This window comes from Callithrix jacchus, chromosome 12, assembly GCF_049354715.1.
Source record: "Callithrix jacchus isolate 240 chromosome 12, calJac240_pri, whole genome shotgun sequence".
In the NCBI taxonomy this organism is placed as follows: Eukaryota; Metazoa; Chordata; class Mammalia; order Primates; family Cebidae; genus Callithrix; species Callithrix jacchus.
In genome coordinates, this window is record NC_133513.1 from 51,209,956 (window position 1) to 51,353,625 (window position 143,670).

A 143,670-nucleotide genomic window follows, 5' to 3' on the forward strand; every position below is an offset into this window, starting at 1 on the left:
GGACCCTCTGCAGCTCCATGGAGAGGGGCCCTGTCTTTTCTGCCCTGGGCACAATGATCTTGAAACTCAACAGTCCCCTGGTGGAGGCAAATAATTAGTTTCTAGATGGGATTCCCCTCCCCGCCAGGCAGTGTTCCTGGGCTGCCCTGGTGCGGCGCTCCTTCTCTTCCTTGTGCCTTGCTCCCTCCACTATCTCTCCACCTCGCTCCCTCTCTGAGTGTCTCTGGCTCTGAAGGGAGACCCGGAGTTTGCATCACCCAGTGGTTCAGAGCACAGTCTTCAAAGCCATGAAGGTCTGGGAGGTCTGAGCTCAAGTCCTGCTTCACCAACCCTGTGACCTTGGGCACCTTACTTGGTTTTTTTGGATGTAAGTATCCTTGTCTGTAAAATGGTTAACTGGTATCAACCCCACAGGTTTGTTCCGGGGACTGAATGAGTTAGTCTGTGTAAAGTTCCTATACCAGTGCCTGGCATACAGGAAGTGCCCAAGTCATATCCTTTCCACTCTGTCTTGGTTCCTGTCCCCGCCTGTCCCTCCTCCCTTTCACCACCCACTATATGCCCATCTCCCAGGAAGGATGATGGGTTGCTGGAAGGCAAACTTCTCCAGCCCATGGTGGGAGAAAAGCATTTCATGGAGCTTTATTCCATGCAGATTATAGATCTGGGAGCTCCCAGAAGTCACCCAGTATAGCTCCTCTTATAGATGGGGAAACTGAGGCTCCAGATAGGGGCTGGGATGTGTCTGTGCAGATTTCCTCCAGATTGGTAGATCTGTTCAATCTCTGCCTCTCCTTTTTCTCTCAACTATAGGATAAATTATAGAGTGCTGGTAAGAGCAATAGTTCTCATTCAGCAAAAACTTAAGTGTGCTGGGCCCTGCACTAAGTTTGATAGAATGATACTGCCATATAACCATTGAGATGATGGTCCCAGTTGTAGAGGAGAAAAGTGAGACTCAGAGTGGTTACTCAGCTGGTCCAGATTGTACACTTAATAGGTAGAGCCAGTCCTGGAAGCCCTGTGTGTCTCACGCGGGGGCTGCTCAGACACAAATGGCAGTTCCTGAGGCCACAAAGCAGAGGATGACCAGTCTCAAGGCAAGGACAGCCTGGGTCTCAGACTCCATTTTTATTCTCTGTTGACCTTGAAGAAGTCAATTAACCTGTCTGTGTCTCGGATACATGGCTTGTAAGGTGGAGGTGATAATTTGCAAGATAGTGCCTATGCTGATTATTGTGAAGCCACTGCTCCCGGAATCTTGGGCTGAAGGGACTCTAGGGATCATTCCATCCAGCCCCTATTCTACTCCATGCCCAGAGGGATTAGGCAACTTGCTGGGTAGGAGGCAGAAGGGTTGGAGCAGGGATTTGGTTTGTGGCTGTGGGATGTCAGGGGTATACTGTGTGATCATATGATTTTCGGTTCTTCTCTTAGAGCAGCTTGTATCTTTCCAATACCAGCTCCACTGACTCCTCTGTGGCCCTGTCACCCTCTCTGCCAGGTGCTTCTGTGTCACTGCCACACCCCCTCCACCACCCCTGGAGTACTCTTCCTCCTACTTAAAAAGGGAACTGGTAGAGCAGCAGGTCAGGACTAGGCTGTAGGGAGCTCTGGGCTCCAGTCTGATATTGATGGAGTGTCTGCATTCTGTAAGCCTCTTCCTCTTTCTGCCTCTCGGCATCAGAAGGGACCGTGGTCTTTTCTGTTAAAAGCTGGGCAAGTTTATCTTTCTCCAAACTGTAGTCTATGCGTATCTTCAACACTTCTAGGCGTTGCACAGAACAGCAACTCATCATCAGATGAGTTTGGGGAAGGCTGGGTTAAATGAAGTTCAGCAGCTTTTTTCCCTCTCTTCTTTATTAAAATAATTGATTTAATTTCAAAGAAAATGCATACTCACTGAGACACACAGGAAGTGCAGAGTCATATAAAGCAAACACAGATCATCACCACTCTTCATCATTCTCACTTTGCAGGGCAAGCAGTGTTTCCTTGCATGTCTCTCTCTGTGCTTATAAAATACATGTGCAAACACTCTCACACACATATATAGGATGCTTAAGCAAGTTGGTTTTGTTTTCTCCTGAAAGCCTTGTCTGGGCCTGGAATGTGCAATAGCCCTCAATCTTCAGAACCAGCCTTGCTGCACAGCTTTCCCAAGTCCTGGGCCCTTTGCATCCACAGAGCGTCTTGGGGAAACCTTTGGGCAAGGCTGGACTAGACGTCCTAACACATGGGCTTTGCTGACCCCAGCTCAGCAGGGGAGGCTCTAACGGCAGGTGGTGGGTACCGGGCTGCTAAGGATAAACAACCATCTGTGAATAAGGACACTGTGGGGCCAACTGGCCAATGCCCTGGGAGTTGGCTCAGTTGTGGAAGCTCTGGGTCTGTGGGAGTGAATGTCGTTGTCAGGGGCCAGGGGCTAGGGGCTTGGGAGCTGACCTGGCTCTTGCCTTGTCCTGGAGCATGCTGTGAACAGCCACCGCCTGCAGGGAGCCAGGCAGACCCACTGAAAAGTGCAGTGCACGTGTTGGTACCTGTGTCCAAGGAGGCACAACAGGCCCACTTGGCCCCCAGAGGCCTCTCCCACCCTCCATGTCCCTTCTGATTTTAGGTTGGATAAATGATCTGTCATGGTGATTCCAGCAGAGCTTGCCTGTGCTGAGTAGATCTATGCTCTGCGCATCACTTTCACCCTGAGGCTCTGGGGACAGGGACAAGCCTGGGGTCACACAGGGAGTTTTTGGTAGGGCCAGTCCACACTCTAGGGCTCAGGTGAATTCAGGTGAGCTACCATACTTTCTGGGGAGTCAGACTTAGGTGCCAGAAGACTTTGGGTTGAGTCCTGGTTCTTCTACCCAAATGCAGATTCTAAGGAAGCTCCTAACTTCCTGTCTGAGTCTCAATTTCCCAAGCTGGCTGGCACTGGTTCTTAGTCTAGCCCCTTTGAAGAGTATGGAATGGGTCCTCACGGTCGTGTGGAAGTGCCCGTGTGGCAGTGTTGTGTAGAGATTGGGGTGGGACTTGAGAATCGTGGTTCATTTGTGAGGTCTATTGGGCTCATACACTGTGCTGGGTTTGGGAGGATGGAGGTGATGGAGATGGGAGAAGAGCAGGCAGGCATTCTCTGGAAGCATCCAGCCTGCCTGAGGGGTCAAGATGCAGTCCTGGGAGGCACATGGAGACTGACCGCATCCAGGCAAACATCGGAGGAGGTGGGTCCCGGGCAGTTGTTAGGAACCAGCCTAGATGGTTTTGCTGGGAAGTATCTTGGGAGCTGCCAAGAATGAGGGGCTGCAGACATTCACCTCTGCTGTGGGTGCAGTTCTCATTCAAGAACTAGGTGGTGGCAGCCACCTACCTCCACCACGGGGAGAGAACAACACACCGGCCTCTGTCCTTATGATAGGCTCCCACAGGCCAGAGCCTATGGAGGGATAAACTTCGCTAATCGTTAATTACCATCCGTGGTGCGATTTTATGAGTTTCCAGATAAATGCTCTCTGAGGGAGTGTCAGCATTACGGACTCCCAGTTTAATGATCTGGGGTAGTGATTTAAGGGGTGGGGTCCCAGGTGGCTGGAAGATGGGAGCAAAAGCTGTTGGAGCCCTTCAGGATCGAGGCCAGGGCTCCTGCCTGGCATGGGGCAGGAATGGCCTAAAAATCCAAGCATTGGCTGGATTGCAGCTGGCTGCTCCTTCCTGTTCTCCTGAGCTTATGCATCCAGAGAACACACTCCCTGCCTGCTGGCTGCACCCATTGACCCCAGGCTCCAGCCAGGCATCATGGGACTTTTGGGAGTGGGAGATTTGAGAGTCGTTCTGTCTGCCAGCTGCCAGCTGCTATGGCCCACCTGTCTGGCAGCCGTGCACCTGTTAGCTCTTCTTCAAGGCAGGGTGCTCGTCAGGACTGCCCTCTCCCTTTCTCAGTACACATCTCCACCTGCCACGTCCTACCTGCCCTTTTGCCCTCCCAGAAGCCCCTGCACGCTGCACAACCCCTCTCCTAGCTCTCCACTGGTCTTTCTTGATCCAGGGACGTTTTCAAGTCTTCCTGATTCCCTGCCCAGGCTGGAAGCCCAGGCTGGGGCAGTGGGGGATGTCCCTAAACCTCCCAGAGCCAGACGTGTAGTGGGCACATGGGATTCCTCCACTTAGCTTTCACTGTATTTAGCTTTCTTTTAGGGAGAAGGGCTGCCCCAGGTGGAAAAGAGCTGAGGTTGCCCCTCCCTGAGCCCTACTCTGTGCTGCATGCTGGGCCCCGGGCCAGGCTCTTGCTGTGCCTTTGCACAGGGTTAAGCGCAGGATTCTGGAGCAGGACTCCTGGGCTCAGCTCCCATCTCTGCCGAACATAAACTTGGTGACCTAGGCAAGAGACTCAGTCTTTTTGTGCCTGAATTCCCTCATCTGTAAATGTAGACTGCAGTCGCATCTACTGCATGGGGTTATTGTGGGGGTCAAATGAGTCAACGCGTAGAAAGTTCTTCTTCTGGTTTCAGCATGTAGACTGGGCTCTAGTTTGCTGTCATTAGCACATCTACATGAATCCTTACAAACTCTGAGTGGATGCACCTGGTTTGATGACAGGCAGCACGGCCGCCAAAGGTTTGCATACCGGCGGGTCAGCCATGCTCGGATCTGGTGCTCGACTTGCAATAGGACCTGGGAACTTTGAATTTCCTGAGTCTGAATTTCCTCGTCTGTGAGATGCCAATCATAATAATCGCAGCTACCTCTTAGGATTACTGTTCTGATGAACTAAGTTCACACCCATAAGGTAGGATCACAAAGTGCCTGGCACGAAGCAAGCTCTCAGTAAACACTGACACTCCCATTACACAGATGGGGAAACAAAGTCTCGGTGGAAAAGGGACTTATCTGCCCGAGGTAGTCACTAAACTCAGTTCCATCTGAGTGCAAAGGCCAGGCATGTTCCTTCCCACCCCCCTCCACCCACCACGGACAGGGGTCACGTTCAGACCTTCTCAGACCCTGAAGCCCTCTCTTCAAGAACTCATAATTGGAAAACCTTGACCACCCTCCTCCTGACCCAGCATGCTTATTAGCTGGTTGAACCTGGGTGAATTAAAGTTGCTGCGGGCACTCTATCTTCCAGGAAACAGGGCCAGCCAAGACCACTCTGCCAACCTTGGTGGGTGTGACAGGTCCCTGGGTAATCAGTTCCCTTTATGACCAAGGCCACCAATTTTCTCCCTCTTAGATTCCCTCATCTGAAGCCTGGTGCATCCACTCAGCACCTGGTCAGGAAGCCGGGCCAATTTTCCTCCCTTTTGATTTCATTCTGCTCCTGTCTGGCTGCCCAGCCACATGGAGAGTTTGTCAAGTGCCATTTCTGTCTCTTGCAGCCGCCTTGCCCTCTGCAGAGTGCCGAACGGGCAAGCAGGATCACCCGGCTCAGTGCCGCAGACATCACTCTCCTGTGATAAGGGCCAGCACGCACCCTTGAATGAGGAGCCTGTCATTCTTCATAGTCACCAGGCAGCTGGCAGGCAAGGCCGCCTCACAGACTCAGAGTGGGAGCACGGGATGGCATCAGACAGCGGGGGTGGCTGGCAGTGGGCCCTTGAACTCACAGGCTTGGGAGGACGCAGATTTGGGTCCCGCAAAGGGCTGGGTGTAGGGTTGCTGGAATAACAGAGGTCCCTGCTGCTGCTCACCCGTGTGACCCAGCATCACCAGGAGATACTGCTAGGATGAGGCAGCTCAAACTCAAGTCTCAGCTGCCACCATTGCTTTTTTTTTTTGAGATGGAGTCTTACTCTGTTGCCTAGGCTAGAGTGCAGTGGACCGATCTCAGCTCACTGCAACCTCTGCCTCCTGGGTTCAAGCCATTCTCCTGCTTCAGTTTCCTGCGTAACTGGGATTACAGGCACCCACCACCATGTCCGGCTAATTTTTGTATTTTTAGTAGAGACAGGGTTTCACGATGTTGGCCAGGCTGATCTCAAACTCCTGACCTCAGGTGATCCACCCACTTTGGCCTCCCAAAGTGCCAGGATTACAGGCGTAAGCCACTGCACCTGGCCAGCTGGCACCATTGTTAATAACCATTAAGTCACATTTCATCACACGTAGGTGCCAAACTTGACGCTTTTGAAATATGCCTGAGTATTCTTTGACATGCCTCCCCTTGAATGTGGGCTGGATTTCGTGACTTGACTTGCTGTTTCCCCTCCTCCAAGCTGGCAGGGAACCCTGGGCATCATAGAAATAACAGCAATCTTTGCTGCTATTCACCAAATACCTGCTGTAGGCCAGGGACTGGGCTAGGCGGCTACCTTTTGCCCCTTAGTGACTCATTTGATCCTCAACCCTGTCAGTGGGGTAGCCGATATTATTAACATTCCCATCTCAAAGATGAGGAAACTGAGGTGCAGAGAGGTTAGCAAATCACTTGTGGCATCAGCCTATAAGTCACAAAGCCAGGGTTGAGCCTCCATGGCTCAGCCCCAGGGCCTCTTTCTTAGCCATGGTACTACCCAGCCACAAAGACACTCTGCTGGGCGACTGACTGTGCATCTGAGAGGGGCCAGTGGAAGAGAAAGAGCTAACAGGTTCCTGAAGGATGGAGGGTCAGCCTCTTCCCTGGAGGAGAATGATGAAGCCTTGATGGAGAGGTAGGCCAGACTGGGGAGATCACAGAGGGCCTGTGGGCCTAGGGTCTCTGGAAGCTGACCTGGGAATTCTTTCTCTCCCTCTCTCTCTTTCTCTTTCTTTCCCTTCCTTCCTTCCTTCCTTCCTTCCTTCCTTCCTTCCTTCCTTCCTTCCTTCCTTCCTTCCTTCCTTCCTTTCTCTCTCTCTCTCTCTCTCTCTCTCTCTCTCTCTCTCTCTCTCTCTCTCTCTCTCTTGCTCTCTCCCTTTCTCTGTTTCTTCCTTTCTTTTTGAGACAGGGTCTCCCTTTGTCACCCAGGTTGAGTGCAGTGGTATGATCAAACTCACTGCAGCCTCACTCTCCCAGGCTCCAGCAATCCTCCCACCTCAGCCTCCTAAGTAGGTGGGACCAAAGGCATGCATCACCACACCCAGCTGTCTTTTTATTTTTATTTTTAGTAGAGATGAGGTCTTGCTATGTTGCTCAGGCTGGTCTTGAATTCCGGGACTGAACTGACCCTCCCGCCTCAGCCACCCAAAGTGCTGAATTACAGGTGCAATGGGGATCTTCAAAGCAAAATGCCAAGGAAATGCTGTGTGAGAAGAACTGTAGCATTTATACCTGTCGTGTCCATGGCCGCCTTCGGGGACTCTCACTCCTCCCTGGGCACACCCCCACCCAGGCCCCCAGACAAGATTCTGGGGATACTTCTTTTCTCTCAGGCACTCTAGCATTACCAGCCACCGTGCAGTCCTGCCTCCTACCCACCTCTTGGTTCTGCCTGCTTCCTTCTCACTCCACTGCTCCCACCCCACCGCCAGCCACTGCTACCTCTCACCTGCTGGGGACATTGACATCACAGGAAGGGGCATGCAGGGCTGGATTTACTGAGGCAAGATAAGCAGCCCCAGGAGTGCTCCAGAGAGGAAGCCCCTGAGCTTGGGAGCCTCATGCATGCAGGTGATAGCACGGGTTTGGAATGCACAGGTATTGACTGAAGCCACCATGCACAGACTGCACAGAAAATGGTTGGAGGGGCTGACTCTTGGGGAATGAGTTCAGTAGGCTCATGGCTGAGAAGAAGGGGTCCGCACTCTGTTTTAAACACCATCTGTTTGTACTTTGGAGATTCACCCTGCAACCTCAAGGCAGGGCTGGGCGGGGTCATGCTGTGCCCCTGGAGCTGGGCACTTAAGCTCAGCATTTATGTAGAAAACAAGACTGGTCCCATGTAATGGCGTGAGATGAACCAATTCCTCTACGTGGCAATTTGACACAAACACAGCCCTCAGCTCAATGGGGTGCCAGGGACCCCAGGAAAGAAGTGGACTTGGCACCGATGAGGATGCTTCTGCTGCAGCTCTCTGGGTGCCAGTTGCCACCCATATGTGATGCTGGGCAGCTGCTTTTGGGGACTTCAGTCTCCTCATTTGCCAATTTTGAATCCTAATAATAACCCTTCTGCCTCCTAAGACAGTTAGAGGATTAAATAGGTTAAGGAGGTAAAGTCACATGGGCATTTATCTGCTGAGCCACGTGCCAGCCATCATTGTGGGGGCTGGAGATGGGTCTGGTGGCTGCTACAGTGGGTGCTGGCCTCAGCCCTCACACACTTTGTGGTCTGTTAGGAAGGCAGACAAGTCATCTGAACGGCTGTTGCTCATCCAGTGTCCTTCAGGCATTGCTGGTTGAAATCCTGGTGTGTGTTTGTGAGGGTCAGAACTTTAGAACTTCGTGTTTGTGCACAGTGAAGAAGAACGAGCTCTCACCTGAAGGGCTTGGCTGTGCCCCCAAAATAGTGAACCACATGCCATTGTGGGTCTTAGGAAGAGTCCAAGAAGTGAGTAGTCCCATCAAAGAATGTCAAAGAAAGTGGAGGTCCATATCATGTTATACCCTCCTTTCACTTACCTCTCGTTTGTGCAATGCCAAGTGGGACAAGAATGATGGTGAACTGCCACCTCCTCTAAGAAGCATTTTTGGATTTCCCCTGTGGTGAACAGATTGTGACCCCGTGGAAGCACCGTGACTACCAACAAGGGCCCTGCCCAGATTACATGTGGGCGTCCTCGTCTTGTTTAACTCAGGGATACCTTGAGATCCTTACCTGTCCTGCCAAACATGGGGCCTGGTCCAGCCCAGCTCTTGTCTCGGCCTGGCCCAAAAGCAAGGACTGGGCTGGAGTACTATTCTTTGTTTCTGCCCCAATGCCCAGCACAATGCCTGGCACAGTTGTTAAATGATTGACTTAAAAGTTCTAGGCCAAGTGCAGGTAGTAGCCCGTTCTGGGCCCATGCATGGAAAAGTGACCAGTTCCAAGTGCCAAGCAAGGAGAGGACAGAGTCGCTGGTGGCCCTGGTTGGAACTGAGCCTGAGTGACTGGGAAGTCAGGCTCCCCAAACGGGGCCTTTCAGAGACATTAGCCCACTCTGGGAAAATGAGAATTTCCACATGCAGATAGCAGCTAATCGAGACCCTCGTTACTTGTCGTAGCATTAATTTTAGGAGATGCCCTCGTGCACATTAGGAGGCTATTTTAGTACCACACGAGTTAGATATCTTTATTAGCCATCAGAGGTCAGGGAGGTGATGAAGTACTCCAGGTGGAAGGGAAAATCACACTTCACCTTGGATCTAGTCATTTCCTCCATGTTTCAGCGGTGTCAGCTCATCTGTCAGGCACTGCCCACAGCCTGGTGGCATCTCAGGCAGTCTAGAGCCCAGGTGGGCAGGCAGAGGAGAGTCTGCATAGGTGACCTGATTTGAGCGCATGCTGGCCCTGACATGGAGTGCGTGGGTGTGTAGGAACACACATGAGTGCGTGGCATTCATGTGTGTGCACACCTGTGTGTGCATGTGTGTGTGTGTGGGGGGGAGTAAGTGGGCTTCTGTGCATAGGTAGGCACATAAAGAACCTTCTAATTAGGTGGAGAAAAACAGAATGGGCTGTCTGTGGAGTAGATACCCCCTGCCCTCTGGGACCTTGTCACTGGCCTCTTTAGACTCTTGTAAGGGAAGAGGGGCACTGTAGAGGTGGTGGAGAACCCTCAGCCTTTGTGCGGGGATCCAGGACACCCAGCTCCTACTCACAGCCTGAGCATCACCTAGTGCCTGAGTAACCCCATTGCCCCCTTGGAGCCTCTGCTTCTCTTGCTCAGGGGGTTTTAGACTGATGCCCTCCAGCTGCTTCCCAGGAAACCAGGGTGGCCTAGTTCAAGTCCTCTCTGTAGGGCTTGTGGATGGCTAGCACACCCTTGGCCAGCTCTTGGGACCCCCAGGGCAGCTTTCAGGTCCCTTGTTCCCACAGGCTGGAACAATCAGACCTGCTCTGAGGTCTCTGCTCCTCTATCGGGAGCTGCTGGATTAGGTGGTGATGCTTCAGGAATGCCCATGCTGTGCCCTTTTAGCATCCCTGCCCCTGACTGTGCCTACCACTGTCTGATTTCCTCTTGACTCTTGGGAGAGATGCCGAAACTGTGAGGACAGTAGCTTCCCCGATAAACAAACAGATGTGGGAATTCCCCTCCCCCCTCACAAAGGTGAAGTGATGTGGAGAGGCCTGGTTGTCAGGACCCTCTGAATTTTGGGAAGGGAGGTGAGTGCACTCACGAGGTGTACTGTGGTGGCCCCCAGAGCTCCTTCTGGCCACCAGGGCCTGTGAGCCCCCATAATCATCCTGGCTGTTATGGACACAGACTTTACGGTTTACCAGGGACCTTCTCTGTCTCTTGTGCATGAACCCTCAGTGGCCTGGCAGCAGCCTGAGCTCACTGAAAAGAGGAAGACGCGGTGGGTGAGGGACTGAGCTGGGCTAGTCTACAGCTCCCTCGTGCACTCTCGGGGGCTGCACTCCACTGTGGCTGCCCTGTCTGCTTCTCCTGCAGCCTCTGGATTTTACCTAGCAGATGGTAAGGGTCGCTAAAGGGGTGTGAGCTGGGTGGTGGCATGGAGGGGCAGGGAGACGGCCTTATTGGAGGCTTTGGAGGCAGCAGACCTGGGCTCACTTGGCTGTGTGACCTTGTATGTGGGGTGGTCAGTTCATCTTCTTGGGCCTTTCTTTCTTCACCTGTGAAATCTTGTCAGGAGGAAGGAGAAGGGCCCTGGGCACATTCCTGGCACTTTGGAGGTGTATCACACACAGCGATTCTTGCTCCATTCTCTTCCTCTTAAAACAGTGGATTCGAATAGGCCTTGGGTGTTATTTGCCAAGAAAGTCAGGGGAGCTCATTCACCTGTGGGAACACTGGCTTGGCTACCCACTGTCCCTTGTGACTTTGAACCCCATTGTTGAGGCCCCATGGCAAGCCCTGGTGGTCCCAAATTGATTAGAGGCTGAGGCACAGACCTAGGGCAGGCAGACGGTAGAGGAAGAAGTACAGCCCCCAGCCCCTGTATGAGTTCTTACAGGGCGCAAGTTGTTCAGTGAGGTCGCTAGTCACTTTTGGCTTTGAGTTCCATGTCATATTCTGCTGTTAGATGGGGAGGGGCTCCCTGGAGGCAGGCAGGGCGGCAGCTACTGCATTGCTTGCTCTCTGTGGCCCGGATGGGTGCCTGCCATTTGGTGGTGGTTTGCTGAATGCATAGACAAATCAGTTCAGCAGCCGGTGAGGGTCTCAGGGACCTTGTAGATTCTAAGAGTTAGTCCTGGCCAGGGACTTAGGGTTCATTCACACTCTCATCTTACTGAGGAGAAAACTGAGGTCCAGGGGAAGTTTCTGGGGCAGGCAGAAGAATCAGTGGGCCAGAGCATTGCAGGCTGGAGAAGGGCTCAGAGCTAGAGTTCAGGAGCCTGTGGGAGCCTGGCCTGCACTCAAGGGTGGAGGAGGGAATGGAGGGTTGGAGGGAGCTGGGCTGAGTGGTGAAGGGCAAAGGAGAGGACTTGGAGTGGGACAGGTGTCTTCTAAGCACACTGCAGCCCAGCAGTGAGAGCGCAAACGCAATTGGGACACTGTGCAAAGTTTATCAGGCTCTGGAACTGCCTGGACCACAGAGTGAGGTATGGATGGAGCTGGTACTGGAACACCCTCCGGTCAGGCTCCTTAAACCTATTTCACCACCCATCCTACCCACGTCCAAAGCCCGTGTGGCCACGAGGGGATGTGGCCAAACACCTTTCTCATGGTCATCCGTGGGTTGACCGAGAGAATGGGATGCTAGGCTCCTCCAGGCCCTGGGACCCCCTCCGAGAATGAGATCCAGTCCCTTGGACACAGCATGCAGGGTTGCAGATGGCCTCTGCCTGCAGGCCTCACATGCAGACACCCCCCGACCTACGGCTTTGTTTCCTCTGAGTGGTGATGCGGAGGGGAGGAGGGAGGCGTGGGCAGCCTCCACACATGGCGGCAAATTCGGGCCATTGATTTGCATTTATTTCCTGCTCAAATGATCCAGGCCGGCTGCTGCTGGGGGTGGGGGTGGAGGGGGGTGCTCTTTAGCATTTTAAGTTTGCAGATAATTGGAGGAAAATAACTCCAATAATGAAATCACTGCTGGATCGCATTCTGATACGTGACAAATCAATTCATTTATGATACCTTCTTTGTCACACTGAGCCATTCTGGTGCTCAGTGGAAACCTCTTAAATTAATAAAACTGTTAAATCCATAAAATCCTCCGTTCCGAGTAGCACATCACAGCACAAGTTTGAATCATTAAAGGAATAAAACTGATAAATGTGAGCTGGGGAGTGTCTGTGTCTGCAAAGAGGGGCTGGCTTTTAAGACAGATACAATATAATAGTCATAAGCTCCAATATATCCTCACTGTGTGTAGCAGGAGGAGGGGAGGGGGCGGAGCCATGTGCATCTTCCATGGGGAAGGCTGGTGGGTACGGGCCTAGCCAGCATGGGGCAGGCTGCTTTAGTGGTTATTTGTGGGACTTTATGCTTTTAAATAAAATATGATTTAATAGGAAAGAGAAAAATATAAAGCCTTTATTGGACCCTGCTGAACCTGACTTAGCTCTGCAGGGATTCTCCAAAATAGCCATACTTGTCTGAAAGGGGAAGGGGCAGCATAGTCTGTAAGATCACACAGTGGCCAGGGAGGGGAGGCCTGGCAGGTAGGACGAGGGGAAGAGGGCAGGGAAGCAGGCTCAGGCAGGCTGAGTGGCCTCCAGCTGGACTGCTTGCTGGCTGAGTGACCTTGGGCAGGCTGCTGTGCTTCTCTGAGCTTCTGTTTCCTCAGTCGTAACTCGGGATGGGAGCGCTGATTTCATAGAGTGGAGCACATCAGATAATGCATGAGAAAGAGCTGTGTAAAGTGTGTAAACTGTGAGGTGGCCAGTCCACGCTCGTTCCTGAACATGGTTCCAGTGGGTCAGAGTTCTTGCAATTCTCACCACACGGGCTGGACTTCTTTTGGTGTGTTTCGTGTGGGTCAGGCAGGATGATTCTGATGGAGTGAACTGTAGAGTTCTGTGCACAGAAAGAACATCACATAGCCCCTGCAGTGCACTCCAGGGGTGCACATTCCTCTTCAGATGCTCAGAACCAAGAATGAGCCCCAACATCACCTTTTCAGTCCAGATGGGCTCAGGGCAACCAGCTGAGAGGCCACCACAGAGAAAACCACTAATGAAGGCTTGTGTTCCACCCTCCATGGGAATCCAGTTTGGAAAACTCTTAGAGGAGTGTTTATGGGGCTCCCTCTGTGCCAGGCACTGGGTGAGGGTGGGTAGGTGGTGGGAGGCACACAGAGGTGAGTAAGACCCCACCTGCCCTTTGAGCCTCATGTGGCCTCCTCCTTGTCTGTTTGCCTTTCTTTTTCCTTTTCTTTTTTTTTTTTTGTTTTTTGTTTTTGAGACAGGGTCTCATTCTGTTGCCGAGGCTGGAGTACATCAGTGTGACCTTAGCTCACTGCAACCTCTGCCTCCCAGGATCAAGCAATTCTTTGCCTCAGCCTCCCAAGTAGCTGGGATTACAGGTGCCCACTAGTAGAGACAGGGTTTCACCATCTTGGCCAGGCTGGTCTTGAACTCCAACCTCGTGATCCACCCACCTCAGCCTCCCAAAGTGCTGGGATTACAGGCGTGAGCCACCGTGCCTGGCTCTTTTTTCTTTTTTTTCGAGACAACGTCTCACTCTGTCACCCAGGCTGAGCTCAAGCTATCCTCCCACCTCAGCCTCGTGAATACCTGGGACTACAGGTGTATACCACCGCGCCTGGCAAATGCTTTTTGTTCGTTTGTTTTGTAGAGGCTAGGTCCCACTATGTTGCCAGGTTGGTCTCAAACGCCTGGACTTAAGCATTCTTCCAGCCTTGACCTCCCAATGCTGTGATTACAGGCGTGAGCCACCGTGCCCTGTCTTTCATTTGCCTTTCATGCCAGTGAGACTAGAAGCTCCCTGAATTCATCTGGGCTTTCTCCTTTCCTCACCTCCTCATGGTCTTCTTCCACAAACTTAGGGTCCATGCAACCTAGAACAGATGGAGTGTTCAGCCCCCATTCTAGAAATGGCTCACCCAGTGGGGCAGCTTTGAAACTTTACTCACAATAAGAAAAACTTTGCCTTGTTCTCTGGTACACGTGTGCATGCTATAAATATATCACTGGGACAAAACTTTAGGAAACAGTATTTACCTAAATGTGATTCGATTCTGTTCTGTTCTGTTTTGCTGTATTCTGTCCTATCCTGTACTCAGTTTTTAGAATGCCGTCTTGATCGCTGTATTGGTTTTATGCTCCACTAATGGGATGTGACCCATTGTCTGGAAAATTCAGATCTGGTCTACCCGCTCAGTTTTCTGAGAAGGGACTTACAAAGGCTGTGCAGGTATGACTACCCTGACTCCCCAGACTGGCTGGGGCCTAAGCCTGAGTCCCCCAGGCCATCTGCCCTTCAGTGCCACTCCTGTCTCTGGCTCCACATGAGCCCCTCCAGAACCCTTTCCATTGGTCACTCCGTGCATGACTCAGAGACTCTAGAGGGGAAAGGGACGGGAAGCTGTCAACAGCAGCCTCTGTCCACCTTCTTAAAAAGGGAATGGAAGTGACAAGGCAGCTCACCTGCCCTCTCCACCCCACAGAGATCAAAGGGGGCTGGGGGTGGGGAGCCTGTGCCCCTGGCATAATGAGCCACGTGGGCCAGCAACCTGACAAGCCTTTGCTCCCCCCAAGTGTCAGGAGTTCTTGACAGCCGGCAACGGGAGCGCTAATTGCCAGCCAGGGCGAGGGTGGCAGCTCCGCAATCCATATCAATTATGGGCATTGGCCATGGCTGCGAGACAAAAAGCTTCCTCGGAGCCTGTCAGGCCCCGGTGTCATTACTCGGGGCTGCTGTGCCTGCTGGAGGCAGGACAGAAACAATGGACACCCGCTACCCCCCACCGCCTCAGTGGGCTGGCCCTGGGCTTGCAGTGCAGGGCCTGACAGTTGTAGGGGCAAATGTGAGGCCAGCCTGGCCTGCCTTGATGTTTCGGCACCAGGCTTGTCACCCTGGGCACTGATGGGCCACTGTCACTTCTCTTAGGAAGGGAAAGGTTCAGGTCGGGTTTTTTGTTTAATCAATTCTTTTTTCTTTGTGGGGAAACGGAAAAGACTCATCACAACTGGTGGCTTTCAAACTGAGAGCCTCTTTGGGAAACAGAGAGGCTATGTGGGTGACATTCAGGATCCTCCATCCCATAGTCAGGTTAAATCTGTTTCTCAAATTTGGCTGAAGTCTCAGCATTGACTCTTAAACTCTGATTGGCGTCAGAAGCACCAGCAGGACTGGTTGGAAGAGATGGTGGGTCTGGGGTGGGGCCATGATCTGTGTCTGTAACCAGTTCCTAGGTGCTGCTGCTGGTCCAGAGACCACACTAGGAGACCAAGTGCTTCTCAGTTTCCATGTCACGCTCTGTGTGTATCTGGGGGAGCTTTTTCAAAGTACACATGCTGGGGCATCAGCCCAAATCTAGAATGAAAATGTTCAGACCATCGCTGGTGGCCAGGGAGTCAGATGCCCCTCAGCGCTGCTTACGCCAGTTGCTGGAGGAGGTTATGAGGGATAGCTTGTCCCACTGAAGGGCAGGAAATGCTTTTTTAAGATTTAGAGTTGTTTGGATAGGCAATGGCTGCCTAGAAAGAGTGAGGCCCCTGGTGCTGGAGGAGGCCAAGCTTAATTTGGGCCACTAACTCTTGTAAGCTGTGCTAGAAGAGCCCCTGAGTATGATTGAGGTTGGATTGGGAACTCTGAGTTTCTCCTCCCTGAAGTCTGAGCAGAGGAGATTTGGGATGTAGAGTTTGAGCTGCAGCTGGGTTTGGAAGTTGTCTCTTCCATGTCCCAAGATGCCCCGCGGCATCGCTGTGGAGTTTTCCACCACAGTTGCTTCATGCCCTCCGGCTCTTTGAACACCATCTCACCCAGCCCCACAGATCCTACCTCTCCCTCCCCTGTGAGAGAGGAAGGGCAGCCAGCGCCACCTTGTTAGCAGATGAGGAAACTTTGACCCAGGGAGGTTAAATGTCTCGTCTAGGGGTCTGCCACACTTCCTGGGGTTCCCCTGAGAAGCAGGAGCCTGGACCGCATAGTGCTGGTGCTGATGGGATGCAGGCTGAGCCTAGCACGGCTGAGTGAATGATGGCTGGTGCATGAGGTGAATGACGGACTCCCCAGGGCCTGGTAAAGTGGTTGCTGAGTTGTCCTCAGCCCTGGGTTCCGGGGGATTGAGGGTTCAGGGCCTGATTAAGGCATCCTCTGGGGCTAAAATTTGTCTGTGTCCTGGGGGTCTCAGTGCCCCTGGAGGTCGGATCTAGCCCTCTACCTGTCAGGGTCTCCCGCTGCCCCTTCTACATGCTTGCACCTTGCTGTAGCATTTTTAGGAAAACAGTTTTATCGAGGTATAATTTACGTACCGTGAAAGTCATCCACTGTAAGTGTTCCGTTTGATGAGTTTTAGTAAATGTTTACAGTGTGCGGTGTCACCACAATTCAGATTTAGAACATTTCCATCATTCCAAACCTTCCCTAAGGCCTGCTTGCAGCCAGTCCCCACTCCCTCCATCTCAGGAAAACTAAGTATCTACTTTCTCTCTATATAGTTTTGCCTTTTCTGGAAAATTTTGTATAAATGGGACGATGCAATAAATCTTTTGTGCCTGGGTTCGTTAATTTAGCATAATGTTTCTTAAGTGCATCCGTGGTGTTTCATATATTAGTACTTTATTTCTTTTAATTGCAAAGTAGTATATGAATGTACGACTACATCACATTTGATTTATCTACTTCGTGGACATTTGGATTGTTTCCAAGTTTTGATGACTTTAAATAATGCTACCATGGGCTGGGCATAGTGGCTCGTGCCTGTAATCCCAGCACTTTGGGAGGCTGAGGGAGGAGGATCGCTTTAGTCCAAGAGGTGGAGACCAGCCTGGGCAACATAATGAGACTGTGTCTCTAAAGCAATAATAATAATAATAATAATAAAGTGCTACTATGAACTCTGCATATAAGTCTTTATGTGGATGTGTGTTTTCCTTTTTCTTGGGGAGACAGCCAGGAGTTATGGGAAAGTATATGCTTAACTTTTTAAGAAATTGCCTAACTGTTTTCCAAGGTGGCTGTACCGTTTTGCATTCTCGCCAGCAACATATAAAGACTTCAGTTTCTCTGCCTCCTCTCCAATACTTGCTGTTGTCTCTTTTTCCATTGGAGCCATTTTACTAGGTATGGATGGGTTCCTCATTGTGGTTTTAATTTGCATTTCCCTAATGACTAAAGATGCTAGCTTCTTTTCTTGTACCCCGTAGGTTAGTCATGGTGTATCTCTGGTGAAGTGCTTATTCAAATCTTTTTGTTTTAATTGAATTGTTTGTTTATCACTGAGTTGTAAATGTTCTTCATATATGCTCAATAGAAGTCCTTTATCAGATACATAATTTGTAAGCCTTTTTTCCCATTCTGTGGTTCATCTTTTCATTTTCTTAGTAGTCTTTTGAAGTGTAAATGTTTAAATTTTGATGAAGTTTATTTTATTAACTTTTTCTATTCTGGGTCTTATTTTGGTGTCATATCTGATACATCTTTGCTTTAAAAAAAAAAAGATTTTCTTTTGTGTTCTTTCTGGGCATTGTATAGTTTTCGCTCTTTTATTTAGATCTACAATCCTTTTTTTTTTTTTTTTTTTTTTTTCCCAAACAGAGTCTAGCTCTGTTGCCCAGGCTAGAGTGCAGTGGTGTGATCTTCACTCACTGTAACCTCCGCCTGCTGAGTTCAAGCAATTCCCCTGCTTCAAGCCACCAGGCCTGGCTAATTTTTGTATTTTCTTTTTAGTAGAGGCAGGATTTCACACGTTGGCTCCGCTGGTCCCAAAATCCTGACTTCAAGGTGGCTTGGCTTTCTGAACAAAGTGCTGGGATTACAGGTGTGATCCACCACGCCTGGCTAAGGTCTACAACCCACTTTGAATTAATTTTGTGTATGCTGTGAAGTAAGAACCTAAGTTCTTAAAAAAAATTTTTTTTTGCATAATGATATCCAATTGTCCCTGCATCATTTGTTGAAAAGACTATCTTTTCCTCATCGAATTGTGTCGGCACTTTGTTGAAACTCAGTTGACTGTATATGTGCACATTTATTTCTGGATTTTGTATTGGGTTGCACTGATCTATGTCTATCTTTATACTATACAACACTGTCTTGATTACTGTAGTTTTATAGTAAAATCTGAGATCTGGTACTGTAGGTCCTTCAGCTTGTTCTTGCTTTTCCAAATTGTTTTGGCTATGCTGGGTTGCTTTCATTATCACATCAATTTTAGGATGAGCTTGTCAATTTCTGCCAAAAAAGCCTGCTGAGATTTTGATACAGATTTGATAGGGATTTTGATGGCAATATGGGAACAATTGCCATCTTAATAGTATTGAATCTTCCAATTCATGAATATTTGCTTATATCTTTATGCAGATCTTCTTTAATTTTTATCAATGTTTTATAGTTTTCTGTGTAGAATTTTTTTATTTCTTTTATTAAATTTATTTCTAAATGCTTTATTCTTTCTGATGGTTTTGTAAATGAATTCTTTTCTTAATTTTATTTTCAGATTGTTTATTGCACAAAAATACTATTGGTCAGCCAGGTGTGATGGCTCCTGCCTGTAATCCCAGCAGTTTGGGAGGCTGAGGTGGGTGGATCACTTGAGCTCAGGGGTTCGAGACCAGCCTGGGGAACATGGTGAAACTCCATATCTACAAAAAGTACAAAAATTAGCCAAGCATGTGGTGTGCACCTGTGGTCCTAGTTACTCTGTATGCTGAGGTGGGAGGAGTGCTTGAGCCTGGGAGGCAAAGGTTGCAGTGAGCCAAGATCGTGCCTCTGCACTCCAGCCTGTCTCAAAAAAAAAAAAAAGAAGAAAAAGAAAAAGAAAAAAAAGAAGTACAATTGGTTTTTATATCTTGATCTTATATGCTGCAGTGCTTTCAAAAGCAAAATGTCTTGATACTCCTTCTATTGAGAGATGGGATCCACTCTTGAATCTGGCTTTGAAAGTTCTTGGACCATAAAATATGACAGAACAAATACTACGGCCTTTAGAAACTAGCAGCTTCCTTCCTGTCTATTGGGATACTTGCTCTTGGACCTCAGCCACCATGCTGTGAGGAAGTTCAAGTAGCCCATGTGGAGGTCTGATTGGAGAGGAATTGACGCTACACCCTTCAGCAGCACCAGCTTGCCAGCCATCTGAATGAGCTGTCTTGGAAGTGGATACTCCAGTCTCCAATTAAACTTCTTTGGCTGGTGCTTCTTGGAACAGAAGTGAGCTTCCCTGCAAGGCCTTGCCTTCAATGCAGATTCGTAAGCAAAGGAAGTGACCACTGTTGATAGGAGCCTCTAAGCGTTTGGAGTGGTTCATTTCACAGAACTAAATAACTGAAACATTTGCCCTCTGAGTCTGATTAAGTACTTAAGTGGGAAAGAAAGAGTAATGGAGAGAGGAGGGGAGGAAGGGCTGAAAGCTGGCAGTGGGAAGGAAGAAGTGATGATTTGAGTGAGTGGATGTGTTTTGGTCAGCAGGGTTAGACCAGCTCACAAACACAGTGGCTCCACTGTAAACACACTGTGTGTGTGTGTGTGTGTGTGTGTGTGTGTGTGTGCGCACGCGCGTGCGTGTGCGTGCGCGACCTCAGGAAGATCATTCCTCCTTTTATGGCCTCTGTCTCCCCATGTTTACAATGGGGTCACTTGATTCTCTCTGCCATGATCTGGAAGAAAGGCTGAGCCAGGTGAGGTCCCCTGGGCTGAAGATGAAAGGGATGGCGGGTCTGGAACTGCCAGGTCCTTGGGCTGTTCTGAGGGCCGTCTGAGGACCCTTAGTCACTTCAGGTGTCTGATTGCGTTTTCGAAAACTGTGTGTCTGAGAAAGGAGGAGGAGGAAGGAAGACAGGATGAAGACCAGGAAGAGCCATAATAATGACAATAATACTTTGTATGGTGTATGAACCACTCCAACATTTACATGCAATTTAAAGACAGAATACAGAAATCTGTGTATCCAACTTGTATACAGTGAAGATGTAAATACTTCCATCACGCCAACATTTGTTCTTTTTTATTCTCTTCTCTTCTCTCTTTCTTTTTCTTTTTCTCTCTCTTTCTCTTTGTCTTTCTTTCTCCCTTTCTCTCTCTCTCTCTCTCTCTCACTTTCTTTCTTTTCTTCTTTCCTTCTTTCATTGTTTTTTTGAAATGGAGCCTCATTCATCCAGGCTGGAGTGCAGTGGCTCCATCTCAGTTCACTGAAACCTCCACTTCCCAGGTTCAAGCAATTCTCCTGCTTTAGCCTCCTGAGTAGCTGGGACTACAGGCTTGCACCACCATGCCCAGTTAAGTTTTGTATTTTTAGTAGAGATGGGGTTTCACCATGTTGGCCAGGCTGGTCTCAAACTCCTGATCTCAGGTGATCCTCCCACCTCAGCCTCCCAAAGTGCTGGGATTACAGGTGTGAGACACCACATCTGGCCGTATTACTTTCTTGAGAGTAGGTCTTTATAATATCTGTGTGAGGGAGAAAAAGAAGCTTGGCTGAGGCAGGGCTCTGGGAAGGACAGAGAACAGCAGAGGAAAGATGGGCCCTGCCGAGGATTGGCCCGAGAGGGAGGGCAGAGGCAGAGGCAGAGGTGGAGCCCAGTGAGAGCCAGGGCTGAGTGTGGCTGCTTTTGTCTCAAGAAGAGAGGTTGTGGGCAGTGAGAGGGCAGTGTTCATCTCTGTGGGGCTTTCTGGGGTCACAGGGAGAGATGGGCCTTTTTGGCTTGGAGGGCAGAACTGGAGGAAGCTCATTGCAGGCTTAGGATAGGGCCACAGGACGCTAGTCACTGGAGGTATTGGGGGTGGGTGGTTGGTGGGTGGAACAGAGCATGGGCGTCGAGGAAGATGCACTAGATGATTCTTTGATGTGGGGATGGTGAGGCCAGATGAGAAGCCCCCAGGCTCTGCCCTGAGGAGTGCTGCTGACCCAGCTGGCCACTCTGTGTGCGCTGCCCCTTCCAGCAACCTCCCCTCTTGGCACAGCCCTCTTCTGTCTGACCTGTCCCACATTGCCCAGGGCTCCTGTGCGGCCCCATCTTCCCAGGGCCAATCAGTGGTCACAAGCCCAAGGTCAGACCTGTTTGTTTGGAGCTGTCTGGAGAGCAAAGCCCTGAGTGAGCAAGGGTGAGGTGGGAAAGGCATGCCAGCCCAGCACACATGAGCTCCAGGGCAGCCCGGCCCCTCCGCCTCTGCCGTGGCGCCCTTCTCATGTCCTAGACACTCCCCTCCCCCTTTGCTCTTTTTACGACTGACTTTTTTACGTACTTCAGTGCTTAGCCAAAAATACACCTCCTTAGAGAGGCCCTCCCTGACTGCCACAAAATACGTCCCCCCTCCCCCTTAATAGCTCACTCTACCTCCTATTTGCTTAATCCCTGGCTCTATCACAATGCGCCATTGTCCATGAGTGTGCGAGCTCTGTCTGGCGTGTCTGTCCTGCTGGATGGTCTGCTCTCTGAGGGTAGGGCCACTGGGCCTTTTTCTCGGTTGCGTTCCCAGTACCCTGCCCAGCAGATGCCTGAGGAATGAGTGAACGATAAAAGCTAACACTGGTATAGCTTCTGTAAGAGCTGGCCCTATTCTAAACACTTCACCTAGATGAACTGAATAAATCCTCTGGACAACCCATAAGCTAGCTCTTATTATTATCCTAATTTTATAGATGAGGAGCCAAGAACAAGAAGGCTATGTGTCCCACAGCCAGTAAGTGGTGAGGCTTGGATTTGGAACCAAGGCAGTCTGGTGCCAGAGTTGATGCTCTCAGCCCCTGAATGAGTGGTGCCCACCTGCTTCTGGCTGTGACACTGCTTCAGGGGACCGTGGACCCTAGGCTCCATTGCTGTTCCCAAGCACCATATGCAAGATATCCCATGATGTCGCCAACCCCCCACCCCCTTTAACCCCTGCATACCTGTTATCTCCTGGATGACAGCTCTGACTTCACTGATCTTGGCAGTTCCCAGCAGACCATTCTCCTCCAGCAGTCCTGGGAGGGAGGACCTGTCATCCTCTTATGGGAAAAGGGGAAACTGAGGTTCTCTGGGGGAAGGAAATGGGACTGCCTTGTTCCCCAGCCCAGGACCCTTTCTCTGCCTTTCAGCTGCTCTATCTCATAGGCATCAGAACATTCAAAACACTGGGTGGGCTTCCCAGATGAGGCTCCTCTTATTTCCCAATAGCTCTGGGAGGAAGGTGGCAGGTATGACCTGTTCTCCCCATTCTGTTGATGAAAAAACAGGCCCAGAGAGGTGAAGCCCATTTCCTGTGGTCACACAGCTAATGAACACCCAGGCTTTCCAGCTTCCAGCCCTGGGTTCATCCTGGGCACCCTTGACACCAGGTGGCAGGCACTTCAGCCTCACCTATCTCTGGGTCAGTGTGAAATGCCAAGGTGGCTGGCACATACTAGATGAGCAATAGCCCATCAAACAGCTTGGAAGGTAATTTCTGAATGAATACATGAGTGAATGAATGATTCTCTGATGTATGTCCCATAGTGGAGGCTTGGCAGGGTACCTGTCAGGGCTCTGTAAGTGCTGGCTGTCCATTGAGCCCTTCAGAACTAGCTAGTGTGACCTAATAATTTGGGCTGAAGAAAATGATCCTTTTTCTAAGGGAGAGGCAAATCTAGGGATGTGGAAGCTCAGGGAAGGCTTCTTGAAGGAGGTGACATTAGTTCTGGGCTTGAAAAGTTGAGGAGAGAACTGCTTGGGACAGGAGGCCTGACAGATCCCTGGGTCCAGCTTCCATCACTAGGATGAGAGTGAGGGTAGGAAGGCAGAAGGACTCATGCCCTGCGGAGTGGGGGCCTACGCATGCGTTGCACAAGACCCAGAATAGCCAGGCAGGTTGGGGGCCATTCCTCTTGCTCCTTCATGCCTTAGTTCAGGCCTCTAGGATTTCCCAGCACCTCCCTCTGAAACCCGTCTTTCCCTTGTCAGTGAACTGCAAGGACTGGCTGGTTTTTGGCTTTGGACATATGTGGGTTTTGTTTCAAAGAATTTCAGTCCATGAAAATCCAAACTTCTAAGGGAAGGGAATTTCATTTATTAAACCTCCCAGGGCACTAGGCGTTTTATATATGCTAATTTCTTTCTCATAAGAACCCATGAAAAAGTTACGATTTCCTTTTTTTTAAGCAGCTTGACTGTTTAAAGTTCATCCATTTAAAGTGTACAATTCCATGGTTTTTAGTATATTTACAGATTGTGCAACCATCACCATAATCTAATTTTAGAACATTTTCATCATCTCCCAAAGAAATCTTGTACCCATTAGCAGTCACTCCCCATTCCTTCCTCCAGCTCCCACGTACCAAAAAAGCCTTGAGACCAGCATAATGAATTCCTCTTACCCTACCACCCAGCTTCCATCATAATCCAGTTCCGTCCTGGCTGCCTCATCTTTCTTTGCTGATGCTATTGCTGAAAAACCCTAAATCCTCTCTATTCCGAGAGTGATCTGTGGACCAGCAGCATGGGCCTACCCAGGAATTTGTTAGAAATGCAGAATCTCAGGTCCCACCCCAGTCCCGTTGACTCAGAATCTGCCTTTTAATAGAATCCCCGGGAGATCCATGTGCAATGGCTTTCAGGCAGCTCTGGGATAAGAGGAAGCTTGAGTCTTCATGACATGTCACCTTCATACACTTCAGTGTGTGTCTCTGACATGGGAACATTGTCTTCCATAAGCACCAGGCCACTATCACAATGACTGAGATAAGAATTCAGAAGCTCCTCTCTTAATCCCTATTCTGAAATTCCAGGACCCAGCTAGGAGTGCAGCGTAGGAATTGAATCCAGACCTGTCTGGCTGTATGCCTTTCTTCACTCCACCTTCACCATTCTGAGCCTGTCCCAGACAGATGACAGGCTTTGGGCCATGACCTAAGTTTCCCCCTTTCATCAAGGGCAGCTTGGAGCCTTCGGCAGAGGCCCTTGCAGACACTGAGACACCGGGCTGCTCACTCTTTCTCTCTGAATGGCTGGGGTAGCAATGGTAGTACCTCGGACAATGACCAGATGACCATAGCCAGCTTCTCGGTCAGACTAGTGATTGACAACAAAGGGGACTGCTGGCTGGATCAGGGGCCAACCCACCACTGACCTGCTGCTGTGTGATCTGGGCCAGCCCCTCTCCGCTTCGGAATTCTTTCTTGGAGTGGCCAGACTAGGGAACCTGGGCCTGGTCCCAGTACAGCAAGGTGTGCTATGTGCCACCATCACCATGCTCAGCTGGTGGCCATTCTGGTGCCAGCACAGTGGTGTCTCTGAATAGGCTTGTCTCTCCTCCCCTACCTGAACTCCAGGGGCTAGCTATTGGGGAGAGGGGCACCTGCTTGCTAAGAGGTACCCTATGAGCAGTAGAGGCTGGGTTCTTAGAATTTGCTGTCATGAAGCAGAATCAGGCTTAATGTCCTTGAGGCCATGCAGGGGTCCTGGCCCCATCCTGGGTGCTCTGGGGGGAGCCCAGGGGAAGAGCAGACCTGGGCATGGCCCTCTAGGGGCTGCAGGCTGAAGTGGAGGGAAGGCTTGGAGCACTCCCCACCCTGGCATCAACTCAAGTCCTCCAGCCTCCTGATTTTAGGGATGGGTAACCAAACGTGGCACGGCAAGAACTGAGGGCTTCTCAGAGCCTCTCTGGCTCCCGTGATAAGGGCACCATGTCCTGCGCAGATGAAAGGCCATGAATGTGCTAACGGGACTGTGTCCCCATCCATTGAGCTCCCTTGTCAGTAAATGGGCAGTTGTGGGTACAGAGTCTGGGGTCAGGTGGCCTGGGCTTAAACTCAGCTCTTTCTTACCAGGTGTGCCACCTGAGGTGAAGTGTAGGGTAGCTTTGAGTCAGTGCTGCTTCTTATGAAAACAGGGTGGAATCATCACCATATCCATCTCAAAGTGTACCCAGGAAGACTGAATGGAGGAAGCGACCTGGCATGCAGCACCCGGGCAATAGAGGTCAGCTGCTACTCTTATTTATTTATTTATTTTTATTCAAAGCAGTCTTGCTCTGTCGCCCAGGCTGGCGAGCAATGGCATCACCTTGGCTCACTGTAACCTCCGCCTCCTGAGTTCAAGCGATTCTCCTGCCTCAGTCTCCTGAGTAGCTGGGATTACAGGCGTGCACCACCACGCCTGGCTACTTTTTGTATTTTTAGTAGAGATGGGGTTTCACCATATTGGCCAGGCTGGTCTCGAACTCCTGACTTCAATTGATCTGCCTGCCTTGGCTTCCCAAAGTGCTGGAATTGCAGGTGTGAGCCACCGTTCCTGGCCCCCCTGCTACTCTTATTAATTAGCATTACGGGTCTCTGCCTGGAAGCCTCAATGTCTTACTGAATGTGCAAGGCCTTTAACAACCTGGCCTTTGATTTCCTCTCTTGCCTTAACTCCCCTTCCCCATCTCTGCTTTCTGTGTTCCAGCCCAACCCACGTTTAACTGTTTCCTGAACTGGGTTCTTCCCTCCAGACCTTTGCCCATGCTGTTCCCTCTATCTGAAGCACTTTCCTTCGTCTAAATTTAGACCTCATTTCCCTGGCAACCTCCTCAACCCATGATGGCATGGAGGGTCCCTCCCGAGAGCCATTTCTCATTTGTACCACCAGGGTCTGTATTGCTATTGCTTGTTTACTTGTCTCTCCACCCAGCAGACTGTGAACTCCCGGCAGCAGGGCAAGAGTCCCCAAGTCTCTTTTGGTGCAGGTCCTACTTACTGGAGATTCCCAGGGAATCTTAGCCAATAATCAAAGGGATGAGTGGTGCTTGTTAGTATACAGTAAGTGTCAAATGAGTGTGGGCAGTGGGAAATTAGGGCCCCATAAAGCATGGTGCACACGGAAGGGAAGTGGTGGTCAGGAAAGGTTTGCTGTAAAAAATGAGGCCATAACATGGCCTTGGGAGGATGCTGCTCAGGCTGAGAGAAGGGAGAGGCATTTAGTTGTCTTCTGTAAATGTTTATTAAAGTGCCTGACTTACTGGCAGGCTGCCCCTGATCTCAGGAAGCCTTTCACTCATACTGTGTATTTGGGGAGCTAGATCTCAGGTGGAATTTATATTAGAGACAAATGTATTATTGATTGTCATGGAAAAAGCTGTGGGAACTGGTGCTTTGGAGAGAGCGTGATACTTGAACAGGGCAATGAAGAATGCATAGGAGTTCATAAGCCAGGTAAGAGGGGAAGAGCAGCTTGTGCTGAGAGAACAGATAATGAAAAGTCATTGAGGGAAGAAACATGTTTGAGGAATGTTGAAAAGTATGACAGGGCTGGGCGGGGCGTGGTGGCTCACACCTGTAATCCCAGCACTTTGGGAGGCCGAGGCGGGCGGATCAATTGAAGTCAGGAGTTCGAGACCAGCCTGACAAACATGGGGAAACCCCGTCTTTCTTTACTAAAAAATGCAAACGTTAGCTGGGCATGGTGGCAGGTGCCTGTAATCCTAGCTACTCAGTAGGCCGAGGCAGGAGAATTGCTTGAAACTGGGAGGCAGATGTTGCAGTGAGCTGAGATCATGCCATTACACTCTAGCCTGGGTGACAGAGCAAGACTCCATCTCAAAAAGAAAAATAAAAAAGAAAAAAAGAAAAAAAAGTATGATAGGGCTACATGCAAGGTGACAAGATGAGGAGGCATATTACCAAAATGTGTGAGTATCAGGCTATGGAATTTGGATGTTAGCCCACAGCTCATTCATTCGAGCATTTATTCCACTAGTATTTACTCAGCACTTACTATGTATTGAACTCTGCGCTAGGTGTAATATCTGACCGCGCCATGAACAGCATGGTACTCTCTGTGATCTGCACGTACACCACACATGAGCTCCTGGAAGAAACAATCAACCCCTGCGGTGCCTAACTAACCTAAGCCATTCTTCTATTGTTTCTTATTCTGGACTCGATTGACAAGGCCATGGACTTTGTAACTGAGCTTGGCCAACCTCATGACTCCACACCCTACAACCCCCTCCCACCTTGCAAAAAAACACCCTAAACTGTAACTTCTGTAACTTTTCACTGCCCACCCCAAACCTATAAAACCAACTCCTATCCCACTGCCCTCTGCTGACGCCCTTTTTGGCCTCAGCCCACCTGCACCTGGCTGAATAAACAGCCATGTTGCTCACCCATAAGCCTGTTTGGGGCTCTCTTCCTTGAGAGCACATGTTTTAACACTAGGCACTGGACCCACCTCAGTGAAAAAATAAAGGTCTTGTTTCCTGTCCCTATGGAACTTAGAGTCTAGGAAGGATCCACTGAAAAGGCTCAAACAGTAAGCGACATGGTTAAACCAGGATCTTAGGAAAAATGAGTATTACAGCAGCTGAAGTGAAGGATGGATCAGAAGGTGGTGGTGAGGGAACTGGTCAGAAGGAGGCTGGAAATCACACAGGCCAGAAGTGAGTGTCTGAGCGTGGGCTTTGTGGAAGGGATGGAGAGGAGGTGATGTGTGATAAATCAGAGATGGCTGCCTGTCGTTGCTGTGCCTCCCATTAAGAAATGCAGTCTAAGTTTTGGCCCTGGCATTGAACTGCTTGATCAGTAAACAGAATGTGGCAGAAGTGACGTTTGGGACTTCCGAGACTGAGTCATAAGAAGGCACACAGCTTGCTTGAGGTCCCTGGAAGCTTGGATCCTTAGAGGCCTTGAGCCCCCATGGAAGAAGTCCAGTTACCCCAAGGCTGCCACGGGGAAGGTGCTCTGGAGGACGGTTTCGGTGGAGCTCTGCCTTCCAGGCATCCCCACCACGATGCCAGACATGTGAGGGAAGCCAACACAAGGCCTGCAGAAGGGCCCATCCACCAGCTGAACAGCACTTGACTGGCCGCCATGTACTCCATAGGGACTGCAAGGTTTGCCCGGCTGAACCCTATCTGATTCCTGATCAACAGGAATCTCAAGATATAATAAAATCATTTTCATTATAAGTCACGAAATTGTCAAGTAGTTTATTATACAGCAACAGAGAAACTGGAACAGAGTGGAAGACAGAGGCCTTCAGATGGCAGAGCCAACAGGGTTTACCCACTAGATGAGAGGAAGAACGCCTGTCACTAGAGGCGGCGCTGAGGGATTGAAGCATTGACATTAGGGTTGCCAGATTTAGGAAAAGAAAACTACAGGATGCCCTGGTGAATTACAGATGAAGAATGAATAACTTTGTAGTATAATATCTCTCGTGCTGTGTGGGACATATTTACACTAAACTCTCATTATTTACCTAAAATCCAAGGCTAACTGAGCACCCAGAATTTACCTGGCCACCTGGTCCAAGTTGGGGAAATGACCTGTGTCAAGGCTAGAGGTGGCCATCTAGGCAGACATGTAGGAAGCCTGAGAGATGATGGGGTGAGGGGTCATATGTGTAGGGTCTGGGAAGCCCGGGCAGGAGGCAGCTGAACTACCGGCCGTGGAGAGCCCATGTGGGTCCACGTGGGAACTGGCACATGTTCCCTTGGCAAGTGTCTTGGCTGTATCTGGGCCTGGGCCCCCTCTGGGAGGCACACTCTATGTGATTCTACTGACGGGGACAGGCAAGGGCAGCCCTCTCTTTCCTGATGTGCTGCCTCCCTGCAGCATGTAAGGAAGGTGGCCTGCCAAGAACTCCCTGCATGGCTGTGGCCAGGTGCCCAGGCTGCTGCCCCCTCAGCCCCTCAGAGGCATCTCCTTCTGCATCCCAACCTGTTGGCTCTCCTTGCAGACTACTATTTCATTAAATCCACAGACATCTCCTCTACGTCTTCAGAAGTGTCGACATGCCAGCACTGTCTGGAGAGCTGGCTGCTGGTGGTGTGTGGAGGGCCTCCCACAGCAGGGCTGGGTTGAGGCGGCAAAAAGATCTCCCTCCTGTGGGGCCTGGGGCTGGGGTACTCCCAGAATTCTCCATTCTGTCTTCCTCTGTTCCCAGCCTCCTGGAGAGCCGAGCCTTTTCTAGCCCCGGGAAGCCCCTGATAGAGGTGCATTCAGGCTGCCACTCTGGGGTCTGTTGCTTCTGTCCTGTCTCTCCCCAGACTCTCACAATAGCTGTGTCTAAGGTCCCTCACCTCGGGAGGAAGCTGTCCTCCCAAGTCTGCACGTAGAGCCGCTGCAGCTGAACTAGAAGAAGTGTGGGGCTCTGGCCTGGGTTGGGAAGTCCCTCTTATAGTGACAGCTCTTCCTTTGGGGCTCTGGCTTGGAGTCCCTTTGAAGCAGGCCTCGCTCTGCAACATCCTGTGGCTCCCCATTGCCCATGCATTAGCATGAATGGCCTGACTGGCCTCACTTTGACTACCACAATCTGTCCACCGCCTTTTCCTCCTCGTGACCCAGGCATACCACCCTGGTTGGCGGGGACCTTCCCTCTGCACATCCCTTTCCCCTCGCACTGCTCAGACTCCACCTTATTGGGAAACCATCAGACCTGCTGTGTACTGAGCACTGAGCTAGGTGCTCTAGAGGACACCGTGTGACCTGGATGAGGTTCTCTCTTCAAGGAGTGAGGGTTTCCCTTGAGAAGACAGGGAGGGATGGTAGACAGATGGGCAAACCAAGTCAGAACTGGGCATCTCCCTCTAGAGTCGAGAATCCGGAGCTGATCTCTTCATGGCTAGCAAGTGACTAAGTGGCCATGGTTGCTGAGCTTCAGGTGCCTCATGATGAACTATAGCCAATGCCACTCTCTTCCTTCCTACCCAGCAGAGTATGAGAATCAAGTGAGACAGCAAATGACAGACCTGGGTGCAACATGCTTCTTAGTGGACAGGGATTATTTTTGTCAGGTGGAGCGTAGCCTTGTCTGACTGTTGTTTGGACATAGAGGGCTGCTCTGCAGAAGTGGAGGACAAACGGTTCCACTCCACCAGGGTGGGTTGAGGCAGGTTCTGTGGAGAAGGGACACCAGAGGTGGGCCTGGAAGAGCAAGAAGGGATTTTCCATGAAGACGAAGTCAACGTGGGGCTGCGAGGGGTGGGAAGGGTGCTTCAGGCACTGGTGATGGCACATGCAAAACCACTGGAGAGCAAGAGAGCCTGGCATGTGCGGCCACCCAGGCTGATGCCCAGGGTGTACGAGGAGCCCGGGGATGCTAAGGGAAGGGGTCACCCTGAGGTCAGCATGGGAAGGCCTTTGCATGCTAGCCAAGGAGTCTGGACTTCATCCACTTGACAGTGGGGAGCCAAGGAAGGCTTTTCGCAGGAGTGACATGATCATGCCCCTTCTCTATGCCATCTTTGCTCCTCTCTCTTTCTTCAAATTTTGCCTCCTCTGTGGAGTTTTCTCCAAACATTCTGAGTCCTCCCACTCAGGGCACAGCTGATGCTCTTGGGGTTGACAAGGCAGGGGGCTGCCTCCCACCTGTCCTTCCCCAGTGCCAGCCTGAAGCCCAGCGCCACCTGGGAACCTCATGTTCTTCGCCGGATCTCACTGACTGTCCCAGTGTGCATAAACCGTGCTTCTGTCTCTTGCTCTGTGATGTTGGGATGAAATATTCAGTTGCCACCACAGCAAGGATTGACCTACATCTCTGGGGTCAAACCAGCCTGGAGGGGCCAAGTCATGTCTCCATTTGATTTTCCTGGATTAGAGTCAAGCTCAGTGACTGTAACAAAAACAGCACCCCCTTCCGTGGTTTAGAAGAGTTGTTGTCGCTAGATCTGGTGACTCTGGCCCGTTTTTACTTTGAACAACCAGAGTTGCCTTGTGGCTGGAGTACAAAACGCATGGAGAGCAGAGAGGAGGCTGTGTCTATTCGGTCCCTGTGGATGGGGACACAATCATCTCACGTCCTCCTTGGTGACCTCGAGGCCGCACCCTCATTCAGAGCCTCCAGGAATTCTCTGTGAGATCTTAAAGTCCCAAAGGTTCCTCTGGTTCTGTTCTTCACTTTACATGGGGGAAACTGAGGCCCCAAGTGGGAAGCACCAGCTCAGACCATGCTGGGGGCAGTGGCGGAACTGGGAGTAGAACCCTGCCTCTTGCTTCCTGGTGGGTGCATTTTTTCCTGGACCCAGCATGGTTCTACATATGGGGACTAAACCAAGCCAGGGAGAGCTTGGAGGGGAGGTGCTAGAGTTGAGAGAGAGCTGGAAGAAGGGACTGTCAGTGACAGACACAGGTGCAAAGCTGTGACAGAGAGGCTCGGGAAGATCTGGCTTAGATTTGGCCAAAAATTGTACACTGCTCATTTTAAATGCTTACGGTGTGCCAGGTTCAGCCACTCCTTCACTGGAAACGGTGGGTGGTCACTCTGGGAAAGGCAACACAATAGTTTTTTTTTTCCCTGAGACAGTCTTGCTCTGTCACCAGGCTGGTGTGCAATCTAGGCTCACTGCAACGTCTACCTCCTGGGTTCAAGGAAGTCTCCTGCTTTACCCTCCCAACTAGCTGAGATTACAGGCATGCGCTACCATGCCTGGCTAACTTTTGTATATTTAATAGAGACGGAGTTTCACCATGTTGGCCAGGCTGGTCTTGATCTCCTGACCTCAGGTGATCCACCCACCTCAGCCTCCCAAAGTGCTGGGATTACAGGTGTGAGCCACCACACCTGGCCAATACTTTCAATATTTCCAAAGTATGGAAGGAGGAGCCACCCTTAGGCTCTGCTTGGAACAGAGCTAGAGAGGACAGCTGGGCATGAGCTGGGTGTCTACTGCCTGCCAGGCATCCTTCTTACCTCCACCTGTTTCTCCTGAGCACCTAGTCAGTTCTGGGTGCTGAGGACATGGATATCAAAACCGAATCCTACAATTTATGGAGAAGACACCCATCTAAACAAATCCTTTTTTTTTTTTTAGATGGAGTTTCACTCTTGTTGCCCAGGCTGGAGTGCAATGGCACAATCTCAGCTCACTGGGCAACCTCTGCCTCCTGGGTTCAAGTGAATCTCCTGCTTCAGCCTCCTGAGTAGCTGGGATTACAGGTATGTGCCACTATGCCCAGCTAATTTTTTGTATATATATTTTTTTGAGACAGTGTCTCGCTGCGTCGTCAGGTACCAGGATGGAGTACAGTGACACGATCTCGGCTCACTGCAACCTCTGCCTCCCAGGTTCAAGTAATTCACCTGCCTCAGCCTCCCAAGTAGCTGGGACTACAGGTGCGCACCATCAGGCCCAGCTAATTTTTTGTATTTTTTAGTAGAGACGGGGTTTCACCATGTTGGCCAGGCTGGTCTCAAATTCCTGACCTCAGGTGATCCACCCGCCTCGGCCTCCCAGAGTGCTGGAATTACAGGCGCCAGCCACCACACCCGGCCTAAGCAAGTACTTTCCACAGAATGATCTCATCCCCTAGCACAACATCAACCTCAGGTGGGAGGAGGGGTAGTCAGTGGAGGCTTTCTGGAAGAGGAGTCACCTGAGATCAGTCTTGAAAGACAAGAGAGAATTAAGCAGACTGCAAATAGGACAGAGTGCTCTCGGCAGATGAAACAGCGTGAACAAAATCAGGGAGGCAGGAATCTGTGTGAAGTGATTATTGCCTTGTGCTGAGATAACACACACCCAGCCCAGGGTAGAGGGAGGGGATGCTGGAGGGCTCAGGCGGGCACTGGGTCTACTGGTAGGCCACCCTTAGCAGTTCGATTTCATCTTACAGGTTCTAAAGCTGGAGAGCAGCTGGTTTGGATTTGCATTTTAAGTGGTGACCCTGGCAGCCCTGTGGCAGCTGACTCAGTGAGCACAGGCATGAGGCAGGGGAGGCTGTTGCAATAACCCAGACAGGAGATGATGAGGGCTTGACCTTGGGCTGTGGTAGCGGGACACGGAGAGGGATGGGTTGAGAAACATTTAGGAGGTCAAGTTGTCGGGACCCAGTGACTGATTGGATGTGTGGGAAGAGAGAGAGGGAGGAGTCAAGGTGGCCTTGTCCTGGGGCTGAGCATGGGGCAACCCAGCCCTGAGGAATTCTGGGGGTGGAGCAGACTTGAAAACTCAAGGCTGATCTCAGGTTGAGACATGGTGAGTCTGAGGTGCCTGTGAGGTGTTAAGGTGGCCACAGAACCCAGGAGGCAGCTGGAAACCCAGGGTCTGGAGGGCAGGAGAGGCTGAGGCAGATGCCTAGGCCTGGAAAGGATAAGTCCATAGCAGTGGTGGGGCCACAGGAGCGGTGACACCACCCAGGAAGACGCACAGAGGGGAGAGGGGATCTCTCCCTGCCATCCCTGGCCTTCAGGGAGTGGGTGGAGGAAGTGGGCACCCGCAGGAGACGGGGGATGGTCAGACAGGTAGGAGGCTAGCAGAAATGGTGACGTTGCATGGGCCCAGGGCAGGACGTGCTGTAAGTGTGAGGGTGTGGGGGACTGCACTGAACGCAGTAGAGTATCCCACAAGAAGAGGCCAGCAAGTGGCCCGCCAGGCAGAGGTGGAGGTTAGGGAAGATGTCCTTGGGATGGGAGAAACACGAGCATGTGTGGAGCCTGGTGGAAACGGGAAGTCTTGGTAGGACATGTAGAGACGGGTGAGGCTCCAGAGCGGGCCTGCCCAGCACCTCACTGCAAGGGTGGGCTGACAGGTCGAAGAGGGACCTTCCTCACCCTCTGCTTCTGGACAAAGGATACTCAGGATGGGTGTGGGGCTGTGTCTGGAGGCAAGGCAGGGGCAGCAGGTTGCACCAAAAAGCCTTCATATCTTGATGAAGCCAGGTATCTCTGGGAACCGAGGTAGGCAGAGGGAGAAGGGTGAAGGTCAGCGAGGCAAAGAGCCCTTGAGGGAAATGGAGGCCCAGCAATCAGGTAGAGGACTTGGAGTTCATGTCCGGGGTGTAGTTGAGACTGGAGATCCCACGTGGACATTGGCCCCAAATCTTCATGCTGTGGGGCCTTTGCCAGCCCAAGCTTGCTGTGTAAAGCCTGTGGCTGGGTTGGCCCCATGTGAAGTCCGACTGGGAGGAGGAAGGGAAGGATGGGGTACTAAGAACTCAGGGGCAAAACGTGCTGGCTGGGAAGGTGGAATTCGAGAGGCTGGGAGAAGGGGAAAGTAGTAGAATCAGGTGGCATGAACCCTAAATGAGAAAAAAACCCATTCTAGGGCAGGGCGCAGTGGCTCATGTCTGTAAACCCAGAACTTTGGGAGGCTGAGGTGGGCAGATCACTTGAGCCCAGGAGTTCCAGACCAGCCTTGGCAACACGGCAAGACCCTGTCTCAAAAAAAACAAAAAAACAAAAAACAAAAAAACTAAAACTAAAAAACAAAAAAGAAAAATCCTCATCCTGTGTGACTGATGGCATCACAGTCTGGAAACACCCCTAGGGATGTAAAAGGGATGTGGGGATCTTGGGAACCACATAAGGGAGTGAGATGTAGGAACAGAAAGAGCTGCCCCAGAAAGGACAGAGGAGATGGATCACCAGAGGCAAGGCCTGCATCATGAAGCTGATGACAGAGGGGCTGTTCTCAAAGAAAGTGGGGTCCCAAAAGGGCCAGCGGAGATGTCCAGGAAGGAAAGTAGGCGAGGCTTGGTGAGGCAAAGCACAGACGGGGAAGATGACCGAAGGAGGATGCACCCTGAGCTGTCAGCAACGAGGCAATGGTGGGCAGCAAGGGGCAGGGTTTCCAAGAGGCAGGGATCTGTAGGATGAGTAGGATGAGTAGGAGTTTCTCTGGGGAATACAGGAGACGACAGGCAGGGCAGGGCAGAGCGGTCAGCAAGTGAGAACTCATTCATTCCACAAACACTCTCAGGGGCTTTCTGTGCTTGGGATGCATCAGTGAACCAAGTGACGATCCTCACTCTTCTGGATCTTACACTCTTGCTGGTAGGGGTGGGGGACAGAAAACATCACAAACATGGTCACAGGTGAATTGTAGAGTATGTTAGAGGGCCACGAGGCTGGCCAAAAGAACAAGCTGAACGGAGCCAAATGGAGCTGTGCAGGTGGAGGGGACACGGGCTGGGGTAGCCACTTTGAAGTCACCAGGTGGTGGTTAGGGCGCCCTCAGTGAGGCTGGCGCTCTGGGCCCGTGCAGAGTTCCACCCAGTTTGACAGGCAGTGGGGTTGGGGATCTCGGGAGAGGGGCCTGTACAATTACTTTGCTGTGTGGTACATGGGAAAATCTCAAGACAAGAATCTTCAGGTTGGGTGAGAAGGGATGAGAAAAGGAAACAGAGAAAGCAGAAGGAAACCAATATTCACAGGCACCTGCCGAGGGCCAGGCACAACTCTGGGGTGGCCTCTTGAATAGGTCTCTCCTGACCCTCAAGACAAACCTATGAGTTAGGAAGGCACTGTCCTTATGGGTCCAGTTTATTTGAAAATGATGGTACCCTCAACGTGAGCTAATGCTCAGCGCTGTCCTGAACATTTTGCCTGGATTTTCCCAATGCACCCTCCTGAGCTCCCAATAAGGCTGGTGCCACTGTCTCCATTTCCTAAAAACAAGCCCGAGGAAGCTTGGAAGTGTTATGGCAGTGGCCAAGCTGGTGGACCCCACAGCCAACCTGCTGGGCTGACTTCTCTACTCACCAGCTGCGTGGCTTTAGGCAGTTCCTTAACCTTTCTGGGCTCAGCTTCCAGACCTGGAAATGAGGAGAGTAAAAGCACCTGCGTTGCAGGGTGGTGGTGAGGATGAAATGAGGACATATATGGAAAGCACGCAGAACAGGCCCCTGCGCTAGTGGGCGCTGTGCAAGGGTGCACTGCTACTCTAGTACCATTCTTGCCCAAGCTCACTCAGGTAGGAGGGGGAGACGAGGGCTTTCACTGGGAGCCTGGTGGGACCGGCTTTTGCCTCTTCTGGCTGACACTTTGCTCTATATGGTTCTGGACACTTGCAGGGCTAGGCTGGGGAGGAAGGAGCTGCGTGGCTCCCACCAGGCCTGCTCCTTTGCGGCAGGCATGTGACATATTGTGGCGTGATGTGTTTTCCCCTCATGGTGCAAGACGTGACTCAGAGGGGCATGCTGGGGAAATGAGTTTCTTGGATTTGCCCACCTCATCGCCCCTGCATTCTTTTGAATTTCTCTGAATCAGACTTTATATCTGGCTTTGCCATTCACCAGCCTTATTTATGCAGAAAACAGCCCCACATTTCCAACTTGCTCCACAGCAGTAAAGATTCATCTTTGGCCCGGGGAGGGTAGGAAAAGGGGAGGGGAGGAAAGGAAAACGAAAAAGGAAGGAAGAAAGAAAGAGCCAGCAACAATCAAAACAACCTTTTTCTCCCTGTGTAATCTGGGCGGCTTCCAGGAGGATAATGTCTTTCCACCGTGGATCGCCCCCTCCCTCCCAGGCTGTTTTCGCAGGAAGTAAATCCTGGAGCATTTTCAATGTGCCCCTCGAGGCAGAACAATGAGGCCCTTGAAGCCTCGGAACCCGCGCTTCCTCCAGTTATCCGGAGCCGCGCCGCGGAGGGGAGCCATCTCTGGGGAGGGGGCAAGGGGGAGGGGGCGAGTCTGCAGGGCGTTTCGGAGCCGCACGAGGGAAGCCCATTAGTCAAATAATAGGTTTGGATCCGACTGTTTTGCCAAGGTACCCGGCATTTATCCGGCTCCCCGATTGGGGGCGGGGAGCTGGGAGGAGGCGGCGAGGATCCAATTACGGCTGCTCCTGCCCGGTCGCCGGGAGGTGGCGGCGGGCCGGGCCGGGCCGGGCGGGGCCGGGAGGCGCGGGGATCGGGGATCGGGGATCTGGAGCAGGAGCATCGGCCGGCGGGCCTGCAAGCACCGCGCCCCAGCCCCGGCCCTGCGCCCCGCGCAGGCTCCTCCCGCCCCGCGGGCTCAGCTGCCTCATTGTTTATTGTGGAGCCTGCCTCTCCCCTGCCCGCCCGCCCTCCGGCTCCTTTCTCCCCTCCTCCCGAAAGAAAGAAGAGCCAGTCTGTGGAGACGAATGAGTCATGAATAAACAAACAGCGTGGGGGGAGCTGTCACTCCGAGCTGACTTCCTGGCCGCGCTCCGCTCTGCGACCTCCTGGCGGGGCGCAGAAGCCAGGCTGGCTGCGGTGGGCGGTGGCTGCTTGGGTACGAGGCCCGGCTCAGTCGGGCCCCCCGCGGTTCTGGGCTGGGCTAGGGTGTGCAGGACCCCAGTCCCCAGGTCTGTCCTGACCACAGCCCTCACTTACTCCTCGTGGCCCATGGAGTAAGCGAGCGTGACTTGATGTCCCCAGACCTGTATGGCTGTGTGAGCCCACGGCCGTGGGTCGGAACCTTGGGTTGGACAGAGGCCATCTGTCACAGACAGGCAGTGCATGCGGGCCCTGCGGCGGGCTTGCCGCGCCTGTGTGGGCTCATCCTCTGGGAATGCCAGTGTGTGTCTGCTGAGTTGTGTAGGCGTGGCTTCTCCTGCGTGACACAGGGCCACTGCTAGGTTGTGTATATATGGCATGTGTGTCTTCTGCATGTGGTGTTTGTCTGGCGTGGGGGTTATACATGTGTGCTAGTGGCCCGTGTGTGTGTGTGTGTGTGTGTGTGTGTGTTGTGTGACCATTTTCCTGGTGCTGAATTTGCGTCTGCCACTTTAAGTTTTGAGATTCTTGCTTTGTACTTGGCTTTTCTCTACTTAGCCCTTTTTCTTCCCTCTTGTGTGATCTAGTGGGTCATTTGGGGCCACCTCTCACCATTAGTGAGGCCCCAGGGCCCGGCCTGGCTGGCCTCAGCGTCCAGCCAGCTGTGGCCACACGCAGGCTGACAGTGCTGACTCATGCCTGGTGAGAGCTGAGTGTGACCAGCATGCCCAGGCTGGGTGAGCCTCCACTGTGGGGAGGGTAAGGGCCTGGGCCTGCCCAGACCTTCTGGGGACTTGTGACCACATGGGGTTTGAGGCAGGGGCAGGAGTAAGTCATTTCTTCTGGCTTTCCTGGCAATCACACAGCCTCACAGGGGTCCACCCCAGGGCTGATGCTGGGGTGGGCCTTCAGAAAGGTTGGTGTGACCGAGGCAAGGCTGTGACTCAAGCTACAGCTCAGGCCCCTGCTGCTTGGCTGGGTCTATAACCCTCCCAGCTCTGGCCCTGCTCCCTCTCCATGGACTGGCCCCAGCTCCAGAAGCTTCCCAGTTCAGGTTGGGACAGACCCCGCCTGAGGCTAAACTGGGCACGGGTTTGCTCCTTCCCCGGGATTGCCTGCTCCTGCAGCCCCCTAGCCAGCGCCTGCTTGCTGGACTGCACCTCCTGGCACTGGAATCACTGGAATTTGCCTTGGTTATAACCCTGATCAGGGAGGCAGGCTCTAGGGCCACAGCAGGCCAACCCCGGCCACTTTCCAGTCTTTCCCACCCTTCAGGGGGCAGGTATTTGGAAAGATTAGGATCCACATAGGTAGGGAGGCAGGGGCATGTGGGGTCACAGCCTGGCTCCTTCATCTGTTAGCTCTGTGACCTGGGGAAAGTCACTTAACCTCTCTGAACCCCTTTTTCCTCTACTTTAAAATGTGCATAGCCTGGGGAGAAATGCCAAATGTGGGTGAAGAGGAGAAGGAAAGCAAAGCACACTGTCATGTGTGTACCTACGCAACTGTCTTGCATGCTCTGCTCATGTACCCCAAAACCTAAAATCCAATAAAAAATTAAAAAAAAAATGTGCATAGTGACCCTTACCCCATGGTGGGGTTGCCAAAGTTAAAGTGAGATTGCCTGTGAGCCCAGAGCTTGGCATGGAATAGGTGATCAGGAAAGGACTCTACTCTCTGTCTGCCTTGAGTCCTGCCCTGTACCCGATCTCAAGGCCCAGAATTTAGCCTGTCCAAGCCTGTTGGTCCTTGACCCAGGGAGGTGCTGGGTACTGTGGACCTTGGCTGGAATTTGAGAACTCAGAAGCAGTCCTACACGGTACTTTGGAGTCTCTGAGTCCCAGGGAAGCCTGGAGTCTGGGCTGGCCGTTACAGGCAAGCTGGTTTAGGAAGGACGGCTGTGACCCATAGCATCTTTCTGGATCTTTCCTTGTGGGAAGAAATCTCTACCCCTCAGGTCATACTCTGGCTGTATCTGGGCTGGTCTCCACTTGAGAACAATTTTCTTTTTGCGACAGAGTCTTGATGGGGTGCAGTGTTGCAATCTCAGTTCACTGCAACCTTGACTTCCTGGGCTCAAGCGAACCTCCCACCTCAGCCTCCCAAGTCGCTAGGACTATAGGCATATGCCATGATGCTCAGCTAATTTTTCTTCATTTTTTTTTTTTTTGGTGGAGATGGAGTGTCACTATATTGCTCAGGCTTGTAGACAAATTTTGTTTTGCTTACATGAGATTAAAAAAAAAAACAAAACCCAGCCAATATTTAGGAATAAAAGCATTTCACAAGAAGGTGTGAATTTTTAATTTCCCTCAAATAACTGGGGAGTTTGGCCACACTGGGCTCATGTTTTCATGTGTCAACTCTGGGCTGGAGCTGAGCAGCAGGGGCTTCTTCAGGCAGGGTGTGTGTTCTCCAGTTTACCACACTCTCCACTGCTCCCTATTGCACTGGTTCTCAAACTTGAGCATGTGGGAGAATCCCTTGGAGGGCTTGTTAAAATACAGATTACTGGACCCCACCCCAGAGTTCCTGTTTCAGTGGGTCTGGGGTAGGCCTGAGAATTTCGGACAAGTTCCCACATGATGGATGCTGCTGCTACTGGTTTAGGGTGCCATTTTGAGAACTACTTGGCCACCTGATGCTGAGGCTGACTCTCACTTGGCCTGTTACTTTTCTGTGTAGTAGGGAGATATTTCTCTGTACACCCAACTCTAGCAAAAGTAGGAAAATTTAAAAGGACTGAGAGTATCATTGGTTCTAGCAAAATGAGAAGTATATATTTCTTTCTTTCTTTTTTTGAGACAGGAGTCTTGCTTTGTTCCCCAGGCTGGAGTGCAGTGGTGCAATCTTGGCTCACTGCAACCTCTGCCTCTCAGGTTCAAGCAATTCTCCTGCCTCAGCCTCCCAGGTAGCTAGGATAACAGATGTGCACCACCACGCCTAATTTTTGTATTTTTAGTAGAGACAGGGTTTCAGCATGTTGGCCAGGCTGGCCTTGAACTCCTGACCTCAGATGATCCGTCTACTTCGTCCTCCAAAGTGCTGGGATTATAGGTTTGAGTCACTGCGCCGGGCCAGAAGTATATATTTCTTTGGAGACAGAAAAGATATTCCCTTGTGATTTTATGCAGTTTGGATACATGTCAAATAAACACAACTTCAGGAGCGCAGTGAGGCCTGCCCTGAGTGTGGCCTGAGGATGTGTGGCGCGGCCGTTCTGCGCACTGGTTCCTTCACCTGTCCACCTCCCTCGATGACTTTGTCTGCTTGACCCTGCAGGTGTATGAGTGTGTGACCCTGACCCACTACAGTTTATTTATTAATTGAATAATCATGATTTGAATCAGCGTACTGTGTTAGGAAACGAAGATAGTGAATAAGACAGACCTAATTCCTACCCCCCTGGGGCTCACAGACTTTTGGGACAGACAGACAAAACAAACTGAACTAGTAGATAAAAGAAGGAATTGTGCGTTGTGATAACAGATCAAGACGCTGCGATGGAGAATAATGGGCTGTATGGGGACCTCTTTTAGTCTGGGTGGTCAAAGAAGCCTCTCTAAGGTCCCCATCCTATGGGGGGGGGCGGTGGGATTGGGAAGCAGATGAGATCCTGGAGCTCTAGAGATCTCACCCCGCTTCAAAGCCCAGTGTGCGTTCACCAAGCCCAGGGAGCATCTTGACCATCTGACCGTGTGTGTCCGCTCTGACCTCAGTGCTGCCTGCTGCCCTGCACCTCAGGGCCAGCCACACAGAGCCTCAGTTGTTACTCAGTGGCTTCTCGAAGCTCCACGGGTGTGTTTGAGAGGCCACACCACACCCTGGCAGTTTACTTCGTCTCCCAGACCTCAGAACCTCTAGGGCCATTTTGCCCTATGCTCACGTACAGATGAGGAGACTCAATCCGGCACTTCCCGTATTCCCCACTTCCCAGTCAAAGAGCAGGACTTTTCCTCTCCCTTAACTTTCCTCCGAGCCCAGCCCAAGGCCCATGTGGGATGGCCATTTCCCACATTCTCATCTCCTAAAGTGGCTGAAGAATCTTGCCTGGTTACAGCAAATACCAGTGGCACATCCTTCCCGTCCTGTGCTCAGCATCATTCATCAATTGTGACCCTTTCCGGTTGAGCCCCATAGGGCATCAGAATCCTTCTCAACACAGGAAACCGATGCCAACGAATTGGAGTTGACTTCAGGATGAAATTTATTAGCCATCTGTTTGAGGAAGAGGTCCAATATCATGCGGGCCTCATCTGGCCTATCGACTAAGTAGAGGCCTAGGGCATGGACCCAGTGTGGGATTTCAGGCACCTGAGCTAGGCGTGGAGGTAGGAGCTGGACTGGCCTGTCAGCTAGAGAGAAGAGACTTATGGGAGGTTGACAGGCAGTGGGCCAGTGTGAATTCTGACCAGAGTGTCCCTCTGAAAGAGGAAGCATGGGGCATAAGGCAGTGATGTAGAAGTGAGGACCCAAGACAGGACTAGGCTCAGGGTGGAAGACTGGGTGTGGCCAGGGGTGCCTGGGGGCTGGCAAAGGGCTTCTTCCACTCTGCTAAGAGTGAGGACAAGAGGGAGCAGAGCCCTCTGAGACTTGCCCTCCTGCCCACCCAGGCTGTGGTGCTATCCCCACGAAAGGCCATAACAGCCTCCACCCTACATTGCACATGAGACTAGCTCAGCAAATGCTGGAAGGCCCCTTTTCTAAGCAAAAGAAGCTTTTATGGAAATTAAATGTGGATATTTATATTCCAGGAATGTCAATATATTTAACAGAGCTGAGGCCATTAGGAGAATGCATAGGGATACTGATGGGCCAGGGTTCCCAGAGAACTGTCTGAATGTCTTGTAGCTCTGCTCTGCACAGAGGTCTGGCCAAGGGGTGGGCTTGGCTCCCAGGGCTCTGCACCCCAGGACTGGAAGTTAGCAAAGCGAAATAAACAGTAGGGCCTCCCTGCCTCCCCTGGTCAGCTCCGGGGCCCTGGTGTGCCTTCCCTTCGATCCTGGCCCCATTACCCTGCTCCTGGGATAGGGCAGGGCGTGGCTGCGGCTCTGCAGACTGGGCCTCCATGAGGGTGGCAGGCACACGTTGTCAGCTTGCTCACCTTCCCATCGCTGGTGTCTGGCCCTTGAGCGAAGGCATGATTGACTGAATGAATGAATAGAGTTTCTCTTTCTGAGAGCTCATTGTGCCTTCATGCTTGCGGAATGCCTGTTGTCTCTGCTACACCTTAAGCTTCGAAAAGGCAGGGCTAAGGCTGGGAGCTCTGCAGCTGCGTCCCAGAGCTGAGTGAGCATGTTGCGGAGTCACACTGAGCCAAAGGGAAGGCCATGTATAAGTACTATGCCCTTTTGGCTCTTTGGAGTCCTGGGTCTGGTCCGTCCTGGGTCTGGTCCATGATGGGCCTCAGGCAGTTCTGGAGCTAAGAATGTGCCCTTAAGAATTAGGGCACTCCAGCTACTGGGCAGGGCTCCCTCTTCCCCCGGTGCCCCTCGTGCGCCCCCCTGCCATGCCGTTGCTTTTCTGGGCTCCATACATGGAGCTCCCTTCCCTGCTCCATTTCAGTTCATTCAAAGTCCTCTTGGTTCGGCTCCAGGGCCACCTCCTCTGGGAGGCATTGCCTGGGAAGGCCCTCCTTGCTCTCCTCAGGCCCTCACTCCCCAGGGATCCTGCAATCCTTGCAGGATCCACAGTTCACATACTCGTGACCGGGAAGGCTGAGGCCACCATGCTTTCTACAGGCTGTAGGGGCAGGTGAAGGGCTGCGGCTGGGGCGAGTCCTTGCTGGACAGGTGAGCAGCTCCAAAGCTATTTGGAAAGATGCCTGTCCCTCACTATCTCTGGGAGGGGTGTGGGATGCTCGCCACTGGGCAAGGGAACATAGGTGGGAGCCTTCGCTCACTTTCTTGCATGTGGGCTGTGGGCATGGACAGACCTGGCTTCCTCACTCTGTGACTCCATGACCTTTCCTCTTTAGTGTCAGTATCATGTGCCAGGTTTTGAAGGCTGGAAATGCATGGTGCATGGTGTAGGGTCTGGATCTGCACCCCAGCTGGATGCGTAGGGTCTGGGGTGATTGGCCTCTTGGAGTTTCAGTTTCCTTAGTTGTAAAATGGGATGTCTTATTCTATCTCCTAAGATTATTATGCAAATTACAGATGTCAACTGGATTGCTCCCTCCTGCCTCAGCTTTTCTCTGCCTAGAATGTTTTTCCCTTCCTGGTTGCCTAGGTAGCTCTCATTCATGCTTCAGAAGATCTGGGCTCAGTGTCACTTCCTCCAGAAAGCCCTCCTTGTTCCTGAGTTCCAGACAGATTCCCACACTGTGGAATCCTGGTCTCTTCTTCTGTGTTACTTAGCGGTATGCGAGTCTCTATTTAGAGACGGCACCTCCAGTAGACTGTGAACTCCATGAGGGCAGGGGTTGTGTCTGCTTCATTCCCCATCATATCCTTGTACCCAGCCTAGGACCCAGAACCTCAAAGGCAATGGGGGAGTATTGGCTAAGTAAAAAACAAATTTGAAGAGCCTCATGCCAAGTTAGGATCCCCAAAATACCAGATCTTATTAAATGTGGCCCCCAGAGGCCATGTAACCACTCCTCACTTCAGGCCATCATTGGGACGTTATATTGCCAGGAAGCTCGGCATCAGTCCATGCCAGTCCGCCTGCCCTGAGGAAGTGCCCGCCCATGCTGCACTTTGCTGTCCTCTCAGCCCCTGCTGCAGAGAGGGCAGAAGAAGAGCCAGGTGAGGTGTGCCTGAGGCCTGAGCCACCTGTCCTGGTCCCTGTCTGCAGGTCAGCCCTGTGTGCCAGGCCTCCTGGGATCCCTTGCTGGCAGGAGGGCAGATGGGAAGTCCAGCTCTACACATGGCTGGCTGGCTTGCTCGCTGGATGCCAGGCCTTGGCTGTCCCTAAGCCCACAGCTAACAGGGTGGGTCTGTGCTCACCAAGGTCACTGTGCTCAGCCTCTGAGCACACCGAGATCATCATCTGTACTCCCCACACTGTGTCGGACTCTGAATCTACTTCTAATCACAAATGCGATGCTCAAGTCCCATTATCAGGTCATCCAGTTCCTGTGTCTTCTATCTCACTCCTCTGGGCCTCAGTTTCTTCATCTGTTAAATGGGAATGTGAACCTCATGAGATGGCTGGGATTTTGAGGATTCAGTGGAACAACTAGCCCCCGTGGCACTTTACAGTATGTAAAGGCCTGTCCCATCTGTTTTCCTGACAGAAGGCAGAGCTCCTTCTCTGTTGGAGCTGGAGATGCTGGGCACTGGGAAGATGAGATACTCACACAAGGAAGCTCGGAGCGCCGTGGCGTGGGCGCAGCTCAGGCAGGCATGGGCAGCACTCGTGTGGATGCGATGTATGTGGCGGGGCCTTTGTGATACAGCCCAGTGCTGGTACCATGGTTTGGAGTGGACAGACAACGGACTGCAAATACTGCCGAATTCTCGGAGGGTGCAGTGTCTGCAGCAGCAGTCTCTGCAAGGCCACAGCTTACCTGGCCTTCTCAAATCAGTCACTAGTGTCTAGGGGGTCCCCAAGCACTGAGGATGACCAGCCTTGGAAATCCTTTGCTCTGGGGCCTGTTCTACTCAGGCAAGGTCCTGCATGACCTGAGCTGGACACACTCATGTGGGGACACACCTGCCTGTCTGCTCACATGTGCACGCACGTGCATACATACAGTACTGTAGATTGACCCCCTCATTTGCATGGACCTGAGCGCTCATGTCTTTTTCTATGTAGGACACATGGAAAAATGATTCTCGGGCAACTTCCAGGAAGAATATTCTATCTAGTTCCCTCTCACCTCCCACTTCCTCCATTTTACAAACTGGGAAACTGAGGCCAGAGAGGTTAAATGGTTTGCCCAGGGTCCCACAGCAGGAGCAGCAAGTGTGACACCAGGATGTCCTAACCTGTGTCTGGGACTTCCCAGCCAGGTGACTTCTGTTTTGCCAGGGGAGTGTGTTACAGGCAGCTCTCCTCAGCTCAGCAACCCCATTTTAAAGACGGGCAAAACTGACCTGGCCATGATCTCATCCAAAGGGCACCCGCATCTCAGAGCATGCAGAGTCGAGACTCACAGGCTCCGAGAGGGAGCCCTGGGCTGTGGGTTTTGCCCCACCTTGCTGGGAACTTCCAGGGGTGTAGCTGCTGCCGGGAGGGGGCATTCAGACTGTAACTTACAAATAAAAAGGGAATTTAATACACAGGGTTCCATGCAGGAGCCCTGGATCAGCCTTTCCCTGCAGCCATCCACCTGAGGCTACCTGCCCCAAGGGCCCTGCCCACCAGCTTGGGGCCCCATGTGGCTGGCCAGCACCCCTGCCTGGGCTGCCTCCCTGCCCTGCCCCCAGTGCTGCTGACACAGACTCCTTCCTGGCCTCTCACCTCCACAGCCCTCTCCAGCCCTCCCGCTGGCCGGCTACAGTAACAAGATGCCCTTTGTGTGTGCCGGCGGGGGAGGGGGCTGCGGGCAGGCTCCTGCGAGGCTCCTTGCTGCTGAGTCACAGCTCCCCGCTGGGCTCTGGGAACGGAGTCGCAGGTGACTGGCCAGACGGCACAGAGCCCAAGACCTTGGAGATGACCTCAAACAACCCCTTCTTTGCACAGGAGGGGACATTGAGGCTCAGAGAGGAGAAGGGGCTGCTGCATGCTTTTCTGGGGGCAAGCATCAACATTGGGCACCTCTTCCTGCAGATTTGGGGCTCTCAGGCTGGTCCTTTGGTCACAATAGAGTCCCACTTCTCCCCAGAACAGCCCGAGTGTGTCTGTGTGTCCATGTGCATGTGCATGCATGCTCACTCGTGTCTGTGTTCACGTGTGAGCATCAAGGGTGCAACCGTGAGTGTGTGCTTGCTTGAGTCTGTGTGTGTGTTTGCCTTTCTAGGGTCCCTCATACCTTCTCCCAGAGACACACAGGCCTGTCATCCATGGCATAGCTCCTTTCACCTGCTTCTTAGCGCTTACCTGGGCTGCTTCTTGCCCACTGCAGGAGGCAGCAGCCCAGGCAGGTGAGTGCCTGTGATGGGCAGCTCATTACCTGACAAGTCATCCCCAGAAACCTAAGGTAGGGTGTCTCTCTGCCCAACTGCACTGTGCTGTGTGGGACTCACCAGTGGGGGCCCAGCCAGAAGTGTGTAGTGCTTAGGAACGTGAGCTCTGGAGATAGGCTGCCGGGGTTTGAATCCTGGCCCTGCCATTTCCTAGCTGTGTAACTTGGGCAAGTTTACTTTTCTTCTCAGAGCCTCTATTTTCTCATCTGTAAAATGGGGATAATAACAGCCTTACCTCACAGAGTTATCACAGGGATTGAGTTTGTAGCTGCAAAGATCTTAAAATAGTGTGCAGGCTCGTAAGGAATATTAGCTATTATTATTACTGTTATAACTGTAATTGTTCTTCAATGTGACCCCAAGGGAGCACACTGGAGATGCAAGGGCCTGAAGTGTTTCAAGTCTCTGGCAGCATGAGAGGCTCAATTCCTTTGGTCACTGACCAGCAGACAGCGAAGGGGCAGGGGAGACTCTCCCAAGAGGGAGTTGTCTGTTCTGGGCTGTGCCGCCATCGACTGGAGCCACCTTTGACAGTAATCCCCAGGAGAGGTCTGCACCATTGGAAGTGACCCTTGCCTCTGTGCACGCTTACTTTCTGGGCCGCTCAGCCCGAGCAGTGGCCAGGCCCTGGAAGGCAGGGCAGGGCGGCCGGACAGTGGAGCTGGTGCTCCTCCCTCTCCGATGGGCCTTGGCGGGCGGCGGGCTTCCTGTTGCTGCTGCTGTGATGCCCCACCTAATGCCGGGGATGGCCATCTGGGCCCGAGGACTCAGAGAGGGGGCCCGCTGGCCATCTGCCTGCTTGGCGCAGGCTGCTTCCGAAGGGCAGCAGGGCGCCTGCCCGCAGGAGCTGAGGCTGCAGGAGGAGGCCTGGGGGCCGGTTCTCTGGCCTGGGCAGCCTGTCAGGCGCAAGCTGCTTCGAGGAGCCTGATCCCCAGGGCTTCCTGCCCTAATTCTCCCCGCACATGTGCACAGGAAGCCTGGCTGTGGTACCTGCCGGGTGAGCTCAGGGAAGTCCCCTGTCCCCAGCTGCAGTCTTTCCATCTGTACAGTGGGCAGGCTGAACTCTAGTGCCCAGACTTCCATTCAGTTGGTGCTGCCTCTGGGCCTTGGGGCTGACTGGGGGTCCATTTTAAGGGGTATAGGAGGGTTTCCCAAATATGACCTATCCTCCCAGGTCTGACCCTGGGGGCCGGCTCTCCAGCCAACCATGGAATTCCTAAATCACCAGCTGCAGGTTAGGTCCAGAGCAGGCATTTTCTTGCTCAGAGATAGCCCAGCCCTGGTTCCTTGCATGGTGGGTGCAGGGTGACAAGACACTGCAGAGTGCCTCTCCAGACAGGTGAAGGCTGGCAAGGTTGGAGGAGGCAACGTCTCACTCACTCAGCAGTTTACTGAGCACTGACACTATGCCCGATGCTGTGCCTGGTCCTGGGACATGATGGTGACCTGCCCTTTAGAGTGTAATACATCCTAGGGTGGGTGACCTAGCAGGGAGCTTAGCCTGGCCCAGGGGGCCTGAAAAATACCTCTGAGACATGACACCTGAGACACATCTGAAGGAAATTGAAGGAAAAGTTGGAGTGAGCCAGGTGTTTACTCTCCATGGTCACCTATGAGATAGGTAGCTGCTATCCCTACTTGATGGATGAGGAAAGTGATTCTCAGACAAATCAATATAGAAGCAGCTCTCCTATGGTCACTGAGTAAGTGGCAGAGCTGGGATCTGAACCCTTCCTTGTCTGACTTCAAATTCCACCAGGCCCTGACATTCTCCAGCTTCCATGGTGTTCCTGCAATCCAAGTGCCGCTGACCTCTCTGCAGGTGAGGTTAGGGGTTGGGAGGATGTCCTGAGCAGGGGGCACCAGCTTCTCTGGCTGCAGGAGGGGAGGGAGGGGGCGGGCGGCTGCCCTGGGTGCCCTTTCCCTTCTGTCCAGGCCTGGAAGAAAGCCATGCTTCTGACTCCAGGAAGTGCTTCGGTAGAGCTGGGTGGGCCTCTGACCTCTATTTGTGGCATGAGGCTGGGCTGTGTTTGGCCATCTAGAATGGGAGCCACTGGCCTGAGGTGACACAGATAAGTGGGAGCCAGGAGAACCAGTCCTGGTTCACTGTGGAGCACCCCGACCCTGCTCCCCTGCAGCAGGCTCGGCCATAAGGCATTGCCAGCCTAGCCCCATGGTTTCTTTTGCTGGAATAAATTCAGTGGAAGGACCTGTCTAAAGGCATCACAGGCCCTGCCCCATAGAGAGTCCTTGTCACTTACATGCTCCAAGAGGGCTCAGAACTCAGGGACTTCCTCCCCTACCTCTTTCCTTGTCTGGAGCTGGCATTAGGTCTCACATTTTCCAGACCCATGGAGAGCATTTGCTCCCCAAGATGGCTGGGCAGAACCTCAATAGGTATTCCATGCAAGTGCTCATGGCTGAAACCCAACTCTTGATTTCTCCCTGAGACCGTCTCTGTGAATGTCCTTACCATCATCCTGAGCCACTCCTGGCCTCCTGCTAACAACCAAATCTATTGATTACCCAGATCCCTAATGTCTCCATGTCACGCCACTTCCACTGTCATCGTTCCTGTCTGCATCCTTGTCATCTGTCCACAGATGACCGATTGGCCTCCTAACTGGGCTTCCCGCATTCCCACCTGTGCCCCAGCTTCCTTCTCCACTTGTCTGCCGGAGGAGATTGACAAACAAAATCAGATCGCGGCACTACAGGGGGCCCTACATCCTTCGGCCAGCAGGCAGGGCTTCTGTGACCTGGCCCTGGCCACCTTCGGCCTCCCGTCCTCCCATTCCTTCCTGGCCCCACTGTGCCTTGATGTCCCTGCCTTCCTTTCTGCTCCATGACTTCCTGCCAGTTCCCATCACCGGCCTTTGCAGGGTGTTTCTGTTGCTGGAATTCTCTGCCCCGGGTCTCTGTGTGCTTAGCTCCCTTTCTGTACACTCAGTCAAGGTCTAATGTTGCCCACCCACCAACATCCTGCATTCACTCTCCATCCCATTACCTTGCTGTACTTTCTCCAGAGTACTACATTGTGCTCCCCACTACCCCAACTAGAATGTAAGCTCCAAGATGCAAAGGCATTTCCTGTTTCATCCATTCTGCTTCGCAGAGCCCAGGCTGGAGCTGAGAAGGTGCTCAAGGAATGTTTGTCGCATGAGCCAGTTTCATAGTGCTCCAGGCTCCCAAGTGGAAAGATCCTTGGTCTTTTCTTTACCAAATCTTAGAAACTCCCCCGCACCCCAGACACTTCCTGGTCAGCCCCTGGTCAGTGTACCTGGTGCTTCTTGTGACATGACATCTACTTCTCAGTGACTTCCCCTGATTCTGGCCCAGCTCCTGAAGCCTGACACCTCTGCAGGGAGTCTATCAGGTATTTGAAGAGTGCTTCTTAATGCAAGAAGACTGAGAGATGCAGGGTCACAAGTCACGGGTTCAAGTTCTGACTCTTCCATTTCTCCATGGTCAGCTATAAGTCGTTGAGGCCTCTGGCCCTCGACTTCGCCTCTGGAAATGCTGGGAACAAGACCCCTCCGGGCTTCACTAGGGTGGGACGAAATGCTGGCCAGTGTGGCCAGCCTGGTGCCTGGCTCGTCCTGTGCTTAACAAGTGCTGTTTGAGTTTGGGGAAAAAGTCTCCACGATCCTTCATTATCCCAGGGCATTGAGGCCCTTGTGCTCTGCCAGGTATCTCTGCTCCCTCTGCCTGGGGGCATGTTCCAAATCAGAAAAACAGAGAGGAAAAGAGCAGCCCTGCTCAGGTGGGGCTGGGTGGTGGAAGGGAGGTGGGATGCGGATGGTGTGCCACGCAATCCCACCGTGATTTATAGTGTTTTGTGTTTTGGAAAACATTGCAGTGCAAGGTTGCCCAAGGTCAGTGCCTCTGTTCTTCGATCTCTTTATGAAAAGGGAGAAGAGAAAGTGGGCACTGCTTCCAGTTTTTTAAGGAGTTGGCCAAGAGCCAGCACTAGGCATCAGAGGAAGGCAGCTGACTGCATTCGGCCACATCCCAATAGTGCCTGGAAGGGGAGGGAGGAAGCAGGCACTTCTGAAGGAACTACTGTGCGCCAGGCCTCATGCTAGGAGCACTGTAATAGGGAGCAGTGATGGGGTCCTTGAGGTATGGCAGACATTGTTCTAAGCACTCTATGTAGAGGGACTCATTTCATGAATTTAATTCTCTCTACCTCTATGAACATGTATTACTGTTCCCATTTTATAGATGGGTTAGCTGAGGCACAGGAAACCAAAATAACACATCCGGGGGCCCACAGCCAGCACGGATGTTATATAATCCCTGCCCCACAACTACTTGGAAATAAGGATAGTTATTACCACCATTTTATCCATGAGAACATAGAGGCCTGGAGGGGTTAAGCAGCTCGTTGAAGATCATGCAGAAAAAGGACACGGCAGACCTGGGATTTGAACTCCAGTCTGAGTGACTGCAAAGCAGTGCAGCATCCTGTGCTGTGTAACTTGGCTGGTCTCCTCGCCTTTTCTTATTTCCCCTGAAATGGATGGGCTGGGGGCTGGACACATGGCTGCTGGCAGTCTTCGAAGATTGTGAGGGATGGTGGGAGCTAAGCCAGCCCAGAGCTGCTGTGGGCCCCTCTGCTAATGGTGCCTTAGGCTTTATGTAGAGGCCAGTGTTTCCAACACAGACCTAGAGGAAGAATCTCAAATCCCTGGTAAACCTCCCCATTGAGCCACCTTCCTTGTTGTCAGAGGGATGTCAGAGAAGATTCAGATAAAGAGGTAATGTCTGGGCCTTACCAACCCAGAACAGACCCTCACACACTGCAGGATGGAGTCGGAGGGGGAGAAGTTTCTGGGTTGGAGCCAGAGCCTATGGAGGACCAGGCGCGAGTTGGCCCAGCATGCTGGCCCATATCCAACCTGCAACCCCCTCTCCCTGTCTTCCTCAGCACCCTCCTTCTCTGCTCTCCCCACCACCATCAGAGCCTGCTCCCAGGAAAGGCTGGGAAGTTTTTAGAACCTGGCAATCCATGGAAGTCAGAGTCCTGATCTCTTTGTGATGATCTCCAAGGGCCTACTGTGTCTCTGTCACTGTAGGAACAGCTCAGCTTTGAGGGTCCAGAGAGTGGGCTCTCTGCACCAATTATTGTGGCTCCAACTATGATTATCTTAGGAGATATGGCGACATCCTAGGCTTCGCTTTCCTCATCTATACCTGTGCTGACAGATGGGGACCAGATGGGGCGATGGATAAGAATGCACTCTAAACACGGTCAAGCCTTGGCTGGTTGCCCACAGTCAGTAACCTGTCCTATAGCCCAGTGGCTGAAAGTTTGAATCACACTGGAATCATCTGGGGATCCTTAAACGTGCTGATGCCTGGCTCCTCCCCTCCAGGTGTTCTGATGTAATTGATCTGGGGAATAAGCAGACATTGGGAGTCCTAGGAGCTCCCAAGTGATTCTAATGTGTGGTCAAACCAGGGAACCATAGGAAGCCCCTTCTATTCAGGGATTTCACTGACTTATTAGGCAGCAGGCAGCAAGGGAGCTCATAGGTCACCATCAGGCCGAGATTTTTCTTTTGGATGCCTGTTCTGCAGTCTGGATTTGTCCTAATGTGTCCTACTGAGAGTTTAGAATCCTAAACACCTGCTTTTTATGGAATATGCCTCTGGCAGATGTCTGGGGAGCAGAAGCACCCCATGATTTTTGCTGACTTCCTTCTCTGTGTAGAGGCTGTGCTGGGGTGGGGGTAGTGAAAGACTCAGGCCTGGTCCTTGCCCTTTTTACACTCACACAGGGGTCCTTGACTTCTGAGTTCTCTCCTTAGAAGTCAAGAGGAGGAAAGAGGAAGGGAGCAAAGCGTGACTGGGCCCCTGCCTCCTGATCAGAGCTTTCCTGTGGATATGATGTGAAAGCAGGTGAGAAAGACCTGTCATCCCCACTCACAGATGAGGAGTATGAACCTCTGACAGGTTCAAAGACTTGCCTAGGCTCTCACCGGTCATGAGTAATAAAATGGGAGTGAAACCTGCTCTGTCTGCTCTCCAAGCCTCTGCTGTGGCAGGGAGGAGACAGGTGGCAGATAGCAGGAGGTGTGATTCCAGAGAGGCAAGCAGGGCTGGGGGCTGGGGTTACTGTCTGGGGAACAGACTGGGTCCAGGGTCACCTTAGTGCTCTCTCTGCTTCTTCTCTCCTCTTGGGTTCCCCAAAGCAGGAGGTAGCTCTGGGTGTTTGGGGCAATGAAGGGTTATGAACAAGTGTTTCGTCTCCTGGGGTCCAGCATAGGGATCTATGTGTCTAGAGTTTTCAGTGCCTGACAGGGAAACGGCCTCTGACCTCACTTTCTTTGATTGTGGAGTAGTCAGATGGGTGTCAGTGATCAGTGAGAGAGGAAATAGCATCCTCAAGATCAGCCTCAGAGATTTGGCAGTTGCATCTGAAGGTACCTAGGAGGTCAGGGTCATGTCAGGACCTGGGACCACCATGTGATGAAAATGGCCAGGTAGAAGGCTCCCATCATTGTGGAGGGCTTTGATGCCAAGCTACAGCAATCTAGCTTCAGTGGGGGAGTCAGGAACAGTGTTCAGAGGATAGAGTCTCTGTGTCACTCAGTCTCACTTTCCCCATCTGTAGAATAGGAGGTGCTGTACATAATTGTCAAGGCAAGTGCAAAGCGGAGACTTATAGTGAGGGTACCCCATCTTCCCATCCATCCATCTACACATTCACCCATCCACCAATTCATTTTCCCATCCATCCATCTATCTATCCCACATCCATCTATCCATCCATCCAACCATCCATCCATCCATCCATCCATCCATCCACCCACCCACCCACCTATCTATTCATCTGTCTATGCTCCCATCCATCCATCCATCCATTCATCCATCCATTCATCCACTCACTCACCCATTCATTCTCCTATCTTCCCATCATCCTCCACCCATCCATCCATCTGTCCACCCATGCTTCCTTCCATGCACCCATTATTCTTAGGAGCTCCTTTGGTGACCCAGCTCTGAGCAGATACTTGCATAGAGATTAGTCAAAAATTTTCCTGCTTCCACGGACTCTCAGTCCCAGTGGGCAGTCCAGTCCTGTGTATAAAGAGGCCATTGTTAGTTTATTCTGGGCCACTGGGGCAGATTTCAGAGAGGAGACACTTTTTGAGCTGGTTGGAGGTAAGAGTGAGAGTTTGCCAGGTGGGTAAGTGGGGGCAGCATCTCAGGCACAGGGACGGGCAAAGGCCTAATGTGGTGTGGGCTACTTAGGGCCTTCTGGCTCTGTGTTGGGGCTGAAATTTGGCAGCAGCTACAGCTAAAACTGTGCTTGGGGGTTTCTGAGCTGCGGTACAACATGCTAAGAGACGCTGCTTTAGGGAGCAGAGTCTGGTTGACTCAGAGAAGGCAAGGAGAGGCAGTGGGCATAAGGGGGCAGGCCGAGGCAGGGGACAGGGCTGCTGGGGAGGCTGACATGCTGGTCTGTCCCATGATCCCCAAGAGAATGTGCCCCTCCTCCCCCATTCAGCTTCTATCTCTCTCCTTTTGTGGGACAGGAGGCCTGTTCTTTGCCCAGATATGGAGCAGACAGGAGTGCCCAGCCTGGCCCTGTCATTCCCCATTCAGCTCCTGTGGAAGAAGTGATGCTGTCATTTGCATTTCAAAACCCGTATCTCCCTGCATCGTCCCTTAATAAGAGCCAATTACACCTCTGCCCCAAACCGCAGGTTGTCTGCCTGTCATTGGACTTTTATCCTGTTTGGGGTGGGGAAGAACTGCTACCTTAAATGTCACATTTAGCATATGCAAATGAAGAGATAATTGTCCTTAATGGAAAATGAACTCACCTGCTTGCTGTGAGCTCCAGACAAAAGCAGGCATTGATGAAACGGGCACCAGGGTGGACCTGGGATCTGTGGTTCCATCCCTGCCTTAGCCAGGGGCCCAGCTGGCCTGGTCTATTTCCACCCGTTGCGAAGATGACAGTCCAGGGATCTTTGCCAGTTGGAAGGTAACACATTGAAAGGTTGTTCCTCCATTTGACAGATGGGGACACTGAGGCCTGGAGGATGGGAGGGATTGGCCCAATGTCACAGGCTGAGTCGAACTTCTTAGGGGAAGCTGAGAGTAGACGTCTACTGCAGCCCGTTCTGGGGAAGTGAGAGTGCTCGAGAGCAGACGGTTTGCCGATTAGACAGACAGGAATCACGAGCCAGCCCTGGGATCTAGCGCTTGCTGGGAGCACATATTTTTAGTAGATAATAATTTCCAGTCTGGGTGTTGTGCTTGGATATCTGGAAGCTGAGGGAAGAGGGCTGGAGAGGATGGGGGCTTTGGAGACCATCTCAGCCATGTCTCCAGGGGGCATAATCCTCCCTACTCCTGGTTTTGTTTCTTTCAAAACACAAGAAAAGTGGAATGCATTCAGAGGGAGTGAGTCCTCTGTCACTGGCAGTGTGCAAGCAACAGGGGAGGGTCCTCTGAGTGCATAGTGATCCAAAGAGTGGAGATTCCTGCGAGGAGAGAAGATTTCTTTGAGAATGAGCTCTCCATATTGGCTATGGCAGAGCCTCTACTCATTGGCTTTGAGCTGACCATAGGATGAGAAATTTCAGGAGCCCTAGGCCTGGCTGGGACTTGGAGATTTGGACCTGCTCTGAGACTTAATGTCTCTGCCTTGTTCTTTAATTCCAGAGGCAGGATTTTGGACACTTCCTCATGCCTGAGTTCCCTCCTGGTTCTTGCCTGGCCTTGGGGTCCTGCCCCTGCCTCCTGAGGAAGTGGTGGAGTTTGAAAACCTGCATTCAAGTCCTAGCATGTCCAGTTGAACATGACCTTTATACTCTGGGATCCTTGGCTCTGTCACAAGGAGAGTGGATGTCTGTGATACCTGCCTCCTCACAGTTTTGTTCCACCAGGGCTCAGCAGATGCCTGGTACATGGGAGGGACTTGGTGGAGATTTGCTTTAAGATGCACTGGCTCTGTCCCCTTCTCCTTGCCTATGGAGGGTCCTGACGCTTGCTGCAGCTACCCAGGTGCTCCGTGCTCTGCCCACCTTCTGCTCAGCTGCCTCCTGCTGGGTCTCCCAGATGGGCAGCTCAGCCCAGCCCCTCACTGCTGGCTGACCCAGGAATGCCATGACCTTGAAGAGGAGGCACTGGGAACCTCTGGCTCTCTTTCCCCAGGTGTTCTGATGGGTCTCAGAGAGGATAAGGAACTTACCCAAGGTCACACTGTGAGGTCAGGGGTCAGCTGGCCTGTCCCCAGCTTTGAAGGCCTAAGTGCTTCTGATGTCAGAGTGGGATACATCCCTGTGGGACATGGAGGGCTCAGCTGCTCCAAGATGAGGCCATATCTGGTAGCCCTGGATGGCATTGGCCATAGGCAGGGTGAAGATCAGGAGGTGGGCCTCGGTCTGTGCAGCATGGGTGGAAACCCAGCTCTCGGCACGTGTCTGCCCTCACTCCTGCCATTGCTCTTGGCCCTCTCCTCTCTGCCATGGCTTCTCCAAAAGCCCCAGCCCCTGGGTCTGCATGGGTCCTCTCACACTAGAGATAGGCACCCCAGGCCCCAATCCGACCTTGGTCTTGGATGACCTCTCTGCAGGCCAGGGTCTTCCTGTGGGAAATAGGGATGGTGATGCATACTTCGTGTGGTTTTAGGGAAATTAGATAAGGCACCTATGAAGCATCCAGTGCCTGGATTCTGGTGGGCGTCCTCATAGATCAGACAGACCCCGCTTCAAACCTTGGCTCTACCAGTGTCATCTGTGTTACTGGGGCAATCACTAAACTCTCTGGAACGCAGTTCTCACCACATAAAATGGGGCATCTTTTCTCTCTAAAGCCTGGAATTTTCCCTCAGGGAATTCACAAGATTGCCCCCGGATAGAATCCAGCACAGCGGGCTCCTTCGCAGCTGTCTTAGGCCCTTACCTCTTGCTTGGCCCTCCCTTCCAGCTCACCTCCTTGTTCCTCTGGGGCACGCTCTGCAAGGGCCGCTCCACACCATGCATCCTTCCCAGATCCCTCTTCCCTAGACCCCTGACTAACTTCCCCTAACACCATCCCCCAACCCACCCAGTTGACAGACACCTAATGTATATTTCCTTCAAGCTCATTCGAAATGTCATCTGCCCTGCTGAGGGGGTCAGGGAAAGCGTGGCAGAGATTGTGGCTCTCCCCGCCCCACCACAGGACTTAATAATCTAACAGCTTCTCAGACACAACTTAGCTGAGGGTGTCGTGTGTTGTGATGTGTTTTCCTCCTAGATCATGAAGTGTGGGCTCTGCTCCTCACTGCCTGCTCCCAGGGCCTGGCACGGTGCTCAAAGAGTGTCCATGGAGGGTTTGAAGCTGCTCTGGCTGCCGTTGTGTGTCTGCAGTTTGCAGGGCTGAGTCTCACTCAGTCCGCCAGGAGCCTCACTCAGTCCTCCCTGGGTGGTGTTGCCTCCCTGGGTGTGGTCATCATTAGGGCTGGTCAAATATCCCAACTGCTTCTCTCTTCTTCTGGGCACGTAGTACGATCACCATTCCCTGCCCTTTCTGAGGGGTGTGGCGTGTGATTTGCTCTGGCCAATGAAAGGGCAGCAGAATCAAAGAGGGTCACTGCTGAGTAGAGGCTCAAGGGCCTGAGTATTACTTGCCATGATTCTTCCCCTGCCTTGAGGATTATGGAAGTATGCAGTGGGGTGGAGCCTCTGTCAGCCCACGTGCTGCAGAGTACCTGCCAACCTAGATCTGACCTGTACCATGAACGAGCAATTGACATTTGCTTTGTTAAGCCACTGAGATTCGTGGGCTGGCTGTTCCTGCAGCAAAGCCTAGTGCATCCTGACTGACCCAAGGGACCATGCAGGTGACTTAGGTATGGAAGGAGTGGGTTTCAGGTAAGGCAAGAGTGGGAATACGTGGTGGGGATGGGTGTGTCTCACGGAAGACTGCACATCCCACCCAAAGACATTCAAATGCATCATTTGTTAAAAACACCACACTAGTTCAATGACACCCATCTGCCAGTGACTCAGATTGGGCCAAAGACCACAGATGACTCTCCCTTCTGTAGGGCTAGGGATGAAGGGTATGGGCATTAGTCCGCACCCTCCCCACAGTTGAAGACTTACTCTAGGTGGTGCATACAGGTAGTGCCAGAGCTCTTCCCTCAGTTTGCAGGTGTGATGGCAGAGGGACACATCAGCTCTTCTTTCCAGATGCCCAGGCCCACAGCCAGGACTGGCTGACTCTTGAGTACTCCCCCAGGTCCTGCAAGGCAAGCCACTGGCTGCTGACGGATTCTGTGTTGGGTCGGAGTGGGAGCCCTGACCTCTCTCGAGGCTTTGTGGGGAGCTTCCTCTCAGCTCCGGTCTCCTTGGCCTGTCTTCGAGGCAGCCCGGAAGCTGTCTCCCTGTGATTAACGAGCATTTCCCCTCCCTCGGGCCCATGCTGGGGGACGGATGGGATGTGGCTTTGGCTGTTGTGGGTAGTGCTGGGGTTTGGGGAGCCTTGGAGCGTGGGCTGCAGCTGTTTCCTTGGCAGGGCCTCACTTGCAGATGTGAGGCTGCAGGGTGGGTGGAGAAGCTGAGGGGTGGGGTACAACCCAACCAGAAGCCAGCACCGTTGCCCCTCCTCAGGAAGAGCCTGTGTGCTCCTGTAGCAGGACTCAGACTCACGGCCCTATGCTCAGAACCCTTGTTCTCAGAAGCTGCCCCCTGATGGTGGCCCAGCTGCCTCCAGCTGTCTCCAAGTCCTGGTCAAGTTTTCTTCCCCAGCTGCTCCTGGATGCTCAGCCCAAGGCCTTTCTTGCTCAAGCCAGCGTGGTTTTGGTTTTGGGGTTGAAGCGGCATTGGGCTCCAGCCCAGCTCCAATTATTCTGGGCAGTAGAATTTGGATCTGGGAGAGGGCAGGCGTGGAAGAGTTCTTAGCTAATGGAAAGACAGAACTGTGGGCTCCTCCCTGCCTAGCTCATCTCAGGGGATGGGGCAGGCCCTGCTTCTTCCTAGAGTGCAGCCATGGGTTTCCAGGACGTGAGCTCAGCAACTCTGGGTGGGGGTCCTTTTCCCACCCCATCTCACACATTTTCTGTCCCTTGTCCAGAGGGACCTGCCAGGTCTTTTCAGCCTAGAACAAAAGTTGTAGAGGATGCAAGCAGGAGAAGCTTCTCAAGTTACTGGCTGAGCGTGGTGAGATTAGAGAGGGCATTCAGTATACTCTGTCAGTGCTGTATAGTTTTGTGCTTGTTGACATGAATAATTCATCCATTTCTTCTTCTATCATTCCAAGCTCATCCATTCCATTATTAATTTATCCATCTTCCAATCATCAAGCCATCTGTCCATCCATCCATCCATCCATCCATCCCCATGATCATCTAGGTGAGTACTTGCTCTGGGCCAGGCCCTGTGTCCGTTGCTAGGATACAGTGATAAACCATTCATCATCCCTGCTCTGAAAGTGTTCCCAGTCTGGTGACCAGATATTTAAATAAACATCGGGATCTCCTCAGCAATATCACGCTATAGTGATTGTAAAAGTTGTTTCATGAATCCAGAGGATTAACTGACTCCAACTCAAATATCACCTCCTCTAGGACACTTTCTCTGATTCCACTGTGTGGCATGGGAATTTGAGGGACAGAGAAGAGGGTGAAGGGCATTTCTGGCACAGGGACCGGGCGCTGCCAGGCCAGAGCTCTGCAAACACATAGCATGTTCAAGGCTGCAGGGGGCGGGGGCTGGAGAAGGAGCAGTGTGAGGGAATCGGCTGGAACGGCAAGGCGAGCCCGAGTGTGGAGGGCCTCGAAAGCCAGGTGAAGTGTCCTGGTTTTTGCTCTGTGGTCCTTGAGGTGTCAGGAAGCAGTGGGAAGCAGAGGCCAAGCCTGCTCAGATGCGTATTTTAGGAAGGTCATTGAGGCAGTCATATTTGGGTTTGGATTCAGCTCTGCCGCTTTCTAATTTTGTGGCCTTGGGCAATCAAATTAATCTTCCTGAGCCTGTTTCCTTTTCTCCAAATGGAGGCGATGTTCTCTACCCCACTGGGTTGTCAGGTCTAATGAGATCTTACCGAGATGTACCTGGTGCAGCTCTTGACACACGGTCAATGTCCAAATAACCACCTTATTCTGGTTTCCACTGGGGCCTAGTTGGAGTTAGAGCTTGGGTCTTTTGCTGCGGATTCCAACTCATGGTGCATGTTAGAGCTAGTCACTTCATTTCCATGGCTTCAGTTTTCTTATCCACAAAACAGTCATAGGAGCCTCTGCAGGGGACTGCTGTGAGGAGGGGACAAGGTGATTGGTGTGCTGCCAGGCCATCTGGTGGCATCAGACTTAGCCAGCCAGTGGTGCCCCAGCTTGGGAAGGTCCTGAGGATGGCACCAGTGACCCTGGGTGGCCTGGCACCCGGCCACTCGAAACTCTTTCCACCCCATGAGTGGCTCCCTCACCCCTGCCCTGTCTTGCCCTGCCCAGCTGCTCTAAGGAGATGGCTCCCTGGCTCCATGACTGCAGCTGCTAATCCCAGGGAGCAGCAGGCTGAGGCGAGACCTGACATGTCCACGGCACTCAGCAGCCCAACTTACCCAATGCTTTGGCTCTATGCCATCCCCACCAGCTATGGAGTGGGGCTGCCCATCAGCCCTGCCTGGCACCCTAGGCTGACCTTGACTCCTGCCTGACCTTGGATCTCCATGGGCCAGGGAAGAAGTCAGAGAAAGCTGGGTCCAAGAGTAGAGACACACCCATAAAGGTCCACTCAACTTGCCCTTCTGTGGGGGTCCAGAAGGTCTTGCACCCACAGTTTCTGCTTTCACGTGTCATTAGTCTCTGTCAGAGCCTCAGTTCGTTCATCTGCAAAATGGGGGAGATAATACTGACCTCACAGCTTTCACGTGGGGGTCAAGAGAAGAAGAGGGAGAGGAGGACATTTGTAGGGTGTAAATCGCATGTGTTTGGTGCCTAATGACAGAGTCACTGAGTGGCACGGCAGCTCAGTGTGATGGCTTACAATGGGAACACCTTCTGGAAGGAAATAAAGGGTTCTGGTGAAGCAGGAACCAGGCAGGTAAATAGTAACAGCCCGGACCCTCAAGTGCTATCCCTTCTCACCTGGCTCTCACTGTGTGTGTGCATGCATACTCACACATACACAGATGCACAGTGCACATATGACACAAACACATATGTCTACATTTACACAATATATAGACACAGCACTACACACAATGTCCATGTACACCTCTGCTTCAGGATTCACACGTCACAGGCAAATGCATAGACCCATGCCCACCATCCATTTGCACACCTGCAATTCATACATGATGACGACTTTTCAAGGATAAAAACACCCATTTACTTGTGTTGATCCTATTAGTCCTATAGCAGAATGTCCCAGAATAAGCATCCCGCTGTAACATTGAAGCTCTTTAGATCTGGAGAGTAAGGAGGAGACTGTAGAGGGCCCCCCTCCTCATCCTCACTTGCTCACTTGCAGATGGGGAACCTGAGGCTCAGAGAGCTGAGGGCCATGCCACTGCTAGCCTGTGACTTTGGCCAAGGCAGGATTCTCACTGTGCTCCTGGACCATCCCTTTACTGCCTGCAACTTTCCTCCTCCCTTCTCTGCTCTGGTCACAGGATCTAGCACCCCCCATTGTTCCTCAGCCCCTCACTTTACCCTCAGCTCTTCGTGTGGGACAAGAAAGAGGTTAAGCCCTAATGTGAGAAGCAGGAGTATCCTGTGCTGGGGCCGGCACAGCCAGGCGGTCGCCACAACATCTGCATCATCTGAAAAGACAGCAAAGCCTGGCTGTTCACACCAGGAAGGGGGCTGTCCAGGGGCTGGTTTATCCATGGACACCTCAAGACCAGGGCTTATGGATGACAGTCTTTTGAAAAATATTTGATAGCCGAGAAAGAAATGATCAACTTCACAAAGTGACTGCCAAATTGAAATTAATCAATGCTTAATTGAATATGTGCATAACATAACATCATGTCAACTCGTTAAATTCAACTCACCCCGGCTCCTATGAAGTTAGATGTAAATGATACTTGCGTGAGATGTGGATGCATTTTGATGGGTTGATATGATGACATTCTAGAGTGAGAGGGTTGGGGGCTATGAAGATTTAAAAACAACTTTATTAGGGCAGCATCGGGGTGGGGATGCAGCCCACGGGAACTGAGCAGCTACTTTCTGACTGCCCCACCAGTGCCCACTGGGGGCACTTCCAGCACCCATGGATAGATAAGCTAACCTCTAGGGAGTACTTGAGTGAATATTCTAGAGTACTCCCAGACCATCCGGTACATTCATGCAGTGTCTGAGAGAGGTCTGCTTGTCTTGGTCTGTCTCCTCAGACCAAGACACATGGACGTGTCGGGGCTGGGGATGCAGATGGGGTGAGAAAGGACAGCCTGCACAAGAGGAACCTGGGCCTTCACCATTGCCGCCATACTTGAGGCAGACACAAGGGCCCATGGGCAGAGCATCTGGGACATGGTATTACCTGATTTTGGGTGACTGTAAGGAAGAATGACAGAGCTGCCTTGCTAAAGAGAATCACAATGTGGCTTGCTGGGGCAAAGCACTGGGCTCTCTGCAAAGCATTGTAGACAATCTTGTTTTCTCCTTGGAAGAGCAGGATCAGTTTACATACAGGGGCAATGGGGCCAGTGAGGTGCAGGAGGGTTGAGTGAGTCACTAGGGTCCTCACTGTTGAGTAAGGACAGCTTTGGGACTAAAACCAACTCTCCCGACACCCGGGCTGGGTAGAGCTGCCACGCCCCACCCTCGCTCATGCTATCTTCGGGAGGTGCTTTGGCCAAGGCATGGCTCATTCTGCTTTTCCGCATTTGCATAGGGCGTCCACCTCCACTCCGTGGCCCTGCATCACACTGTGTCTGGGTACAGCGTGCTGAGTTGGAAGTAGTTAGGGCTCACAGGAGCCGTGGGCTCCCTCACACCTCCCAGCCTCCTGTGCCGAGACTGGGCCCAGGTGATTGGTCTGGCCAATGGACTGTGAGCAATGGGGATATGTCCCTTCCAAGCCAAACAGGGGCCATTCATCCCGAAGCTAATGGGCATGGGCTCCAGGGTGCCCACTTCCTCCAGCCCCTCCCTTTGGAAGGCCATGGATATTTCGTATTTATAATTTCTGTGTACAGTGGTGTGTGAGTTGCTGTGGGCATTTTACATTCATAGAAAAGGGCCTTCAAATCCTGCAAGTTTCAGACCCACAAAATCTGGATGTGCCCCTGAGGCCAAGCAGCTAAGAGATATGTGCCTCCTCCATCCTGTTCTCTCCAGTTCCACAGTGGCCTTGGAGGTCAAAGACACACAATGAAAAAGGGCAGCCTGCCTGGGAACCCCTTTATTTGAGTGAGGAGAGAGCATCCTGGGAAGGCCCTGCAATGTGGGGACTTACTTGTTACACAGCCTAACCTGTGATGCTGACCCATGCACAGAGGAGGAGACTGAGACTTTTCCTTGGGGTCAGTGCAGGTGTTTACCAGAGCTGCAGAGACTTGTGGCTTTCTTCCTGTAGAGACCAGGACCCTGTATACCCTGGTCTGTGGACCCCAAATTCAGTGCTTTGAGCTCAGGAGCCTTGGGCTAAGGCTGGGTGTCCCAGAAGCTGCAGGGAGACAAGTGGCATCTCCCAAGGAACCTTCAGAATCAGGAGTTCAGGGCTGAGCTCATGGCCCGGAGGCATGGGGTGTGGGCAACTCTCAAGGTATCTAAAGGTGTCTGGTGTTCTCAGAAACATCTAAGTGCCCCTAGCCTGGCACCCTCAGGGTTGTCCTCACAGGAGCACATTAGAGGTCCCTGCCTCGGGGCAATTTGTTTCTCCCAACATAAATAGGAATTGGGAAATAGCTGAGTAGCCTTGATTTCAGATGCAGCTGTTCCCTGATGCAGCTCTAGAACCCGGCTCAGCAATCTCCTGGGAGAGGGGAGAGGCTGCGGCTAAGCAGATCTGATGAACCTGGAAGGAGGGTGCCTACATCCTGGTGCTCGCCCTGCCTACTCTGGGCTGCAAGGCAGCAGCTGCTGGGGTGGCAGGGCAGGGCGAGGGCATTTGAGTCAGACATGGAAGAGTCAGACCTGGAAGGGTGGTGGGGCTTTCTTGCTGCCTGTCATCTAAGGCAGCATCCTTAATAAGCATGTCCTTGGACATGCACAGTCTGCATTTTTTTGTTTGTTTTTGAGACAGAGTCTTACTCTATCACCCAGGCTGGCATGCAGTGGCGCAATCTCTGCTCACTGCAACCTCCACCTCCTGGGTTCAAGTGATTCTCCTGCCTCAGCCTTCCAAGTAGCTATTTACAGGTGTACACCACCACACCCAGTTCTTTATTTTTATTTTTAGTAGAGTCGGGGTTTCATCATGCTGGCTAGGTTGGCCTTGAACTCCTAGGCTCAAGTGATCCACCCTCATCAGCCTCCCAAAGTGCTGTGATTACAGACGTGGGCCACTGCACCCCGCCTGTATTCATTTTTAAACAGCCAATTGAAACAGCAGTGTGTGGGACTCTATGTTGTGTGTATGTATATGCTTTCCTGATTGCATGGAAACACACATGTGCTACTCATGTGTGCCATTTTGTCTAAAACGGAGATCATACCTATGTATTATGGCAGAAGAATGAAATAAAAGCAATTGTATGCCGTGGGCAGGGCCTGATCTGTGAAGGGGTGGGCAAGTTTCAGGCATCCTTGGACAAGACCGCTCCCCTTGGTTTGAGAAGGTACAGTGTGTACCATTGGCTGCATCCCCCATCCCGCAACATCTGGGTGATGGATTCTCATGTCCAGGAAAGGGGCTCTGAATGGGGCACCCAGTCGCATTGCCATACCCTTCAGGGCCATTTCTTATCTTCCACGATGACTTTGCATTCTCCCCAGATTCCATCCTATGTGGCTAATAAACACAGAGTTATCTCGGCCTACTGTGTGCCAGGCCCCAGCAAGGGTCTGGGCAGGTTGAAGTATATACAAATAAAAGGCTCGCCCGGCATGTCTGTTGGTGTTTCTGCGGAGGGCTTCCACATTCACCCCATCTCCTCCCTGGGGCGCTCTTCTTCCCTCTGAGATCTGCCCAAGGTTAAGTTGACTAAAGCTGCATGTTGGTATCTGCTCCAAAGCAGAGGAAGGCCAACGAAGAGAATGCGTTTTTTTCCTTTACAGAAGCAGCTAGAAAGTATCAGTCTTTGGGATGGGTGGGTGGAGGTGGAGGAAGGGTCTGTCTAACTTGCCTGTGTGTTTTCCTCCCTTCTGCACACTTTCGGAGCCAAGCAGAGGAGGCAGCACAGAGAAGCACTCTCTCTCCTGCCCTCCTCTTTGCCACCCTCTCCCTCCCTGCTGGGCTGTCTCAGCTGCAGCCCAGGCCTTGTAGCTACTGCTGGGGAAAACAGAAAACCACAGCTATGCAGCACCAAACAGGCCTGCATCATGTTTACAAAATGACAGAGTCCTGGGCCCTTCTCCAAAGAGGCTGGGCCTCCCTGAGGCAACTCAGACAACTCTTCCGCATCCAAGGTTGTGCTTTGGAGGCTGCGAGGTCCTTAGCAGTCATTGCTCCAAGTATCTCATTTCAACAGGAGGCCCAGAGATGGGGAGGGAGTTGGCCAAGATCACACAGAGCACTGCGATCTGGTTACAATAAGTGTGAAGAAGGCCCAGGTTGAGGTTCCTGGGTGAGGGCAGGAGGAAGGGGCTCAAAGTCAAGCTCAAGTTCACGTTCACATGTGACTGCCCTTAGCTCCCACCTCCCCTGCTTCCCTCATGTCTAAGCAGCTGCTGCTTTTCGACCTGAGGGCCCTGTCACAGGAGAACAAAGAAGGAAGGCAGGGGAGATCCTGCTCCAGCCGGCAGGGAAGCTCCATTTTTTTCAGCCTCATGCTTTGGAAAGTACAAAGGAGTAAGAGCTGGGACCACCAGCCAGAGGGTTCGTGGAGGTAGTGGGAGGGGAGGATGGGTTCTGTATGGAGCCACTCCAGGGACTTTTCTTCTCTCTCACAGCCTGGCAAATACCTCTAGCCTCTCCTGGTCCCATTCTCATCTGACGACCTCGTCTCCTGTTTTTGTACCATATCCGGGTGACCTTCTCTTCTTTCCATCTTCACATGCTTGATCATTGATGCTCCCCTTTCCCTTCCCTCTCCTCCTGGGAAAGGAGGAGGGACCAATATCCTCCTTTCCCTTCCTCCTGTACTCTCTCAACCCCCCTGAGACCTGGCTGTAGCAGTAAATCCCTCTGTCTTTTGCAGCACCAGCCTCTGCCCATTCCTGCCCTCTGCACACAAAGCTCTCTCATTGTCTGTACTTCAAGAAATTTTGTGGCAAACCTCAGCAAATCCCACCGCTTGTTTTCACTCTGCTCAAATGGCTTTGAGAGCACCAGTGACCTATCCCATTTGACCCTATCCTGGTACCTGATGTACTCCTTCTCCCTGATCCCACCCTGGCAACTCTCCCACTCCGTTTTCTTGGATCAACTGTCAGATTACTCCTCCATCTTGATCAATGCCTCCTTCTATCTCTCTCGCCTTGGCCCTTTTTGGCCAGGGAAATAAATGTGAAATAAAGAAAGCTTCATTTTTTCTTATGACGACAGCTGTGTTGATGTTACCCAAGACCTAAAAGTTGCACTCTCCAATCACACTTCCCTCCTGTGTTCTGGACCCTCATGGAAGAGTCTCTACTTGGGCTCCCCTCCTGGATGTCTCCTAGACTTCTAATTACAATTACTGTTTCCCACATCAATCTAATTATCTTCCCCACCAACCTCCTCCATCCTTGGGTGAAAGCATCACTTGGTTGCAAAAGTTAGAAATCTGGGTTTCGTTCTTGTAGGCAGAATAATGCCCCAAGGCCCCAGATATTGACATCTGAATCCCTGGGACTTGGCAGATATGATCTAGTTTAAGATTTTGAGATGGGGAGATTATCTGGGAGAGCCTGATGTCATCACAAGGTTCTTATAAGAAGGGGGCAGAAGGGTTAGAGTGAGTAGTAGGAGATGCAACAGTGGAAGCAAGAGGTTGGGGTGATATGGCCACAAGCCTAGGAATGCTGACGGACACCAGAGGCTGGAAGGAACAAGGAATGGTTTCTCCTCTGGAGCCTCCAGAAGGAACCAGCCCTCGATTTTAGCCTTGGAAGACTCATTTTGGACTTCTGACTTTGAAAGTTATAAGAGAATAAATTTTCATATTTCAAACTGCTATGTTTGTGGTAATTTTTTAACCAGAAGCCTTAGGAAAGAGATATTATCCTGATGCTGTTTCTCTATCACTAGCTGCACTCATGTGGTCCCTAGTCCAATCAATTTTATCTCCAAAATACCTTTCAGGTTAGCTCTGCCTTTCTGCCTGAAGCCTATGTAATTATTATTTCTCCTAAGAGTCCTGCAATGATATTTTAACTGATCACCCTATTAGTTCAAGCCATCCCTGCCACTGTATCAAGAGTTAGGATCTGATCTGCGTTTCATGGAAATGATGATCCTCCCTCCCACAACCTTTCAGGCTAAAGCGGGGAGTTGAATTACTCAGGCTATGGGGAACCCTGGGATATGCTCCATGACCAGTCACCAGCCTCCCTCTCCTGCCCAGATCCCTACCTCACACCCTATCATTTAGGCACTCGGGGCAACGGCAGCAGGCACTTTGCCCATGTGGTTTCTTCACCCTGAAATACTCTCCTGTGACTTCTACCAACTCTTCAAGAGTCTGCACCTTCTTTGGGCCTCAGCTTCTTCATCTGTATTATTAAGGGGCTTGCCCAGATGAGTTTGAAGCTTTATGGAACTCCTCAGCCTAAATAATTGAACAGAGTAGATTTCATTCACCACCAGTGCTCAGAAGATGCCTCAAGAGGGCTTTTAGCCCATCCCTGTCTTGGGGATAGATGTGCTTAATGGGCTGTGTTTCCCAATGATGCCATCTCAGAGTTAGTGGGGTATGCATACGTGTGCTGCATACGTGGCATGTGCTTGCATGTTTTAGGGGGAACAACAGAATTTTAAACAGTTTATTAAGGAGCCACTAACGGTGCCTTGGCTATGAAATTTCTCCTGAAAAAAACTCTCTGTTTTGACGATTTAAGTGTTAATGATTCAAAACCATATGGATCACATTTTCCTCCCATCCACATGGTTTTTAAAGAGTATCAGAAAGACTGCTTAGGGCAAAATGCATTTATGATTCTATCGATCTTGCAGCATTGCAAGGGCTGTTCAACAGACCTGAGTGGGAGGAGAGCCTGTCGGGCCAGGATGTGGACCTTTGCCTGGGCCCTCTGCACGTAGTCTTCAAGACAAGCTCTTGGCGTCTGGGGAGAGTTTTCGGTACACAACTTGGTGGGAAAGGAATGCTGCATCCCGGTGGGGCTTTTGCAAAACCTCCAGAACTAATTTTAAAATGACTTAGGTTTTGGCAGACTGAAGAGGTGTTAACTCAAACCCGGGTGTATTTCAAGGGAAACGTAATTAGAAAAATGCTCTCCTAGTTAGCTGGGAGCCTGTGCCGAGCAATAAAGATTCTTGTTGGAGAATTGTTTGGTGAGATTACAAAAAAATGTGCTGCCATCAGGGTCAGTGTGCAGACATGCACTTGGGCTTCCCACTTCTCTCCCCTGCCAGACCCTGACATCCACACCTAGGCACTTGGGGCCGTTGAGCCCAGTGTGAACTGAACATGTGTAGGTACCATGGAAGGGGCTCCTGCCCATAGGCACCAAGCTACACTGAGCCAGTAATGATAGTGGGGTGGAATAGGGGACCTGGCTGAGGGTGAACACAGACTTGGATCCCTTCTGATTCCTGGGCCTAACCCCCTTCTGTTCCAATCAGATGACTCTGACAATTGGTCAGACTTGACCTATGTGGCCTAAGGGTGAAGTCTCACCTCCCAGCGTGGCAGTCCAGGCCTCAACTCCTCTTGCTAGCTTTAGCTTTCTTTCCCCTCTTCTGTGCTTCCTTTGCTAGTAGCCCTTCCCCAGACTCATGGCCCCACTCCTCACAGCCTGGTTCAGATACCCCTCTGTCTGGGACACCAGGCTTGCTTTCTTCTCCAAAGAACAATGCATCCCTTGAGAACATGGAAGAACTCCTGCTTCCTCTATGGAGAAATCCCTATGGGAATTTGTCCCTCCTTTCACTGTGGACACGCATCTGCGATTGTAACACTTCACATTGTCTCCCTGTTGGGCCTGAATCTCGGCCCCAGCTTTGAGCTCCTGCGGGGAAGGGAATTGTCTGAATCCTGTATGTACTATGCCAGGGACTAGCATAGGGCTTGACATGTGGGTAAGTAGTCAACAAACATGGAAGGAGTAGGGTAAACTTTGACAATTGCTAGTACCATTTCTACCACTCATCCATTTGATCCATCCATTTGCGAATCCACCCATCCATTCACCTATCCATCTACCCAACAGGCATCCACCCATATGCCATCCATCCATCCATTCTTTCATGGATCCATCTGTCTATCCACCAATCCATCCTTCCGTTTACCCAGGCGTGCATGCATCTGTCCTTTTTGCCATCATCTATCCATCCGCCAAGTCACCCACACATCAGGCACTCGTTCAACAGATAGGGCGCTTTTTCTGGAGTTACGTTGCATTAATACAAGGTGATCCTGGAGACGTTCAAACCCATAGACTACCAGCATAACAAACAGCTACAGATGACTCACTGAGCTCTATCTTATCCTCATATTGTGCCATATCTATTTCAGATTTTTCTTTTCAAGAAACACAGTACTATAGATATGACTGTGGTCCCATATGTGGCCTCCACAATACTAATCCTCTTCCTCCCTCTGCAGAGATGGTGACTTTCTTCTCACGCATGTTTTTTTTTGTAACCATGTGTTTTTGTGTTTATAAACAATAAACAGTGTGGTTATTCAGGTTTAAACTTTCATGTAATGGTATTCCACCCTATATGTCACTTTATGGCTTAATGTATTTTGCTTATTCTATGATACCATGCATGTTTTATATCTATCTCCATTAAGCCATTGGCTTGCTGTGTGATCCTTTGCAAGCACCCAGAGCACAGAGAGCTCACTCTACATCACTATTTTCTGAGTCTGACATGGTTTTTCTTAGTTGCCTGCACAGATAACGGTCAGACCTTTACAAAGTGCCAGCCCTGTACCAAGCCCCGTGCTCTGGCATGGGCACCCAGATGTGAGTCAGACCAAGTCCTAGCTCCTGAGGAGTTGCAGCTTAAAAGGCCTTGAGTCTCTCTTTCAGGTAAACTTTTGAATCGCAGGCAGGCTTTTTGAAGCTGTATTACATTCACCCATTCATTCATTCAGTCAATGAATATTTCCTGAGCACCTTCTATGTGCTAGGTTCTGTTCATGCTGGGAGTCATAGGAATGAGTTTCTTGCCCTCAGTATTGTGGGAAGCAACAGAAACGACAAAGCAGGCACACAGGGAGAATGGAAGATGCAGAGCACTGGAGTCTGATTCGTTACTGAGTTGTGGATAAGGAAACCAGTGGGGTGGTTGGGCCTCTCTGAGGAAGGGACACTAATTTGAGATATGAATGATAGAGATCAGGGGAAGAGCACACAGAAGGGAGAGAACCTGGCCCACTGGAGGGAAGGAAGAGGGCTGTGTGCCTGGGATGGTGGTGGGGGGGGGGGTGGAGCCAAGCCAGACATCGGATTGTGCGTGGTTTTGTAAGTCAGGTAGGGAGCTTATGTTTTATTCCAGCCAGATGAGAATACTTCAGAGTGTTTAAAACAGGTAAGTGGTGGGATCCAGTAACTCTTCAAAGTAATGGAAGGTGGGGGTTCGAGGGCTGCAGTTGGAAGGGAAGTTATGCACCTCTCATACAATTCAGATCCAGTGGCTGCTGCTTGGCCCTAGCTGCAGGCAGTGGGCTTAGAGAGGTGGCTTTGCGGTATGTCTCCAGGGCAGACTTGATAGGCCTTGCTGAAAGGATGGGGGTAGGAGGGAAGGGCAAGAGAGTAGTTGAGGATAATGTACATGATCGTGACCTTGAGCCACTGGGTAGATGGCGGGAGTAGTGTTCACCAGGAGAGGAGTCGGAGATTGGGGTGGAAAGACAGAGTTCTGCTTTGGTCTGGCTGATTTTGAAATGCCTTTGGAACAGCCAAGTGGAGCTGCCAATCAAGTGATTCATCTTGGGACCCCCAGCGAGGTCATAGCTGGAGCTACATCACTTTGGACATCTGTCCTTGGTGTGAGGATGATACCTGGTACTTGGCAGGTGCCTTGTCTTGCCCACCTGCCTGAGGATGGTGCTCATAGCCCCTCTCTCATGCTCACTGTGTGCTTTCTAGGGGTTAGGCTGGGTAGGGATTAATGTGCCCATTTTATGGCTGGGGAGACAGAGGCTAAGGGAGGGCAGCGATTGGCCCAAGACCATACAGGCAGACAGCCTGGACCCTGCCCCTTCTGCAGGGGTGGGTTTCATTTCCACCTGCAGGCCACTTCTGCGTAACTGGGTGAGCAAGGGCAGTCCCAGTCTTCTCTGAATCTCTGTTTCTTCCTCTGTAAATTCCCTTTTTTGTTTTCATGATGCATCCAAGGTCAAAGTGGGTGAAAGATGCCAGAGCCAGGGTGGCTGTTCTGGTGACCAGTGTTGGCCGGGGCTGACAGTCACCCATTGGTGAGTACCCACAAATTGCTCCTCTTCTCTGCTTTGCAAGGGAAGAAATGGTGACGGATCCGAGCCATGAGGATAAGGGAAGGCGCTCTGAAAGTCACAGCTTGCAGCTGTAAGTGCTTACAGTGCTCTGGGCATGGTGCTAGGTAAGGCAAAGTGCTACAGACCTGGAGAGTGAGTACTGGAATTGTATCCATTTCATGATGAGGAAACGAGGCAGTCTTAGTGAAATCACCGCTCAGCTTCACACAGTGAGGACCAGAGCTGGGATTCAGACCCAGGAGTTTGGAATACAGAGCCCACCGCTTAGCTACTTCACTCCACAGTGGTGTTAAATCAGTAAGTGGTTGTTCACCTGTTTATGTTAGAGGTGGGGAAACTGAGGCCCTGCACTTGAGCAGTTTCCAGCAGAGACACCTAGAAGCCAATAGCTCAAGCAGTCAAAACCTTGGAGTGTCAGGAGATGCTGGGGACAAGATTTCCTAGCATGGGCCTTTGCCTGCCTGTCTGTGATAAGCCCTTGACCGTGTAAACAGTGGTGTCCTGGGGAAACAGGAAGGGCAGACAGAGGCCCTGGCACGCTGGCTGGCTGGGACCAGATTAGCTAATGGCTGGGAAGGAGAGGCTCAGTGTCTGGGCTGTGTTTCCTACCCAGGGGAAACTGCTGACAGGGGATAGGAAGGCAGGGGCCTCTTCTAGGGGTGGGACAGGCCTCGCCCCCAGCTCCTCCACCCACTGTGCAACTGGCGCAGGGCTGCCCTGCTTTTTGTTCCTAAAACTAGGGTTGATTTAAAGTGAAATTTCCCATTACATGAGCAAATATTGAGCACCTACTATGTGTCAGATGAGGAACAGCTGCAGATAGGATGCCCCTCCCTCAGCGTATTGTTTAGTGAGGGTGCTGCCCTCTCCCAGGGGAGGAGACACAGCACATTAGGGGGTACCTCCTTGAGGGAGCCTTTGAGGAAGTGATTTTCAATGAACCCTAAAATGTGAGTGGGCAGAGGGAACAGCCGTACCAAGGCTCAGAGCCTGGCAGGCATGTCGTGTTTAAGATGGGAAGGAACTTGATTTCTTTTGATTTTTGTTTTCAGGTAAAATTCACATAATGTAAACCTTTTTTTTTTTTTTGAGACTGAGTCTCACTTTGTTGCCCAGGCTGGAGTGCAATTTCTGCTCACTGCAACCTCCATCTCCCAGGTTCAAGTTATTCTCCTGCCTCAGCCTCCCAAGTAGCTGGGATTACAGGCACGTGCCACCACGCCTGATTAACTTTTTGGTATTCTTAGTAGAGATGGGGTTTCGCCATGTTAGGATGGTCTCGATCTCCTGACCTTGTGATCCGCTCACCTCGGCCTCCCAAAGTGCTGGGATTATTGGCATGAGCTACTGCTCCCGGCCTGTAAACCATTTTTCAATGTACAATTGAGTGGCAATTCAACAACCGCAATGTTGAGCAACCATGACCCTATCTAGTTCCACCTCCTGCTTCTCACCTAGAGCTGGGAGGTTCCTGATCCCAGTGCTGGGATTCTACCATTCCAAGAGCAGAGGCAGGTTTGACTGGGTCATCATGATGCACCCTTTGCTCACATAAAATGACATCACATTCATAAAAACCATTTGGAGGTAGATATGATTTGCCCATTCTACAGGTGGGGATACTGAAAAAAAAAATGAGGAGATTTGCCTAAGGTTGCACAGTCGGGGGCAGAGCCAGACTTGGCATGCAGGTGTCAGAGGCTCATGTCTCAGGTACTGTAGCTCCCAAATATACGTCTTCAGACCAGCTGGGCACCTGGTCAAGGATTTAGACTTGGGTCTGGGGCCTAGGCATCTGGATTTCTGGTAAGGTCTCACCTCCCCACCCAGGACAGGGAGGTGTCTCGCCCCAGGTCTTGCCTGACTCATGTCCCAGGCACAGGGTTCTGGAGCCAGGGCAGCCTCAAGGTGGGACTTTACAGGGGAAACAGCTAATGCCCTGGCAGCTTGAGGGTGATGGGCATGTGGGGGTGGCAGAGAGGGCAGGTGGAGCTGGGAATCTGGCCCAGTCAGCCCCAGGACAGAGGCTTCTCATCAGCATCCCCAGGCATTGACCTTGCTGACAAACGGGCCACGACTTCTCTCGTGAATTTGCGGAGTGGCGTGTAATAATAAAACGCTCCTTAAAGCTGGGACGTGGCAGGAGTGACTGCTTTTCCAGGCCCTAATAAGGATCATTAACTGCGTATGAAAGGTTTTATAAACATTTGTTAAGCTCCCTGAGCTAACTGTGCCCATGGCCTGCAGCTCCCTGAGATGTCACAGCCAGCCGGAACCAGCTGGAACGGTAGAGACACGGGACCCCAGATCTTGCTGCCCCTGATCTCAGAGGCTCCCCCACTCCCAGGCTTTTGCCCCTTGGCTGTGGTGTGATGGGGCAACTTGGAGTCCAGGTGCCCTGGGACAATCTGTGTCCCAGGAATGAAGTACTGGAGAGAGAGTGGACTCCACCACTTCCTCTTTGAGCCTCAAGTTCCTCATCTGTAAGGTACAGATCATATGTGCTACCATGCTGCTGGGGGAAGATTTGGTGAAATAGAACACATGGTGTGTTTCCAGGACCCCTTTCTTCCCACCTTCCCTCCTTCCCCCCGCCTTCTCCACTCTCTGCAACAGTTAAGGGTTCTCCCCTAGAAGCTCAAGAAGAAGGAGGGATTAGGGCTACAGGGATCCAGAGAAAAGCGGGGGAATGGAGGCACTGCCTTGGAGTGGGGACAAGGCCTGGGCCACATGCCATGCCTGAGAGAAGAGCCAGGTGTCAGTGTCCCGCTCCCGTCTACCCATCCGTTTTGTTTCCTGTTCTGCCCTGTGCTGCCATTCCTTCCTGATACTCCCCAGTGTTTGAAAAAAATCTGTTCTACATTATGATGTGGCCTCTGTGGCCTTTTGGGCCATGGAAGAGGGTGGGCCTGACAGGGCTGGGGGAGGGGGTGAAGACAGCAGCAGCTGTTGTTGCAGTAAGCTTGGAGCCAGGTGACAAGGACAGCAGGATTCAAGAAGCACAGACTGGTCCAGGGCAGTGGGGACTTCTCCCTACGGTGGGGGCAGCCAGGTCAGCATGAGGGCTTTGCAGGTTTTGCTGCTGGCCTTGAGGACAGGGTAGGGGGGAAAAGAGGAGGCCAAGGGCTGGCAGGGCCCAACCTCTCTCCCACCGACAAGGTGCTCAGCAGCCCTGGAAGGCCTTGCTTTCACTCTTCCTTGATTTGGGGAATTCTGTTCCCCTCTGGTTTCCCACAGCTCTAGGGACTGCACCACAGTCGGCTGGTTCTCAGGATCCTTCTTTCCCCTGCCCCACCCTTCCCTGGTCCAGTTCCAGGATCTCAGTTCCCACATCTGTCCCTTCCTGGGGAGACTCAATTATAAGACCACAAGCAACGCTGGCCGGCATATTCAAACACACATGCGCAACCCACTAACCCAACCCAAGCAAGAGTTTCCCACAGGACCGCTGGGGAGGAAGGGCAAGGTGGGGCTGGGGACCTGGGGTGATGGGGGAGGTGAGGATGCTGAGATGGGTCCATGAGCTGGAAATGTTTGCAGAGGAAAAGTGTGATCGGGAGTGACCAGTGAGGCTGCAGCTGGGGTAAAGGGTGTGTGCATGTCCCTCTGCCAAGAACTGGTGCTTCTTCTCCATCTGAGAGCTCCTAGACTCCGCCTAAGTCAGCCTTGGGTCAGCTGACTTCATGCTTGAGATCTCTTTGTCCAGACTCAGTTAGGAACCCTTCCTACCTGTTAGCACCTTGAAGCTCCCTTTGGCTACCACTTATCACACTGCATTCACATGACCTGGTTGTGTTCCCGTGTTTTCCCCCTTACTCCTCACGCCCAGAGGGGGGCCTTGTTCATCCTTGTTGCATGAGTATCCGGCTTAGGCACTGGAATGTGGGAAGGAGCCAACATAGTCTGACAGATGAATAAACGAGTATGGAGCTCAGGCACACCTGGAGTGGGTGAAGGTGTTTGGTGAGGATGGAATTTGCCGCGGTGACCAAATGCTGAGCCACAGCAGAACTGGCACGCTCCACGCCTCCAGAGCCCATTGGGATCACGTGGATAGTCCCATTGCTTCCTCCACCTGGGGATGTGATTGACTAGCCTGGCTGGGGGTCGCTACTCAGGCCATGCTCTGTTTCTTCCCGTGAGTGCTAAGAATCTAGGGGCAGACTCTGTGACATAGTCTCAAACAGAGGGGCCACTATCATCTGAGAACTTCACAGCCTGGGCTTATGGGGCAGATGGGAAAACTGAGGCCCAGAGAGGGGCAAGGGCTGGCCTGGCTCACAGAATGGATGAGGGGGAGCTGGGAGTGAACCTCACCTCGATGGCTGGGAAGCGAAGCCGGGTCTTATGGCTGGAAAAAAGTCACAGCAGAAAGTGATGTCATGAAGGATGGGAAGGATGGGATGGAGGCAGCACACACTACACAACTACACAATGACGCAATGGCACAGTGCTGTGGGCTCTTGCGACAATACCACTAGCTACCTCACTTAGTTCAACGTACGTCATGTGTGCCTCTTTGTCAGCCAAGCACGCTCAACAAGCACGCTCAACCTCAGGTGTCTCTTATGAAGCCAGAAGGAAGGGCAGGAACGAATGAGAAGATTCCCTTTTAAAATGAGAAGGGAAAAGAATTCCTCCCAGCTCTTCAGCAGCCTCCCCTTCTCTCAAGGGAAACTGTGAATTGAGATGCTTTCGATTTCGAGGCTTCCTTGCCGCTCAGTTGGCTCTTTATCTAGCTCCTTGTGGGCGCTGTGAATTTACAGCTTGGCCTCTCTGGAAGTAGCTTCCGGGAGAAAGATGGTGGAATTTTATTTTTGCTAATTTAAAACAATAATAATTGTTCATGCGTTAGGAAGCATTCCTATTAAATCAATCCAATCTTTTGGAACAACTGGAATTAAATGCAGCCAAGTTTCCCGGTTGGGCCTATGCTGGCTTTGTGATAGTCATTTGTTCCTCCAGCCTTTGGCTTGAGCAAGCGATGGCTGACACGGCCCCTGGGCCAGCCCCCGCTAAGCACAGTGCATGGGAAAGAGACAGTGGCAAAGAATGGTAAGGGTGGCCCCTACATACAACGTGATCATTCTCCTAGGGAACAGGAGGACAGGTGTGTAAATTGTAGGACATGGCTGTGGTTCTGGGACCAACAGAACTCACTCGATGAGCAGATACCTGGTGGTGCCTTTCACCAACATCAGGAATCCCAAACGGAAGATGAGTTCTGGGAGGGGTTGGGGCTCTGTTTGGACGCTTCGGTCTGTGTACAACTTGTGGTGAACACGATTAGACCGAGTGCAAGGCAGTGTGGAAACTGAGGCTTGGGCAAATGAAGTTGAGGTGGACGGGTGGCTACTCAGAGGAGTCAGGAGCAGGAAAACTGGGGCCCAACCCTGGATCAGTCTGCAAGGGGAGAAGAGAATGGGGATGGACCTCCGTCTCTAGTTCTCCATGGGGTCCGGCGGACAGCATGAGAGCAGCTATGCAGCCAGAGCTGCTGGGAGGTCAAGGAAGTACACTGAGCTCTAGGCTGTGAGTCTGTGCTGAAAGCTGGTCTTGATTGTGGCTCCTCACACACGTTGTGGGCAGAGCAGATGCCCACATGATACTGACACCTTGCAGGACTGCATTAGTGGAGGCTCACTCATGGGGCCCATGGACCATCCAGGAGGAGATGTCTAGGGGCAGCTGGACAGAGCAATCTGCATGCTTGATGATGGTGGGAGCTGGAAGAAAGGAAGGCTCCAAGTTCTTGGAGCCACCTCTGGGTGGGTGGTGCCTTTGGATCACTCTCTGGGATGGACATGGCAGAGCAGGAAAGGCTGGCTCGGGGACCTGGAGGCCTCTGTGGCAGCCCGGCTGTATGTCCCCGTCAGCCAGGATGGTCCTGGACTGTGCCTGTGGCCTGTGTGAATGTGGCTGGCATCTCCTTTCAATCCTGAAGAACTGGTTTGAACAAGAAGTAATTTTATGTTATCATGCCATCTAAAACAAATTTGCCACTCCATGGGCCTGCCCATGTGCCTGCCAACAAGGCTCTGCCCCAAAGAACCATTCCATCTCTTTCCCCAGTGCCAACCTTTATTAGCTTGGTGACCTCTGTGTTTTTCAGCCCCATCTTTTTCTTCAGTTTTTCAAAATGGTCATCCTAGAAATCACATGGGTGTCTGTTTCTCAAAGTCGCTGTGATAACAACGTGGATGACAATGATCTTTGTAAGTGCTCAGGGGATCTACAGGAGACCCTGAGCTTGCTCTGTCTGTTTCCATCTGTCTTTGTCTGTTTCTGTCTGTCTCTCTCCCTCCTCCAGAAGTCAGGCTGCTGTGCCTTTGAAGCTAGGTAAGTCATGCTGAATCTTCTGGAGCTGAGATCGTGGTGACTTTCCTTTCTCTTTTCTTTCCCCTTTCCTCTTCATCCTGAGGACTCCTGAAGGACTCCTTTTCAGGAGTCTGGGCAGTGAGGACAGATGAAGAGGTCTCCAGAGGAGGAAGGAGCCATTGTCCTGCCCCCTGTAAGGATGTTTTCTTCAGTTTTGGAAGCTCCAGACCTGGATCTGACAACAAGCAGCAATGTCTCCTTGGAGAGAGAGACGCAGGCTGTTTGGAAGGAGGGAGGTGGGAGTCCTGCTTCTCGGGGTATTCAGACCCCATGGGGAGGGTTGCATTTACTCAGGATGGTCATGAAGCCTGAGTACATATCCAGCTTAGTGTGTTGAAGAAACAGGGTGTTCTGCCTAGAGAAGTCTTACCGGTCAAAAATTCACCACTCTTACAAGAAAGGATGCATTCTCTTTTCTGGAATTGATGCCCAGTGAAATAGATTGCTGGAGGAGGCAGTGAGTTCCCTGTCCCTGGAGGAATGAGAGCAGAGATTGCCTAACTACTTGGTGGAGATACTGCAGAGCTACCCAGGCATGTGCTGGGGTTGAATGGTTGATATCCAGAGTTCCTCTCAGGCTTGGATTCCTATGACTCTCCCAACACCAGCCTCTGTTTCCAGCAGCCAGCTGCCTTCTGGATGAGTCAAAAGCCCGCCCCATGCTGGCCTCCTCACTGGGTGGGGCTCCTTCCCCTCCTGTGGTCCAGGGTCACTGCTTTCGCGGCCTCTGGGGTTGCCTCTTGCAGCCATCCCTCTTCTGGAGTCAAGAACAGAATAAATTGGTTAAACAAGGAAAAGGCAAAAAAGACACAGGCACACACATAAAGACAGGGAGATTTAGTCTGGAAGGAGAAATACCGTCCTGCTCTGGCCTTTTATCATAAGCCCTTGGAGATGAATATTCTGACCTAATAATCAAAACAAGCGGTAATTGCAAACAGACTCTCTCAAGGCTGCATGGCGTGGCCGAGGAGAGAGCAGACGAGATACCTGCTGAGCACAGCAGGCCTGGCCCCACCAGCCCTCCTCCCTCTCCCACAGGTCTATACGGACATGCAGCCTCCGGCACCATTTTGCTGGCCCGGCTGAATGGAGCCCCGCTGATGTTCTGCCTTCCTCCAGGGACCCCAGGGCTCCCTTTGCAGGGGAACCTGCTCAGTGGAAGCCAGCCCCACACCCACCCGAGACAGAGGCGATGGCACATCGGCAGCATCCTGCAGGATGGAGAGGGGAGGGAAGGAGGGGCACTCCCATCCCACCCGAGCTCCACCTCCTCCTGGCTTGGGAAGAGGTTCTCCTGGGTGCGACACCAAAGCTGGAAGGTCTTCCTGTCCCCTCCCGGCCCCCACCTCCCTTTGTGTGTTTGTTTCAGACACACCCTCAGCTCAAATTTGCTTTGAAGGTCAGTAGTTTCCACTCCTTCTTTTCAAAACAACTGCACAGTTCTTCTGGGACCCAAATGTTGATTTTCTTCACTGAGGAATGAGTTTCCCTCAACAACAAATACATTCCAGAAATATCAATCCAGCATCTCTAATGGGCCAATGATGAGCCAAGTCTGGTCCTCGTCCCCAGGGCACTCCCACCATTCAGAGCCCAGCTAATGTGTGCCACACGCCCAATGGGCAAGGAGGTCAGAGTGTGCCTCTCCTGTGCTTCCCTGGGGGGACATGGGAAGGCATGCTTCTCCTGGGTGGAGTCAAAGTAGAAAAGAACTTTGAGCTGAGTACGGGAGGAAGAGGTGGATTTTAATGAAGAGAAATGGTTAGGGAAGGTCTACCAGATGGATGGAGTAGCTTGGGCAGAGGAGGAGAGGCTGGGTAAGTAGGTAGCATTTTTGAGGACTGTCTGGTGGACTGCTGGGCCTGGTACCTAAGTCTGTGGTTCCATTGAGGTGGGGCTCGTGTGATGAGATGAAGCTGGACAGATGTGTGGATTGAGGTCATGTTGGGATGGACTTTGAAGAGCTTGCTGAGGAGCTGGACTTTATCCCAAAATGAATGGGGGCCCCTGGAAGGTTTGAAGCAGAGCTGAGGTTGAGACGCCTTCCACTGGTGAGGCAGGGGTAGACTGCAGAGAGAGACAGTGGAGGTCGGGGGCTAACTAGGAAGGGGTCAAGTGCAAGGTGAAAGGAAATACAAATCTGACTCAGAGCAGAAGCGGTGGAAGGAGGCAGAGGAATAAAATCTGGGAGCAGTTTCTTCTCAAAAAGGTCCTCACTGGATCAGGGGCTTTGCATGGGTGTTGGGCGGGGTTGTTGAAGGATTGCCAGGTTAGCGGCATCAGGAGCTGAGGAGGTCAGTTTTGAGACCAATGTCATGTTTTTGTATTTTTCATTTTGAAACAATTTTAGATTCACAGGAAGTTGTGAAGAGAGCACAGAGTCGTCCCTTTACCCGGTTTACCCCAGTGGTCATGGTTTGCAGAATTTAAGGATGGTATCAAAAGAGACCAATGGCATTTGACTTCAAGACCTCCCAGCCCCTGCCTGGTGAGCTTGTGGGTCTTCTCGAGCCCTGTGAGGTATGAGCTGCGGCTCCTCTGGCAGGTCAGCTTTCGGAAATGCTGGCCTGTCCCAGCCACTGCCATCCTTTCCTGGAGATGTAGGGTCTAGGCAGGCCCACCAGGACAGGGAGGCCTCAGGAGCATCCACCCACAAGCAGGTGGGTTTGGAACTTGTTGAGCAGTTTGGGTTCAGAATCTGCAGGGCTGGGGTGAGCTATATTGACTCAAGCTGCGTGACAGGGATCCTGCCTCAGCTTTCCTTCTTATCACTCCAGGTGCTGGCTGAACCTGGAAACTGCCTCTCAACCCCAATGTGTACAGCTGAGCTATGCCACCCCTCCATACCTTATACCACACATACTCTGGAGGGAGGGATCTGCCCCCCAACTCCCGTCCCAGATTTCAGACTGACTCCAGAGGCTACTCAGAGTGCAGCATCACTGCCACAGGGTTTTTGTGTCACCAGGGGCCACTGTACTATCTTAGAAATGGGAAGCAACCTCAAGGCCAAGATGATCCATCCTTTTGAGCTCTGCACGAAGTCCCCCTGGAACCCACCTTCTTGCCGGGCCTCCAGGCTTGCCTGCTCAGATCTTTGCCTGCCCAGGACTGGCCTGAGAGAAGACAGCACCCCAGCACTGGGTCACTGTGCTCTGTACCAGTGAAGCCATGGTCAAGGCCTGGGCAGGTCTTGAGGTGGGAGGCAGGGCATCTGTTGTTTGGTCCACCTCTGACCTGCCTCATGACTCCAGGGACACCACTGAACCCTCTATTGAGGAAAACTTTGTTATATGTAACTTTTCAGTGCCGCAAAAGAAGTAGGACCTGAATTCAAATTTCCTCAGCAAGGCAATTTGCTTCTATAGAAGGGTGTGTCTCATAGATGGAGCAATGGTGAGTGCACACCTGGGGAAGGGAGGGGAAGGGGTACTTATCCCTGACACAGGTCGCCCTTACTGCTGTGTCCTTCACCTATTGTCTAAGGTTGGACAGCACAGTCTAAATTAATTCCAACTGGCTGTTTTAAAGAGAGTAGGGGTATGAGCTGAAGTGGTGGGGTGGGTAGTTTGGTGGGAAGGATGGTTACGGGACAGGTCAGAGCAGGTGACCAGGGGTGACTCAGGTCAAAGCAGGTGACCAGGGGAACAGATGTGAACTACTGATTAGAACTGGTGGGAAAGTTGTTTACTGAAACTAGGGGCAAAAGGGGGCTCAGAGAACCAGGAAGTTAAACTTTAAAAGGGAGAATTAAAGAATAAGAGAGCTGAACATACAGACATACTGATTCTTTGAAGAGAAACTTGGAGTTCAGTATATCTAACAAATTTCAACACTGGCCATGGGTGGTCTGGATCCACCAGAAGAAATTATTGACATGGGTCAGTTTGGAAAGTAATGTTCTATAAAAATTTTAAAATGCTTCTCTACACATTTGATCAGTTGCTAATTCCCTCTCACAGTTTTTCTACTGATCACTTTCCTTATCCGTGAAAGATAACTAATCATAAGACCACTTGTGGAGCTCCTACCATGTTCTAAGTGCATTGCAAATATCATCCCAACCTGGGGGGTTTTTCCAAGAGAAGGGGCCAAAGCCCAGAGAGGTAGAGGAGGCTCTCCATTCCACAGACATTGATGGAGCCCCTGCCATGGCATTTTGTTAGACTCAGTGCTGGGACTTTGGCCCAAGCCCACCCTTACCTCCACACAGTTGGGAGCCTGGTGTGACACTAGGAATGCTCCAGCCCGGACCGTGTGCATCCTAAGCAAATGTTTTCCCTGCCGCATTTCTTGCTTGCGTATTGCAGATTAGATTTTTTTCTGTGACCAGGCAGGGGCTCACAAAGGCTGCTTGCTGATTGCTCTACAAAGATGTAACGGAGTCCCACATCTGTAGAATGTCTCCCTGGAGCACTCAACACTCACCCAGGCAGGCTGTGGCTCTCCAGCCTTGGGTGCAGTTACAACCCCGTGCTGCTTTTCTGCTCCAGGCTCTACCCTGCAGTCACCCGATGCTGGTGCCATGCACCTTCTCAGCTCCAGTGGCTTCCATGGCTCCCAGGGCCTGTTGAATTCAGTCAGCCTCCCCAGCCCGGGGCCCCAGTCATCCTCAGTATACCCCCACTGCCTTCCCCTTCTTTCCCAATTATTCTCCCTGTGCCAAGGACTCCCTGCAGATCCTGTGGCCACTGTGGGGCTCTGTCTGCCCATTGGGAAGAAAGGGCCAGATTCTCTCTCTGTCCAGTGTTTGGGCTGGTCCCAATCCCTCACCTCTTCTCTTCCTGAACTCTCTTCAATGCATCAACTTTTCTCTGCCGGAATCCATCCTTTTCCTGGCTGGTGTCCACACTCCCTTGCAGAACTTTCTCCAACTGCTTGGATAGGAAAGAGGAAGGAGATGCCCCAGTGCTAGGAAATGGAGCTTGCTGGGCTTCTGTAGTCTAAGCCAGGGCTTAGGTCAGGCTGTATTTTACTTGTGTCTGTCTATCTAAAAATGGCATTTTCCTACCACGAGAAGCATTTCATGAACGAAGGCACATAACAGAGGCTTGCTGGTGGGGTCAGACACAGTGTGACCTTGGAGGGGGATGTGGGAGACGTCATGTTCTTAACCACAGAAACACAGGCCCCCTGCACACATGTGACACTCCTTTATGGAGTACCTTTGGAGTTCTAGGCTGGGACTCTACTCCTGAGGGTCTAGAAAGGACCCTGAGAGGGTCTTTCTCCTTAATAGACCTAAGGGGATAAAAATTAAGATGACCTCTGGTGTGTCTCTTCATTTTCCATCTCACCTATCCCTCACCTCATTGTCCTTGGAGGCTTTTCTTTTCAAGGGAAACTGAGGGAGGCACCAAAAGCCAAGTGCTGAGATCCTGACAGTCAGGGCTTCGTGCATCCTGGTCCCTGGTTTATTTGTGTGCTTGTTCATTTACTTGCTAACCCACGTGACTGTGCAGCTGGTACACACTGAGTGCTCTCTGCCTGCCAGCAGCACTCAGAGCTGCCACAGGGGAACCAGGCCAAAGAGCCGCTGCTCACTGGGTGTTTCAAGGACACCATCTTTTGCTGGTCATTTAGGAGATGTGGACTGGCCTCCTGGTCCCCCTTCCTGGGTCCTGCGGGAGCCCCCTCTTGTTTCTCAAAGGTGAGGCTCAGCACGCCTCCCTCAGGCTCTCCCTGCCTCCACCCACTTGGCCAGCCCCCGAGCCGCTCAGCTTCAGTTCAGGGCCCATCCTTTCCTGGGCCTTGGCATTGTCAGCAGCCAGACCAGTTGCCCGGGTTGGGGTGACATTCCTTGTGGCACCGCAGAGGACCCCACCTGCGGCTGCTTCCACTGGCTCCTGGGAGGACCCACAGCTTCCTGGTGTTCCAGGTGAATTACTCATCCATCCCCGGAGCATTTATTCCACCAACGTTTACAGACGCCCTCTGTGTGCCATGCACTGCACCCAGGGTCTGCTCCCCATGGCACTTGTGCCTTCTTGGTAACATCCTCTGATTTCCGCTCTCACAGCATGTCTCTCTCACCACTGATTTCTATGCCATTAACGCCTGGGGCTGGAAACCCACAACAAATATTTGCTGATGAAGAGAATGAGGACATTTGGGAAAATTCTCCCGAGGAATCAACATTTGAGCGAAGTCTTAAAGAGGAGTAGGAGTTTCTTAGACAAATAAAGGGCTGGGAAAGGCCAATCTGGTAAAGGAATCAGCATGAACAAAGGCAGAAAAAGAAAGATCCTGGGTGTGGGGGAGTGGCTGAGAGTTTCCGTGTGCCTTCGGGTGAGACGAGAGCATCCTGGGAGCAAGGGTGCAGGGGAGATTGACAGTAAAAAGAGGGCGAGTCAGGAACCCTGCAGATCCTTGAAGTCTCCACTTGGGGATTTGGACTTCAACCTGAGGATCTTCACTGGGGATTTTTCAGAAAGGGAATGACACTGTTTTATTTCTTAGGTAGATTACTGTGGGAGTGGGAAGAACAGAGACACAACTCAAGGGGAGAATGAGAAATAGGAAAATATTTAGATATAAGGCTTGGATCGTCTCTTTTAAGATTTACATTTAATAAATCCCTCAGTAGTGATAAGGCACCAGCAAACCTAAAAGCAGTAGGATGGGGAGAACAATGGGTTTTCAGATGATCCTGTTATTTACCTAGCATCAAAGAGGCCACCTTCCAGAAGGACTTCCCTGTAATTCTAGTGGCCATACATGTGTGTATTTAACTCTACTTTTCTTTTTGCTCTCTCAAACTAATTTGATTTTCGCCTCATCTGTTCCTGCATCCTTCAGAAGATAATTATTCAGAAAAGAAGTGCTGGTCTCGCGGCCTTGTTTATTAGAGGCAGAGCAGCTTTCCCGGGTAAATGAGACACCTGCTTTTTGTAAAGCAAAGCTGTATGCAATATTTGTCACACAATTTTGTGCACACGTTTAGCATACCTGCCAGGAAAAAAAAAAGACCTTGGGGGATCCAAAGCTTGCCAGGCATATTTATGCATGTTAGAGGTGTCATGCTTTGCCCAGGGTCTTTATCTGTTTTGAAGGCAGTGGATGCTTGAAATAACGTCTCCACCATCTGCATTTATTGTTGGCATCTGATGTGAGACATTATCAATCAACTCAAAAGACACCGCAAACACACACACACACACACACACACACACACACACACACACACACACGAGCATGCTCTCTCCCACACCACTGCCTGGGACTAAACCTCAGGCTGATGATTCAACCTATATGGCGTTATTGCTGGGAAGGATTTTGAAATCATCTAGGCCAACCACTTATGTTCAAGTTAAGGTAACCTGCTATAGCCCACAGAGAAGGGACTCGCCTACAATTACTCAGCAAGGGGAAGGCTCTCGGGAGAGACTCAAAACCACCATGGTCAACCCCCATTCCAGCAAGTACACAGTCAGGAAAATTACATTATAGTTAGTATTACTGGGCTGTGCCCTCAAGGAGGGCTATGTTGTTTCCTGCAGGGTCCCAATCTCAGTCAAGGACTTCTGCTTTGACAATGTTGGTTAAACCACCATTCTTGTTTCGTAAAAGGAGCTGGACACATCCCAGAATTGGTTTTTATACAGGCTGGTGTCTATTCCACCCATCTTATTCCTTGGTGGTGGCAAAACACAGAGATCCACCTGGCCCTGGAGAGCCATGTTGCTGTGCCTGGAAGCTCTGGTGACTCCTGTTTGTCAGGTAGATGGATAGGATTTCCTGGAGTCTGGTCCTTCTGAAGTCTGTTCTCACTAAACTCCTATATATGTTCCCTCCTTTTCCTCCTTCTCCCTTCTCAGATAGATCTGAAGAAAAATTAGCGTTCTCTGTTGCTGTTTAACCAAGAAGACCTCACCAAGCACCTGCCATGCACGAGCTCATGGTGGACGGCAGAGAAATGCCAAGGAGAGCCATGTGGGCTCGGCACGTGAAAGGCACTTGCTGGCAATGTCACAACTTCCTGGGAATCAGGCACTGCTTCCGATCACCCACTCATCCGTTCATTGATTCTTTTGTTGAGCGATCTACATGTCAGCAAGTGTAACATCTCATGTACTGAAATGCAGTCTTTCATTTGCTTACGTCTCCTGTACTGAAATGTAACATCATGTAACATCTCCTGTACTGAAATGCAGTCTTTCATTTGCTTACGTCTCGAGGCCATGCTTTAACCTCTTTATGTGGATGACTTAATTATTTCAAGATGTTTATAAAAGCATCTATTAAGCTCCCATCATATGGCAGACAAATGATCCCAGAGATGCCCTTTTCTATATAATATTATTTAGGCCGGGCGCGGTGGCTCACACCTGTAATCCCAGCACTTTGGGAGGCTGAGGCGGGTGGATCACGAGGTCAAGAGATTGAGACCATCCTGGTCAACACGGTGAAACCCCTTCTCTACTAAAATACAAAAAATTAGCTGGGCATGATGGCGTGTGCCTGTAATCCCAGCTACTCAGGAGGCTGAGGCAGGAGAGTTGCCTGAACCAAGGAGGCGGAGGTTGCCGTGAGCCGAGATCCCACCATTGTACTCCAGCCTGGGTAACAAGAAGCAAAACTCCGTCTCAAAAAAAAAAAATTATTTTATTCCTGCCATAGCCCTAGGAGGTGATTATTACTACTATTGTTGTTTTTCGAGGAGATAACTGCATATATTTTGTTTTGGGTTGCATAGGCAAGAAGTGGCAGAGATAGAATACATTGCCAAAGATGAGCTTTATGGTCAGAGAAGGTGCCCTGGAGGGGTCATGTTGGGGGGACCATGGATGGGGCTGACTGCATTTGAGGTGCTGTACAGGGGGCAATATCCAGCAGGCAGATAGCCCTATGGGATGAGTAGGAGCTTAGCAGAGAGGCCTGGGGCTGCAGAGAGAGGGACTGCTCTCAGATGTTTGAGCACTTGGCAGGGGTGGTTCTCAGAGGGGGTAGTTTTGCTCCTCAGAGGACATTTGGCAATGTCTCATGACATTTTTCATTGTCACAACTGGTGGGTGCTGCCGGCATCTAGTGGATAGAGGTCAGGAACACTGCTAAACCTCCCACCCTACACAGGACAGCTCCCTCCAGTAAAGAAGTACCTAGCCCCAAATGCCATTAGTGTCTTCATTGAGAAACCTTGCTCCTGGGTGAACAAAGAGCTGGAAAGGTGGAGCCTAGAGAAACAGCAACCTTTGTGGGAGGAGTTTAAAAGTCTTCATCTCAGGTGCTCTCCTGACACCCTGGAGAGTTTAATCGTGCCCCAGGCTGTGATAATCACAAATAGCCACAGAGAGTGTGAGGGCTCTCATTGTTTACACATAACGAGGCAGCAGGAGTGCCTTCTCTTTAACTAGAATGAGAGATTCATGAAGTCAGGAATTGGTTTGGTTTGCTGATGGGTTCCTGTGTCCACCCAGTACCATCCCAGAGAGAGCCAGGCCCTCCTGACGCTTCCGTCACCACCAGCTCTGTTCCCACACAGGTGCTCTTCTCACCTCTCATTGCCGTTGCCTTCCCATGCCCTCGGGGCTGCACAGGCATGTCCAGATTCCAGCGACCTTTGGTGCCTTTTCTCTGTCCACACCCCAATTTATTGCTGATCTCATAAAAGGCAAAACTTGGGAGAGAGAAGATTGAGTTTGCTTCTCACAGCAGAATTTGATTTAAGGCCAAGAAGGTGGCGATTGCTGCAAAGCGGAGATCGGCTATTTTGGGAGTGCTGTGAATGATTTTTTTCCATCTCCAAATGACCTTACATATATTCTGTCTCTTGCCCGCCCTGTGTTGGGATTGATGGGGGGGCGCTGTGACTGGGCTCCGATGGGCTCCTGCTGCTGCTCCTAATAAATCTGTCTGATGGGCAGAAGGAGCACGATTACCTTGATGGATGGATGGCTGGATGGGCCGGCGGTTTAACACGCGGGGTTGGGGTAGATTTCCGGTTCTGCAGCTGCCTTTATGGTCACCAGTGCATGCTCACCTGGTCAGATATGGGCTGCCCACTGTCGTCAATTGCTCTGCCTGCTGATGGAGGTGATCCGGGCACATCTGTTTCTGAGTAGATCAAGGGGCTGCTTCCTTCACTCTCTCTGGCTCTCTGCATTCTTTGTCTCCACTGATGTCAGCTCCCCAGCTCTTCCCACGTTTCACTGCTGTCCCTGCCCTGGGACACCAGAAGATGCCCTGGCTGGCAATGCTCTGGCTCAGGAATCCAAAAACTTGGGTTTGGATCTCCTTTGCCTCTGGGAAAATGGGCCATCCTGAGCAGGTTCCTACTACTCTCTGAGCCTCAACTTTCTGTGTGTAAAATGGGAGTGACTACTTGTATCATAACCTCCTAAGATTAGTAAGAAGCCCCTCGTCTTTCTGCCAGGGTTACTGGGTGACAGCTCTGCCTGCAATCTGGAGGGCGAGTCTCCCGGAAGGCACAGAGGAGGGTGTTTTGATGGGGGAACATTTTGATTTGGCTGCACTCAAGTACTCAACTCAGAATGAAAATTGTTGAGCTTTATGTCCAGGTAATGTGTCCCACAGATGTCCCTGCCCCTTCCTTGACTCTCTGCCATTCCTGCCCCCTCCCTCCTTTTTAAAAAATTTCATTTCCCATTTGGTTGTCACACCTTTGCCAGTCCCATTCTAAGAGTGGGGCCTGGTGGCTGCTGCCGTACCGGTGATGGATAGAGGAAGCTGTTGACGGTCGTTTCAACGCCTTCCTTGGTAACTATAAAAAAGAGTTGAAAATAGGATGTTTGGTTTTTACACTGTGTCAGTGTCTCCACATCCACATGGCTATGTCAAAACATGGGATCAACACCAGTCACAATGTTGGGGACCTACGGGACACACAGGGGTGGAGGTGCCATGAGATGGAGGCCGGCTGGGACTGCAGTCTCCGGGAGCTGATTCTGTGGCAGCACAGCAGGACTCAGGCTCCCGGAGACTGCTCCTGGTGGCTACCCACTATGCAATGGTGGACTGGGACGGCTGTGTGGTGGGGTGCTGGCTGGGGTGCAGGCGACAGCCCTGCTTCTTCTTCAAGTAAGGACATTGCTGCCCAACTCCTACTAGGATCAAATGGAAGCTCAGATTCTAGTGAGCTGAGTTTTTCTTTTCTTTTCTTTTTTAAGAGACAGAGTCTCACTCTGTCACCCTGGTTGGAGTGTTGTGGAGCAAGCATGGCTCACTGCAACCTTGAACTCCTGGGCTCAAGTGATCCTCCTGCTTCAGCCTTTCCAGTAGCTGGGACTGCAGGTGCATGCCTCCACACCCAGCAAGTCTTCTCACATTTTGTAGAGACAGCATCTCACTATGTTGCCCAGGCTGGTCTCAAACTCCTGGGCTCCCAAAGTGCTGGGATTACAGGCGTGGGCCACTGCACCGGCCAGGGACTTTTCAAAGGATGCTTCCCCAAAGCAAATGAGCTGGAAGAACCTAGAGATGGGCTGGCCCACCTCCAGCTCTCCACTGAGCAGAAGTCCAGGAGAGAGGCTGAGTGACCTTCTGAGAGCCACAGATCCAGGGAGGGGCTGAGGCAGATGGGACCCACATCCGCTTACTCAGAGTCCAGTGCTGTCACAGGAGCACACCCCACTGGGCACGGTTAGATTCTCTCTCTTGTCAAACTCAATGTATGTCAATGTTCACATTAAAAAAGACATCTTGATGCTGTTAGTCTTTATGTACAAATAGGGCAAAATAGGGTCCAGCATATAAAGAAGGAGATCGCATTTATGGTGCGCCTACTGCATGTCTGGTATGATGTGGTACATTTTCCATGACTTCTGATATGATCTGAATGACACATACTGGAGACATCTGCCCTTGCTCCTATTTACTGGTGAAGAAACCAAAGCTTACAAAAGTCAGTTACTTCAGAGCCACTCAGAAAGTAAGAAGAATGGAGGCAGGTCTGCTGCTATCTTTGTCTGAGTTTAAGATCTCTGTTCTCTGGAGCTTCCATGTTTGGGAAGGGAGACTGAACAGGAACGCCATCTCCCCAGTCCCTCCTTGCTCATTTCTGCATTTATTCTGCAAATTCTTATTGAGGAGGCACTCTATGCCATGCACTCTTCTAGGCTTCATCGGTATAAGATATAACTAGGCTGGGCGCAGTGGCTCACGCCTGCAATCCCAGCACTTTGGGAGGCTGATGTGGGTGGATCACCTGAGGTCAGGAGGAGTTCGATACTAGTCTGACCAACATAGCAAAACCCTGTCTCTACTAAAAATACAAAAATTTTGCCAGGTGTGGTGGTGGGCGCCTGTAATCCCAGCTACTCTGGAGGCTAAGGTAGGAGAATCACTTGAACCTGGGAGGCAGAGGTTGTGGTGAGCCAAGATTGCGCCATTGCACTCTAGCCTGGGCAATAAGAGTGAGAGACTCTGTCTCAAAAAAAAAAAAGAAAAGATATAACTAAGTATATATAACAAATAAATAAAAAATATACATAAATAAAACCATAGGTTTAATGGAATGAGCTTGCCAATAGCCTCCCATTTTGACCTAAAGGAATGGCCATTTCATACAATACAACCTAATAAGTAAAATGTACAGATGGTAATAAGGTCTCTGAAGAAATGTAAAGCTAGAAGGGGGTCTTTCTAGCATGCTTGCCCGACCATGTCCCACCCCTCATCTCCATTACAAGCTCCCAGTTGTGAGGAAGGAGCCTCAAGTCCTCCCTGGGTCCCTGGTCCTTCGGCCAACCCACCTGTATTCCTCAGTAGGTCCCAGGCTCCTGGAACACAGCCTGCTCTGTCTGACGGCAGTGGGCTCTGCTGGAGTCGCCCTTGTGCCATGGTCTGCTGGCTCTTCAGGCCCAGCTAGGGTGTCAGAGCCTCAGAAACACCTCCTTGAACCTTGCTTGTCTTCCCGCTTCTAGACAGTTTTAATTGCTCCCTCTCTGCATTCACACACACTTTATTACAGCACTTAGAGCTGCTCCTCTCTTTAGAAGATGCTGTGATTTATTCACGGGCCTTATTAATGGTCATATTCCCAGTGGCTGGTGCAGTGCCTGGCATGCAATGAGGGGCAGGGCAGGTGTGATGAGTGAAAGGAGGGAGAGATGCTGAATGGGACAAGCAGGAAAGTGGGGACTTAATGAAGAGGGTTGATGAGGCCACCCTTGAGGATGGGGCATCACTCAAGGGAGAGAGGAGGTGAGGCCTGTGCTGGGCCTGCCCATACCTGCTCACATCTGCCCATTACCTCCCCACACCTGCCTACACCTGCTCATGTCTGCTTGTGCCTGGCCTGCCCACACCTGCCCACACTTGCCCACACCTGCTCACACCTGCCCACACCTGCCCACACTCCTCCATACCTGCTGTGCCTGCCTGCACGTGCCCATACTTGCCCACACCTGCTCACACCTTCCCACACCTGCCCACACTTGCCCACACCTGCCCACACCTGTCCACACCTGCCATGCCTGGCCTGCCCATACCTACTCATGTCTGTCTGTGCCTGCCCACACCTACCCTCACCTGCCCATGCCAAGCCTGCCAACACCTGTCCACACTTGCCCATGTCTGCCTATGCTTCCTATGCTGGACTTGCTTTTCCTATGGTTTTGAAGGCTCTATGTTTACCTCCCTCCCTGCCTTTCCCAGAGCTACCCCTAAGCATCCTTCAGGGAGGCCTCCCCCAGTGCCCAGGATGGGGGAGCTTGTGGAAGAAGTGCCCATGGCCCAGCTCTTCTCCCCACAACCCTCCTCCCAGCTGGATGTCTGGTGCAGTGGGTGCAGTGGCTGAGCAGATGAATTCTGGATCAGACTCCTTGTGTTTGAAGGCTGCCTGTGATCTTGGGCAAGTTGTCTTTTGTGTCATTTCTCAATCATCTCCTATAAGATGGGATACTCACTGTGTCATTCCTCGGTCATCCCCTATAAGATGGGGAATGTCCTGACTGCATTGGGCACTAGGAAACTTACAGGAACTAACACACATGGTGTGGCAGCCCAGACCCAGGCACAGAGTAAGTGTGTGTTAGTGCTGGTTTTTAGTTAGCCATGTTTGGCTGTTGGCTGAGCAGAGAAGAGACCAGTGTGACAGAACCCAGGGGACTGTCTGGGTCACTAGGAGCTTGAGTGTTAGGGAGAGGCCAAGCCCTCATCTCCTGCAAGATAAAGCCCCATCTCTATCCCACAAATGACAGTGAGTGACTCTCCGACCAGCAGGGAGCAAGGTTGCCAGAGAGACCAGAGATGCCTAGAGCCCAGGTCTGGCCTCGTGGGGAAGCACTTTTCTCTGTGATATTATGTATTCTGGGCCACATCCCTTCCATAGCCACTTCCTCCCTCACTTCACTCCTTTCCCTACTCCTCCATCATAAAAGTCTCCAGAAACAGGTTTTGTTCAAAGTGAATGAGGCAATAAATTCTGTTTCTGACAGGCTGACAAGAGAGGTAAATTCCATAATGGGAGCTGCAGCTCTGCTCTCCTGCCCTGGTGGAGCTTTGGCTGATGGAAAGGTCTGTCCAGGGAAGGAGGCTAGGGTGGGCAGAGAAGGAGAAGGAGACGCTGGGAGGCCCCTGGGCTACTAAGCCCTGGTGGGATTTCAGTTCTATCAATTTGCTCAGTTATGACTTGGTTATTTGGGTAACTGACTGTGCAGGACAAGCCTCATTCATTCATTCAACAAAACAATCACCTATGCATCAATTCATTCAGCAGTCATCTGGCTCAGAGGAGAGACACCTAATTCCTTTCAAGTATCCCTTTCTTTAGGAAGACTTACACAAAGGACCAAAAGTATTTGCAACTTGAGTCATAGCAGAAGATTAATTTCCATGGTAAATAAATGATTAAGAATAAAGATAAACAATCTAATAGGAATCCAGACAAGGGATATGAACAGATAGCCCACAAAAAGGGAATACAGGCTGGGCGCGGTGGCTCACGCCTGTAATCCCAGCACTTTGGGAGGCCGAGGTGGGTGAATCATGAGGTCGGAAGTTCGAGACCAGCCTGACCAATATGGTGAAACCCATCTTTACTAAAAATACAAAAATTAGCTGGGTGTGGTGATGCATGCCTGTAGCCCCAGTTACTTGGGAGTCTGAGGCAGGAAAATCACTTGAACCCAGGAGGCAGAGGTTGCAGTGAGCCAAGATCACACCACTGCACTCCAGCCTGGGTGGCAGAGTGAGAGTCCGTCTCAAAAAAAAAAAATACAAATGGCTCTCAAACTAATCATGTGTGAAAAAAGACTCCCTCTCACTCATGATGACAGAAGTGTCTGTGGAAATGTCACAGAGATGCTGCCTTCTCCACCCCAGACTGCTCAAGATTATGTTGCTGAGTGTGTGGGACAGACACGTATTGCTGGAGGGTGGATGGAGTGTGCAGTGGTGCAAATACTGTGGGGACCAATGGGACGCAGCCTGTCTGGAGGGTGATCTGGCAGTATGTTGGCACTACGTGTGTCCCCAGACTCTCTACCCAGCAAATCTGCCTCTAGAAATGTATCTCACCTCTTCATGTACAAGATTACTATGCAGGTGCGAGATTATTACATGAAGAATTTTCTGTTTCACCAAAGATTGGAATGACTTAAATTTCACTAGGGGGTTGGCTAAATAATTTATGGTGGATCTGTACAATTGAACACTGTGCAGTCATTAAACAAAAAGGTAGTGGGAAGTGCCTCTATGCACTAATATTCATGCATTGAGCTCCAAGATGCATTTTTTTTTTTTTTGAGACGGAATTTCACTCTTGTTGCCCAGGCAATGGTGCGATTTCAGCTCACTGCAACCTCTGCCTCCTGGGTTCAAGCAATTCCCCTCAGCCTCCTGAGTAGCTGGGAGTATAGGCAGGCACCACCATGTCCAGATAATTTTGTACTTTTAGTAGAGACGGGGTTTCTCCATGTTGGTCAGGCTGGTCTCAAACTCCCAACCTCAGGTGATCTGCCCACCTTGGCCTCCCAAAGTGCTGGAATTACAGGTGTGAGCCACCATCCCTGGCCTCCAAGATGTATTTTTTTTTTTCTTTTGAGAAGGAGTCTTGCTCTGTTGCCCTCCAGGCTGGAGTGCAGTGGTGTGATGTCAGCTCACTGCAACCTCCACCTCCCGGATTCAAGCAATTCCCCTACATCAGCCTCCTGAGTAGCTGGGACTACAGGCACATGCCACTATACTTGGCTAATTTTTTGTATTTTAGTAGAGACAGGGTTTCACCATATTAGCCAGATGGTCTTGATCTCCTGACCTTGTGATCTGCCTGCCTTAGCCTCGAAAAGTCCTGAGATTACAGGCGTGAGCCACAGTGCCCGGCCTCCAAGATGCATTTTTAAGTGAAAAGGACAAGGCAGGAAATTAGATGGAATTCAAGTTACGCTACCACTTGTATAAAAGTGAAGAAAACGAATATGTATGTATGCACATGTATATGCTTCTATATGATTCCCTCTGGAAGGATGAAGACTTGTGAACGATGGCTGCTTCTGGGGAGCAGAGGCAGACCTGGGAGGCTGGAAGGCATGGGAGGAGGGGACACCTCCCTGTCTACCTCTTTGTGCCTTTCAGATTTTGAATATTGTGAATGTTCCGCCTCTTCAAAAAATATATATATTGTTAACATTTCAAAAAAGAGAATCAAAGGCAAAGCCTTCTTTGGGTCTCTTAGCTGGGGCTGGACACTGGGAACTGAGCAGGTGAGGAATGGGGTAAGGGCTTGCAGGTCGGGAGTGTGGGCACCTGCAGGGACAGTGCCCAAAGGAATGCATGGACCCCATGACTGGGTGTAGTTGGAGCATAGTTTGGGGGAGTCTTAGTAAGAATGTGGCTGGTGGAAAACACAGGGGAAGCATCGTGTTAAAGAGTTTGGATTTCATTGCAAAGAGGGGCCATTGGGGTTTTAAGTAGGAACTGGATATGGTCAGGCTATGTTTTAGGAAGAACTCCTGGAAGCAATGTGGGGAGTGGTTTGCGAATAATGAATGTGCCTGATTTTCCACCCCGCCTTTCCTGACGTTTGCACATTTTATCTTCCCTAATTCTAATAGGTAGGTGAGACTTATTACACATGGAAAAGTGAGGCTCAGGAAAGTTATGTAGTGATCAAAACTCTCGAAGTTTGGATATCAGGATTTCAACTCAGATCTGCTTGTCTCCTGAGCCCGAGCTCTGAATATAGCCCTATGATGTAGGGCCTTTTAGCCACACTGCTCTGTATGTGCTTATAGGTCTGTGAGAATTGTGATTCCAGCGGCCAAGAATTGTGTCCCTTTAACTTCAAGTGTATGACCAATTAGGACCTTGGGTGCAGCCATAAGATTTGATTATATCAGCCCGCTCCCACCAACTCACTGCAAACGTCTGCCTACTCCTTCACCAAGAGAGCAAGGCTCACTCCATAGTCTCTGAAACTTACTTATTGGAATAGAAACAGCAAACTTCCTTATGACCCGCTTTCCTCTTCTAAGGACTTATCAGAGATCACTGGCAGACTTCTAACAGACTGTAACAGGAAGAGTCAGAAAGAGGTTTCCTCTTTCAGGGGTCCAGGGGAGATACATTTGGCTCCAATTACGTCTGGCCTTCGAAATTTTCTGGTCATTTGGTTTGCATTTTCCCGTCATTTCTTCACCTGCATTTTTCTATGACTCCCATTTTATAACTGTGAAAACTGGGAGTCACACAGGCGGCAGTTCACCAAAGGCCACCTGATTTGTCAGCGGTAGAGTCAGGTGTTACACCCTTGCTGGGACTCCATATCTTTCTTCCACAGCACGCTTCCTTTTCTTACCATGAGTATGGGTTGAGTTCGTTTTTCATGAAAAAATCCATAAAGGGCTGGTGATTTCTGGGTTCTTCTTGCTATGTTGCTGATGGGCTCATTGTTTGTGTCCAGGTGTCAGTCCTATTAGACACAGAGCCCTGGGGCTTCACAGGAGCCTCCTGGAGGGTTGGCCCTGGTAGCCGGGGCAGGACAATGGTCAGCTCAGGAACAAGGCCTGGCTGGGGACTCCGCTGTGAAGGGTATCCTTCAGCTAGTTTAATTAAGAGCTGGGGGTGGGGTTCGCTGAGAAGAAGGGTACATTGTAACGCAGGGAGCTGATGAGGTCAGCAGAGGTGGGATGGGAGGGCTAGGGAAGGAGAGGATGCTCTGGCTACCTCTGGGGGTGGCCCACACTCCCAGCGCCAGCAGGTCCCTGCAGACAGTCTCTGTTGGGACTTACTTCTAGGTCAGCTTTCTCCGCAAATGCAGTGGCTCTCACTGGCTAGGAATGAAATGGAATGGAATGGAGTAGAGTGGGAGGTTTTGAGGCTCCCTCTGAGCTCCCTGGGGATTCCGCCTAACTTTCCTGGAACCTGTCACCAGGGGTCACAGCTCAGTTCTATCACTAACTCACCCTGTGACCTTGGGTAACTCACATCAACTTTCTAAGCCTTTTTTTTCACATGCAAAGTGGGAGTAAGTAATGCGTATGTTTCCTACATCCAAAGCGTTTGGGGAGGGCCAGCTGGGTAAGTGGGTGAGATACAGTTTGGAAATTGTAAAGCACTGTACAAGTGCATGCATTTACACTGCTCAAAACATAGCCATTCCTGCCGGGAACAAATCCCACCTCCAACACCCCAGCTTGTCCCAACCACCCTCTACCTTCCTTTCTTATGGTAATATGTTTAAAACTTTAAAAACTGAAAATAGAAGAGTTTGAAGGTTTCTTCTTGCTGGGGTGCAGGGGAGATAGATACATTTGGCTCCAATTACATTCAGCCATCCAACTGAAAATACCTTATTGGTTTTTTAATTCTAAAAGTAATACAGGTTCCCTATAAAGCATTCAGGAAATATTTTTCTTTTTTAAAAATAATAGATATTTCTACCATTGACATTATCACCATGTGATTTTGGGAACACCATCCTCTTCTCCGAGTTTGATTTTCCCACCACTAGATCAAGGCTGACAGATGTGTGACATAAATCACTTCCTCCCTTACAACCAGTGGGCATTGCTGGAGGACCATGACTTTCTTTCCTGGTGTGCAGAACCCTGCTCAACGCAGCCTGCAGGCAGCCGCTGCTGACCTATCAGAGCGGGCCGGAGGAGAAAGCTCTTGTGCATCGATGAGGGGGTGAGTACTGATGTTTTCTCACTGCTTGGGTGAGAGGAGCCCAGGGTTCCAGGCTCAGGTGAAGAGTTGGAGAGTCCCTCAGCCCATCCCAGTGCCACAGGGAGTTTCCTCTTAGCCGATTCAGGCATCACAAGCATTGTGAGCCAGATAGCAGCCTTCCCTGGGGAGTTCCCTGAAAATTTTCAAGAAATTAAAAAAAAGAAATGAATCTTGCAAAGTCAATGGAATGCAAGCGGGTGACTTCATAAATTCACACCCACACAAATGCTTGAGCTTCTTCACCGCAGCATGAAATTGGGTGGGGTGGAGTATTTTTGAGGCTCTCACTTCCAAAGAGAGTCCAGTGTGGGGAAGGGAAACGACACAATTGAGGCCCACTTTGAGGAGCTGTGGCCATGTCTTTCCCACATCCCTGGAATGCAAATGATCACAGCCTCCATTTGACAGACGAGGGAACTGAGAGCTGGAGAACAGAAGTCAGTTGTCCCAGGTCATCTGGGTTGTAAGTGATAGAACAAGGACCTGAACCCAGCTTCGGAGGCCCTTGCTTTTCCAGTAAACCCACACAACCTGCCAAGCAAAATTCCCCACAGATTGGAATAGTTCTGTGAGGTAAACGGTGTTTCCTTGTCTTCAACGTTGGAAAGAAATGTATCCTCAGCGTGATCACCCAGTGCCACTTGAGTGTGCCCATCCCCCACGTGTATGTCAGACCTTCCCTCTTTGACGTACGCTCAGCTGTCCAGGTGGGAGCCAGGCAGGGCGGGAAGCCAGGAACCTGGATTCTGGTTCAGCTGGGAGGATCTGCTGCCCTCTGGACTTGAGTTCCTTCATGAAGCAGTGAGAGAATACATTGGCACCCAGGCATGGTGGTTGAGCATGGTTTCTGGAACCAGCCTGCCTGGGTTCTTTCTCATGTGCAACCTTCGACCTCTCTGGGCCTCCGTTTCCTGATCTGTTAAACTAGAACACAGATACTCCCTACTTCACAGCGTTGCTATGAGGATTGAATGAGTTTCCTCATGGAGCAACTAGAGAGACGTTGGTCTTTTGTGAGCATGCAGTACTCACTGTGCGCCCTGAGAAAGGAGCCAGAATCCCAGGACTTGGACCCATGCAAAGAAAAATGGGGAGCGACTTGGCAAGGTGCTCGCAGGGTCCTTGCAGATTTCACTGTGGCACACCCGGCTGGTGGAGCCCCTTTAGTCTGGGGCTGTCTTCAGAGAAACCACAGAGCTTCTTTCCAATATTTTGGCCCAGGTTCAACAACGAAAGCTCCTCTTCCAGGAAGCCCTCCTGGATGGATGGACCAGTCTGCTCACTCCCTGCTGTGGGCTCCCAGCCCCCGCTGCTGATGCCACCCTTTGGCCTCAGACAAAGCGGGCACCAGCAGCGGCAGCAGCCGGGCCGGCTCGGTGGCTTTCATGAAGCTTGAGCTCCCGGGAGCCCGGGCTGGGCTGGTCTGCTTTGAATGCTATTTGCATTGCAATAGGCGAGCCTGGCCTTCAATACAGGCTCCTTCTCTTTTGACAGCACAGTCTCACAATCGCCTATTGACCGGGCACCTGTTCCTGCCCCAGACATTATGCAAATGCCGGCCAGGAGCGAAGCCGCCAGCCCCTCGGGCCATTGTGCATTGAACCCTGATGGCGCCCTGCCAACTCCCAGCCGGCCTTTGTTCCCTGGTTGCGCAGCACAACCCCCGCCACCGCCTCCCGCCCGCCCGAGGTGCCCCGCCGAGGAGCTGCCCGCTGACAGCTACTTGGGTCCTTGCACCTGAAGAAAGGCCCTTCGAGCTGCAGGCTGGGCCCATGCTGAGGCTGGGCTGGGCCCCCCGGGAGGCAGCCTAGCCCTTCATGTCCCCGGGGACTGCTGAGAGGGGCCTGGCAGGCGGAGGAGGGGGCAACCCGGACCATGCCATCTGGGGGAGGAGAGATTATAATAATCATTCTCACACATCTGCTGAGGGCCTTCCAGCCTGCAAAACCCTCTCGTGGCCGTTCTTCCTGCGAGGCACACCTGCCTCTTGAGGAGGTGGGCTGGGCACGGGGATTGTGTGCCTTTCACACAGGAGGGGACTTTGGCACCCTGGGAGGGAGCTGATGTGGGGAAGAGAGTCAGGGCAGGGTGGGGAATCACACCCGGGGCTGCCGATGTCTCCATATCCCAGCCTTTGGACACTGCCCCTCCTCGAAGCTGAGTCCTCTGAGCCACCATTTAATGCCCTGCACAGCATGGCTCCAGCCCTCTCCTCTTTCTGGTTTGTGCATCCTCCTCTTACTCTTGGCCTCACCATCATTCAAAGCAGATGGGTTTTCAAGGTGTGCTCCCGGGACCAGCGGCATCAGCATCACCCAGCACCTGTTGGAGATGCCTGACCCTGGGCCCCTGCACAGACCTGTTGAATCAGGAGCATGAGGTGGGCCTTGCTCTGAGCTTGGTTGCACCTCCAGGAGTTCTGATGTGTCGGCAAGTGTAAGTGACCCCAACCTGGACCCCCTTCTCCATGCAAGCCTACCCCTCTGCTTACTCCTCTTCTCCCAGCCAACCTTCCCACCCTCCTTCGGCTGGGCTTGTGAACATGACCAAGCCCCTGGCTGGTCCCAGGCTGAGGACACTCCCATGGATGAGGCACCCTTTGAAGAAACTCAGTCCAGTGAGGTTTGCCTCACTAACGTTGGCTTTCTGTTCTTTCAAAGGAGAGTGCAGGTGCTTTGAAAGAGGGAAGTGGGGAGCGGGAGCAGGGGTGGATGGTGCACAGAGAAGGGGCACCCCGCAGCCTGGGGGAATCCAGGGGGAATTCCTGGGAGAGATGGTACTGTCACTGTACCTTCAAGGAGGAGTACGAGTATGCATTAACGAGTAACTCAAATAATTTCCAAGTAAAAGACTATACGTAGTGTGTAGCCACTGTGAGCCCAAGACCGCAGGGGAGGCCGCTGCTATGTGTATGTGCTGCAGGCAAGTCCAGCGAGGGCAGTGGAGGAGGAAGGAGGAGAAAAGGTGATGATTCTGAGGCCATTAGCATGGCCCGGATGTCTTGTCACAATTATATGTGCTCCCATTCCAAGTGATTCAGTGGAGAATCCCTGACTACGGCGCATGCAGAAGGAGTCCCATCCTCCAGGAAGCAGGATGGGTGGGGCTGCCCTGACATCCTGGAGGTGGGGTTGCAGCGCAGGAAGCCTGCTCCAGCAGGGGCCCCTTTCAAACATCCTCAACAATGGAGCAATCCCACTCCTGCGGCCCCCAGCCCACAGCTGTAGTGACACATGTCTTCTGTAGGGTGGTCTCCTTGGCCTCCAACCCACCGTATACCCAAGTTGGCCACCTCTGGTCCATATCCTTGCTCCAAAGGAGCCACCAGGTTGGGGTGTAAGAACAGGAGCTGAGCAAAGCAGCAGCATGGCCCTCGGCACCGTCCAACGTGCCCCTGCCAGCACTTTGGCCCCGACAATCTTTCACCCGATGCCAAAGTGCTTTAAAGAGTTTGGCCCAAAGCAGAGAAATCTGATCTCATGAGAGGCTGGGGCGAGGCTTTCGGAGCCAAGCGTTGGGCTGGTCTCACGATTCGTCTTCCTCAAGTGCTGTCAGAGTGCTCCTTGCCTAAAAGACAAATCTAAAAGAAAAGTAAATAAAGTCAGCCTCCCTCAAACCACATTATTTAGTGTGGCATTGAAGGCCCTTTAGGATCTGGCTTGAGTGCCTCTCCAGCATGCCCTGCCCCGGCCTCACCACTTTCTCATTCTGCCACACCTCCCAGGCTTACACCACTGGTCTCTCTGCCTGAGGAATGAGCAGGAGCGCCATTTCCACACTCCATTCTTCTGGGTCCGCCGGACTAACTTCTTCTTCTCTTATTATTATTTTTTTGACAGGGGGTCTCACTCTGTTGCCCAGGCTGGAGTGCAGTGGCTTGATCTTGTCTCACTGCAGCCTCTGCCTCCTGGGTTTGAGCAATTTTTCCACCTCAGCCTCCCAAATAGCTAGAATTAGAGGGGCATGCCACCACAGCCAGCTAATTTTCACATTTTTAGTAGAGATGGGGTTTCACCATGTTGGCCAGGCTGGTCTCAAACTTCTGACCTCAGGTGATCCACCCTCCTCAGCCTCCCAAAGTGCTGGGATTACAGGTGTGAGCCACTGTGCCTGGACCTGGACTAACTTCTACTCAGGCTTGCAGACCGCCCCCCGCAGATGTCTCCTCCATTGTAAAGACTTCTTAATCTATTCTATTTAAGAAACATTTAAGCAGCACTTACCAGGCACCAATATTCTGGGCTTTGGGATGTGTTGCTGAGAAAGCAAGTGCCCTCTCTTGAGGAATCCCCAGTCTAGAGAGGAAACAGGCCAGTGTATAAGGAGACCTAAATGAGGGTTTAGGTGGGCGTGAAGAAGGAGGGATAAAGAGAATTTAGGAAAACAAGTGGACCCCAAATAGGGGCCAGATCAGTGAGGAGGAGTGGTATAAGACAGGGGAGGAAGCCGAGTTTCTGGATGTGTGGGTAGGAGAGTCACCCCTGAGGTGGAGAAGGTAGAGAGAGAGGTGGTAAGAGGATGGGCAGGGCTGGAGAAGCCTGTGGCACTGGTAGAAGGAGATGCCCACTGGGAGTGAGAGGATGGGTCTGGCATTCAGGAAGGATGTGGGCTGACATTGACTGCCTGGCACCAAGGCCTTGAGGTAGCCTTCCTGGTGTGGGTCTTGGATGGGCCTTCCTGCCTTCCCTGGGTGGGACTTGCAGGCTGTGTCTGCTCACCTTTGCACTCCATGATGCACTGTCTTTATCCTCACAGCACTGGTCACACCATGTCATTCTCTGCCCACCCCACTGGCACCTGCCTCAGGGGAGCAGGGCTGCAAAGCCACGGTCTCCCAATGACTGGGATCTAGTGGCTTCAGGATATCGGGGTTCCTTTGTAGGCTCATCTTGCGTGACTCATATCCCTGCCTGTAGCTTTGAGGAAATATTTAAGAATGGCATCTAGAAAGAAAGGGACCTCTAATAAGACACATGCTGTCAGTGCCATGGTCCCCCAGCAAATCTGGACAGCATGCTGGGACCAGAACTGCACCGAGTGGAAGGCAATGCCACCCCCATCTCACAGAGGAGGAAACTGAGGCTCAGGAAGGAGCAGCGATATGAGAGCACCAACAGCACTTTAAAAGGATGAGAGAAAAAGATCTGATTGTGCAGTGAGGAAGTGTGATCCCAGGGTGGGGAAGCGACTCTCCCAGGTGGGTGTGCTGGATGAGAGGTGACTATGTCCTGCCTCCTGCTACACTGCCCTCCACTGCCCTGCTCTTTCTTCTTCGAGTGGTCACATCTATCCCTGGCACATGCGGACCTTCAGGAGTAAAGCCCAGTCAGGCCTTAGCAGATGCCAGGTCCAGACACCACACCCTGCTCAGGCACTCAATAGAATTTTCCAGTCTCTACTTGGCATCTCACAACCGTTGACTAGGGATCTGTTGTATCCCAAGCCTGGGCCGAGAATCCACCAGGTTCCAGGCATGGATGCACTTTGGTGCAAGTTATTCCATGAGTCTTCCCAGCGACCTTCCAAAGCAAAAACCCTCCTTTTCCTTTACCAGATGTGGAAACCAAGGCTTGGATTGGTAAGCTCTAGACACACCCCATTCATGGTGGGGGTGGAAGCAGGGTTGAATCAGCGAATTGATGCCCACTTTATTTCTCTGCACTGAACAGAGTCTCCTAATGGCCAGCAAATCTGAGGTGGTGATGGCTTTGATTCCTCAGGGGCTCAGAGGACTGTCTGGATATATCTTCTTGTTGTGCCCACGGTTCCTAGCTTTGGGAAGGGGGCCCTGGGATTCCCTCACTTCACAGTCTCACTTCTTGAGCTTTGCCATAGGATTCTTACCCTTGAATTTATTTCTGCCTGGCATAGATGAGAGGAAGCAACACTGAACTTGGAGCCTCAGACTTAGGCCCAGCTCTGCTACCATGTCACCGAGGGACCCTGGCAAGGCCGTTCTCCCCACTGTGGTCCCAGTTTCCTCATTTGCTCCATATTAGGGGGTATTTTATATTTGCGACAGTCACTTGCAGCTCTGGGCGCCTCCTCCTCCTGTGTAGGTTGACTGTCCGTGGCTGCAGCAAATGACTTTCTCTCTGCGGATTTTGTAAAATGTTCCTTGGGAATGTGATTCAGGCTGCTTCCTTCACCGTTCCGCAGACCCTGATTTACAATCCAGATAAATTGTGTTTTCTTTGTGACTCCAAAGTGGGGTGGGGGATAATGAAGCTGGAGCCACCTTCCCTCAGCTGCCATAAGATAAAACCGCCTGGCTGAATGGGATCTCGTAAGTAAGACTCTTCGAAGGTGGCTTAGAGCCAACAGGGGACCTGTGGGCTCACAGCCACATTGGCCTTTGTCCCTTGAGGGCTTGTATCCTCCCCTTGCAAGGCATACACATTTCCTTTGGCCCCCGAGCTGCCCTTTCCCTCTGGCTGGCCTGTCAGCTCCTCTTGTCGTCTCTGAAGCCCCCAGCTCTTCTGCGGGGGATGTTTGCTTAGCTTTTATATCCAGACCTAAGTGCCATTACTGAAGGCCTATTATGTGTCAGGCCCTGGGCCAAGTCCTTTTTAGGCTTTTTCTGTCTCTCAAAATAATATTTCTCCTTCTCTCTTAATCCTTTCTTTTTCCACTACGGGGCTGATTTACTCCCCATTTTCCGAGGGAAGAAACTGAGGCTCAGTGGGCCATGAACCCAAGTGAGACAGAGCTTAGGCTAGACCCGGACCCACTGCCATCTTCCCTTGTCACTGTGATAGTCTCCTTCTAATCTTTCCTCCTGAAGAATAAGGGCCCCCGAATGCTTTCTGTGGCATCTACTGGGCTGCTGGCTTCAACCACCCATGTCTGAAATATTTTTCTAGTTTCTCAGCACCTGGGAAGGTGATGATCCCACAGTGAGTTGCAGAAAAAGCTGTTCCCTGCCACGGCACAAATGCAACTCATTGCCCAGTTTGAAGGACAACACTGGTCGCAGCCTTTGTGTCTGGCTATGGCGCTCAGGGGGATATTCTGGAAGCAGTGTTTGAACCCTGGACCTACATGTATATCTGTGGGACTCTGGGTCCATTTCCAAATCTCTCCATGCCTCAGTGTTCTCCTCTGTCAAACAAAGGTAACACTAGTGCCCACTGCTCAGGGTTGCTGTGCAGATTGAATAAACGATGTGGATAAGACACTTCAAACTGGTTCTGGCGCATTGCAAGCATTAACTAGTGGAGGTAGAGGTAGCAGAGTGTACTGGGGCTGAGGAGGGACGACTGGCTTTTGTTTCGCTCCTGCTGCAAGGCTCAAGGCCTGGGAACCAGGTAGGGAGCTGTGGTCCGGGGGTCCTTCCTGTCCCTGCCTTGCCTTCCTCTCAGTCCTGCATGGCTGCCTCTGATAGGCACAAGGAGAAACATTTCTGTGTTCTTGGTTCCTAGGAAGCAGATCTAGAATCCATGTGAGACCTTGAAAATTCCGCGCTGGTGTTAGACAGCTCTGGTGTTCAATGCAGAACATTGAACACCAGAGCTGGAATGAATTCCAAATGGGGCAGGGAGGCCGTGGTGCTCAGGGCAGCGCAGGTGTGTATATGGGGACTGTGCCTTGAGCTAGCATGAGAAGCGCCGGGAGCACGGAAGCCTATGGGGCCCATGGCTACTGGTCCCTGCTTGCTCCACTCCTGGCCTGGCTTCCGGCATGTGGTGGGGTTGTGCTCCCTGGGAAGCTGGCAGTGCAATAATAGAGCAGAAATGTATTGGCGGGGGCAAGTGGGCAGCCTTGTCTGATACGCTCTCCTCTCCCTCCTCAGTCAGAACTGAGCCCTAGAAAGCTAGGTTGGGCAGGATCCCAAGGACAGCCGGCACCCTGGCTTGTATCCCCACCTGCATGGAGCAGCTTTCTTTCCTCTTCCCTGTCTTCAACCAGCCTTTCCTGATCCCATCCAGTGTGGCCAGTGCAGGGGGCCTGCTGTGTTGAGGCCAGGACAGTCCCTGATCTCTGTTTCTTATTCTCTGGGGGAATGCACTAGCCATGTGTGAGGCAGCATGAGATGGGCTGTGAGTAAGAGCCTCCCCAGGCTGGGTGTGCATGGGGTGCCCGGAAGGGCTTTATGGCAGGGAGCTGGGAGCTTGAATGGAATGGACAAATAAGAGTTAGCCAGGCAAGCATGGCAGAGAGATGGTTTCCCAGGTCAAAAGGGTGGTGTCTTTGAGGCCAGAGAATTGGAGCAGGAGTGGTCAGAGAGAGAGAAGGGAAGAAGAGGAGGAGACGAACGAGGAAGGGGAGGAGGGAGAAAAAGAAGAAGGAGGAGGAGAAAAGGGAGGAGGAGAAGGAGAGAAGCAGGAGAAGGGGAAGGGGCCGCAGCAGCAGGCGTTTCCCCCTGCCTGGCTGGGCATCACATCTGGGGGTGTGGGTGGTGAAGGTACCCTGGAGGGGGGTTCAGGATGGGGGAAGATGGGTCTTGGTAGTCACACCATGGTGTTGAGACTTTACCTGGGGGCTGTGGAGGGCTGGTGAGGGTTTGTGGCAGGTGAGCAGAGTGAACTTAATCTTGCTTCCAGAGCATTGTTCTGGCTTCTGTGTCGGAAACAGTGAGGAGCAGGGGCCAAGGCTGGATGCCGGGACGCATCGCAGAGCTGCTGTTGTCAACAGGCAGGAGGGGATGCAGGTTGGCCCAGGGTGGTGGCTGTGTGGAGGGAAGGGGACAGGTAGATTTAAGAGTCATTTAAGCTTTGTGATTGAGTGAATGTGTTAGCAGTGGAAAAAGAGGGAAGGCTCAGGAATGACACCTCTCTGCAACATTCCTGCCAAGAAATTTGCTCAGCTTAGTTTTATTTACATGCCTCTAGTGACAGGCAGCTCACTGCCTGCTGTTTAGAAAGGTAATACTTTGGTTTAAATCTGTCTGTGTGTGGGTCTTAAGGCTGTAAAACGGAACATACCCCTTCTTTCATTGTAGCCGTCCAGGAGTGGGAAGGCTGTACAGTCACGCACACTCGTCTCTTCTCAGCCATCATCCTGTTTTATTGTTGTTGTTGAGTGAGTGTCCTCAGATTTCTCCATCAAGTTTGGACATTTTATTATAGTCGATTTTATTTTTTGGTGGATAACACCAAATGGTACATTTACAAAGAGAGTGATGAGTTATGTTGAGTGGAATAGCCTCGTCACTCTGCTCAGTGGATTCTCTTTGGGGAGATGATTCTAAAAGGAAGTCAAATTATAATGAGAAGATCACTTGGTAAGCGTGGGGACAGAGGCAGGAGAGCAAGCTGCCTGACATCAAGGTGCTCAGAAAGTGAGGCCCACTGGAGGTGGCTTTCCTGGGACTTGGTCTAGAACCTGGCTTAGGGGTGAAGGTTTCTTGAAAGTCACTGATGACTCCAGGTTGGTGGCAGGGGTGCTGATGGGTGGTGGTCTCTGTTTCCTAAGAGACATCCAGGAGGGAAAGCAGGTCAGAAGTGGGTGGCAGAAGGAGACGCTGAGCTTGGGTGGGACATGAGACATTGGAGGTGGCTGTGGGATTCCCGAGGAGCTACCCAGCAGGTGCAGCTCCGTGTTCAAAGCACCACCTCCTCATTGACTGTGCCCATCCCTCCTGGGCTGCAGGGCAGCTGGCTGCACTCCAAGCCCAGGACAAAGGATCCTCATTGCACTCCGTTGTGGGCCGCTCTGTGCTCAGGGCTTGGGGTGCTCATCAGCACCGCCTGGGACCTCCTGCCCCACACCACTCCACAGGACCAGGCTCACTTCCAGGAATCACTATGCCTCAAGTTTTTGGCACAGCCTACGACTGTGGTGCTGTCCTTCCTGGATGCAGCTTGACTGATCTGGAAAAATCTGGGTCAGAGCAAGCCCAGGGAAGTTCAGGGTTCAGGCAGCTCATTGTAGCTACATAAGGAGGTGGCCGAGCAGTGCTGGGCACCATGTGAGGCTGGCACACACAGTGCACAGTGCCCTAATCAGTACTTGCTGATGCTCCTGTTGGGAAGATGGCCCTGACAGCTGTGTGACCTTAGATGGTCTCTTGAGCTCTCTGAGCCTCTCTTTCTCCATGCATCCAGACAGAAGTGATAGCTCCTGCCTTTCCTCCCTCTGCCTCCTTCGCAGAGTCGCTGTCAAGAGCAAATGAGGTAATAAACGTGAAAGTGAGCTCTCAACTGCATAGGCAACACTGAGTGAGAGGTAAACAAACACCCGCATGTGAACAAAAACACACACTGGAGGGAGAAGTGGGGCGGCTCATTCCCAGGCTTCCTGCCCAGGCCTCCTGCACCACGAGGGCTGGCCTACGTGAGGGCTGGGTGGAGACGGGAGCAGGAACTGTAGGTAGGAGGGAGAAACGGGCAAGATGGGGAAAGGGAACTACAAATATGCATGTGCACACACACACACATAAACACATACACAAAACACACACACATACACATAGACACATGCACATGTACACATACACAAACACATACAGACACATATACACAGAAACACTCACATAAACACACACAGACACATACACACATACACACAAATTCACAGACACACATAAACACATACACATAAACATATACAGACACATAAACACATACACACACGTAAACACACACAAACACTTACACACAAACACACACACACAAACACATACACACATGCACACACATTCACAGACACCCATAAACACACACACACACACATAAACACATACACACCCGACATGGGAGGTGAGAGAGAGAAAGAGAAAAACGCAGGAAGACAAAGTCCTGAGCAGTGTACGCAGAAGGGAAGCCCTGATACCACACACCCCAGAGGGAGACAGAGGTGGAGGGAGAGGGAGATGAGAGAGAGAGAGGCACGCAGAGAGACAGACCCAGAGAAAGCGCCATTCAGAGAGAAGACAGAGAGAAAGACAGAAGCACTGAGCCCGACAGCTAGACACACAGGAGAAGAGGAAGAGGGAAGCAGAGTGAGAAAAACCGAGAGAGCAGAGGAGGTTCTGGGAGAGGAACGGGGATGGGGAGAATTGGGGAAATCAAGAAGTGATAAAAAAGAAAAGAGGATGGGCCGGATGCAGTGGTTCACGCCTGTAATCCCAGCACTTTGGGAGGCCTAGACAAGCAGATCACCAGAGGTCAGGAGTTCAAGACTAGCCTGTCCAACATGGTGAAACCCTGTCTCTACTAAAAACACATTAAAAAAAACCTTAGCCAGGCATGGTGGTGCATGCCTGTAATCCCAGCTACTCAGGAGGCTGAGGCAGGAGACTCGCTTGAACACAGGAAGCAGAGGCTGCAGTGAGCTGAGATCGTGTCACTGCTCTCCAGCCTGGGTGACTCTGTCTTAAAAAAAATAAAGGGAGGGAAGGGTGAGTGAGAGGAGGTGGGGAGAGTGAGGGGATGGGCTGGAGTAGGGTCAGAGTAGAGCCTAGTGGGTGGGCATAGGATAGGGACCCAGACTGAGAGTTTGGCCCTGTGGCTGCTTGGGGCATCTGTAGCCTCTGGCCCTCCACCCCTCCTGCTCTGCATGCTCAGAGCAGGGAGCCGGGCTTCCAGGCCAACCTCCTGGGGAGAGTCCTATCCTGTCCCTGGGCCTGCCATGGCTAGTGTGGACATGCCCCAATCCTGCCCTCCAGTGAAGCTCAAGGAGGAGCCTCATGCTTTGAAGTGAAGAGGCAGGCCCTGGCCCTCAGAGGTGGGCCTGAGAGCCGAGTTTGTCTGGAGCGTGCCAACCCCTGGATTGCACCAGCCAAGGGCATTCACCAAGCTCCTCTCCTCGGCCTCTCTTTCTCTTCTGCCAAATAGGTGCTACCAGGGCCCTGTGAGGCTGACATGAAGTTCAGATTTCCAGGAAGCCTGGTTTCATGCTCTCTCTCCTTAAACGAGGGCAGTCCTGGCCTTTTCCCATTTTGTTGTGATTGTTTTAAGGTTCAATTTACCTGTCATTCCAGTTCCTGTTTTCTGTGCTGGTGGCCTATGTCCACCTGTCCCCAAATCCTTTGACTTGATGTCTCTTCTCCATATTTGGCCCCAAAAAGGCTGGGACCCTTGGTGACCCTGAAGGGCAGTACCATGTTTAGAAGGGGCTGGACTCTAGACCCCAAGACCTACCTGGACTTCAGGTTCCAGCTACCTGGCTGCTGTCTGGGCCCTGAAGTTCTGGAGAGAAGAGTTCTTTGTTTATAAAGGGAAGCCTCTGCTGAGTGAAGCATCCACATCAAGTCGCAATGGGCTGGCTGGCACTCCATGCTAAGATCATGAGAGTGGAATGGGAGTAGGGTGGGTGAAAGTCACAGCACCCCTCCTCCTCTGTGCTGGAGACACTCATTGACCAAGTGGTGGTCAGACAAGTGCAGGCAGGGCTGCAGGGATGTGCTGTACTTTCCTGCCCATTCTGGAGCCATTTCAGGCTCCAGGCGCCCCCAGCATGTGGCAGTCATTAGTAGTCCTGCCTGGAGGGAGCTGGACCCCTTGGGTGTAGGAGTGCAGGAGCTAAGCTACCCTTTTGGCTTCTGGGAAGAGGGCACGTCTCTTTAACAGGGAGTACAGAGGGCATGTCTTCTGCCCAAGGTCAGGCCACAAGGTGATATTTTCTAGAGCCGGGGTGCAAATGCTGGTCTTCCGACTTGAGAATGCTGAGGACAGTGGCCTGCTTCAAGGGTCTGTTTCATCAGAAAGGATGCCTTTCCTGAAGAATGAAATGTGGAGGTACTGGGTACAGTGAACTCTTAGAGCAGACTGGAAGGGAGGTCTAGGCGGGAAATGATGACATTAATCTTCAGCTCCAAATCCAACTCATAAAGCAGCGTGAGCCCAAGTCAACCTCTGTTGAATTCCTCTCCCTCATACAGAGCCTGGCACTTAGCAGGGGCATAGTAAATGTTTGTGAATGAGTGAATGGATTCACCCACCATCCAGACAGTCTGAACACGGCACCAAATACGGGGAGCTCAGGCGCTGGGAGGCAGCACTGTGACTTAAGCTTCTGGGTGCTGTGACTTCTCTGCTGTCTTCTGCAGCACAACTTTGGGGAGCCAGGTAAGAGTGGCTGTGTTCGAGGAGGAACCAGGAGAGATAGACCTCCTTTTTCCACAGCGTGGACTCTATGCTTCTTCTGTCCTCTGAGTTTTGTACAGAGGAGTGGCTAATTTGGATGTGGGCTGGGCTCCAGTTGAAGGATACTCAGGCTGCTATTACACAATTAAAAGGAATCCTTCTTCATGTCCCCTGCCTCTGTTCTTGCCAGCTATCCCAATGCATCAGACTCTCTTTAGGCTCCTGCCCTGTGCCAGACCAGCCCTGGTATGGGACAGTGGCCAGGCTGGTATCAGGAACAGCAATGCTGTCCATGGACCACTGTACTCTCTGTCTAATGGCGGGAGGGGTGTTCTTGCGATCATAAGGTTATTGGAAGCATTCATGGGACTAGGTACATGAATGGTGAGGATTAGGGCAAAAGCTCAGGATGCCAGGTGGGGAGACTGACCTTTCTTCTGAGAGGATCCGGGCCTTGGGGGATCAGTAGGGTTCAGGAGTCAGAGAAGAGGATGGAAACTGAGAGAAGAGCATGTACTGAGGAGGGGAAAAGACGTGATATGCTCATGAAGGCATTGGGTGGGGCTGAGCCCTGTGTTGTTGGGATGAGAGTCAGGCTTGGTGGGATGAGGTTGGAGCAGTAGGTTGGAATCAGATTGTAAACTACAAAATGGTAAAGTATTTAACCTTTGCTCTGAGGGGAGAAGGAAGTTACAAACTATGATGACCATGAGCGTGTCTGTGATTCAGGAACAGAAACTATGTCAGGTAGAAGGTTGGTGAGCAAGGGCCTGTACAGAGGATGGGAGACCTGGGAAGAGGCAGGGATAGTAACATGGATGAAGGCAGTGATGGTGGTGAGGATGGTGGTGGTGTTGATGATGATGATAATAATGGTGATGGTGATGATGATAGTTCTAATGATGGTGAGATGGTGGTAAAGATGATTGTGATAATGATGTTGATGGTTGTGGTGGGAATGATGATGGTAATAGTGGTGATGAGGGTAGTTATGTGATGATAAGATGGTGGTGGTAATAATTATAATGATGGTGGTGATGGTGACGATGGTGATTACAATGGTGATGATGATGATAGTTATAATGACCGTGGGATGATGGTGAGGATGGTTATGATGATGGTGGTGGGGGGGATAATGATGGTTATGGGATGGTAAAGTGGTGGTGGTGGTGATGGTGATGATGATAGTTATAATGACCATGGGATGATGGTGAGGATGGTTATGATGATGATGGTGGTGGGGGGCATGATGATGGTTATGGGATGGTAAGGTGGTGGTGGTGATAGTGATGGTGATGATGATAGTTATAATGACCATGGGATGATGGTGAGGATGGTTATGATGATGATGGTGGTGGGGGGGATGATGATGGCTATGGGACGGTAAGGTGGTGGTGGTGGTGATAGTGATGGTGATGATGATAGTTATAATGACCGTGGGATGATGGTGAGGATGGTTATGATGATGATGGTGGTGGGGGGGATGATGATGGTTATGGGATGGTAAGGTGGTGGTGGTGGTAGTGATGGTGATGATGATAGTTATAATGACTGTGTGATGGTGGTAGGATGGTTATGATGATGATGATGGTGGTGGTGGGGATGATAATGGTTATGTTGTGATGACAAGATGGTGGTGATGTTGGTAGTTATAACGATGGTTGGATGGTGGTGAGAATGGTTATGAAGATGATGGTGACGGTGGTGGTGGGGATGATGATGGCTGTGTAATGGTAAGATGGTGGTGATGATGCTGAGCCCTAACCAGAACAGAGCTGCGATGAAGGGGAAGGGCTGATCTGAAAGCGTTTGAAGACAGCACAGATTTGGATGAAGGCAGGTGTGAGGAAGAAATGAAGAGAGTTTCTGGTTTGGATGCCACAATGGCTGGGGTCCCTCATCTAGAGATGGGAACCTGAGGGTAGGAGCTGGTTTTCTAGGGGAGAAGTGTTTGTGCACTTGGGCAGGCCATGTGTGAGATGCCTGAAGTCTTCTATGGGAGGAGTCCAGTGGGCAGTGAGCAGTGAGCACTCAGGTGTGGAGCTCAGAAAGACCAAGATTGAAAGGCACTGGCAAAGTAGTGAGTCGGTGTGTGTGGGGCATGAGCGGGAACCGGGGTCCTCGGAACCACCTGGAATCTAACAAAAAGCAGGACTGGGGATTTGGAGGAAAGCCAGGGGGTCCAAGGAAGTGCCTAGGGGCTGCTCACAGGCCAGGGGTGGGCACTGGGATGAGGCTTGGCTTGCCACCCCACCTCCCCCAGAAGAGTGATTACTGGTTTTGCCTACATGCCAAGTTCTAAGTAAAACGACTTTTGAAAATAGAGTTCTATGCTAAAAAGAATCCCTTTCCAATACAGACAGAGGAATTGACGTCCAGGGAGGAGGACCTGCCTAAGTGACCATTGTGTGGCAGCTTTGGGCCCTGCCAGCACTCCTGGGCTCTGCCAGTGCCTCCTGCCGCTTCCTGTATTTGTGGGTACATGGGCTGCTGAGACCTTACCATGAGGGCTCCCTTCTCATCTCTCCCTCAACATGCCCTGCACAGCCCCCAAAGCTGTTCAGAGTAGGGTCTTGGGTGGGGACACCTAGAGGGGTGGGTAAGGGATGAGGAGTGGGGAGACTCCCTGACACCCACCACTGCCCTTATCTGGTGACTGCCCTAGCTCAGGTGTGGCTTCTAGTCAGCACCCAGCTGCACCGTGGGCCTGGGCCGGCTGGAAGAAGCAACAGCCTGGCCTGTTCTGCCCTCTCCTGCTGCAGGCCTTGCACTAGGCCAGGGTGTCCTTAGGAAGAGGGTTACCTCTCTCCAGGGGGTGCTTCTGGAGTCCAGCCAGGGTGTTTTGCAATGAGCTTAGAGAAAGCCTTCATTCCAGGAAGAATCTGGGAGTAGAGCACTCCCTGTCAGCAGGGGTCTGGGTGAGTGGGTTCAAGGCTGTTTTCTGGGGTGTGGGGTTGGGGGCGGCTCTGGCTGCCTGGTAGACCCATTCCTCAGCCCCTTTGGGACTTTGGCCTCTAAGCTGTTTATCTGTCTGTCTGCCTGTCCATCTGGATTAAAGAAGCCAACTGGCTCACTCCAGTTCCCCAGACTGGCTGCCCACTGGAAGGCAGATTGAGCTTTGTTTTGTTTCATTTTATATTTGATGATTTTTCAATGTGAGTCAGAAGTGATTACTGAATGAAAAAGTGTACTTACCTCCAAGCCATGTCCCCTACCCCTGCAAGCACGTGTTTCCCTCCTGTTCTTTGTTTATTCATCCACTTTCTATCGGCAGATAGAAAAAGCTATACACTTACATTTGGATCTCCCTTATTTCTTACCCCAAAGGAAGTTTTCTTCATGCATTGCTCTGCACCTTGTTTTTCCCCATTGAATATTGCTCCCCAGAGATTCCTCCACACCGACAACCCAGCCATCTCTGTGGTACTCTGTTGGCTAGGGCTGTGCCATAGTTATTTCCAGCCTTGAGATTATCAACCCAGACACCTACAAATACCATGCTGGTTCCCCAGCTGGGGCTTTCTGTATATGTGTTTGTAGGAACCAAAGGCTTAAGGTTCTTTTCTCCTTCTGGATGATCCTACTATATTCCAGTTCCTTCCCATGGTCTAACTTGCCCCTTCTGTCCTTGCCATGTGGCCAGCATTACTAGTCACATTTTGCAGGGGAGAAAACCAAAGAAATCGATGAAGTCAAGGATTTGAACCCATGTCAATCTGGGCTTAAAAATCCTTCCTCCTCATATGTCACACTTCTGGGGAAGATACGCTTAGGCCTATGTTTTTAGGAGCTGGATGAAGCTCCCAACCCCAGAGAGGGGCAGTGACTCGATCTAGGTCACACAGCTGCACATGGGCAGCTTCCCAAAAGTAAGAATCATTTCCCATCAGCCCTGATACCTGAGTTCTCCATGGGTGAGTGGGGGCTCCCCAAAGTGCTCCTTCCCTTTCTTGAATGCCTGGCCAGAGGGCTTCAAGCACACATTCTAGGCTTTCTCACAGAAGATCATCAGTAAATGATTGAGCAGGTTCATTTTCTTTTTTTGAGATGGAGTTTCGCTTTTGTTACCTAGGCTGGAGTGCAATGGCGCGATCTTGGCTCACAGCAACCTCTGCCTCCTGGGCGCGATCTTGGCTCACAGCAACCTCTGCCTCCTGGGTTCAGGCAATTCTCCTCCCTCAGCCTCCTGAGTAGCTGGCACTACAGGCACGTGCCACCATGCCCAGCTAATTTTTTGTATTTTTAGTAGAGACAGTGTTTCACCATGTTGACCAGGATGGTCTTGATCTCTTGACCTCGTGATCCACCTGCCTCGGCCTCCCAAAGTGCTGGGATTACAGGTGTGAGCCACCACACCCGGCCTGAGCAGGCTCATTTTATAGATGGACACACTGAGGCAGAGGAGAGAGAGGGTACAGTCACATGGTACACCTGCAGACAAACAGGATGAGACTCTAGGTCTCTGGACTGCTAGTCTGAGCACCTACCCAGCCCCAGCTTGCCCCGCCCAGCACCTCCACACCTGGCAGTGTGGCCTTTTCCCACATCTTTGCGTTGTGCTCCTCTCATCCTTAGCTTCCTCTTACCTTCTTTCAGGATGACCCCCTCTTGGCTCCACTCAGCCCTTGCCCATGGGCCTCAAACCCCTGTTTTGGAGTTAATAGTTGGCTAAGGCTGGTCTCCACCAGCAGAGGGGAGCAGGGTGGCTTGTGCGCAGGATCCTGGCAGTCAGCAGCTGTGATAATGCCCTGGGCTGTGTAAAACACTAGGGCTGCACGTGAATGTGAGAGAGATAGTCAAGGCTCAAACACATACACTCAGCCTTTGCTTCAGGTCTCTTACTGGTGACTCTTGCATTCTTCCAGAGTTATGGTTCTAAAGTTTTCTCTATCCTGGTTGGGCTTTAGATTCTCCTGGACCATAAAGGCAGGGAAGTTCTGAGGAAGGCAGTCACCTCTGCTGGTGGTCTGAATGAGGCCTCAGGCCTTAGGAGACCCTACGACCCACACTACATGCATGCTGGACTACCTTTGGTAAGCGTGAGTTCTTGGACAAATCACTTCCTTCCTTGGTCTCAGTTTTTCCTCCCAAAAAGTGAGAGGTAAGAATCCCTGTTGTTTTACTCTTAGGAACCTTGTGAGGATGAAATGAGCTGTTTGCTGGTAATTGCTGGGAACTGGTCCTGATTCTGTGCTTTCCAAGTTTTGCAAATGTATTGGTCTGTTCTCGTGCTGCTAATAAAGACCTACTTAAGGCTGGGTAATTTATAAAGGGAGGAGGTTTAATTGACTCACAGTTCCACAGGGCTGGGGAGGCCTCAGGAAACTTACAATCGTTTTGGACAAGGAAGCAAACACAGCCTTCTTCACACTGTGGCGGGAAAGAGAAGTACTGAGCAAAAGGGGAAAAGCCCCTTATAAAACCGTAGGTCTCGTGATAACTCTCTCACTGGCACGAGAACAGCAAGGAGGTAACTGCCCCATGACCCCATGATTCAATTACCTCCCACCAGGCCCCTCCCATGACAAGTGGGGATTATGGGAACTACAATTCAAGATGAGACTTGGGTGGGAACACTCTGCATGGGGCAGAGCGGAGCATAATCAGCCTGCCTTTGCTTGAATCTAGTTGCACTGCTTGCTTAGTTGGGTTGACTAGAATAAGCTGTATAATCTTGGTGGACTGTTGACTTCATCTGCAAAATGGGCCTCATAGAGGTGCTTCCCTCTAGGCTCTCACTCAGATTTAACGCTAAGCATGTAGCTCCTGGCAAAGCCTGGGCCTCGCATATCACCCCTTAGTAGTTCTTGGCCCTTTTGTTTGTTTTGATAAGAAGTGGAAGAGAAATGGTGTGAATGTCTTTACCCATAACACGACTTATTATGAGAAAGAGAGTGATATCCCCAACCTCCCACCTCTGGATCTTTTTCCTTTTGATGTTTTAGGTATTTGATTCTTGGTAGGGGGTTCTCTGCTGGTGGGGGGCGGGGTAAGAGTGCTGGAGGAAGGTAATGGGAGAGGGATTTCTTTTTTGACAGGCATTTGGAGCCCTTAGCGTTTTATTCCTGGATGTACCTTTGTGGTAGAGGAAACCGATGCAGCCAGAGCTGCATTTTTCTGGTGGAATAGGCCACCGTCTATAGCAGCTTTTGCTAAACTAGTGCTCAGTGGGTCTTGTTTAGACTGTGCTGGTCCCCACACACCAAGAGGGATACCTCCTAAGGTTTTGGAAAACCTCTTAGACAGTGCGGCCCTTCACAGACATCGAAATGCTTACTGGCATTATAAAGATGCTGTAAAAACTACCATAAACAAAGAACTTTAGCTTGGTTTAGCCCAGAGTATCCCAAATGTCCTCTTCTTTTGCATAATCTCTGCTACAAGGCTCTGCGGAATACATCATAGCAAGTATGGATCTGTGAAATCAATAGCAGGGATATCAACAACACCATGTGTCGCCAGGTCACCCTGGGACACAGGAAAATGATATGGTGTAAAGCAGTGCATCTCAAACCTCAGTGCACAGAGGCATCGCCCGGGGAGTCTGGGAAGACGCAGATTCTGCATCAGCAGGTCTGGGTGGGGCCTGAGTTTCTGCGTTCCTGCGTTCCTGACAAGCTCCCGAGGGATGCCCATGCTGCCGGCCCAGGGACCACACTTTGTGTAATGAGACTATAAAGAGCCCTCTGCTACCACAGAATTTCACCTGCGTCCATTCTTTTAACAGCACTGGGAGACCAATGACTGCCTCAAGCAGTTCCCAGATCACACCATCAGCTCCACCAGCAGGGAGCTGATCTTGTCTCCCTATGCTGGACAAGCAGCCCCATTAGGAGAAGGAGCAGCCAGGCAGGGGTAGTGGCTAGAGCTAATCCAGTGACAGTGGCTGGGGGATGGCAAAGTCCTTTGAGCTGTGCAATGCTGGCCGAGTCCGCCTGAAAAGATGATAGTCGTCCACTCTTCCGCCACCTCCCTTGTCTCTGCAAATAAGGTTTGGGTTGTTAGTGGTTTAATTTATTTATTTATTAATTTTTAAAGAGACATTTCCCCTTTCTTTCCTTGGGTCTGGAGTCATTAAATAGGGATTAGCTGGATAAATAGAGGAAGTAATTTTTAAACTGTTTGCAAACTTAATGTGAAGAGCCCAGCCTTGCAAATTATCACGTCTAATCAGAGGCCTTCGCTTCACTGCTCCAGTAATTGTACTGGTATTAGTCAAATTCTTGTTGTCTCCTCATTAGCCATGAAAAGGAGACTCAAGATGTACTTCATTAGAGTGTCCTGGAAATATATTGCTAATGCGGAGATGGAGGCGGAGGGAGGGAGGGTGGAGGGAGAGAGGTGTGGGGACGGGGCAGGAGCATGTAGGATGTGTATCAGGCACTGTGGACTCCTCACCTCTCTCAGTTCCGTCTCACACGGTGCCTCCTCCACTTACCTAGGCAGGACCTAGAGACGCAGTGCTCTGAGGCTCATTCCTGTGTGGTCTCCCTGGACCAGTCCCTGCTCTTCTTTGGCCTCGGTTCTCATTTGCAGGATAAGAAGAGTGAGCTGGGCACCAAGGGCCCATTCTGTCTGACATCCTGGGGACTGTGGCTCTAAGGGTCGAGGCTCTATGCCTGTGCTGTTCTCTTGATTCCCTGGGCTTAGGCCCTCCTGGGGCTGTGCTTGAAAGTCAGCCATACACCAACCTGTAGCTGTCCTTGCTGTTGTTGGGTTCCCTTCCCTTCCCTTCCCTTCCCTTCCCTTCCCTTCCCTTCCCTTCCCTTCCCTTCCCTTCCCTTCCCTTCCCTTCCCTTCCCTTCCCTTCCCTTCCCTCCCCTCCCCTCCCCTCCCCTCCCCTCCCCTCCCCTCCCCTCCCCTCCCCTCCCCTCCCCTCCCCTCCCCTCCCCTCCCCTCCCCTCCCCTCCCTTCCCCTCTTCTCCCCTCCTTTCACCTCCTCTCCCCTCCCCTCCCCTCTCCTCCCTTCCCCTCTTCTCCCCTCCTTTCACCTCCTCTCCTCTCCTTTCCCCTCCTCTCCTTTCCTTTTTCTTTCCCTCCCCTCCCCTCCTTTCCTCTCCTCTCTTTTTCTCCTCTCTTTCCTCCCTTCCACTTCTGTCCTTTCTTTCCTTCCTTCCCTCCTTCCTATTTATGGAATACTGAGTCCTATAGTTATTTAAATGTACATTAATGGAAAAAAATTACATTAAAAAGCCAGTTCCTCAGTTGCACTAGCCACATATCCAATGCTCAGTTGCCCCTGTGGCCAGTGGTTCCTGAACTGATGGTGCAGAAAGTTCTATTGGACAGCTCTGGCCTGGTCCCTCTCTGAGGCCCGGTGCTAAGCAGCACAGGAGTGAGGGAGATGTGGAGCTGAGGAAGAGAATCTTCCCCTCAAGATGCTTAGCCAGGTGGGTGAGACATTACACCTCTCTGTGGATAGTTGAAGATGGGACCAAGTATGAGACTATAGGTGCACACCTGGAGCTGCCTGGAGGCTGAGTTGGCCTGGTGAGGCTGCTGGGTGAGCTGGAGAGGGTCAACAGGGCTTCCTGGAGAGCAGGGAGTTTTCAAAGGACAGGGCTGTTTACATCTGTGCTTGTTTGAAGATAAGACTGGCCCATCCATGCCCGTGAACCCCAGAGTTCTCACTTCTGAGCTTCAGCTAACCTTGCTGCCTTGTGGATTTGCTGTGTGCACTAACGGATAGGCAGCACTTCCTCCTCCACTTCCGGCCACCGTGGAGACCTTTGAAAGGCATGAACCCGACTGCATCACCCCTACTGAAAGATGGCAATGTCTTCCCTTTGGTTTCAGGAAACCCCAAATCCTCAGCTCACCTCTGCAGCCTCCTCTCATCTCTCACTCCCAGAACTCCAAGCTCGACACACCCTCGCTGCCTTTATCCTTTGAAAGCTTTGATGTCTTCCACCACTGGCCTTTGCATGTGCCTCTCCCCTATCTGGGACACTCTTCCCCTTCCACATCCTTACCCTCAAATGCCAGCACAAACAGCAGCCCTCCCCGATAGGTCACAACAGGCTCCCTGCTAGCTGCTCTCGTAGCACAGGTGGCAGTTTGTGATGATATTTCTCTGTTTAGTGTCAGCCTCTCCCTGTAGGTTGTGAGCTCCATGAGTACAGGACCATCCTTGGGCTGAGAGTCCTCCAGGAGTCCGGGGGCCCATGAGCTGGGCAAAGAGGGTAAATTCCATGGGGTACAACTGACAGCAGGGAAGCAGGTGGAGGCCCAGGGCTGGCTCTGTGCTTGTCTATGGGGGTTGTGGTGGCATATCTCAAGGAGAAAGACTGGCAGGGGCAGGGACTGGATGCCAGGCTGCAGAAGGACAACAGGAAGGTTGACAGCAGTGTTGTCCTTTGGGAGATTAAAGACTGCAAGGGCAAAGGTGCAGGTTTGGATTTGGGCAGACAGGTCCTTGAAGCCCATCTCTGTCACTTTCCAGCAGCTTGACTTGGGTTGGTTTTGGTTTGTAAGAATAATATTTGCCTCAAAAGGACATACTAAGGATTAAAGATAAAATGAGATGGTGGCATGCATATTGCAGAGCACACTGGCTGGGGCATAGCACACACTCAGCATATGGAGCCATATCATGAGGTTTCATGATTTTAGGAAGGAGAGTGCAGAGATGTAGTCTGTATCTGCAGAGGGCGGGCAGGTGAAAATGGCTCCTGAGACCCCTGATCCCAACTTTCCTCCTCCTAAGCAAGATGATTGCATCTTGAGCTGACAGGTGGAGTGAGTGCTTCCATCCAGACCAAGCCCCTGGCCTTGGGGAAGAGCAAATAGACCACCTCTTTGTGCCATTATGACCCCTCACCAGTTAGAACACATTAAATTCCAAATCCCTCTCACCTCCAAGTATGTGACTTGTAGATTTTTGTAAATACAAATTCCTACAGATAAATGATGTCTCATCTAAACTGTCCCAAATAGCACTCTGTTGTATATGTTGCTCTGCAGGGACCAGGTGCTCCTGGGCTCAGGGTCTAGGGAGCCTCAGCTGGGTACCTGGTGGGACGAGGCAGCCGTTCAGGGCCACTCACTACGGCGCCTTTCTTTCCTTGTAGGTCCTTCTTGGTGGTCAGCCCCGAGGCACTGCCTGGGTTAGATGCATCTGAATCTGACTGTATGCTCCATTGCTTGCCCCAGACCACCTATTACTCAGGTCACTTCACCGTCTGAGCCTCGGTCATGACAACAGCAAAACATGGGTTAAAGATATCTACTTTGAATGCTGGTTGTTGGAATTAGTAATGTAGCAGGCACAGTGCCTACCACAGAGCTGTGGGCAATAAATCAGTTCTTCCTCCTCCCTCCCTCTGTGCATCCCTTTCCTGCGTCCCCCTTTGCTCTAGGAGGGCTCCCTGGGCTGCCCCGCTTGGGCACCAGTTCTTTCTCTCTCTCTGCCTCTGGATGCAGAACTGCCATCCTCTGAGCCTTGGAATCCAATTTCTCTACCTCCTGGAGGACAAAAGGCTGAGTCAGCTCTCCAGGGATGCTCTCTCAAGGTTCCGGAGAGTCTGGGTGCCTCAGCGCCAGTGCTCAGGCTGCTAATGGAGTCAGAGTGGATTCAGGGCTGATGACACAATCCTGAAATGTGGAGTGCACTGGAGAAGCCCTGGGCCTTTTTTTAAAAGTACCTCCCACACAATTGGTTTCCTTTAAATCAGGGACTGGTTTTCTGCATTTCTGGCTTCTGGTAACTTCCTCCCTGGGCCTATAGAGTCCACAGGAGGAACAATTAGATGTCCCCGATGCTGAGGGATGGAAAGGGGCCAAAGAGGTGGGCTGTCCCCTCCCTGCTGTCCTGGGTGACATGGAGAGCATAACGCCCCGTGGGAAAGCCCGCTCTTCAGGGCTCTCAACTGCTCTGGCATGTGGGCGGGTTATGGCTCTCCGGATGGATGCAGACTTGCACGTGCACAGAAGTCAGAGGTAGAAATGAGGAGGCAGCTTTGGGCAAGATGACCTTGCAGGCCCAGAGAGGTTAACTGACCTGCCAAGGGTGTGTTGTCACTGGTTGGGTGACCTGGACTAGACTCTCCTTCCCCAGGTCCTTTCCACACTTGACCCCGAGTTAATCCACTCACCTTCCATTGCCCACTCACCACTGTGAGACAGTGCAGAGTTCACAGGTCATGAGTTTCCCATATCAGCTACTGCTCCTGGCAGAATCATTCTGTTTTCGTGTGGCATTTGCCTTTCTGAGCAGACTGTAAGCATAGGGTAATGGGAGAAGATCTGGCCTCCGTGACCTTAACTGAGCTGCTTCCCCTCTGAGGGTCTGCTTCCTCTTCTGAAAAATGAAGCGGGGGAATGCCATCATCTTTCAGGGCATTGCTGCAAGGCAGAAAGAAGGTCCCATCTCAGTGTCTGGCAAACTCCTTCCTGGAAATAACCTTCCTCTAAGAAAAAAGTTACTACTTCCTATAAGCTCTGCAGGGACTGGTGAGCTAAGCTCTGTATTCTCAAAAGTATGGTCCGCAGACCAGCCACAAGAACATTGTCCGGGAACTTGTTAACATGGAAATCTCAAGCTCCTTCCCATACCTATTGAATAAAAACTCTGAGGGTGCGGCCCAACAATCTGTATTTTAACAAGCCCTTGGGGTGATTCTCATGCCTCCTAAGTTTGAGAGCCCATGGCTAGATTCCATTTCTACGGGCGCAGAGGAGGGAAAGACCATTGTGGACTGGGGTGTGTGGTCAGGGAAGGCTTCCCAGGGTTGATGAGATTAGAACTGAGCATTTGGGTAGCAAGTTGAAGCCAGGTGACGCAGAGGCATTTGGGTGAGAACGGTACATAGGAGAGGAAATGTTGAAGGCAGATTTGCCAAAGCCTCGCCTGCTCTGACTGGGAGAATAATCACCAAGGCCATGACTGGAATTCAGGTTTGATCTTGATGGGGTTATCATAAATGCTACATCTGTATTGGGTCATAGAGGCAAAATCAGGGGCAGATGCCCATCCATCCGTTCATCCAGCGCCTATTTATCCATCTGTTCAGCTATCTATCCATCCATCCATCCATCCATCCATCCATCCATCCATCCATCCAATGTCCACCTATCCATCTGTTCATCTATCGATCCATTTATCTATCCGTCCATATATTCATCTATCCATTCTTTCTTTCAATCAAAATTCACTCAGTGTTTGCTCTGTGCCAAGCATTAAGCTGTGCTCTTAGCTTGCAGAGATGAGACAACCAGAGATACCGACTTGTCTACTTCGATAACTTACACAATTGAGTAATAGAAAAATCTGCTTTAAAAAAAACAGCCTTCCATCCAACATTACTATCTAATGCTATTGAAGATTTCTGGGTGGCATGAAATAGAAGCAATACTTAAATTTCAAGTCTGATCCTGTCTTTGAGGTGCTTGTAAGACTGGGTGTAGGAACCAGATGTGTCAAGAGTGAAACTTCACCCAGGGGAGGGGCACAAATAACTGGACTCATTTGTTTGCTTGTGGACCTTCCCACCTGTCCTTCTTATCTATTTTCTGATTTAATCCTGGAAACAATACTGTGAAGTCTGAGGAAATTCAGACTCAGAATTTAAATGACTTGCCCCGAGTTACAAGGGAAATAAGCTACGGAGCCTGATGAAACCTGAGTGTTCAGATCCTTCCCAATCCTGAGCTCCGCCCCGCTGGCTGCTACCCACAGGAGTGAAATATCGGGCACTGTGTTCCCTGGGTCCTATTTTGGGCAAGATGGGCCCCTTCTGGGATGTCTAGGCTGCCCACTCCACCCATGTGAAGGGACAATTGTGGAGCCATGTCTAACCCAGAAAGCAACTCAGGAATCAAAAGATCTATTTCCAAAGAAAAGTCATCCATTTTCCAGCATGGGTCATTGGAGGGCAAGACTGGCTGCTATGACATCACAATGAGAAACCACCCAGCTTCCCAACGCCTATCAACTCCCAAGAATTGAACACTTTCCCCATGCCAGCAGGTCACTGCGAAAAACACGACGACAAATCACACACACTGGTAGTAAAACTGTGGCTCTTTGAACAATATTAAAACACTTCAGTAACCTTTCATATAGAATTAATTAACATAAAACCCAGCATCCTCATTGCTGCACAACCCTAAAGTGGTTGCCAGAATTTAATTAGACTTAACCTTTTTTCCTACACTGGTACCACTTTATAATAACTGCAAATCATTATTAATTCCTTTGGTGCTCACCGTAATAACATTAATCATGATGAACTTCTTTCTGTAGTAATGTGTATGTAATATGTAATTCCATAGCAATTTAGTATTAGTTAAAGCTAAATTGAAATTAATTTCACAAAAAGATACTATTTGTTATTGGATACTGTATATTCATAAAATAATATTTTAGGGCAATTTATATTAAGGTGGCCAGGTTAGGAGGCATTTGGCAATCTGCTGAAAGTTCCCAGGCAGAACTATTTGCTTCTGACTACTGGAGCATATCTGATTGCTGGCATCTCATATCCCAAGGTACTTGAAATATCAAACCAGAAAATGGGGAAGCTATTATGGGATGGTCTTTTGAGATCTTATCTTATCCATCTGAAGGTACAGCATTGGACAAGAAGCTGCCTTCGAGTTGTTTCCAGAGCCCGAACCTATGATTTATGATGCCAGACCTCAGGGTCCCTGTCACTTCTTGGGCCTCTCCCAGACCTGGTCTTCTTTTCTTTGTAATGGTTATGCTGTCCCTTCATGGTGATCTCCAAAGGTGTGACGAACTGGGAGTGACTTGAAAAATAGGAATAGCTGAGAATATATATGATTCTAGAAAAGAGAAACTGTGATCTGTGTGTGTCTTACTTTGTTTTGTTTGTCTTGTTTATTTTTGTGATGAAGTGTTTGGAAATATAGGTGCTGAGAAGGTAAAGTAAGGGCTTTCAAAGACATCAAGTGTCTATGTCACTAATTTTCAGAAGCCACCTTGTCCCAGCTCTCCTGTTCACCGAATGTATCCAGACACACCTGTGTCACAACCTCTGGGGGACTTTCCTCTTTCATTCATCCTTTTATCTTACTGTGCCAGAGTTAGACACACAAAGAACAAGATAGAAGTCTTTCTTTAGGAAGCTGGTGGTCCGGGGCACGGTGACTAGAGAGGGGTAACTAAAGAATATTCTAATGAGAGTAGTAGAGGTGTGCTCTGATCAGGAGTCATATTAAAAATAAATAACAGCAGGTAAGGCACAGGCTGTATGACCAATCAATGCATCATGGAGCATCCAGGTGCACACTAGCTGGACACTAGCCAGCAACATCATGGATCCCAGAAGAAAGTCCTCTAGCCCAGTGCGCAGGTAGGTGGTATTCAGGGAAGCCTCCCTAGACGACAGAGCCTTAGGTGGAAGTGGACTTTGGCCAAGAGAGGGGAATAGCTGAGGAAAAGTTCAGAGACAAGAGGCAAGTTGATGCGTAGGAGACAGGAACTGTGAGCAGTTCGCCCTTGTGAGGGATCCAGTGTTCCCAGGAGGAGGGGACAGCCTCACCGCAGCTCTGTGCGGGGTCGTCTAGGAGGGATTCCTCAGTACTGGGGAATGGGCAAATTAAAAGCTGAGGTTGGGGCCAGGTACAGTGGCTCATGCTTGTAGTCCCAACACTTTGGGAGGCCAAGGCAGGCAGATCACCTGAGGCTAGTAGTTCGAGACCAGCCTGACCAACATGGGGAAACCCATCTCTACTAAAAATACAAAAAAAATTAGCCAGGCATGGTGGCACATACCTGTAATCCTAGGTACTTGGGAGGCTGAGGCATGAGAATTGCTTGAACCCAGAAGGTGGAGGTTGCAGTGAGCCAAGATTGTGCCACTGCACTCCAATCTGGGTGACAGAGTGAGACTCTGTCTCAAGAGAAAGAAAGAAAGAAAGAAAGAGAGAAAGAGAGAAAGAGAGAAAGAAAGAGAGAGAGAGAGAGAGAAAGAGAGAGAGAGAAAGAGAAAGAAAGAAAGAAAGAAAGAAAGAAAGAAAGAAAAAGAAAGAAAGAAAGAAAGAAAGAAAGAAAGAAAGAAAGAAAGAAAGAAAGAAAGAGAAAGCTAAGCATTGGGTGGGGAATGCAATGGAGCAGGGGCATTGCTTTTCTTGTTTTTCTTTGTTTTGAATGTTAAAAAAGTGACCTCACTATTACGGAAGGAGTAGTATATGCCATGTAAAAATTAAACATTTATATCTGGAAATAGATATCATAAACAAAGTCAAAAGACATGTGATGGAAGTTGGAAGCAGAGATTTATAACACATATTACAAAAAATTGATAGCCTTTCTCTAAAAGGAGCTTTTTGCAAGTTGATAAGAAAAAGACAAATAACCTACGCGCTAAATGGACAAGGGAAAGCCTCAAATAACCAATAACTTAGAAAAGAAAAGATCGTCATAACAATAACCAAGGAAATTAAAATTAAAATAATAAAAAATACCAGTTTTTAAACCACATTGACAAAAATCTGAAAGTGTCAGTAGCACTCACTACTGGAGAGGGAAAGCAGGTATTCTTACACATGGTAGGTAGATGTGTAATCAGGGCCCACTCTTTTCACTATTCATGTTTAAATTTTAAAAAAATGGAATGCTCATGTATAAGGATATGTTTAAAAACAACTTTATAGAGATATGATTGATATACAATTATAATCAGAAAGCCCATTTTTAGAAATCTAGATTTTGCAAATCTCACGTCAGGAAATCATGATGTAAGAAAGTGAGGTAAAATGTTTTAAAAACCTGAATGTTTGTGTATAAGGACATGTTTAAATAAAACGTACACCCAGCTATGAAATGTTAATCAGTGACTATGAAGGATGCCCTGGGTAACTTTATTAGGTGAATAAAGCTGAATGTTACTTTAAACCCGTTGATGTTAAAAAAAACATAAAACATGCTCATTATAAAGAATTCAATAAATTAAGAAGACTACTAAGAAAAAGATAAACAGTCCCCACAAGATGTGATCCCCAGAAATCAACTCATATGCCTATCCTGGTGGAAGTCTACATAGATAGGAACATATAGGTGGGATATATGACCTGAGCTACTTAATAAAAAGTTTTAAAATTAAATTTTATTTTCACTAAAGGGAAGAGAAAGAAACTAAAGTGAAATGGAAGGAATGGCTCTATTTAGATAAATATTTCTCCAGCACAAGACGATATTATTTTCTAACAGATTTTGTCTAAGGGACTACAAAAACTATTAGGAAGGTGGAGCCAGTAGCCAGTTTTAAATTTACATAGTATTGATGGATGTCCTGCTGAGAGAGATGAGGATGGCATCCCTATCTCTACACTGCCCCAATCTCTCTCTTCTCATTGTTGATGTTGTTACTATATTATTATTTTTACATTTTAGACTGTATAACATCTCTATCTCTTCTGTAGGCACAATTATGTCTGTTTTTAAGTCTTAGGGAAAAATTTAAGAGACTCTACTTAAAACCCGTATCTTCATCCACAGCTTCCTTCACTAGACCAGCGTAAAATTTGTTTTGATGTATCTGTTAGTGGTCAGAGTTTGATTCCACTGTGTCTAACAACAACAATGCTGGCTTCAGCTAAATAAAAGCTTATTTCTTTCTCCCATAAAATAAGTTTGGAGGTAAGAGTCTAGGAAGGTTTTGAAGATCCACAAATTCACCTGGCAGTCTATTCCCTTTTAGCTAACTTCTCTACCAACATTTGGTTCAGGCTTTTTTCTCCTGGTTTAAGATGGATGGTGCTAAAACTTCACCCATCCCATCTGGCTTTAGGCAACAGGATGGATGAGACCTGAAGATGGATTTCTTTCTTCCTTTTCATTAGACTTCCTGCAAGTGGCATACGTAACTTCTGCTTATACACCATTGGCCAAGACTTCATGACTTTACCATAGCTAATTGCAAGGGAGGCTAAGGAAGGTGGTCTTACAGGTGGGAGTGAATAAGCCCAGAATATTCTTGTAACTGAAGAAGAAGGAAACAGACACTGGGGAGACAACGGTCTCTACCAGTGAATTTCTACCACTGCTAGCTGAATTTCATCAACAAATAGCTTTTCCACAGGAGAGCATGGGTACTATAATTCCTTCAATTTTTTTCATATTTAGAGATATCTTTCAGTGGCTTTTATTCTTGAATGACATCTTGGCTGGGTGTAGTAATATTGGTATACATTTTCTTTCAATCAGAATTTTGAATGTATTACTCCACTGTCTTCTGGAATTACACATTGTTACCAACGATTCTGAGTCCAGCTTGGTTTACTGATCATTGCCTTTTCTACTTTGACTCCTGAAGAGTTATTTCCTTGTTCTTAAAGTTCAGCAGTATTACCAGGTTATGTCTTGATGTGGATTTTGTGGTATCATCTCCCTGCCTCCCTATCCCAAGCCCCTTGGGAACATGTGCTTTTTAATCAGCAAATCCCATTGTTTCTCTTTTCATGGAGTTAAAATTTCTACCTTTTCTTACATTTCTGGTTCATCTATTATGCTTTCTAGTATGAAATGGTCAGTTATTCTACTAGAAGGTCAATTTTGTCCTCCAAATCCATGAACACTTTCCTATGTTCTTCACCTGCCTGCATTTTTCCTGTGCTTCACTGTGCTCATCTGGAGCAGAGGTGTTGCACAGGGCCGTGAGGGCTACGGGCTGTGTAACTCCAGTGTGCTCTGTTCGCATCAGGGGCTAAGACAATGTGAACGGGGCTCCCTGGTGTTATACAACTTGGTAGCATGTTCTCAAATCTTTCCTTGATGCCAGGAATTAATTTTTCATCTGCATTTATTCTGTTCTTAATTTTTTATGATTTATTTATTGATTCACTGACATTTATTATATATGTTGGCTCTCATTTTATTTTTTTGGCTCTGGAGTTCCATTTTCCTATTGCTCTTTGCTTTTAAAGACAGCTTTATAGAGTTATAATTGACAAACAAACAGCTGTATGAATTAAAAATGACAAATTGATAAACTGTGGCATATGAATACACCATAAAAACAATAAATCAATCGATGTGATTAACAGTTCTCCCCAAAGTCTCCTGGTGCTTCTTGATAATCTCCCCTTCTTGCTTCTCCCTTCCACTAGACCTGCCCTCAGGCAACCATGGATCTGATTTCTGTTACTATAGGTTAGAGGTTTATGGAGATGGAATTATTCTTTCCACACCCCATCCCTACTCCCCCAGCACATACACATAGTGGGTGGAAGGGGGGGTGTCTGACTTCTTTCACTGAGCATAATTATTTTGAGATTCACTCATGTTACTGTGTGTATCAATAATTCATCCAGCTTTATTTCAAAAAAATATTCCATCATATTGAGATACCACAAATTGCTTATAGATTCACTTGTTGGTGGACATTTGTATTGTTTATAATTTTGGGTTATTACAAGTAAAGTTGCTGTGAACATTAATGCATAAGTATTTGTATGGACATAAGCTTTCACTTCCCCTGGGTAAACACCTAGGAGTGGAATGGCTAGGTCATATAGTGGATATATATTTATCCTAAGAACCTTCCAAACTGTTTTTCAAAGTGGAAGTACCATTTTACCTTCCTGCAGGCAGTGCTTGAGATTTTGTTACTTCACATTCTTGCCAATACTTGATGTAGTCAATCTTTTCCATTGTAGGTGTTAAAATAGGTATGTAGTTAGCTCTCACTGGGTTTTAATTCGAGGTTCTCTAATGGTGCTGAGCATCTTTTCACCTGCGTAGGAGCCCCTCACATGTCTCCTTTGGTAAGAGTCTTTCTGCATTTATTTGTCTTCTTTAATTTCTCTCAGCAACGTTGGTGGCTTTTAGTTTATATATGTTTTGCACAACTCATCAGATTTTTTTCTCTAAATATTTCATAATTTTTGTTATTGCAAATAATATTTTTAAACTTCTGTTTTCTATTGTTTGTTGGTAGTAAATAGAATACATTGAATTTTAAACATTGCTCTTATATTTTGTAACTAAATTCACTTCTTAGTTCTAGTAGGTTTTCTTTCTACCAGATTTTCTGCATAGACAATTATGCCATCTGCACTTAATGACAGTTTTGCTTCTTCCTTTACAACATGGATGCCTTTTCTTTCTTTTTTTGCCTATTGCATTGACTAGAACCTACAGGACAATATTAAAAGAAGCAATAAGAGTAGAAACCCTCAACTCGTCCCTGGTTTTAAGGGGAAGCATTCAGTCTTGCACCCCTTTGTTTAGCGTTAGCAGTAAGCTTTTTGTTGATGCTTTTTATCAGGTTGAGAAAATCCCCTCCTGTTGGTAATTTGCTGTAGATTTTTATCAGGTATGGATATTGCAATATCTTTTCTGTATCTATTGAGCTGATACTGCTTTTTTTCTTTTCAGTTTGTTAACCTGGTGACTGATTTTTTAAATGTTAAACCAACTTTGCATTCCTGGCATAAACCGCACCAATGTGATGCATTATCCCTTTTGCATATTATTGGATTCAATTTGCTAAAAGTTTTGTTAAAAAATTTTCCATTTATGTTATAAAAGATAATGATACATCATTTTATTTTGTAGTAATGTTTATTTTTAGTTTTGGTATCAGGTAATACTGACCTCATAGAATGAGTTAATAATTCTTTCTTCAATTTTCTGGAAGAGTTTGTGTTTTTATTCTCATCTTACTAATTTTCTTTTGTTCTGAGACCAATAGATCATTTTAAAATGTTATTATTTAATTTCAGTATATTGGGGGATTTTTAGATCTTTCTGTAACCTGTTTCTTATTTAATTTCCTTGTAACCATAAAACATACTTTAAATCCTTTAAAATTTATTGAGACATATTTTGGTCCAGAATGGGGTCTATATTGGTAAGTGTTTTATATGCACTTGAAAAGAATGAGCATTCTGCTTTCGGTGGAATGTTCTTTAAATGTCATTAGGTCAAGTTAGTTGATAATATTTTCAGTGTCTTCTCTCTCTTTGTTAGTTTTATGTGTACTTGTTCTGCTATTGAGACTATAAAATTTCTGAATATAATTGAAGATTTGTTTATTTCTCTGGAAGGTCTAGCAGTCTGTGCTTCATATTTGAAGCTCTGTTATTATGTGTATAAGTGTTTAGGATTTTTATGTCCTTTTAATGAATTGACCCTATTATCATTAAGATATAACCCTCTTCTTTGGTAGCATTCTTTGCTGTGAAATCTATTTTGTCTGATTTTAATAAAGCTACTTCAACTTTCTTACAATTAGTGTTTGTTTTTATCCTTTTATTTTTGACCTGTTTGTCTTTATAGGTAATGTGGATTTCCTGTAGGTGGCATAGAGTTCGATCTTGCATTTGTTTGTTGAGCCCGACAATTTCTCTTTATCTGGAGAGTTTAGACCATTTGCACATAATATGATTACTGATACGGTTGGGTTTGAATCAATTGTCTTCCTATTTACAGTCTATTCATCCCATCTGTTCTACCCCCCACTTTCGTCTTTTTTTCTTTTGAAATTTTGTTTTGAAATAAATAGATTCACAGGAAGTTACAAAGAAATATACAAGGAGATCACTGCATCCTCCACTCAGTCGCCTTCAATGTTAATATCTTGAATATTAATATAGAATCTTGAATAGTATAATATCGAAACCAGGAGATGGATATTGGTATGATTTAGAATTCATTCAAATTTTACCATTTATACATGCACTTGTGTGTGTGTGTGTATAGCTCTATACAATTTTATCATATGTGCTGCTTCATGAAACTGCTGCCACAATCAAAACATACAACTCTATCATGACCACAGGCTCCCCTTATGCTACTCCTCTACAGCCATGCCCTGACCTCCCCGCAAACTCTTAACCCTCAGCAGCCAGTAATCTTTTCTCTATTTCTACAATGATGATATTTTATTTTATTTTTATTGTTTATTTATTTAATTTTTAGAGACAGAGTCTTGCTTTGTTGCCCTGGCTGCAGTGCAGTGGTGAAAGCTTGGCTCATTGCAACCTCTGCCTCCTGAGTTCAAGCGATTCTTCTGCTTCAACCTCCCGAATAGCTGGGACTACAGGCGTGCACCACCATACACAGCTAATTTTTGTATCTTTAGTAGAGATGGGGTTTCCTCATATTGGCCAGGCTGGTCTCGAACTCCTGACCTTGTGATCTGCCTGCCTCGGCCTCCCAAAGTGCTGGGATTACAGGCGTGAGCCAACACACCCGGCAGTGATGGTATTTTATAAACGTCATACAAGTGGAAGTCGGACAGTATCTACTCCTATGAGACTGGCCTTTTTCATCAGTATAATTTTTCTGAAGTTCATCCAAGTCATTGTTTGTATTAATAGTTTCTTACTTTCAAAAGTTTTAACAATGTTTTATATTTATTTATTTGCTGAGTAATATTCCATGGTGTGGATATACCAGTTTGTTGATCACTCACCCGCTGAAAGACACTTGAGTTTTAAAGGTTTTGCCTCTTATGATTAAAGCTGCCATGAACATTTGTGTACTGGTTTCTGTGTGCTAAGTTCCCATTGCTCTGGGATGAAATCGCCCAGTAATTCAATTGCTGTGTTGCATGGTAAGTCCATATTTGGTTTTAAAAGAAACAGCTAAACTGTTTTTCCAGGGTGGCTGTATCATTTTACATTGCCATCAGCAATATAAGCACTGTTCTGTTTCTCTGCATTCTCAATAACCTTTGGAGTTATCACTAATCTTTATTATAGCCATTCTAGTAGGTATGTAGTAATATCTCATGGTTTTTATCTACATTTTCCTAATGGCTAATGATGTGAAACATTTCTTCATGTGTCTGTTAACCATTCATATATCCTCTTCAATGAAATATCTGATCATTTTTGGGGAGGTCTATTTTCTAAGTAGATCTTTTTAAAAATGTTGGACTTTAAGGGTTCTTTACATATTTTAGATACAAGTTCTTTGTGGTATGTGTGATTTGTAAATATTTTCTTCAAGTGTGTAATTTGTATTTTTATCATCCTTACAATGTCTTTCACAGAGAAAAAGTTTTGAAATTTTGGCAAAATCCAACTTATCAATATTTTCTATGGATCATGTTTTTGGTGTCAAGTCTAAAAACCTATTACTTAATTTTGCATCCTGAAGATTGCCTTCTGTGTTTTTTCCCTAAAGATTTACAGTTTTACATTTCATATGTAAATCTATGTTCTGTTTTGGGTCAGTTTTTTTTTAAAGGATGTGAAATTTAGGTTTCATTTTATTTTTAGAAATTTGTTTATTATTTATTTTGCCCGGAAATGTCAGTTGCTCCAGCTGCATTTGTCAAAAAGGCGATTCCTCCCCTATTGCATTGCTATTTCACTTTTGTCAAAAATTAATTGGACATATAGCTGTGGCTCTATTTTTTAATTCCTAATTCCATTGATCAATGTGCGCATCTCTCTGTCAGTACCCACTGTCTTAATATAGTGAGATAACAAATCTTAACATCGGATGAGTGGTTGCTCCCATTTTATTCTTTTTCAAAATCTTTTTATCTGCCTTCTTTTAAGTTAACTGAGCATTTTTATGATTTTATTTTATCACTTTGTTGGCTTATTACCCATGCCTCTTTATCTGCTTATTTTGTTATTTCGGTCTTGCTTTATTCTTGCTTTTAGGGTTTGTAAAATACATCTATAACTTACCACAAAATACATTGTGATTAGTTCTGTTTTAAAGTCAATTGTCTTCTAAATATATTTAAATAATGAGAAGAAAGTCTTATATTATCAGATAAAATATTAGTTATCATTAGTGCACTTTATTCCTTTGTGCAGATTGCAATTTCTTTATGGTGTCATTTCCCTCTGCCTGAATGTGTTTTTCGCCCTATATCCCATAGAAACATCAAATTGTGATGAATCCTTCTGCTTTTATTTATGTGAAAAAGTCTTTACTTTGCCTTCCCTTTCAAAGGATAATTTTGCAGGTGTAGAATTATAAATTGGCAGTTCGTTTTTTTCAGTACTTTAAAGATGTTGCTCCATCTCTTTTGGCTCACATTGTTTCATACAAGAAATTTGTCATTTTCTTTATTTCTCTATCAATAATGTACTCTTGCCTCATATCTGGCTGCTTTTAGAATTTCTCTTTATCATGATTTCAAGCAATTTTAGTATCATGCAGCTTGGTGTATTTTTCTTCATGTTTCTTGTGCTTGGAGTTTGTTGAACTTCTTGAATCTTTGTGCTTATAGCTTTTGTCAAATTTATCTATGTTTTGGCCATTATTGACTCTTCAAATACTCCCTTCTACTTCCTTGTCAGAGTTCAATTACACATCTACTAGGTTGCTTGAGTCTGTCCCACAGGTTAGTCATACTTTATATATATTTTTAGTATTATTTCTTCATGTTTAAGTTTGAATAGCTTCTGTTTCTGTATCTTAAAGTTTACGGAGCTTTTTCTTGTGATGGTTTATCTGCTGTTAATCTCATCTGATGTACTTTTCATCTTAGACCTTGTGGTTTTTATCTCTAGAAGTCTGATTTTTGTCTTTTGTTAAAATATCTCCAGTCTCCATGTCTTTTTATGTTACTTTCTTCAGCACATGTAATGAAGTTATAATTTCTGCTCTCATGTTCTTAGATACAGATTCTATTATCCATATCATTTCTAGAGCAGTTCTGATTGATCAAATTTTCTCTTCAATATGGATTTCTTTTTTGGGCTTCTTGGACCATTTTCAGTCAGTTTCCAGACAGTTTAACTTTATCTTATAGAGGGCTGCATAGTTTTGTATTCCTGTGTATATTGTTGAGCCTTGTTCTGTAATGCAGCTGAGTGTTTTAGAAACTTAATCCTATCATGTCTTGCTTCTAAGCTTTGTTAGGTATAACCAGAGCAACATTTACTCTTAAGCTAATTTTGCCCTACTGATAAAGCAGAATCCTTCTAAGTACTCTATTTAACTCAGAAGTCAGACTTGAGAGTTCTGACTGGTAAGGACAGGAACTATTTCCGGGTTCGTGTGAGCACCTTCATGTATGGCAGCCTGGAAACTCTCTCCAGGCCGTACCCTGGGACAATTGTAAAACTCATCTTAGTTGTTCTCCATCTTTTAGAAACGACTGTCCTTTGTCACCTGTCCCATGTCTTGAAAACCATTGTTTCATATATTTTATCTGGCTTTTTTTTGGTCACTTCAGGCAGGAGGATAAATCTGGTCCCTATGCTTGCATCTTGGCTGAAAGTCAGAGCTGTTGTTCTATTGCTTTATCATCTCGTTTTTAGGCCCTTATTTTGATATATTTATTTGTTTTTTATTAGGCTTCATTATAATGGGAAAATGTTCTCTGTTATTTGGATTTTATTTTATTTTTCTCCGGTCTGGATTTTTAAATTTGGTTTGTTCTTTTCTTTTCTGAACAACATTTGCATGGCTACCGTGCTAATTATTTTAATCTTGTTTATGCCTAACATAGAGACTGCTGTATAGTTCTTGACTATTAAATAGTGAATGGGGCCAGGCGTGGTGGCTCACGGCTGTAATTCCAGCACTTTGGGAGGCCCAGGTGGGTGGATCACCTGAGGTCAGGAGTTCAAGACCAGCCTGGCCAACATGGAAAAACCCTGTCTCTACTAAAAAAATATTAAAAATTAGCCGCATGTGGTGATGGGTGCTTGTAGTCCCAGCTACTCGGGAGGCTGAGGCAGGGAGAATTGCTTGAACCTGGGAGGTGGATTGCAGTGAGCTGAGATTGCACCACTGCACTCCAGCCTAAGTGACAGAGTAAGACTCTGTCTCAAAGAAAAACAAAAACAAAAAGTAAAAAAAGAAATAATGAGTGGGTTTGCCTAAACAGCATCCCTACTTTTGCTAAAACCTATTTATATTTTACTTTGAATTACATTTTAAGGCTTAGGTAGTGTATCAATGATTCTATAGCTGGGAGTGCAAGGGGAGGGGAACAGAGATAAGGAAAATGAAACTTTCAGTTTTACCTTTGGGGGTCATCTAATATCCTGGGACCTAAACACCAGGAAGACAGGGATTTTTTGTATGTGTGTTAGTTTTACTCACTTTCATATCCCTGGTTGCTAGAATAGTGAGTGGCACATAGTAGATTCTCCATCATAGTTATGTGGAGGAATAAGTGAATTGTACATATTTACTCCCTGCTCTACTCCAACTAACCCCCTCCGGGAGAGTCCAACCCTCTTCGGCAATAAGCAGGTAGACAGGGCATCTAAGCATCAAACTGATACAAGAGTTCTGCAGCTAAGCTGACTGATACTGGCCTCCTGGACCAAGGTTCTTCTAGGCTGTGATGCCAATCAATAGAATGGTCGGGACACTGTGGACATGTGACCACATGACTTACAAGCTGGGCTAATTTCAATCCAAGTCAGTGAGTAAAACCATGGTCTCTTGAGTTCACAGATTTCATTTAGGCTTGACCAAACTCTCACATGCTTCCCTTTGACTACCTTCTTCGTTGCAAGCTTTGCCAAACTCTTTCCTGGACCTTTCTCTAAGGTATAACTAATTAGACCATAGTTGGTTCATATCCAAGTTTGAATAATCACATTTATGTGAATTTTTTTCTCATTTGATAGTTTATCATAAGATAGGGAAACGGGAGAGGTACAGGCACAGGCAAGCCTATATTGGAATCCGTGTGCCCAGTGGGTTCACAGCCCACTTCAGTCTTGAGATAGCAAAACTAAAAACAGACTGGTTCTTCTCCTTTTGTCAGCACATCCTCAAGGACCTAATGACCTGCATTTTTTCCATTGAGTTCATGGACTTCAGACAATCCATGTGTATTTACTATTGTCATATACAACCCATCCCACATAGATTTCTTTCCTTTTGATTGCTATTGCCTATTCTCCCACATTTCAGTGTACTGTAAGTATTGCAAAGCCTCTTGACTCTAGTGCAGCATTTGTGCTGACATGTTAGAGTCTTTTAGCCTCTTTCTGGGGTGATGGCCTTCAGAGTGGCCATCCACACCATTTTTTGTTCAGCCACGGTTTCTTGGGTTCCTGGAGACCTGCTGGCAATGGGAATGAGGAAGAAGTATGGCTGGGAGTACTGAGGTCCCAGGAGACTCCCAGTTAATAATGCAGATTTTGACCCTAACTGCTTTTTTGGGGTGACTGCCAAAGTCATGATGGGATTAAGATAATTGGCTGGGGAGGCCTCACAGTGCAAAGGCAGAAAGCAATCGGCAGGTCTCTAATGAGACGTATCCGGGAAAAATGCTGTGAGTTCCAAGCTTGCCAATATCTGAAACATGGAGAAGAATGACAGGATGTTCACAGAAGAGCAATAAAAATGATTGAGGCTCCAGAGAGACAGATTTATGACAAAGGCTCTATGAGCTATGTACATTTTACTGTGGCCCAGCAGAGCAAGTGAAGACAGAGGGGAGGGGTCTCTGCAGAAGACTATGAGAGAGTGGCGGGGATAAAGGTGGACTTTGAAGGCAGGAAGAGGAACCAGGAAGTAAGGAGAGAGAATCTGAAGAAAGGCAGAAAAAATGCAGGGAAGAATAATAATTTTGGGCAAAAATGATGAGGACACTTGTGCAACTGCAAGAGTCCTAGAAACCAAGTGGCAGCTGGGAGAGATTGCCAGGGCCAGCTGCATCATGAGATTGCTCATCACCTCTCTGTCAAGGTCAGACCTGGGGTCCTTTCCATAGCATCTTCCTAGTCCCCTGCCCCGGGGATCCTCTGTCCCTCCGCTGCCTGGAGTCACAGTCAGCTAGATGTGCTGCTTCCCCCAAACTGTGAGCTTCCTGGGAATCCAGCATCCAGCTCAGGGCTTAGCCTAGAGTTATGTGTTTCAGGAAGCACTAGGTTTGAGGTAGAAAGGGCTATTCTGGGATAGAGTGGTTTAGTGATGGTTAAACGTTCCTCAGAAGCCCCTGCCTTGGTGCCTGCTTTTATTCCCATCCAAGAAGGGCTCTGGCTGTGGAAGCCTCTTTATGTTGCATTTAATAGAAGTGATAGGCCAGTGCTCTGAGATCCAGGACTGAGCCCTGGTGGAGTAGTATGAGGTTGAATTGTTGGAGAGGTGTCTTCAATTCCACTTCCAAATTACAGTGTAAAGCTCTTCAAAGACGAGATGAAATAAGGATAATCATAATAGTCACGGTGAGGTCCCACATTTCTATACCACTTATAGGTCACAGAAAGCTTTCACAGCCACTAACCATTTGCCCTTGTAGCATCCTTGCCTATCTCAGTGGGTTGTCAGGCAAATCAAAGGATTTCCCTCAGGAACTGAGACTACAGGCATGCCCCATTTTAAGCAAATCCTGCTGCGAGCATTTAGCTAAAGAAAGCCTGCTTCACAGAGGAATTTAACAGGGTTATTTGAAATGGTGGGTTCCCCCAGCATGCGAAGAAATAAGAGGCAATTTACTAGAATGCTTGATTGATTGACACATAGCCGGTTCAGGACCAGCTGTATGCTTGTAGTGCCTAATGTGTGCTGAGTGAGGCTAACTGTGCTGGGAGATGTGGGTGTGAGTCTGATGTGGTCTATGCTCAAGAGAGAACTGTTTGGACCAGCTGTATGCTTGTAGTGCCTAATGTGTGCTGAGTGAGGCTAACTGTGCTGGGAGATGTGGGTGTGAGTCTGATGTGGTCTATGCTCAAGAGAGAACTGTTTGCATCTTTGGGTTCATTCTCCAATCCCCTTGACCCCCCTCCACTCCCCCTGCCCCCTACCACCTTCACACACAGTTATCTCAGGAACTCTTAACCCTAACCCTAAACCTAACTCTAACCCTAACCCAAACCTTAACCATAATCCTAACCCTAATTCTAACCCCAAACCTAAGATGGTTAGCATCAAACTGGGACAGAACCCTTCTCTGACACCTTGGCCTTAGGACTCGAAAAGAGAGGCAGCTCCTCTGCAGGGCACAGAGCTGTAAGACGTGACACTTGGGACCTGGGGGAGGTCCACTTGCTGTCCTGTGGAGAGGGTGAGTCTTTCCTAGGGAAGAATGACCCACATGAAGAGAGGAGAGATTAGGGAGGTGGAGAGATGCCTAGTGTCATTTGATGCCCAATTCTGAGTTGTCTGAACTTTCCTACAGCTTTGTCGTTCAACCCTACAGTCTATAACTCAATCACTCCCCTCTTTCAATTTAAGCTAGTTTAAGTTAGGTTTCCTTCACTTGCAGTCAAATGAATCACCAATAGAATCCTTTGCTGAAGGGAGACAAGATGTCCATGCCTAGCGTCTTTGGTATTTGCAAAGGCAGTTGAATGTGGTGGTTGAGAATTGGGTGTCAAATATCTGAACAGCAATGACTGAAAATACCCAAATGTTGACCAAATGGAGATCAGTTACATAAATATTGTCATGTATTCATACAAGGAGCTCTGATGCAGCTGCAGAAAAAAAAGAATGAGTTGCTTTCTAGTCTGATATAGAAAGAGCTCCAGTCTGCTTTGCTAAGTTAAAAAAGTACAGTGCATTGTGAGATATGACTGCATGTATTAGCCAGGGTTATTTAAAGGAACAGAACTAATAGGATAGATGTATATATGAAGGGGAGTTTCTTAGGAGAATTGACTCACAGGATCACCAGGTGAAGTCGCACCACAGGCATTTGCAAGTTGAGGAGCTAAGGAAGCCAGTCCGAGTCCCCAAATCTCAGAAGTAGGGAAGCTGGCAGTGCAGCCTTCAGTCTGTGGCCAGAGGCCCAGGAGCCAGTGGCAAACCACTGGTGTAAGCCCAAGAGTCCAAACGCTGAAGAACTTGGAGTCTGATGTTCGAGGGCAGGAAGCATCTGGCACGGGAAAAAGCGGAAGGCCAGACGACTCAGCAAGTCTGCTCTTTCTACCTTTTTCTGCCTGCTTTATTCTGGCTGCGCTGGGAGTGGATTCGATGGTGCCCCCAGATTGAGGGTGGGTCTGCTTCTCCCAGGCAGTCTACTGACTCAAATGTTAATCTCCGTTAGCAGCACCCTCACAGACACACCCAGGATCAATGCTTCGCATCCTTCCATCCAATCCAGTTGACACTCAATATTAACCATCACACTGCACTACTGTTAGAGTGAGTTAAAAAAAAATCCTGACAATACCATGTGCTGGGAGGTGCAGAGCCACGGGAGCTGCCGTGCTTTCCTTGTGGGAGTGGAAAGTGGGACAGCCACTCTGGAACACAATTTGGCAGTTTGGTATTAAGGTTAAACATCTAGGACCATATGACTCAGCCATATGGGTCACTTCAAGGGAAAGGAAAACTTATGGCCATACAAAAACTTGACGTAAAATGTTCCTAACACCTTTATTTTTGATAAAAAAAAAGTGGAAACAACCCAAAGGTCTCCTAATAGAAAACAGTTAAACAAACTGTGCTAGGCTTACACAATGCAACACCGCTTAGCCATAAAAAGGAATGAAGTATTGATATATGCACATGTATCTCAAGGGTGTTATGCTGGGTGAACAAAGCCAGTCCTAAAGTTACATACTGCATGATTCCATGTATACTGCATTCCTGAAGTGACAAAGTTGGGATGGAGAACAGACTAGTGATGGCCAGGGGTTAGGGCTGACATAGGATGTGACGATATATTAAGAAGTGGCCCATGGTATTTTCTTTCTTTTCTTTTTTTTGAGGCAAAGCCTCACTCTGTTGCCAGGCTGGAGTGCAGTGGTGTGATCTGGCTCACCGCAACCTCCGCCTCCTGGGTTCAAGCCATTCTCCTGCCTCAGCCTCCTGAGTAGCTGGGATTACAGGTGCACACCACCACGCCTGGCTAATCTTTATAGTTTTAGTAGAGATGGAGTTTCATCACATTGGTCAGGTGGTCTCAAACTTCTGACTTTGTGATCCACCCGTCTCAGCCTCCCAAAGTGCTGGGATTACAGGCTTGAGCCACCATGCTGAGTCGCACATGATATTTTCATTGTGGTGATGGAACAGTTCTGAATCCCGATTGAGGTGGTGGTTACATGAATCAATACATGTGATAGAACTTCACAGAGCTATTCACCAACACCCCCCTCCCAAAGTTAGTGCAAATAAAATGTGGCAAAATCCAAAGGAGGTCTGCAGTTAATTGTACCGTTTTCAATTTCCTGGTGTTGCTCATTGTATTATGATTATTTAATATGCTATTCAAAGGTACATGGGAATGCTCTGTACTATTTTTGTAACTTCAAAGTAAGTCTAAAATTAAAAAAATAATAACCAAGATGCAGAACAATGTAAATAATATCTGACTTTTTATATAAATAAGCAGGGCAAAAATGTGTACTTACATTTGCTTCCATACCCTTAAAGAAACTCTGAAAGTTGAAAGAGGGGATGAACAATAGTTATTGAGAGAGGAGATTAGTTGCATGTGTAGGCTGATATTGAGAAGGAGGCTTTGCTCTGTGTATCTTTGATACCTTCTCATTTATCCCTTTCAGACCCACTCCTGAAGAACTTTTCTGAGATTTGAAGCATGTTTGTGGTTTCTTCATTTTCTTAAAAATTAAGAAAACATGAACATGGGCTTTAGAGTTATGTATAGCTATGTCTGAGTCCCCGCCAGTATATACTGGCTCTGTTGCTTTGTACAGGTCAATTAATCTCGCTGTGTCTCAGTTTCCCTATTTGTAAACCGCGCCTATAGTAAGAGTGACTGTCTCACAAGATTAGTATGAGGATTAAACAATCTAAAGTGTGCGGGGAGTTTAGCACGCTCTCCTGCCTGGAAATACCGTGGTGTGCATTCTCTTCCCATCTCCCCATTTTGTAGAGATGGAAACTGAAGCAGAGGCAGAAGGTCTGGTACACAGCCACACATGAGCAAATCCTGGAGCTTGAACTCAAATCCATGTCTAACTCCAAAGCCCACATTCTTGACTTCTACACACTCTTGCCTCCGTTTCCCACTTGATAGCTCCTTCTCTGAGTTTTTGGCTGGAAGGAGGAGGGAGGAAAGGAAGCCAGCCAAGCCCTAGCACAAATGTACTGTTTTCTCCAATCCCCTTCTTGTACCTGAATGCCACGGCCATAGCAGGTAGTGCCCTTGGGAAGGGGTGAATCATGGTCATGGCTTATGCACTGGCTTGAAAGGGTCAGCATGTTCTCAGAGTGTCCCCCACCAACCCCGCAATTGGTGCCCAGAAGTAGAGACAGAGCAGTCATGGGTCCCAGTGCCAGAACGTGTTTGAATAAAGTACATTCATTTTAATTTCTAAATGGTAATTTCTGTTTTCTATTAAATGAATGATTCTCTCAGTACTCCTTGAGCTGAGTGCACGATGGGGTGATGGTGGCTCTCAAGCCTTGAGATTTGAGGAACTTGTGCTGCTGCAGCCCTCTCCCTGGGATGGGGGCTGGTGGGAGGACATGTCCCCCAGAGCCTGGCTGATGCTCTGAGAGACGGAGGAAGGCAGAGTGAGTCTGGGCCCAGGGTGGAGCTAAGGGGCTTCCATCTCACATGGTCCTAACTTCAGACATGGCTTGGCTTTTGGCTCATGGCCTCACCTTGTGCAAGTTGTTTCTTCCTTCCAAGCCTCAGGTTCCTTGTCTGAACAGTGACTACCATGAACTCTATATGCCTTCCACTTCTCGCCCTCTTTGGCTGCGACTCCAGCTTCAACACCTGGAAACATGGCAAAAAGAAAAGGGGGACACTGGCTTGGACTGGATGCATGTGTCAGGGTCTGCTTCAAGGACAGTTGATGTAGACTGAAAAGAATGAGCAGGGAACAAGAGGTTTAAGTGTTCACGATGTTTATTCATACGGCAGACATCATTTGAGCCCCTGATTTGTAGTGGACCCTTTCTTAGTTGCTTTGGGTACAGAGCTATATAGTCTATGCCAATCAAACAACTTCAGGTTGGGGGACAGATGAAAAGGTTGGTGCCCATGGCAAGGATTGCAGAAAGAAATGGTGTGGGAGAGAAGGGGCCAGGAGGCAGAAGGGCGGGAGAGGAGAGAGGCCCAAACCTACCACTCACCTGCAGGAAGAAATTGTTTCTGATGTAGAGGTTTCAAAATGGTGGCCCACGGGCCAAATTCCAGCATAGATATATTTGGCCTTAAGAGTGTGTTAAAATTATAAGCTTCCAACTATAAAAATCAAGAGATTTTATGTTCAGAATTAGAATTCTGCTTCCAAAGATCCGTCGGCACAGGCCATGTTTCCACAGTGGTTGGCTGGAGCCCAGTAGAGGCTGACGCTTCGGGCAGGGACTTCCCAGGTCTGCAGTCCTCACCGTTCTCTACAGAAGCCCTGGCTTGCAGCCCCACTTGTTTACTTTGCCTCTTTGACTCCACTAACATCTGAGTCTATGACTGTGAGACCCGTGAGTCCTATAAAGGGTCGCCAGCAGGGTGGCTGGACCCATTCTGGGTGGGCGCCCGCTCCCTGGAAGCCATTTTCTGCTTCTGATCATCTTAAACAGAGGAAAGATGGGAAGCATTCCGCCAAGGCTGAAGCCCCCTCCCCGGGCAGGTGCAGAATCCAATTCAAACAGTTTTCTCTTTTTATTTGCTCATCTGAAAAGTCCTCCCAGATTCTCCTTCTTATTAACAACCTGCACACCATGCTGTGCTTAAAGTTCAGAGCGCCATAGGATACGGAGCCATAATTAATCTCAGTCCCTGAGTTCTAGAAGACTTAGAGCAATTATAATTTACTGTCGGAAAACCAATTTGGGGAAGCGGCGGTGTTTGCGCCCCTGATCAGGGCACCACCAAATGCCACTTCCCATCCACGTGCTGCCTGCTGGGGGGTGGGGGTGGGGCAAGACCTTTAGTCTGCGCCTCTGGGAGGTGTCAGAGTGGAGAAGGCAGGAGGAGAGAAGAGGGAGCGGGTGTGGGCACACGCTGGCCTGACCACTGCCAGGCACTGCCTCTGTGCTGGTTTTGTCACCCTGCTGGGGACACCTCTTCTCTTTGAATTTAGTCCAATTTCACAGTCACCCTCAACATCCCTTCCATGTCCCAGGCAGTGTTTGGCTTCAGCAGATGCCAAGGCCTTTGTTTGCTTTTCTGCCCTTACCCGTTTCCCAGTTTACTCTCAAATTTCCTGCTTCACAGACAGAAGTTGCCTTTCTTCGATTTATTTCTTTTCTGCTCAAGGTCAGATTGTCATATCATCGAAATGACTCTGAGAGGACTGGGTCCGATGGACTCACCAGGCACGGTTCCAATTACCATTCAAAGGACAAGAGTGAAACGCCATGTTCCAATGAAAACGCTCACATCCACACAAGGTCAGGAGCACACACCACTGGACGCAGCTGTGTGTTTATGGGCCTATCTGCCGGACTGCCCTGTGCAGGCCATGGGCCAGAAGCCACGTCCATTCTTTTACCAGCCCCAGGACACATAGCGTGGGCAGGTAGTAAGTGCCCACCAAAAGGGTGAAGTTAATGGAAACACAGATACATACTAGTCTGTGTGCAAATATAAACATCCACAAGGGAAGGAGCTGATAATGACATTTATTCACTCATGCATTCATTCACCCATTACTGACAGGTACTAGAACCTGTCTAAGTCCTGGCAATATTAAAAGGAATCTATGTTTTTGATGCCAGTTTTAAAGTATCTGTAATGCAGTATGATAGGAGCGCCACTAGAGGCTCATTCAGGGTATTATGGGAACGCACAGGAAGGGCCCAGGCTGTCCTGGAGTAGGTGATGTTTGAGCAAGACCTGGCCTCCTCTGGGCTTGTCTCCAGCTCTGCACTTCAAAGCTGTTCTGAGTTTATCTGCTTTCGTGCTAGTGTCTCTTTGGAGAAGGGACCCTGTCTTAGCTATCCTTGAATCCCCATCATTTAGAGTAGTGCCTGACATGTGGGGTAATGTGTTTGGAACATGCACGTCGTATGAATGAATAGTAAGCACTTTCTAGGTGAGGAAAGCAGCGCAGGGCACATCTGTGAAAGGGCAGCATGGGCACGAGGAAGAATGCAGGGCTGTAGGTGAGGACAGGGACTTAGTGCCCCAAGGGCAGGGGTGAAAGGAAATGTGGCAAGTGTCAGGATGAAGAGGGGCTAAGCCCACAGACCAGCTCCCGGGGCACAGTGAGGGTCACAGATTCTGCTACCTCCAGCAGCAAGACAGACAACAGAAATGAGGACAGGAGGAAGACCTGAGACCATCGGGAGTGCGAGGCCCATGGAGAACTGAAAAGCACATGACTCTTCAATAGCACTGGAATGCAACATTAAAAGTATCCTGTTGGCACGCATGTAGAGTCTCAGTTACTTGGAAGGCTGAGGCGGGAGGACTGCTTGAGACCAGGAGTTTCAGGCTACAGTGAGTCAAGTCTGCGCCACTGCACTCCAGCCTGAGCAACAGAGAGAGACTCTGTCTCTACAAAAATAAAAATAAAGTAAACGCTGTTAGACAATCAAAATATTTGGGACATCAGGTGGGTTG